Here is a 144,179-nt window from a genome sequence, read left to right as displayed (position 1 = left end):
ATAAACCGTTCCAGCGATATCAGTGAAAGTCGAAATGGAATTTTCTGATTGGTTAAAAGCTAGCCATTGTTTCAAATTTTGCTATAAACGATTCAATTTTCAAATATCTTGAAGATAACAACAGTGATATTTTCTATCTTATAACTCTATTCATTTAGAAAAGTAAATTAAAGTAAATTGCATATACTTTAATTTTTAATTCACGCGTTTCTTTATGTCAGGTGAGCACAAGCAAGTAAAATCAACGAGAATAGATTTCTTAATTGTTGGTCGTATCACGGATTCAGTACTGTGAAAACTGTTTAATAAATATAAAGACAAAAGCAAATGTCATTCAAATTGCACGTTTTCAGAAATATTTATATTTAGTACGTAATTTTAGATTAGCACAATTAAATATAGTTTTCGAAGATTTAAGTGCTGTGACAGTTGTCATTTGAAAACTATTATTTTGTTTGTTTATTTATGCAAAGTTTTCGAATTCATCCATTTTATTTCTTTCATTTATAAAATTGATTTTTGTTTTAAATCTTATAATTTTCATATTTCTTATTCATCTCATTTTTATTGCTCTTTTTATTATTTAAAATATGCATGTGATATTTCGATTTAGCGAATTCGCGACCACTGTCAACTTTTACATTTCTTTTTCTTTGTCAGAAAGAATATTTGCAAAAATATGCCGCCTAAGCAAATCGCTCTTAGTCGGTCGACATCTCAAGCGCGCAAAAAAGAACTACCCGTGTTTCAGAAACATCGGAGCAACGGGAAAAAGACTTGAAACTAATCGAGAACAGAATGCTTTTGCCCGTTCCTTAGAAACGTCTGAGCAACAGGAAAGAAGACTGTCAACAAATCAACTACGAACTACACAAGCCCGTTCGTCGGAAACATCAGAGCAACGGGAAGCAAGAATGAAAACCGACCGAGAACGCATTTCGCTATTCAGACGCTGCCAATACTCTGATTTGAATTTCAGTGCATTTCACTATGATCCGACAACAAACTATAGTCTTCTCCCAAGTGTCATCATCGGAGAAATACATCAATTATGTATGTTTTGTAATGCTCTCAATTTAAAAATGAAACAACTGAAATTTGCTGTTCTAGAGGCATACTGAAACTACAAGATTTTACGTCACCTGCCGAGACATTATCAACCTTCGTATCAGGTCAAACAAACCAATCGAAACATTTTTTTGGCGCATATACGCCGGTACAATTCGTGTTTCTAAATGACTTTATTCGGTGCTACACGTATCGTGAACGAGAATTACATCCCAACATTCAAAGTGCAAGGCCAAATTTATCATCGTGCAGGATCACTTCTTTCAATGCCTAACGCAGATCATAAATTTCTACAAATTTATTTCATGGATAACACAAATGATCAAGTCAATCAACGTTGTCAGGTAAACAATGGCACTAAACGAAAAATTGTTACCGTATTACAAAAATTTTTCGATCAACATAATCAGTTAATTAGGCTGTTCACAATTGCCCTTGACTAAATGTCATCCGATATTTACAAAGTTGTTATTAGAGCTGAAAAAACACCTGTAGGCCACCACAAAGGAAAATACAATTCGCCAACATTGGATGAAGTGGCTATTGTTATAGTTGGCGAAGAATTTACCTCCCGCGATACAGTTCTTCATCGCAGAAATCGTGACGTTCAAAGAGTTCTCAGAAACTTATCGATCATATGATGCATTGCAATATCCTATTTTATTTTGGTGAGGAGAGGAGGGATATTATTTTAACATAAAATTAAGAAGTCCGCAAACAGGCGAGAAAACCAATAAGAAAGCAAGTGCAATAAGTTTTTATGCATATAGATTAATGATTGCCAAAACGCTGATAATCATACTTTAAAATGTCGACAATTAGTTCATTAATACATTATCGATATGTATGCGAAAATTGAAACTGAACGCCTACTGTATATTAAATTAAATCAAACCAAATTACGTTCAGAAGAATGCATTCATTTACAGGATGCAATAATTAATGATGGTAACGTTAATCCTAATGATGTGGGGAAAATGATTATATTGCCGACTACATTTGCAGGGAGAAAAACTTGGACTCCCTGCAAATGTAGTGTTCATACATGTCTGAGTATTCATACATGTGCCTTGGACATGTATGAATACTCACGGGATGCAATGACATATGTTCTCGCATATAGGCTCCTAGATTTATTTATTACATTTACGTGCAATTCTGCTTGGGTTGAAATTAGAGATATTTTGTTACCAGGACAATCATCATCGGATCGTCATGATATTACAGCACGTGTGTTCAAACAAAAATGATAATCTTTACTTGATTTCATTGTGAAGCATCATGTTTTTAGAGAGACACGGTGTTGGGTGTACTCTATTGAATGGCAAAAACGAGGATTGCCTCAGGCACACATTCTAATTTGGCTTATTGAAAAAAAAACCACCTTGCCAAACTGATCAGATATCAGCAGAAATTCTTGATGTCACCATAGATCCAGTCTTATTTCAGATCATTGTCCAAAATATGTTTCATGCTCCGTGTGCATCACCATACATGTCTGTTTGAAAATGCACTAATGATATCCTAGAGCAGGGGTCCCCAACCCTATGCCCGCGGGCACCATGGCGCCCTTCATTCGGTTTAGATGCGCCCGCTACTTGTGCCCAACAATAAATATTTCCGTTTTCAATTTTCCCATAAAATGTTATGTAATTCGTTTTGCTTTCTCAATATGGATGATAAACCTAACCAAAATAGAAATCGCCAGGAAAAGGATCTCCATTCCCACAGATATAAGCACAAAGCAAAATATAGCTGACCACTCGCGAATTGAATATATGAACTCTTATACTTTGTATGTTTTTCAAGCAATTTCGTAATAATTTATTTTACTCAAGGATATTAATACTAATTATATTCATATGTTAAATTAAATTTTTTGTGCATTACATGCAGTGTATATTATTTCCTATGTCTACCAACTATAAATTTATCTTGAAAAAATAAATGGTGCCCGCCACTCGACCGATATTCTGGTATTTGCTCTTAGGTACAAAAAGGTTGGGGACCCCTGTCCTAGAGAATTAACTGCTGAGACTATCACTGGTTTTTTTCACCATTAAATAAAATTTGCATTTCAAATCATAATCGCAAATGTCATTTACACACTTAAATACAAAATTCAAATTCAAATTGAAAGCGTTGCAATGCACGCAGGGTACAGCTAGTTATAAAATAAAATAAAAAACTAGTTATTCATAGCAAAAATAATAAACTTCAGAAAAAATACCATGAATTCGATTTGGTATTCGTATGGTACCATCATGTTATCCTTTAAGAGTTTTTTTAAAAAAATCTGTAGCATATGTTTTCTGCATTTTTTCAGATTGATGATGAGCAATTCAATAAAATCCTTGAATTGATAGAGTCTGGTAAGAAAGAAGGCGCCAAGCTTGAGTGTGGCGGAGGACGTCATGGAAACAGAGGATACTTTGTGCAGCCAACTGTTTTCTCAAACGTTCAAGATAACATGCGAATCGCAAAAGAAGAAATTTTTGGGCCTGTAATGCAAATCATGAAGTTCAAAACATTGGAAGAAGCTATCGAGCGATCCAACAATACTGAGTACGGATTAGCAGCTGGCATCTTGACAAAAGATTTGAACAAAGCTACTCTGTACTCGCAACAAGTGCGGGCTGGGACAATATGGTATGATGATGCGTAAAATTTATTAGAATTTTCTTTCAGCTTATCTGATTCATCTCTCATTCAAAACTGAACGAGAAGTAGCATTTTGAAATTTAGGAATAAAAAAAATCTAACTTTATTAAAAAAATAGTTAAATATTTTTTTTTAATGTTAGCAGTGTTTTCACTCCTTAAAAATATATTAAATATATTTAAGTGAATAGAATTTTACCTCAATAAGAATCCACAATAAAAACTTATTCCTCAAACTTAAGTTTCTACAATTGCGTAATCAAAGCAGTGCGTCCTGGCTGCACCATCCTGATGAACTGTTTTCGATGTCAAAATAGTTCTTTTCAAAAGTGGAGAAAATAATTCCTTAATGTTCATCAATGAGGATTGAAAAAAATATTTACTTTTTCATTTGATCTCTGTTTTGTACGACAATTAAATGTAACTATTTTAACTTTTATGGAAGTTATGCAATAATAAATCACTTCCAACAACGCTTTACTCGAAAAAGGAGGCTAAAGTTAATATAATACATGCGTTGTTTAAAGTTTTATAAATGTTTTTAAAAAAAAATTTCTGTTCAAACAACAAAATTTTCTCTTTTCCATTTCTATCCAGAAATGTGCATTTTTCAAAGTAACTACAATTTTCAAAGTGGTCAGAAGTAAATTCATGAAACGTCCTCAATATGCAAAATGTTCTTTTTTTAAACTGCGGCCTTGACCACGATAGGGGTCGCCAAACCTACGCATTGGGTCGCTATAAATTTTAGCAATTTGGATCGTTTTTTTTTTAAAGTTTTTATAATAGTTTTACATAGTTTTATATTATATCGTATTAACCAAATAAACGTATTAACCAAATAAAGACGAAGTCTATAGAAGATTTTTGGCTAGGAGCCTCAAAAGAATTTCAAACGATTTCTGAAACAACCATAAACTTTCATTTACTTTTTTTCTACAACCAATTTGTAAGAGGCGGCATATTCGGTTTTAATTATTATAAAAGCAAAATGTTGATCAAATCAAAAGAACATTGAAAAAGTGTTTCACCCTGCCGTGACGACAGATTTGTCAAGATTTGATAGTATAGTTAAAAAACAAACTGTCGGGTCTGTGCTATTTGAAATAAACGGATTTTCTCAATAGAGACCCTCCAAGTGACTACATTTAATGGACAGCCTATAATTAATGTTTGAATTTACCCGAGTAATTGAATTTATTATAGAACCATATTTTTAAGTTTGCTACTTATGAAATTTTTACATTGTTCGACGGCTTAAAATTAAAAAATAATGACCTAAAACTGCAATCGAATATTAGAGTACAAGTGAAGAAAACGATAGTTTTAGTCCGTGTCGGATTTGCGCAATGTTTATAATCCCAAAATGCTCGTAAGAATTGCGGGGTCCTCAAACCAAAAGGTCTATACGTTACTTTAAGACTAATTTTCCAACCAAAGTAATTGTATTTTTATATCAATGACATATTTTTGTGTCAATTTTTATACTTCCTCTTCAACCCTACCTGTGTAAACTAAAATAAAGTCTTAATTCTTCGATTTCTTTACTCACGACGTAATAGCATTTCGGATTTAGATTAAATTAATAATAATCCTTAATTTTTGTTTTTGTTCTAATACTCGAATCTCGAAGCAAAATGCTTTTGTCCACCATTAAAAGTTCTTTTTTTTTTCAGGGTTTTTAAACTTACATGCCGCCATATTTTAGGAACGATATACTTGTACAAAACATTTTAATTTTAAGGACTTGTACATTAAATATGCCTAAAATATATTTTTTAGTCAACTTTTATTTGTATAAAAATATTGATAAGACTTAGACCTTGCTCCATACTGACAACGCATATAATACATATTTTGTCTAATTCAATAGTTACAGTTACAAATGTTTTAATCAATAATCAAAAATTTCTAATTCATATCCAGGGTCAACTGCTTCTTGACTATAAGCGTCCAGGTTCCATTTGGAGGTTATAAAATGTCTGGTCAAGGCAGAGAATTGTAAGTAATTTTCGAAATTAAATCTGTTAAATGACACTTTATTTTATGAGCAAACACTAAACCTGTATGAAAGCTAATTATTCCTTGTATTTGTTTATTATTATATTAGTTTTACTTCAAATAATTTATTTCTTTTTTTAGTGGAACTGATGCACTTCATTCATACTGCGAAATTAAATCCGTGAGTATTATTTTTGGTTTGCAAAACTATTCAGATTTACCTTTCCAATTTTGACTCGGCAACAATACCCGAAACAAACAAAATAACTATGTTCTGTTGCTTGTTGCTTGTTAGCGTCTTAAATTTTGTAAATGCCATTGCTTTTTTTAACAGAGGTTTTAAGTTACGTTGAGCTGCGACAAATAGTCCTGGGTTTGTGCTACGAAATCACTGAAGACTTTCCTTTAGGAAATCAAGAATGTATTTTTTTATTTATAAAAAATTTTACTTATTTTTAGGACGCATGAAAGGACGGTGACTTATTTATTTAATCTGAGGCCCACATTTTTAATAATTACAGAAAATAAGATTTTTACTCAGAAATATGTAGTCTAGGAGAGAGTAAGCACATAAATTTAATAAAGAAAAATTTAAAAATAAATAAATAAATAAAATATTTAAATTTTATTATGTTTATTAATTATTTTCAATTGTTAAAGGCAAAATAATGTATTTTAATTTTTAGTAATTTTATATATTTTAAATTATTTTTATGGTATATTTCTTCTTATTTTGGCTACGAAGAAATATCTACAAGCTATAAACAATAATATTATAATATAGTAAGGTATTGTTTCTGATGTAAGTTTTCATGTTTAATTGAATGAGGCAGCCAAACTTTAAGACGATTAAACTAATAGTTTAGAAGTTATAAACGTTTTAGGTACAAAAAGTACCATTTTGTACTAGCACTTATTCATTGCTATTCAGGAAAATGGGGTACTTTTTTTCTCGTTAAATTGAAGAAGACCAAACACGAATAAAAAATACTAATTTTTTGAAGGAAATTTTTTTTTTTTTTGTAAAATTTCTCTATTTCTGAAATGAAGTTTCTATTATGAAGTTAAAAACTACTTGTCCCATCACACTGTGGGCCAGAAGATTTTGGCCAAAAGCCAAAACTACATTTTCAACTAAAATATGTGTAGGCAGTTTTAATATCGCCCAAATTAAGTATTCATAATCATTCCAAACATTATAATTTACTTTTTGGCCGACAAGAGTGCAATGTAGTGAAAAATATGTTAAAAAAAATTCTTTTCATTGTAACTTTTAAATTTATATTTCAGAAATAAATATAGGAATTTCGCCTTACTGTTACATTTTTATCAGAGTAATTAGTCTGAAATTATAGTACAATTTTTCAATTTGTTGCATTAGTTAATATTCTTGACAAACTGATAGTTTATATCTTATCATTTGACAAAGGTGGACTAAATATACCGAAAAACAAAAATTAATGTTTTTTTTCATGTTTTCGCGTTATTTTGTAATATTACTTCGGAAATATAATTTGTTTTTCATTTTTAATATAAAATTACGAAAATTATTATATTTTCATTCCTATATTTAATTATTTAAACGTATTATAATATTTTTTTTTATTTTTGCTCACCATATTTCAGCCTCTATTATGTTTTTTGCTGTTGGTATTTTTAGTGTATTTCAAAATTTCAACTATGAATTTCATTTACCTGCACAAAAAAAACCCTAAATAAAACCCCCCAAATTTTGAAACAAATTTTATCGAAATACTAATCTCGGCCACGAAAACTTGGATACTGGCCCACTGTGCATCAACTCGAATTTTGAATCATTCAATTTAGTGAAAAATTTTGTAAAATGTACCTCACATGTTCAGATAGGTAGCAAAGAAAAAAGTGTACATAAGTCATGTCAAAAATAGTACTTTTTATACATGAAAACGCTGTCAGCGGTCAGACGCGGCCAAACGCGGAGAGCGGTCAGAAGTTTATGACACTTAATGTTAATTTCACTTTTCGTGTATTTTGCCATTTCTTGCGATGTTTTCAAGCGAGTGTTCAAATCGAATCCATAAATTATGAAATCCATTAATTATTTTAATAATAGTTATTTTAATTGAGTTTTTATAATTTTGCATTTTTAAAATGATATACATCTGGACGTAATATTCCATAATGACCGCCCTAAATATATAATTATTAAAGATAAAGTTAGAAAAGTTTGCACACTAGTGGGTGGAAGCTAATATTTAAGTGGAGAAAGAAACCGCTATCGAAATCTTTCGATTCTTAAGTGTGGTCTGCGTGGACTGGAAATATTACTATCGGTTTTATTGACGTAGGAAAGACAAAGGAAATGCTGACCGGCTTGTGTAGGGGGCAAGGAGCTGTCCTTGCATCAGAAAGGTCCTGGGTTCGAATCCCGGGCAAGGCACGGATGTTTGTTTCTTTCTCCTTTGAGTGTGAATGTGACCCGCCCTATAAGCCGGTTGTGTGAATGGCGTGGCAGATGTCGAATTCCTGGCCATAGATGGCCCCACAGAAAAACAGGAACAATCGCACCCCCGCTGCCTAAACAGGCATACGACAAACAAAAAAAAATGTTAGAAACCCCTCCAAGTTTCACCAAGCTATCAAACTAGTTATAATGTTTTTCATCTCAACTCCATTACTATATTAGATTCGTCAAAGTTTTTGTTTCTTTTTTGCTTAAATGTCAGTTTCAACCCCTAAGTTGAAGCTTTTATTTTACTTTATTTTTGCCAAGCATTTTAAAAGCGATTATAATCTAATCATTTTGAAAAAAAAGATTGAAAATTATTAAAATAATGTAAGTGATTTTATAAAATGATTTTATTTATTTTATTATTATAATTTTATTTCTTATTTTTCAGGTAACCACGATGATTCCACAAAAAAATTCTTAAATTTGTTCTTACTTGACTGTCATACATGACTTGTAAATGTACTTTTGTATTTTTAAAAACGGTAAAATAATCTACCTTTAAATTAAAGATCTCTATATCAATAGATAATCTAATAATATGCAGTTTGTAAATTTAATGAAAGAAGTAAAAATTGATTTTTTACAAATGTTGTTACTGTTTTAATTTTAATTTATGTGTCACTTCAATAATGTTTTTCCTTATAATAATGTTAAAAATAAAGAGAAAACATGGAAAATAATGTAATAAGGATTAATGAAAAGAGAAGAATAAAAATTATTAAAATAAAGTATTTTTAAAAATATTAAATTTTTTTTTTAAATATCTTTTTTTAATTTTAAATTTAATTTTTTTAAATAATTTTTTATTAAAAAATATTATATTTTAATAATTTTTTTTCTTAAACCTTAACCAATTATTTTCCATGTTTTCTCGATATTTTTAACTTATTTTTTGAGTTCTATGTACTTGCAGCTTATGCGCAGCAAATGAAACTTATTATTTTTCTTAATTTTCTTCGTTTTTCTCTTTATTGTGAGACAGAGTAATTCATTTTTAATAAACAACCATTAATCAAATAAGTAGTACATTTTCTTTCATTAAGTTACCACATTTAAATAAATAAAAAGTAATGAATGCTTTCCATTTTCTTCCTGTGCGCGTTCACATATGCTGTCTTCACAAATTCTATAATACTGCATGAATATTTGTAGACTTACTCAAAATGTTGAGGCATTATAATCCAATAAATAATCGGATTGCTTTTTTAAAACACTTTATTTTCGTATAAACATTATTAGTGATTATGAATTGATTAGCTAGTGCTCTTAACAAGATGGAGGATAGATGAGTAGTAAGAAGGGAAACTTATGATTATTTAAGAATAAATTCATTTTTTAAAAGGCAATCTGAACATTATCAATGCCTCAACTTTTTGAGTAAGTCCATAGATATTCAAGCAGTATTGAAGAAACAGTAAGTGAAAGAACAAAGGAGTTAAACACGCACAAGTTAAAGGTAAGCATTCATTATTTTTGTTACCTTTTGTCCACTCAAGTGTGTGTTTACTAACTATAAAGAATTATACAGGGAGCAACGTTGGCCCACCTAATAGGGTGCCCCTGAAAGAGTGGCCAACAAATCTGCCCTTCAGATAACTGTATGACCTAGGTCATTCTAGAGGTATGCATTGGGAAAAAAAAGAGAATTATACAACTCACTGATATCAAGCATAAAGGTATTATAAGGGCAAAATCATCTGTGATATTCAGCTGATAATCACCGGGGATTCAAAATAGCTGCAATCTATACAGGAGTGCTCCGTTTTTCAATTTCATCTGCGTATCGTGCGGTAGGGAGGAGGAACTTTTTTGTTTTTAGAAAACAGTCAATCTATTTTAAGTTTTATACATAGTTTATAAATATACACACATGTAAAAAATAAATATGCATCTATACATAGCACTTAAAATAAACGACCAATTTTCTAAAACAAAAGTGTGCCTTCCCCCTTACGCAACGCCTATAATATATATATAAATGAATTTAAAAGAGTATTCCCTATTAGTGACCACAAATAATTCAAGGAAAGAAAAGTAAGACTTTTTAATCAGTATTGAGGATGATGATATTAAAAACATTAAAATTTGTTATTTGCTGAAGGAATTAACGGGTGGAGTTAGGAGTGATAATTATAAGCACCTTAAGTTTCTCCCAGTAGTCCAACTGGTTGGTAATCCAACTATGTATAACCACACCTTTCACAATAGTGATTTGTCAGATTTGAACATAGATTTATTTTTATTTTTCCTCGCTTAAAAATTGATTTGTGAATCCTATATCGTTTATGACTAGTACTCTAAAACTATGCAGGTTGTTCCGTAATGGTAGCCATTAGTAAGTATTTTCAGAATCGTTGCCAATGATCTGAAATTAATATTTTAACGAGGGGAAAAAATCAAAACTCAATCGAAATCTAGCATTTCACTATCGCGTAAAGTGGGTTTCACAGCATCAAAATCTGTTTGATCGTCAGTTGAAACTAGCAGGTTTCTAAATGATTGTCCTTTACCTCATCTCTGTTTTTCCAAAAAGCAAACAGGGTTTGGTTTGGTGTTTTGTACACATACCTTCCGCGATAGTGTTTCAGATTTTGTTAAGAATTTTATTTTTTTTAAGCTTAAGTACGATATCTTATGGTTCCCTATGCGCATGCTTTTTGTTTCAATGCTTGTCAAAGATTCCAAATATACGTATTGAAGGCTAACATTACGTGTATATTATAGATGATAAACGGAATAACGACCTATTCCAACTACAATATGACTCGAAACAGTTGTAACCTCGTGACAAACTTAACTCTTGACATGCGTAAGAAGAGAAAATAGTCAACTTTTAAAATACTTTTTAATTATTTTCACATTTTTTTCTTTATAAACTGAGAGGCTCTTTTATTTGTCCAGTGTACTACTTCTTCTGAGAAATCATCATATTCACCTAAAAAGTAAACATTCAAATTTTAGAGTTATGATAAAACTATTTGTTATAATTTTATTTTTATTATTTCGAACTATGTACATTACAAATAGCATTATATAGCAGCAATAACATACACATATTTACAAATAGCATGATATCAATTTTAAAACTTGAATACTTAATGGTCGAAAACTACTTTCTTATTTTTATCAGAATATTCTTATTGGCCAGAAAATCATTTGGTATGGTTCGTTAATAAAAAAGAAATCGAGATTTCTTTGATGGTTATCAGTATTAAAATTAATATTAATTATAAAAGTATTTTTTTATTGGTAAAATGCTTCTTTATATGTAAAATATTTATTTCCCTACTCAGCGGTATTTATCTGTAATATATATTTATCATCTTTCTCAGCATTATTCCCCACTATTAATACTACTTTAGATTTGTATTATTTTCTAAATAAAAGGCTTTGAGCCGCAATGGTTCATGGGATAGCGCATTCACCTTCCCATGAGGTAAACCGGATTCGAATCCCAGCGATGGCTAGTCGATACGAATTCCCCATCCGGCTCGCGCCGACCACAGTGCTGATGTGAAATATCCTCAGTGGTAAATGGATCATGGGTGAGAGTTCTCTTGCCGTCGTGCTAACCACGGGAGGTTCTCTTTGCCATCCTCTCCATGTAAGGCAAATGCGGATTAGTTCCATCAAAAAGTTCTCCACGAAGGCAAATTTCTCCCAATACTTACTTGATTCAGGAGTTCCCTTGTCTTCTGGATTGGGTTCAAAATTACAAGGCTACGGAGTTAAACATCAGTAGTCGTAAACTCAAAATTGGATTGGCTGTTCAACGACGGTTATAGTATAAAATAAAAGGCTTAAAACTGCAAATTGAGTTCCTTTATTATTAAGTCATAGTATGATATAATTGGTAAAACCCACTTAGAGGGTGCTGTAAACATAAGGAATAAGCTGAGATTTTGAATCGTAGGTTCGGGTTTATTTTATGAGGTACGAGTCCGAAGAATTTTAATCCCAGCACACTCGTGGCCTGAGACAACAAGAGAGCATGGAGTGCCCACCCCCCTGGCATTAGCATAATTTAGCTTTTCCATAAAATTGGACAAAAAATGAAATTAATAAGAATATATGGACATAGATATGCTAGTTTTACCAGTGTTTAATTTGTTCATGGAAATATTATTTAAATTTAAATATTTAAATTCTGGAAATGTTCATAGTTCTGAAAAAAAAGGGATTAACCTGTATTACCTGGTATTGCAGTTATCAATAATTAGTATCACAGCAACATTTCATTTTTATTCCTTTTGAAAGAGGCTTACAAAAACAACAAGAACGCATGAAAAGCATAAAACAACAAACGGGAACCATGAAACAATAAGATGTGAAAAACATAAACACAAGAAAAATTATGAAACAACACGCACAAAACACTGCATAAAGTAAGTTATGTGTTGCTTTCTACATGCACAAGCAAAATAACTTTTTCTTTTATTGTCATTGAGAATTGCATGTGATAGTTAGTGAAGTTGTTCTTTTTCAATCAGCATATCATCAAATCAATGAATTAAAATCAATCTAAGTAATTTATTGAAAGAGAAGTACTCACTGTTTTCGTCTCTATGAATGAATTCATAGCATCTACTCCACTGAAAAAGAATTCCGAATTTTATTCAACTAAAATATTAGTTTAAGTAAACTGTTTAGAACATATTTAGTTCATACAAATTGCACTTACAAGTCTTTTCCACCAGCAGTATGAAATCCACCGAGAGGTGCCTGAACTGATAAATTTAAAAAGCAATTTATCCTGAAACAAATAATGTAAATTTATATACATTTCCTGAAACTATTGTCATTGTATAACTCAATATACATACTTATCTGATCAAAAGAGAAAAAAAAATAGTGCGACTTGAATTTCTAAAACAAAAATGAACCCTAATGTATAATGGTTGTTTTTTCAACTCTGTGCCGTCTTAAAAAATAAGACTTTTCAACGAACAATATGCTAAGTTTATAACTATCGTGAGTTTTTACAGTTATTCATGTGTGTTGGTTAAGTATGAAGAAAAGTCACAGTTTTGTAAAAATTAAAAATGTTTGTGAATCTAGTTTAACTGTTTGTGGTCTAGTTTAACTGTTTGTGATCTAGTTTAACTGATCTAGTTCCAACAGCGTGGCGCATGATCAACGCCACCGATTCCCAAAAGGTATTCGTCAGAGCCCCAGGGTTCTGTTCCGTGAAAGGGTCCAAGTTGCTCCGAAAATTAAAGTTTTCTTTAACCAGTTGCAATTTATGAAACCCGTTATCTTCTATCTACCTAATCAATAGTCCATTATTTATTTTATTTTATTAGGTTATTTTTAAAAAAATTATTTTTATAAAATGCTAGTGATTAAAAAAAAGCATAATTTAAAAACAAATTTTTTTTCCTATTAATATAATGGGTAAATATTCGAAAGGATATTATTGGAAAACATTTATTAAAAACTTGCGTTAGTATTTGATTTCCCAGTGAACCTTTTCAACTCTAAATTAAATAACTAAACTCAAGAATAAAGAAATGTTTTTTCCTCACAAACATTCTCAACGTTTAGAATAGTTTCTTCACGTTTTCATTCCAAAACAAACTCACAACTAGACGAGATGCCATGTGAATGCAACTGTCTGTCAAAGACATAATATAAAGACTAGTTTTGACAAAGCGAAAAAAATTCTCGCAGAATAATATTTGAAAAGAATTCATAGGCATAGCAGGTTTCCAATTTTTAAGGAAGACGAAATTAAAAAACACACTAGTCACACTAGTTTTCTAAATTCCATACATAACAAAAAATATTTCTTAACTTTCCTAATCATCTGCAAAAAGATTAATCTTTCTCTTGATTTTACCTATCTCGAGTTTAAATCGATGATTATTCATTAAAATTTTCTTTATTTGTTTGAAATAATGAAATAATATAATTTGTAGTATATTTTTTTTCTTTCTTTAGTAAGTTTACAATTGTTAATGAACTTTAGTAGTAAAGTCGGAGGTTCCGTTGAAAGAAAGTAGATCCTTTAGAGTTCCGTAGACTTAAAAAAAATGGGAACTGTTAGCTTTGTTAATTTTTTTTTCAAGTTTGAATGCTGATAATTTTAATAATGCGTTATCAAGATTGCTTTTTTTTTCACATTGAAACAGATTAATAACATTTTCTTCATCTGATAAACTGAACTAATATTTATAATGCATAAACAAAAAGAATGAAAGTTATAAAGGAATTGTTCTCGCATTGAAAACTATGGTATGTAACTAAGATTTTTTTGTAAAACTCTTGTCGAAAAATATTCAATTATGAATCGCAATTTAATATTTAAATGTGTAAAACAAAAGCGTTTATCAAACTTCAACCATTTACTATCAAAGCAAAATCAGAGCAAGGAAAGGATTACAACTATTAATACTCAGTGTGCTTGACAGGTGGAACTGTATCTCTCAATCGGAACACTCTTTTGGCTTCAATCTTAAATGAGCTAGTTTTGACAATTTTATTCCCTCTTATGCTGTAATCGACTTTGATATTGATCTAGGGTGCTACAACTTGGACATAATCAAAATGAGATAGGCTAATATATTCTGAAAACAATTGAAAAATGCATTCACTCAGCTCTCATGTGTGCTCTACAAGATCTCAGAATTTTTCCACTATTTTAACAAAATTTTTTTGAATATCGTAGCAACCCAACCCTGTTGAACAATCTTAACTTGAAACCTTCTTTATTTGTTTGTTTGTCCCCTGATTTAAAAAATCAACTTACTGTTGATCGCACTTCTGAAAATGAGGATGAATGTGTATATTTTTATAACTTAAATTTTAACAAAGATAAAAGATCTCAAACAAAATTTTCAAGAGTTCCCATTCCTTTAAAATCCAGCATTTTGTGTACAAACTCTTTTTTTCTCCACTCCTTTTGTCCAAAACTTAAACTGTATTAAATATCTGGGCACCTGAGGCCACTTGCGGCCCTTTTCCCATTTATCTTGAACTTGATCTGTGTGGTGCTTAGTTGAGGCTGTGCAATGCAAATGAACTGAAGGTGTATTCATGTGGATCATTGAGGTTCTGACTGTGTAATTATATGCAGTAGAGTGATAAGATTATATTGTAAAAGTATGAACTTAAGATGTAAGAAGATATGATGAAAATGAGGTTATGTATATGCTATTGATGTCTGGAATATGATGCATCACTGCAACAGTATTTAGCTATTGGTTTAATTTTCTTGTCTTCAGTTAAATTTTCAAATGGAAATATTTCATTGAGATTTACTGTAGAGCAAGAGGTGGCTTTTTCGTAGAATTTATTAATTCATGTTTGTCCAAGAGCTAATGCTTTCTTTTCTGGGCTTGTGAACCGATGTCAAAACTTGTTAGCGAAAAAACTGCTAAACGAAGAATCAAAGCGTAGCCTAAATCTTTTTTACAACTCGAAATTAAGTCTCGAACACTGTGTAGAGTTCCCTCCGTAACCCTGGATATATCTTCGTACTGTCTTTCTCTGAATTATACTATCTGTCTCTCTCTACTTGACAAAGGCTTATAACAGGGCTAAAGAGAATACAAGGGCTAGTTCACTCCGCTCTTAGAGCTGAAGCTACGATTTCCCTCCTCATGACGTCACTGTGTCTACAGATCTCGGAGATCGCAAGCAAAGATATGATAACTTTGCATCTTTCTTTTGTAAAAATAAGTTAGACTTTTTCTGGTTATTAGCCTTCAAACTTTACGTAATTAACACATTATTTCCGTTCATAAACATAGTTCAAAAAAAACTTTCTTGTTTATTATATTAAAAAAATACCATTTTAAACTTATAAAAATGTTTTGCTAGTTGGTGAAAATGACACGATAAATACTTTATTTTAAAAAGTTCAGTTTTAACTTTAACTATTGAGAAAAATGAAGGCATATATCGACACTTTTTTTATCTACATATTCTTTTATAAAGATAAGTTAAGTTAAATTTAGAATCCCTGATTTTAAAATATGTCGTTAATAGCAATTTGTTCATACTTAATCATTAGGAAACATCAACCTTAAGCACTATTTACTGAAACAAAATAATAATTTAGGTTCATAATGACATCAGAAATTTTACAATTGTTTATAGACATTTAAATTTACGATGATATAATACATAGATATTTAAATTGAAGAGAATATAATTTTTAAAAAAAATCATAAATATTTAGAATAACTACATTAAAAAATATGTTATGAAATTAGGAGAATTTCAACTATATACTATATATTTTATTTATACTTTTTACTTACATTTTAATTTTCTTTGACTTTATCTATTTTTTAATTCTTTTCACCTGCCTTTCTTTATGAAGTAGCGAGGCGGTTTCTATTTAGATAATGAATTTTTATAAAAGTTCTTTACGACAGAATAAACGTATTGCGGTTTTATATTAACTGTGTCATTTTGGAATCCATTCTTTACATAGTTGTTCATTTACTTTAGGGAACACGCGAAAAATTATTCTTTTTCCTTTTGTTTTTAGATCAGAATTTTTGCAAGTTGCAATCGCGCAAACTGGCATTTAGATAATAGTTTTAAATTCTTGTAAATTCACTGCAAAAACTGAGGAAAGTCATTATAGAAAATAACAAATGTCTTAGAATATCTCGCAAAAAGAAATGATTCAATATTAGTTAGAGCTAGTAAGGCCAAACGCTCCGTTCTTGAAGTAAAAGTGCGAGCTTTGCGCCAAAGTGACGTCACTAGAGTGACGTCGGAGGATCGGCGCGGCAAGAGATACTTCAAAGGAGTGAACCAGCCCTTCTATTCTCTTTAGCCCTGGGCTTATAAGCCGTACTTCTCAAGCCTGCATGTATGTGTATCAATAAATAATAATTAAATTCTAGAGTTGACGTGCAATTGATCAAAATTTCTTGAATAATTTAATATGTTGTTTATCTCATTACTCGAAATGTAACTCAAAGTTAAAGGCTTCAAAAAAGCCATCACTTGATATAAAGCAACATTTGAGTGTTTTGACACTGGTACAAAAATGACTGCAAAAATTTATACAAATGCATTTTAAATCATATTTACCAAATCAATCCTGCTCGCACTTGTTGTGAATAAATAGTCGCTTTATTTAAATCCGTTGTTAAGATGCCGGCTGCCAACCCATGACCATAACTGTTAGATCTTTCAATCACTTCATCAAAAGTACTGAACTTGGAAATCTGCATTACAGGTCCCAATATTTCAACTTCCGTTAAGCGCATATGATCTTGAACATTTGAAAAGATAGTAGGCTGCATGAAGTATCCCTTTGTGTTATATCGACTACCTCCGCATTCAAGAACTGCTCCTTCTCTCTTTCCGCTCTCAATGAACTCTAAAAGTTTGTTCAGTTGTAGTTCATCAATCTAGAATAAATAAATTAAGGAATTATAAAAAAAAATGATTTTATTTACGTATTATTATTTAATTAAACTTTAAGTTGAAATAGTTGTAGTTGTAGTTCATTTACGTCGCACTAGAGCTGCACAATGGGCTATTGGCGACGGTCTGGGAAACATCCTTGAGGATGATCCTAAGACATGCCATCACAATTTTGACCCTCTGCAGAGGGGATGGGACCCCCGCTTTGGTAGCCGACGACCTGCAAGCGAAGTCGAGCACTTTATGATAGAACAGTTTAACGAGGACCAATACCGCATACCCTCGATCGCTACGCAAACTAATCCAAGTTGTCACCCACCCGCCCACTGACCGCGGCCAGTGATGCTTGACTTCGGTGATCTGCTGGGAACCGTGTCTTAACGATCAGTCCACTGCGTCCTATGCGTTTATTGAAACTAAAATACAGATGAAAAAGTATTTCATAAAAAATTTTATGCTGATTACAAATACACATTTAAACAATAGTATCATCTCAATTTCAATCGCCAGTTAAGTTATGAACAACGACTAAAATGAGTTTTGTGGCAGTAAAAGCATCCAAATTATAATTATGCCTACTCGTCTAGATCAATTTAATTTGGAGTTTTTTATTTTATTTATTTACTTTTTCCATCAACATTTTTTTTGAAATTTAATATTCGCGTACATAAAGAAATTTATTTTTAATTGCAACATTTTAGTTATTTATTTATTAAACGTTAAAGATTCTTTCAGCTTCATACTGCATTGTTCAAATATTTTGCTCCTTCTTAAAATTCTTAATTAATTTTGCTAAATTTATTAAATTGCTATTTCGGAATTAATGAATCTGCGAATTTGTTGATTTTCATGTAGCAAACAAATTTTCTGAGGGTAGGGATTTAACTTCATACAAAAAAATGAATATCAACCAGAGCCTTGTGAGATTCTTTGGACTTATATTTATTCTTCTTCTATTTTGACCCTAAAAAATTAAGCTTTAAATTAATAAAATGAGCCTTACTTGTGGTCCTTGCTCTGTTTTTTCATCAAAGGGATCACCCACTACTCGTTTTAAAGCCAATTCTTTACTTTTTGCAACAAAACTGTCATAAATTCCATCTTGGACAAAAATACGATTGCCTGCACAATGACCTTCTCCCTGATTGTAGAAGCTTGCACGATGAGCAATTTGAACTGCTTCATCCACTAAATAAATAAAGGTACATCAGTGGAATTTATTTTCTAATCTACGCACAAGGCGTGTAGATTGGATAACAGGACTTGAATTAATACAACATGGGTCCAACAGATCCGAGTAAATTTTTGATAATTTAAAAAAGGGAATGCTCAATATAACTTTCCTTTTGTTATTTTTAAAACTAGTGGGCTGCGCTCCCTGCTCGCCAACCCCCGAAAATTGCTACCCAATCTTATATGGTTTGCTTCGCAAACCAAGCTCGCTTCGCTCGCTACTAACTTAGGTACATTGCAAATGCACAAAATTCTAAGAATTCAAAACAATCATTCAAATCCATATAAAAACTTTAAAAAAAAAAAAATTGCATCTTTTTAGTAAATACTAAGTCATTAAAATAAATTTGAATTCGAATAAATGACATATAATTCGTTGAACCTATTAGAAATATGCTATAGTATAATTCGTGATATAAATCAAAAATCGTCAAATAAATTCGTACATAAATTCGTGAAAAAAAGCGCTTTCGACAAAATACTAAAATAGAGATCTATCGACAAAGACTACTCACTTCTGTCTAGCTTAATACAAGTAGTATGAGATTGACGCAGCTGATGATCGCTGGTTATTTCAGTTTCCGTTTTCAAAAGCGCTATATGTTGAGCCACCTCATCTAGATTTGGCATGTGACATTTTAGCGGCAATCATTGGTCGATTCGCCGTGTTAAGAGAAATAGTAACGTAAACAAAACAAAGCAAACGTTGCCACTGGCGGAAAAGAAATGCAGCCAAAATTTGGGAGCCACGTAAAAGAATTATATATATTAGATATTTCGAAGATTTCCTTTCAATATCATGAAACTTGCTAGTTTGTTCTAGTGGTATTGCGTGGCAACAGTCAATCTCAGCTTTTGTATACCTAGTGTGTGAAGATTAAGTAGTATTTTTGAATTCCTTGATATTGAAAATTTTGTCGATGCTCAAAGGGGAGCAAGTGTTCGAACTGCATTGTGAATTAGAGCACAGCAGATGTACTGTAAATTAGAAAATTTTGTTTATTACATTTTTGATAGACTGATGTGATTCTCTAGAAAAATAAATGTTGTATAATAAGCAAATAGCATATTGTGAGCATAATCTTAGCGATTTTCCCCTCGCATACATGTACTATTTCTCTGTAAGTGAACATCAGAGTAAAATCGTCACTAAGTTTCGCTTTTGCAAGAAAAATTGAAAAGCACAACGAAAGTTTATGAAAGCACTATCTTAGAATCTATAGTAAGAACTCGACTGAATGCAAAATTTTTCAATTTATACAATTCGAGTTTTAATCAGTTCTCTGCTATAACTCATAAGTTGAAAACGACCGAGCAATAGTCTAGGGAGAATATGCCCGATTTTATAAAAAAATTTAAAAGTAGTTTCCCTGTAGTCCAAATCAAAATCCCCTCGGATATATTTTGATCAGTATTGGTGTGATAAAAAATGTCGTCTTAAATATTCTTTAAAGAGAACAGCGATGGAAATTCCCTTTGAAATAGTGTATATAAATGAGTGACTTAAAATTTGTTTAAAGTCAAAATGAAAATCTAAAGATTAAATGTAGCTTTCAAAAGATTTAGTTTTAAATTTTTGTAAAACTTTCTTATAATTGAATCAAAATGTTTATCGTTAAATTATGATGCTATTTTGGTTTATTTAACATATATATATAAAAATCTTTATAGACATTGGTAATATTTTCCGCTTCTTTCTTATAATTTGAATCGATGAGTTTCGTAAGAAGCTCATGATGTCATACTCGTTGGAGGGAGAGAATGTCCGTGCAATTGTGAGAGTTTGTGACTAGGTCAGCGGTTCTCAACCTTTCAGTATTCGCGGCCCAGTTTTCAATCATAATTTTCATCGCGCCCCCCACTTACAGTAAAATGTATACAACAATAATATATATTGAGTATTTTGAATTCTGTCTTTAAAATATTTTTAACTAACTGGCAAAACAAAAGTAAAGTAAAAGCCAGCAGCAATTGAGATTGCAGAAACTATGTTTGGAGTTAATTTTTCAAAAGAATTACCGTCCTCTTTCAAACGATACTGTTGCTCCTCGAATTGGTGATACAGCTGAAAATGTAGTGTCAGCTTCTCTCGATGTTGCGTGACAAAATGTTTTCAATACAGTTTGATGAAGCATAATAAAGATGCTCATTTAATTGTCTATGTTTGATTTTGTGATAATATGTCAGTAGTAAAACTACTTTTCTGCAAATCAATAGAACTCAAAACAACAGCGCTAGCATTATTTGCTATTTCAAATGAAGTTATGAATGAGGCAAGCATAGAATGCAAAAATTGCATCGGAATATGCACCGATGGTGCTCGTTCAATATCCGGAAGGTTCGAAAGTATACAAGCACTAGTAAACTTGTAAAAAATCGCCTCCATGCGTCTGGACACATTGCATGATCCACAGAGAAGTTTTGGCTTCAAAAGAAATGCGTCCCTGGTTTTAATATTGTGTTAACTATGGTTGTAACAATTGAAAATTATATAAAAATGAGAACCCTGAGATAAAGAATCTTTTCCGCTCTTTGGGCCCAAGGAAGTCACTAAAATTTTTTAATTTCTTTTTTAAATTTAGTATGCTTTGATTAAGTAAGGTGGGTAAGCCAAAGGTGGTCAGTGCTCCTAACGTAGCCCACCCCCCAAAATAAAATTAAATTTATTTTGAATCATAAGACGTCCCTGCTGCATTGTAAATCTTGTATCTGAGGTGCACGAGGCTGAATTATTTCCTTGAATGGCCTCCACTCTATGAAGTGATTTAATTTTTTGCAGTTGTTCTAATTTTCGGGTGAGAAGATATTGTAATTTATATGAGTTCAAATTCTTAGAACTTTGAAAGTTTATTTCTTTTTCTTTAACCACATTACTTTAATTCTAATTAATCTATCAGATTAATAGTTTTAAGTCGTGCAAATGGTGACCATATGCATATTCCCAAGGTGGCCCGACACCGGTGCCATCTTGGGGACACAGGGGCCACCTTCGGAAACAAACGTGAAATCTATAAAATAGTTCATTATAAATCATTACGTAGCATATTATTTCTCAAAGAGGAATGATTGATTTGAATGCCAATTGATTTATTTCATTTTAAGCAAATATGGAACTTTGGTATTTTTTAAACTTTTATAATATTTTGACGTTCTCTGCATTTTAGCAGAAATTGCGATATTTTATTACAAGCTTTTTGTATTGTTTGCATTTCAAAGTAATTTTTCAGGTATTTTTATTTTTATTTTTCTGGTAATTATGAGTGTTTTTGTGGTCGATTCTGGTATTTTCTTGTAAATATGGGTATTTTTATACTAGTTATGGGTTAGGTTAGTTAACTCTAGTATGGTTATTTAATTCTTGTTAGTTAATCCTTTTGAAAAAATTAACTCAGTAATAAAGATTGAAAGAATCGCGAGTGACTTCTCACAAGAGCTATCAATGTAAAATCAACACTCTGAAAAAACAAATATCTTTTTCAAAATCAGGAGACTTATTCCTACCAACAAAACACTTTGAAGTGCCTTTTTAAAAGACGTTTGCCAGTCTAAATGTTTTTTCTAAGGATAATTTGAGTAAGTGAAAAAGTGATTTCAATATATGGCTCACCTTTGGAACCTGTGGGAAACTTTAGGCGCAGAAGCTACAATTTTGAAATTGTACTATAAAATAAATGAAATTTTATTTTACAATTAAAAGTATACGTGATATATATTAGAGATAGGTGTAAGATGTTACAAAAAAAATTTCAGCCACACAGACTTAACCAGAAAATTAGGAAAAATCCTCAAAGCAAAGCCATTTTTGGCTCCCTACCTTAAGTTTTGATTCAATAAGCTATTTCAATTTAATAAGTTATTAAATATGTCGAAATGTATTTTGTTTTCTATGTGTTTGTGCACTTTCCTTTCATACAGTTAATCAATTTTTTTAAAATAATATTTTCTCTTGAATATTCTCGCGCCACCCCTCCAGTGTGCTCGCGCCCCCCTAGGGGGGCGCTCCCCACAGGTTGAGAATCACTGGACTAGGTGATAGAAGGCGACAAGAAATGTGGCGTCAAACATATAATTTAAGTTAAGACATTTTAAAACACGAGATTAAATACTTTTGCCTAGATTTATTTATGCATTTTATTCATCTAACGCCTATTTTAAAGAAATAAAAATACTGTTTTCGCCTAATGGATTTGTTGCGTATTGTAATTAATTTCATTTTTTTATTGAAAAAAAACACATCGATGTTGATTAACTTTTAAAGTTTAAGTTTTTTTTTTTTTTTTTTTATTAAGTAACCACTTTTAAGAAAAAATAACTCAGGACATTTCCAAAGAATTCGAAAACCTTACTGTCCTATGAGAGTGTTGTCGAGATGCCTTGACAATTTCAATGTTTTGATTGCAAGAAGAATTGTAGAAGTACATAATACCAAGTAAATTATATTTTATAATGGTGAAAATAATTTTATGAATGTTCCTATAAAGTACAAGTATTATCGAATGGTATTTTTAATAATATACCAATGAAAGCAGTATTCTCAATCAATATTTTAAATGAATTTGAATTCGATGTAAAGCCAATAAACAATATTTTCTTTTCCACTAGTAACATGAAAACAGATTTAAAAAAGAAAACATGTAAAGCGAATTCATAAATAGTCAGCGCTTTCTAATTACCAGCCTTATTAGATAGATTCCATAGAATTCTTGTCAAAATAAAGTATGTAATATTTAGACGGCAATGTATATGACAAATTATTATAGAGGTCTGTCACAAATGGGATTGAAGCATTAAAACTGACTTGATTTTCTGATAAAACTGAAATATTTTTTAATTATCCCCTTTCATTACATTTCATTTTCATCATCCGAAAATGAAACTAGTTTTCATGTTTATAATTCCACCTTCATTGTTATTCATCCCGGCAATGATTCCTTAAATTTTTAACACCTTAAAAAGAATTCTTTTCTCTCTGCGAGAAATGATAATAACTTACAGTCTTCTATATCTGAGCATACAACCAATGGATTATTTCCTCCCATAATGAAACTCATTCTCTTGTTCTTGCTCTTCCCAACCGCTTCTTGAATTTGGCGACCTATCTGGAACAATACAGAGTATCGTATTAATTTATGTTTTCAAAAACATACTGGAATATATGAAACTTATATCGCAATACTACTAATTTCTTTTTTATAAGATTTTTCTTTTAATTTTTTTCATTAATTATTTAATTTTTTTAAAGATTAAAAACTATCTAACTGAATAAGCATTTAGTGATTATTCTATTTCTAACTTATGTTCTTTTTTTTCGAAATTTGCTGAACTTTTTATAACTCGCCAGTAGGGGAATTTCGGGGGTTCTGCCGCACTTGCGAATCGGCTACTGCCGCACTTAAGGTCTATGACCTCTCTACCTTGAGATACACTCGGGGGTTCTGCCTCACTTGGAGATTTTTCTGAAATTGGGGGAGATTGCGACATCCCTTCTTTAGATAAAGGATTCCCAATAAAGCATAATAATTTCATTAATTTTAAAAATGAACTCTTCTTCGGGCATTACATTTTTATTTATTTTAAACTACGTGTCTAAAAATTCAATTATTGATTAAATAGTTTCATAATTAGAATGTTTATATTTAATTAGGTTTCTCAGTGAGATCTCTAACGTGATAAGAAACGTTTTATTATTTATTCTTACTAGTCTTAAAATTTATCTATAGAAAAAGTATGTTCTTTAATGAATATTTTTAAAACTTGTTGTTAGAGCTGAGAGGACTTTAAATTAAATATATGAAAATGGGGACAATAATAAAACTTTATTTAAATTCTGAAAATTTATAACATTTTTATTATTTATAATTCATAAATGAAAGTTTGGAAAAAAATTACTTTCAAACCTTGGAATACTGCCTCACTAGGGGATACTACCTCACTTAGAGATTTTTATCGGAAAGTTGGTTTTTATCTACCCTTTTGGAGTACTATCTCTATAAAGCATTGAATTATTATTATTTTGGGACTTAGAATTTTTTTTAGTGTAATGTTAGTCATTAAATGAATTAATCTTATAACTCGTCATTGCCATTAATTTCATTAGAAACTTTGTTTGTATCAGAGGACGTTATAATATATGTATTAATTTTATTTATTTATTTTATTATAATTTTCACTTTCTTCAGAAAATCATAGCTATGACTTAAGATAATTTTCTATATGAAACTTACTTTATTATTTTCTATAATTTTAATGCAATTTGACAGTTTTTATTTAGCTTTATCATCTCATCAGCTGAAAAAATTATTATTAAAATGAAATGAAAAATTACGGAAAAATTATCATTCTAAGGGAGGTTGATTTATTGTACGTATTAGTTGCGTTCAAATGATGTGTTCGTAAACAATGAGAGTAATTAATTCATATTCGACTACTGCCACGGTAGAGGAAATATAACTAAACATACTTTGACAATAGATATTTTTCTAAGATTGAGAGAAATTGTGAGATCCCCTCTTCAGATAAGATTTTATCAGAAAAAAAGATTTTTTTTTTTTCATTGGAAAGTCGAAGAATTATTTTTATTTTCGGGGCTTAAAATTTTTTCGCAAGCTAGTATATTTTTGTCATGTGATTATCGTATTTTTATTAATGTGTGAATTTTTATTTTCCCAATAAAACATTATGAATACATTGATTTAATTTCTAAATAAACCCTTCTTTAGAGATGGCATTTTTATTATTTTTAAATGATATGTCTAATAATTCCTAACTGGTGAAATAGTTTCACAGTCAGGATGTTTATATTTAATTATTTGTTACAGTAAATGTGTAATAATCATTCTAAGTGATAACTATACATATTCAGTGGAATAAAATGGTTTATGAGTTAATTTCCTAAATTTGCCTACTCATTGTCAGTGATATAGTGTAATTATGATCCATTAACATTTTCCGTTTAAATTAATTCGATTAAAAAAGTTTTTGGAAATATCGATAAAAATACTGGCGTCGTTGATATTAAGCTAAGAAAGTTAAATAAGCTCATAACATCACTTTATGAATAGATTTTTCGAAACGTATGTCTCGTTTTTAATCACGTGTATACAAAAACTCTTCTGATTGGTAGTTAAAGTTAGAATAAAACTGTTTTTACTGAGAAAATTTCTGAAGTTGGAAAAACGATATTTAAAGAGTTGCAGAAAATTGGTGTTAGAAAAGCTTTCTACTTGTTTCGACTTTGAAAAATTTTTAAATTATGTGTACTTAAAAAAATTCTGAAGTTGTTTTAACATAGAAAATTATTTTAGTTGGAAAAAACGGGTATACCAGAATTTACACAAGTTTTTATTTATTTTTTCTAATTGTTCTGACTATGAAAATTTTTTTAAAAATTATTTATACTTTGAACATTTCTGAATCTGTTGGTTTTAGAAATTTTCTGAAGTTGTTCGTACATAGAAATTTTTCTTTAGTTAGAAAAAAAATTTTTTTTTATTATTTATTTACTTCATTATAGTTTCCATTTTATTCAGAACAATATTTCTATGACTTAAAATACTTTTCATTTATATTAAATCTACCTTATTATTATATAATTTTAATGCAATTTAACAGTTTTTGTTAAGCGTTTACAATTAATTGGAAAAGACAGGAGTATAAGGAATCGGAGAGGTTTCAAGTTAGGAAACAGTTGGAAAAAAATTTCCAACTGTTTGTGCTTAGAAAATTTCTGATGTTGTTATTACTTAGAAAATTTAAGTTGTTTGTACTTTGAATAACTTTCAAATTGTTTTGAGTTTGAAATATTATCAATTCTTTTTTGTACTTTTGTACTTAGAAATACTCTGAGGTAGTGTGAACATAGAATTTTTTTTTAGTTTGAAAACACGGATTATGTTAAATAAATATATTTTCAACTTGTTTGGAATTTCAGGAATTTTCAAACTTAGAAAAATGCTGATGTGTTGTTGGCAAAAAGTTTCTGAAGTTGTTTGCGTATTGAATTATTTTCAAATCGTTTTGACTTTGAAAATTCTTCAAAATTTTTGAAGTTGCATAAGTAGCAGAAGTTTGTACCTTGAATAATTTTCAACTTGTTTCGAATTTAAAAAAGTTTCAAATTATTTGTACTTTGAAAAATTCTGAATCTGTAGGCGTTAGGTTAGAAAAATTATGAAATTGTTAGGACTTAGAAAATCTTTCAAATTGTTTGTGTTTAGAAATATTCTGAAGTTGTTTAAACATAGAAAATTTCTTAAGTTGGAAAAGCTTGTACATAAGGAATCGCAGAAGTTCTAAGTACAAAGTCAAAACTTTTCAAACTGTTTGTACTTAGAAAATTTCTGATGTTATTGATACTTAAAAATGTTTGTGCATTAAATAACTTTCAAATAGTTTTGACATTAAAAAAATTATAAAATTTTTCTAGAACTAATTTTTAAAAAAATCAAATTATCCAAAATTCCGAATTTTTCAAAATTAGGAGTCTTTCGAAGTTTTGTAAATTTGGAAATTTTCGAAGTTGGTAACAAAGGTGCTTAAGAAATGCAAAAGTTTGATGTTAGAAAAATTTTCAACTTGTTTCGACTTTGAAAAATTTTCACATTATTTGTACTTTGAAAAATTCTGAAATTGTTTGAAAATAGAAAGTTATTTTAGTCGGAAAAAAATTGATATACAAAAATTAACAGAATTTTTTTTTCTTTTTCAAATTGTTTTTACTTTTAAAAATTTTTAAATTATTTGTACTTTGAAAAATGATGAAAATGCTTAGAACTAGAAAAATTCTGAAGTTTTTTTAAAGTATTTTTAAAAATTCTGAAGTTCTTAAAAAACAAAGGTGTAAAAATAAAGAATCGCAAACGCTGTAAGTTAGAAAAACTTTCAAACAGTTTGGACTTTAAAAAATTCTGATGTTGTTGGTTCTTAGAAAATTTCTCAAGTTGTTTATTATTTCGACTTAGTAAATTTTTTAAATTTTTCGTACTTTGAAAAATTCTGAATATGTTGGTTTTAGAAATATTCTGAAGTTATTTGAAATAGAAAATTTTGCGGCAATGCAACAAATAGCAGAAATTTAGTCTTTGAAACATTTTCGAACTGTTAGTACTTAAAAAGAATTCTGACGTTGTTTGAACTTAAAAAAATTTAAAACTAGTTGCACTTGGAAATAATCTGCAAATGTTTAAACATTGAAATTTTTTGAAATTAGAAAAAAAAAACGGTTAATTAATGAGTAGCAGAAGTTTGGTTTTGGAAATCTGCTTTCAACCTTAAAAAATTTCCAAATTGATTTTAAAAAAATTCTGAGGTTGCTGGTACTTAAAAAATTTTTTAAATTAGTTTGACTAAAAATTTAAAAATTTTCTGTACTGAAATGGTTATGAAGTTGGTTGAAGATAGAAAAAAAGGTATATAAGTTGTCACAGAAGTTTGGAGTTTAAGAATTTTCAACTTATTTGGACTTGTTTTGTATTTCGAAATATTCTGAAATACTTTGAACATTATAAATTATTTTAATTAGGGAAAAATGGGTATATAAGAAGTCGCAGAATGTTGCTTTCAAATTGTTTTGACTCCCAAAATTTTTCAAATTATTTGTACTCACAAAACTTCTTTAATCTGTTTTCGTAATATTCCGAAATTGTTTGAACAGAGAAATCTCTTTTTTAGCTGAAATAATGGAAATATGAGGAGTCGTAATAGTTTGAAGTCAGAAAAATTTTCAACTTGTTTGGACTGCGAAAAATTTTCGAATTGCCTATCCCCCCTAAAGTTGACTAAACTTAGAAAAAAAACTGGTATATAAGGAGTAGCAGGTGTTTAATCATAGAAAATGTTTCGAACTGTTTCGACTTCGAAAATTTTCAAATTTTTCATACTTTGAAGAATTCTGAATATGTTGGTTCTTGAAAAATTCTGAAAATGTTTAGAATTAAAAAATTGTTGGCACTTAGAAAAATTCTGATATTCTTAAAAAACTGATCGATAAGGTGTCACAGAAGTTGGAAGTTAGAAAATTTTTTAAGTTGTTTGCACTCAGAAAAATTCTGATGTTAGTAATTGGAAAATATCGGAAGTTGTTGGTACTTTGAATAATGTTTATTTTCTTTTTTGTACTTAAAAATATTTTGAAGATGTGTGAACTTGAGAGTTTCTAAAGTTTGAAAAAAGGTATTTATGGAGTAGCAGAAGTTTAAAGTTAGAAACATTTTCAACTTGTTTCGACTTTGAATAATTTTCAAATTCTTTGTACTAAGAACAATTGTTAATCTGTCGGTTTTAGAAAAGTTTTGAAGTTTTGTGAATATAGAAATTTTTTAAGGTTGGAAAAAAAACGGCTATCCAACGAACAGCTGATGTTTGCTTTCGGAATAATTTTCAAATGTTTTATAATTACAAAAACTCGGATAAGTTTATTACTTCCGAAAATTCTGAAGTTGTTTTAACTTTGAATAATTTTTAAATACTTTTGACTTTGAAAAATTTTCAATCCATTTTTACTTAGAAATATTCTGCAACTGTTTAAACATAGAAATTCATTGAAGATGGAAAAAATAGCTAGATAACGAGTAGCAGAAGTTTGTTCTTGGAAAGTTTTTTTATTTATTTTAACTTTGAAATTTTTAAAATTTTTTAGAGTAGCATTCTGAATTCTGAAGACTAGATTGGAATTTTAGAATTCTGAAGATGTTGGTACTTAAATTTTTTTTTTCAAATTGCTATGAATTAAAAAATTTAATAATTTTCTTTACCTTAAGTGATTATGAAGTTGTTAGAACGTGAAAATTTTTGCAGTTAGAAAAAAAAAAGGTATATAACGTGTCGCGGAAGTTTGGATTTCAAAAAGTTTAAACTTATTTGGACTCATTTTGTACTTTGAATTATTCTGAAATTCTTTGCACATTAAAAATTATTTTAGTTGGGAAAAAATGGATTTATTAAAAGTGACAGAAATATTTTTCATATTGTTTTGACTTTGAGAAAATTTTCAGTGGTAGTATTTTTTTTTAAAAAAAATTCTGTTGATGTACTTAGAAAATGTCAAACTGTTTTGACGTGGAAAATTTTTTTTTATTTTCAAAAATATTTAGAAACTGTTTGAACGTAACAAAATTTTTGAAGCTGAAAATAAATGATAATATAACGAGTCATACATGTTTGGTCAAGGAAAAATTGTTTCGATTTTTGAAAAATTTTCAAGTTGATTGTTTTTAAAAAAATAAGAAGCGACAGGTACTTTGAAAAATTCTGAATTTGTTTAGGCTTAAGTGTTTGCACCTAGAAATTTTTGTAATTTGCTTTGATAAAAATGTTTTAAAATTTTTAAAACTTATAATGATTCTTAAGTTGCTTGTATTTAGAGCATTTTATAAGTTCTTTCTAAATCACGGGTATATAAAGATTCGAAAAAGTATGGAATTTTCAATTTTTTAAGAAAAGTTTAAAATTATTTTTATTTTTGAAAACTTTTCAAGATAGAGAAAAAAATTTTTGTTAGAAAATCGAGTATATATTAAGAGCTACTAAGACCTTATCAGTGGGGTTGAAGTCTCATCCGTACTGAGATAGTCGGGTGTAGCGATTGATAACCTCTCGTATATAGGATTATTGCTACACCCGTCTATCGCAGTACGGATGAGACTTCAACCCCACTGATAAGGTCTTAGTAGCTCTTAATATATACTCGATTTTCTAACAAAAAATTTTTTCTCTATCTTGAAAAGTTTTCAAAAATAAAAATAATTTTCAACTTTTTCAAAGTACAAACCACTTTAGAATTTTTAAAAGTACCTGCAACATAATTTTTAGAAGTACAAACAATTTTAATATTTTTCAAAGTCTTAAAAAATTGAAAATTCCATACTTTTTCGAATCTTTATATACCCGTGATTTAGAAAGAACTTATAAAATGCTCTAAATACAAGCAACTTAAGAATCATTATAAGTTTCAAAAATTTTAAAACATTTTTATCAAAGCAAATTACAAAAATTTCTAGGTGCAAACACTTAAGCCTAAACAAATTCAGAATTTTTCAAAGTACCTGTCGCTTCTTATTTTTTTAAAAACAATCAACTTGAAAATTTTTCAAAAATCGAAACAATTTTTCCTTGACCAAACGTCTATGACTCGTTATATTATCATTTATTTTCAGCTTCAAAAATTTTGTTACGTTCAAACAGTTTCTAAATATTTTTGAAAATAAAAAACAATTTTCCACGTCAAAACAGTTTGACATTTTCTAAGTACATCAACAGAATTTTTTTAAAAAAAAAAATACTACCACTGAAAATTTTCTCAAAGTCAAAACAATATGAAAAATATTTCTGTCACTTTTAATAAATCCATTTTTTCCCAACTAAAATAATTTTTAATGTGCAAAGAATTTCAGAATAATTCAAAGTACAAAACGAGTCCAAATAAGTTTAAACTTTTTGAAATCCAAACTTCCGCGACACGTTATATACCTTTTTTTTTTCTAACTGCAAAAATTTTCACGTTCTAACAACTTCATAATCACTTAAGGTAAAGAAAATTATTAAATTTTTTAATTCGTAGCAATTTGAAAAAAAAAATTTAAGTACCAACATCTTCAGAATTCTAAAATTCCAATCTAGTCTTCAGAATTCAGAATGCTACTCTAAAAAATTTTAAAAATTTCAAAGTTAAAATAAATAAAAAAACTTTCCAAGAACAAACTTCTGCTACTCGTTATCTAGCTATTTTTTCCATCTTCAATGAATTTCTATGTTTAAACAGTTGCAGAATATTTCTAAGTAAAAATGGATTGAAAATTTTTCAAAGTCAAAAGTATTTAAAAATTATTCAAAGTTAAAACAACTTCAGAATTTTCGGAAGTAATAAACTTATCCGAGTTTTTGTAATTATAAAACATTTGAAAATTATTCCGAAAGCAAACATCAGCTGTTCGTTGGATAGCCGTTTTTTTTCCAACCTTAAAAAATTTCTATATTCACAAAACTTCAAAACTTTTCTAAAACCGACAGATTAACAATTGTTCTTAGTACAAAGAATTTGAAAATTATTCAAAGTCGAAACAAGTTGAAAATGTTTCTAACTTTAAACTTCTGCTACTCCATAAATACCTTTTTTCAAACTTTAGAAACTCTCAAGTTCACACATCTTCAAAATATTTTTAAGTACAAAAAAGAAAATAAACATTATTCAAAGTACCAACAACTTCCGATATTTTCCAATTACTAACATCAGAATTTTTCTGAGTGCAAACAACTTAAAAAATTTTCTAACTTCCAACTTCTGTGACACCTTATCGATCAGTTTTTTAAGAATATCAGAATTTTTCTAAGTGCCAACAATTTTTTAATTCTAAACATTTTCAGAATTTTTCAAGAACCAACATATTCAGAATTCTTCAAAGTATGAAAAATTTGAAAATTTTCGAAGTCGAAACAGTTCGAAAAATTTTCTATGATTAAACACTTGCTACTCCTTATATACCAGTTTTTTTTCTAAGTTTAGTCAACTTTAGGGGGGATAGGCAATTCGAAAATTTTTCGCAGTCCAAACAAGTTGAAAATTTTTCTGACTTCAAACTATTACGACTCCTCATATTTCCATTATTTCAGCTAAAAAAGAGATTTCTCTGTTCAAACAATTTCGGAATATTACGAAAACAGATTAAAGAAGTTTTGTGAGTACAAATAATTTGAAAAATTTTGGGAGTCAAAACAATTTGAAAGCAACATTCTGCGACTTCTTATATACCCATTTTTTCCTAATTAAAATAATTTATAATGTTCAAAGTATTTCAGAATATTTCGAAATACAAAACAAGTCCAAATAAGTTGAAAATTCTTAAACTCCAAACTTCTGTGACAACTTATATACCTTTTTTTCTATCTTCAACCAACTTCATAACCATTTCAGTACAGAAAATTTTTAAATTTTTAGTCAAACTAATTTAAAAAAATTTTTAAGTACCAGCAACCTCAGAATTTTTTTAAAATCAATTTGGAAATTTTTTAAGGTTGAAAGCAGATTTCCAAAACCAAACTTCTGCTACTCATTAATTAACCGTTTTTTTTTTCTAATTTCAAAAAATTTCAATGTTTAAACATTTGCAGATTATTTCCAAGTGCAACCAGTTTTAAATTTTTTTAAGTTCAAACAACGTCAGAATTCTTTTTAAGTACTAATAGTTCGAAAATGTTTCAAAGACTAAATTTCTGCTATTTGTTGCATTGCCGCAAAATTTTCTATTTCAAATAACTTCAGAATATTTCTAAAACCAACATATTCAGAATTTTTCAAAGTACGAAAAATTTAAAAAATTTACTAAGTCGAAATAATAAACAACTTGAGAAATTTTCTAAGAACCAACAACATCAGAATTTTTTAAAGTCCAAACTGTTTGAAAGTTTTTCTAACTTACAGCGTTTGCGATTCTTTATTTTTACACCTTTGTTTTTTAAGAACTTCAGAATTTTTAAAAATACTTTAAAAAAACTTCAGAATTTTTCTAGTTCTAAGCATTTTCATCATTTTTCAAAGTACAAATAATTTAAAAATTTTTAAAAGTAAAAACAATTTGAAAAAGAAAAAAAAATTCTGTTAATTTTTGTATATCAATTTTTTTCCGACTAAAATAACTTTCTATTTTCAAACAATTTCAGAATTTTTCAAAGTACAAATAATGTGAAAATTTTTCAAAGTCGAAACAAGTTGAAAATTTTTCTAACATCAAACTTTTGCATTTCTTAAGCACCTTTGTTACCAACTTCGAAAATTTCCAAATTTACAAAACTTCGAAAGACTCCTAATTTTGAAAAATTCGGAATTTTGGATAATTTGATTTTTTTAAAAATTAGTTCTAGAAAAATTTTATAATTTTTTTAATGTCAAAACTATTTGAAAGTTATTTAATGCACAAACATTTTTAAGTATCAATAACATCAGAAATTTTCTAAGTACAAACAGTTTGAAAAGTTTTGACTTTGTACTTAGAACTTCTGCGATTCCTTATGTACAAGCTTTTCCAACTTAAGAAATTTTCTATGTTTAAACAACTTCAGAATATTTCTAAACACAAACAATTTGAAAGATTTTCTAAGTCCTAACAATTTCATAATTTTTCTAACCTAACGCCTACAGATTCAGAATTTTTCAAAGTACAAATAATTTGAAACTTTTTTAAATTCGAAACAAGTTGAAAATTATTCAAGGTACAAACTTCTGCTACTCCTTAAATACCTTTTTATGCAACTTCAAAAATTTTCAAGTTTACTAAACTTCAAAATGTTTCTACGTACAAAAATTTTGAAGAATTTTCAAAGTCAAAACGATTTGAAAATAATTCAATACGCAAACAACTTCAGAAACTTTTTGTCAACAACACATCAGCATTTTTCTAAGTTTGAAAATTCCTGAAATTCCAAACAAGTTGAAAATATATTTATTTAACATAATCCGTGTTTTCAAACTAAAAAAAAATTCTATGTTCACACTACCTCAGAGTATTTCTAAGTACAAAAGTACAAAAAAGAATTGATAATATTTCAAACTCAAAACAATTTGAAAGTTATTCAAAGTACAAACAACTTAAATTTTCTAAGTAATAACAACATCAGAAATTTTCTAAGCACAAACAGTTGGAAATTTTTTTCCAACTGTTTCCTAACTTGAAACCTCTCCGATTCCTTATACTCCTGTCTTTTCCAATTAATTGTAAACGCTTAACAAAAACTGTTAAATTGCATTAAAATTATATAATAATAAGGTAGATTTAATATAAATGAAAAGTATTTTAAGTCATAGAAATATTGTTCTGAATAAAATGGAAACTATAATGAAGTAAATAAATAATAAAAAAAAATTTTTTTTCTAACTAAAGAAAAATTTCTATGTACGAACAACTTCAGAAAATTTCTAAAACCAACAGATTCAGAAATGTTCAAAGTATAAATAATTTTTAAAAAAATTTTCATAGTCAGAACAATTAGAAAAAATAAATAAAAACTTGTGTAAATTCTGGTATACCCGTTTTTTCCAACTAAAATAATTTTCTATGTTAAAACAACTTCAGAATTTTTTTAAGTACACATAATTTAAAAATTTTTCAAAGTCGAAACAAGTAGAAAGCTTTTCTAACACCAATTTTCTGCAACTCTTTAAATATCGTTTTTCCAACTTCAGAAATTTTCTCAGTAAAAACAGTTTTATTCTAACTTTAACTACCAATCAGAAGAGTTTTTGTATACACGTGATTAAAAACGAGACATACGTTTCGAAAAATCTATTCATAAAGTGATGTTATGAGCTTATTTAACTTTCTTAGCTTAATATCAACGACGCCAGTATTTTTATCGATATTTCCAAAAACTTTTTTAATCGAATTAATTTAAACGGAAAATGTTAATGGATCATAATTACACTATATCACTGACAATGAGTAGGCAAATTTAGGAAATTAACTCATAAACCATTTTATTCCACTGAATATGTATAGTTATCACTTAGAATGATTATTACACATTTACTGTAACAAATAATTAAATATAAACATCCTGACTGTGAAACTATTTCACCAGTTAGGAATTATTAGACATATCATTTAAAAATAATAAAAATGCCATCTCTAAAGAAGGGTTTATTTAGAAATTAAATCAATGTATTCATAATGTTTTATTGGGAAAATAAAAATTCACACATTAATAAAAATACGATAATCACATGACAAAAATATACTAGCTTGCGAAAAAATTTTAAGCCCCGAAAATAAAAATAATTCTTCGACTTTCCAATGAAAAAAAAAAAATCTTTTTTTCTGATAAAATCTTATCTGAAGAGGGGATCTCACAATTTCTCTCAATCTTAGAAAAATATCTATTGTCAAAGTATGTTTAGTTATATTTCCTCTACCGTGGCAGTAGTCGAATATGAATTAATTACTCTCATTGTTTACGAACACATCATTTGAACGCAACTAATACGTACAATAAATCAACCTCCCTTAGAATGATAATTTTTCCGTAATTTTTCATTTCATTTTAATAATAATTTTTTCAGCTGATGAGATGATAAAGCTAAACAAAAACTGTCAAATTGCATTAAAATTATAGAAAATAATAAAGTAAGTTTCATATAGAAAATTATCTTAAGTCATAGCTATGATTTTCTGAAGAAAGTGAAAATTATAATAAAATAAATAAATAAAATTAATACATATATTATAACGTCCTCTGATACAAACAAAGTTTCTAATGAAATTAATGGCAATGACGAGTTATAAGATTAATTCATTTAATGACTAACATTACACTAAAAAAAATTCTAAGTCCCAAAATAATAATAATTCAATGCTTTATAGAGATAGTACTCCAAAAGGGTAGATAAAAACCAACTTTCCGATAAAAATCTCTAAGTGAGGTAGTATCCCCTAGTGAGGCAGTATTCCAAGGTTTGAAAGTAATTTTTTTCCAAACTTTCATTTATGAATTATAAATAATAAAAATGTTATAAATTTTCAGAATTTAAATAAAGTTTTATTATTGTCCCCATTTTCATATATTTAATTTAAAGTCCTCTCAGCTCTAACAACAAGTTTTAAAAATATTCATTAAAGAACATACTTTTTCTATAGATAAATTTTAAGACTAGTAAGAATAAATAATAAAACGTTTCTTATCACGTTAGAGATCTCACTGAGAAACCTAATTAAATATAAACATTCTAATTATGAAACTATTTAATCAATAATTGAATTTTTAGACACGTAGTTTAAAATAAATAAAAATGTAATGCCCGAAGAAGAGTTCATTTTTAAAATTAATGAAATTATTACGCTTTATTGGGAATCCTTTATCTAAAGAAGGGATGTCGCAATCTCCCCCAATTTCAGAAAAATCTCCAAGTGAGGCAGAACCCCCGAGCGTATCTCAAGGTAGAGAGGTCATAGACCTTAAGTGCGGCAGTAGCCGATTCGCAAGTGCGGCAGAACCCCCGAAATTCCCCTACTCTCGCCAAAGAATAAAAGTTTACCATGCATATACATCAGATTATTCATGACTCATTATTCGTACATCAGATTATTCATGAACTCATGACGGTCGAAACTTACTACAATCTCAATTTTGCTTATGAACTGATACTTAATGCAAAAGAATTTTATTTTATTACTTTTTTCTAACTTAATGATATTTATGTTTCTAAAACTCTAATTCAATTCAATTTTGCTCATGAACTCGAACTTAATGCAAAACAATTTTATTTTACTACTTTTTTCTAACTTAATGATATTTATGTTCCTAAAACTCGTTTAAAAACCACGAGTATCCAAATAAGACACACTTGATTTTATTTATATTCCTTTAAAACGCTGAATAGGTGACGTAGTCTATGTGTTACGAAATTATCCATGTTGGTTTCATTTGTGCTGGCCTAATATATGAAACCAAAGATAAATAATTATTTAAGGCCTTCCATAGCCTCCCAATGAAACTAATTTTTTATTAAATATGGCTGTAAGCTGTACTATGGTAGTTTATCGCGGTGACGATATTTTAAAATATATTTACTTATCTTTTGGAAGACTTTCTTTTAGTTTTATGGCTTAAAACAGTTTATTTTTTCTTCTTTATTTTTTTTTTTCTTTTCAAGTTTGAAAAACCGATGTTCCTTTGACTTTTGAACGTATGAATTCCAAATTTGGTGTGAATCAGTTAAGAACTTCGGATTTATATTAGGTACATATAAAAAGAAATATTTTGTTTAAAATACATGGATAGCGTTATTTATTGCATCGATTATATTTTTATTGTTTTATCGATTTATTTTTAGATGTGTTAGGAATGAAAAATAAATGCATGGGGGGTTCTTAAGCTGTGTTTCGTGAAAAAATTTCCAATGCGCCATAAAAATATAGAACTTTTTTTTAAATTAAAAATTAAAATCTAAGAAAGAATTGGTCAAAAATCTCAGATAAAGAAAGCGGAGTATCATTGAGAAATTGTCAACGAAAAGGAATTGATGGAATCCCAGCAAATGGAATACGTAGGCAACTTTGGGGTCAGTAGCCTGTCTTATTATTAGCTGCTGCCGGTTATCGGTTCCGGCGTATATCCGCATGGACTCAGTAAATAATAAAATGATTTTTATGTTGGGCTGATAATACATTAAGAATTTCTAATTTTAATCAGCATTAATGAAATTATGCCGATATCAAGATTACGATTAATTTTTAGTCAGTTTTAGAATACTACAAGCGAGTGGAAACATAATACATGTCGTTATTAAAAACCTTATCAACCCACGTGTAAACGACATTACTGAATTCCTGTTTGAAAAATCGGCTGCAAAAGTGATCGATATAATTCTTTCTTCAAATGACACAATTTGGAAACTTTAGAAAAGAATGTGTACGCTATTTTAATTTCTCTTATAAAATTCCCTAGCGTTCCGCTTTAAAATAATTAATCAACCAATTATACTGGTTTGGCCAGAAAGTCTTATTTATACGCTGTACATAGTAGGGGGCTTTTTTCCAGATCAAACTTATTCAAGAAATTTTATTACTTTTTGTCAATTGTACGCACACAATTATTAGGTTAATGATACAAAAGATTTTCTTACTACAGCAACTTAAGAATTTCTTATACACCAAAACAGTCCAATGCATTGCCGATATCTTAGAAAAGGTGTCATTTGTACCAATCAATAAGTAAGAATTTTGTAAATTTAGTAACTTAAATGTTTTTAAAATAAAGTGCATTCGGTTAGAATAACATAACGACAAAATTATTCCTTTTTTAACAAAAAAAAAAATTTAAGTAGCCAACAAAATAAATATTGTTTTAGTAAAAAGGCAAAGTTTCTTAGAATTAAAAATATATGATGTAGAAAATAAACTCAGTGTATTAAATGAATACTTTGAAAACAACTGGTATTAAAAACTTTCCAGCTTTTCCATTGATTGAGATATTATACTCGCAGTATAAATTTTGTATGCATTCAGCGGACACAATTAACGAGAGCTTTAATTATGATCTGGTCAAACTGTGCAAAAAGCTTGATTTGTATTGTATTGTAAGAGAAACTTCTTTTTCAATTAAAGTGGTTACAGGCTTTATTTGTGACCAGGTGACAAGAAATTTCAGATAGAAGCCTCATTTAGAATACCAAAAAGATAATTTCTTTGCATTACGTTTTTCGAACACAACTCATTACTGATTTTTTTCGTCAGCTATTTGGATTATAAGTCTGAAATTTCACGTTTTTGGCAATCACCAATACGAGCCTATAATTCTTCAATCAGAACAGTAAACTTTAAGAAGATAAAGTATATATATTTTAGTTCCTTCGACTAAAAACATCAGATTAAAATTAGAAGTTGTTTCCATCAATGGAAGTATTATAACTAACCTCTGATATTCCCGTATAAGAAACGTTGTCTACATCTGAATGGGTGACAAGCACTTTACCGGCTGTATGACCATGACCTGGCACTATATTGACAACTCCAGGAGGAAAACCTGCTTCTTTCATCAAACTAACAAGGTAAAGAGGAGTCAATGGTGTCTGCATTGCAGGTTTCAAGACTACAGTATTTCCTGCAGCAAGGGCTGGACCAACATTGTTGCTTACAATAAGAGCTGGAAAATTCCACTGAAATACAACGGAGTTTTCTTTGACTGTTACAGAATAAGGAAAAAGTAACATCAAAAATTTCTTTTTATACCATAATAAATGACTTCTGTAATCTGTGACAGATAAGTGTTATCATTTGTTTCTATATTATGCAATATCTTTACAGGCTATAAAAGCCCAGTGGTTAGAGAATCGAACCGAGGTTCGATCCTCGATACCGCTAAAACCCACCGAGTACATGCGATATACGTGCTCGTAAAATTTGTGGAATCGAAAGCCGTGTGGTCGCTCACTGTTCAGTGTCATCGGTACAGGGATCTGGAGAAAATTTCCTTCCCTTCAGATCAAAATCAAAATTATAGAAGTAGCCTCAAAAATTAGTGGTTTTGCCATCTATCTGGGGGGGGGGTTCTGAGCTAAGACGCACTTTCACCCTTGCGGTGCTCTCTTGTCAAACGAAAGGGGAGCCAGACTAAATTCGAAAAGGCCAGTGGCAGGCGTATATTATTTTTGAATAAAAAAATATAGAAATAATCGGTCCTGATTAACCAGCTTTAGAACATCATGAAAAACTCAGATAGTTTTTTGCTTTTGGTCTGAAAATAGACCTAATTATTATTAGAATTTGATACACAAGTTTGCTCAGAAGACAGAACACTACTTTTACCTGTATCAGGTTCACAAAAATATTTTCTCTTCCTTTAATAAAGGAAAACTACTTTTTAAGAAATCAAGAGAAAAAAATTTTCCCAACAGATGCCACATATATTTAATTTTTTATGTCACAAGGATATTCCTTAAAAAGAAAACGGTAACTCATATGCTGTGCCTAATTTGAAAGTGTTAAAAACGGGTTCGTACGCATGCTCGTCTGTTATGCTTTGCCCTTAGAAGACAATAGAAATTATACAGAGTTTCATTTTTGTGTTGCCACCACTCTTTCAATTTAAGCTATAAAGCTGTATACCTATAGCAATAAATTTTGAAGTGTGCATCTTTAGTCATTCGATATACATAAAAATTACCAGAAAAATAAGCTATCTTCAATGTCTCGTGTACCTGGAATTACAGTTTTAGCTGTGCTATGATTTGATTTTTTAGGTGGTTAATATCAATAATTGTTTCATTGTCATTCTAATAAACGGATGAGAAAAAACCTACATTTTTCACTAACGTTTAAAAATAAATTTTTCATGAGGCTGCAAAATCTTGAAATTTTTCTCCGATGATTTTGTAAATGCGTTTTAAATATCCTTATAATTTGGAAGCAACTAGGAATATTTTCTAATGAGTTATCTTTGGTGACTGATGCACGTTAAATCTGTCGGGGTCACAAAGTCTTCCAAGTTTCCATAACAAATCAATACCTCTGGTGGTACTGATCCCGGAGATCTCTTGTCTTCCGGATTTGGATCAAAATTATAAGGATACGGAGTTGAACATTGGTAGTCGTAAACCCAGAATTGGGTCGGCTGTTCAACGACGGTTATAAAATAAAATAATGGCTCAGGGGATTGAGCGTTCGTTTGCCAATGAGGTAAACCGGGTTCGAATCCCAGCGATGGCTGGTCGATACGAATTCTGCATCCGGCATGCACAGACCACGGTACTGACGTAAAAGATCCTCAGTTGTAGACGGATCATGTATTAGAGTCCCCTTGCAGTCGGGCTAACCGTGGAAGGTTTTCGTGGTTTTCCTCTCCCTGTAATGCAAATGCGGGTTAGTTCCATCAAAAACTCCTCCACGAAGGCAAATTTCACACCATATTTGATCCAGGAGTTCCTTTGTTTTCTGGATTGGGTTCAAAATTACAAGTCTGCGAAGTTGGACATTAATAGTCGTAAACCCAAAAAATTGGATTGGCTGTTCAATGACTGTTATAAAATAAAATATAACGAGTTATCTTATTATAGATTTTGTAAAAGCTATCAGCATACCTAATTCATGCTTTCTTATTTCAAAATTAAAAAGTTTATTAAATAAATTTATTGCAACGCTTACACTTTTCCAAAACGACTAATATTGTCTCACATAATCAAAATTAAATATCATGTTTCGGAATTAAATGACAATATTTGTAAGAAAGAGAGAGAGAAAAAAAAATAGTGCGTGGAGTCCTTCCGAGCGGAAGAGGCTAAACTTCGCAACCTGCGACGTTAATTGTAGAAGAATCAGCAGTCGTAGAAGGATCACTAGTTCTATTCAACGACTCTTTTTCCCGCTCCGCTCGCTTCCGTGCTCTGTAATCACGGTAATATTGTGCATTTTTCCCTCGTGGACCTCTTGAACCAGTGGAAGTGCTTGTGGTTGCCTCATCGTCTCTTTCCCTGGAAAATGTATTTGTATTAATAATGCATGTGAGTGAGTCATAATGTAATTTCAGAAGAGAAAACCCAACAATCAATTGATATTCACAAGAGACGTACCTTGACATAACCTTAAATCCGTCGCATTGTCCGTGGGATTGTTTTCACTCATTTTTTACAATTGTTATCCACTAAATTTGAAAATGAAAAATACTACCCTATTAAATTATATGTGTATCAAAACAAACTAAAAAAATATTTCTAGAAAAACAATACTTTTATTATTTTTATGCTAGTGAGAGCCAAAACAATATGAAAATGAATGAGGGAAAACTGGATCCTACCACGTGATTTCCCGGCCAATAAGAATGTAGCGTTAAACGTTTAACTCAACCTTGTTGGAAGTCGCATAAGAAGTATAACTTCAGAATACACTTACTGATAAAATAAGAGCACATATCCCAACTGGTTCCACACGAGTGTAAGCAAATGAATTTCCATCTAAAAATGTTCATTTAATGAGATTAAAATTTATTTAGCTCATAATTATGGATCCATTAAGAATCCAGGTAAAAATAATGAGCAGTAAATGAATAAATGAAATGCAAATAAGAGAATAATGGTCTAAAATATTTACCGACAGGTATAGTTTTCCCGTGTATTTTATCTGCACATCCTGCATAATATCGAAGAGTTTCAAGAGAAAAATTTATTTCTCTAACTGCATGCTTGAATGGCTTGCCATTTTCCAAAGTCAGGAGATTCTAAAAATTTATTTAAACAAAATTTTTATACTGTGAAGCACCTGGAAACTTCGCAGAGGTTCTTTAAAACATTTTCAAGAACAATTAGAGGATCTTAAAAAAAAATTTAAAATTTGCATCAAAACTTCTAAATTCAAAATAATTTTTCTGATTTAAATACGTAATTTTATTTATTTATTTATTATTTTTTTTCCAATACCCACCTTGAGAATGACCTTTTGTCATACAGACATCTGAAGGGCAAATTTGTTGGTCACTCTTTCAGTGGTACCATATTATGTGGGTAGTATTTAAAACAAAAAATTGTTGTAGCAGTTTGTAACTGCTTGATTTTAGTTCAAAGGTAATTTTAAAATTGTGCTACGTATTACAAATTAGATAATCTATGCTACATATATTGAGAGTTTCTAATGCCACCCCCTCCAATAAAAGGCCAAGAGGAAGGCCCAAAAAGAGATGGAAGGACTGTGTGGATGAGGATTTTGCCATCCTAAAAGTAAAGAACTGGAAAACAATTGCTGGGAGAAGGGCAGAATGGGAAAAGCTTCTGAGGAAGACCCAGGCTCACAAAGGGCTGCCGTGCCAATGCTGATGATGATGATGCTACATATAACACAATTTTCACAACTAAATAAACTGAAATTATATTCAATTAACGGTTGGTTTAATTGGAGCTAAATACGCTGTACAGAAGGTTGGAACATAGCAATTTAGCTGTATCAGAGAAATTGAAAATGGTGCAACTTATAAAATACAAAGGTACTTAAAAAATACTAATGTGTATAAATCTACACTTACAAGAAAATAATAATAATAATAGTTACTGAATTCATTTGTATTCTTAAAAGTGTAATTTGGAATTTTATTGCAGTAATTTAAATTACTTAAAGTAAAACGACATCAAAAGTGCAAGTTTTTTTAAAAGTGACCTATATACTTACTGCTAAATATTCCATATCTCGTTCGACCAAATCTGCAAATTTAGATAGCAGTCTACCTCTTTCGTATGCATTCATCGTGCGCCAAACAGATCCATTTTTAAAAGCTGTTTTAGCTGACGCCACTGCTTTATCAACATCAGCCTATAATCATAAAAGTTTATAAATTCATTTAAATGAATCCATTACTCTGGACGAATCGTTCAAATTTCTTCCATAAAATGTAGGAGCTATCTATATGTATTCAGTGATCACTACAAACAGACCAGCTATCTATTACAGCCATGGTTGCTATTTTATTTAAAGACTATCTATAATACATAACAAAAAGCTATTGCAGTTAGGAGCTATCTATAACTCATTAAAGAGTAACGCGATACATAAAAATATTAGTTTCGTTACCGATTATTTTCGAGATTTACAATTAATTAATTTTGGTCATTGTACAAATTAAAATTCAAAAAAAAAGTTTTTTTTTTTTTTTATTTAAAGCTTAAATTAATGGAGAAATGATACTTATTCGTATATATAAACCATAGAAATTGCACTGGGGTTGGACAAAAATACGGAAACACTTCTGTATTAACTTTATGTAAACAATATTTCTTTTAACGGCAAATGTTTTGGACGATTTTACATGGCAAAACTGTTGACGCAATTTGAAAGATCAGGCTTGAAGCTTTTAGAAATGATGTATTTTTTACCCTTGCTAAATTCGGATTAATCAAAATGAGGAGATGAAGTTATATTAGGATATTTTCTTTCTAACTTTAATGCCGCCAATTTTGAAGTCATTCTATAGGATTGCGATATTTTTATAGGAATGATTTTAAAATTATAGTAGTTTTGAAAAAGAAAAAAAGCTTTTAACTTCATACGCTTATTTTGATCGAGGCAAATTTTTTACGGGTAAAAAGACACCATTTCTAAAAGTTTCAAGCCTAATCTTTTAAATTTTGCAACGGATAATCTTCTAAAATATTTGCTGCTAAAGAAAGATTGTCTTCATTTAATTAGAGTTGGTATCTTATTTTTGTCCAACCCTCTATAATCCAACCTCTGTAGGTAATAGTTATATATAGTTAAAAAGTAAAATTATATTTATTTCTTCTTATTCCGGGACATGTTCTGAACTTTTTTTTCAAGTACAGTTAAATTTTTTTCAAATCCAAGTAATCGTTTATTTTGTTGCAATTAACATTTAACAAAACGTTCTTACAAAAAGCTGCAATTATTATAGATTATACAAACAAATAATTCTTTAAAAAAAAATATCGACTTTTAAGAATGAAGGATTGAGATGATTGAAAGGCAACCACAGGGATTAGTAAGCGAAACTCAATATAAATTAAAATGATATTAAAAATACTTATAGCAGTAGTGTAAAGTGTTGATAAATAATAATTACAACTAAAAAAATTATATTATGCATAAACTAAACTAAAATAGTAAGTTTATTTCAATTAAGTAATAATACTTAAAGTAAATAAGTTCAATTAAGTAATAATACTTAAAATTTGTTTCATTGGAAAATTGATTGATTGTTCTTAAATTTTCTTTCATTAACTTTTCTTAAAAGAAACAACTTTCCACAACTTTTCTTAAAAGAAAGTAATAAATCTTTAACTGATTAACATAGCCTTCACATAAAAGTGATAATCATAAAATATTTTCGTTCAACCAATATACTATCGAAAGTTTTTGTATTTTCCATGCTTTTAACTTAAAAAATAGCTGTTGTGGTTTTTGGAGTTTAAAAAAGTAATAAAATTAAAAAAAATTCTTTATGAAGTTTAGGAAAATTATCGGGTGGGGGAAAAAGTGCCCCCATGGAGTTTTTGGAGCCCGCTCCAAATTTTTTCACCTTTTGAGAAGTTTATCGTTTGACATTTAACGGTTGTTAATTGAGTATTTGCACTTCGAGAAGAAGAAGATCAAACATACCCACGCATGTAGCCTATAACGGCAGCACCAGCTGATCGTCGATAAACAAAATGGCGTGTCAAAGTTGAGCTAAGTTTTTCCAGATTCCACATATGTTAGAATGTTATTTAACGTGAAATTAACTAAATACACCGCTATCGCTCATTAAATTTGTTGAAATATATTTCTTTCTCAGATTTATTATTTGTTTATGTATTAAATTGTAACACGTGATATATTTTTGTTTTGTGCAACTCTCAGCTTCGATGCAAAATTTGTTCGCTTATGTTCATCATGGCTTAGTGCCTGTCTTTGTGTTAAGTAAGAAATATATGGTGAAAGAATTGAAATCATTGTGAACGAATCTTTGCGAAGGATTATAGAATGTATCACTTAAAAGAATTGATACTTGACGGATTAAGTTAACTCGAAATAGAATGGAAAGAACAGTTGCTAACATAAACAAAGCCACGTTTTAACAGCCAATCAGGCTCGAGATACCCACACTACGTCACTTGCAGGTATCCCATTGTTTTACGTTTGATTTTTTCTATTGATTCAATTTATTATTTTCATGTAAATCAATATTTAGAATATTTCTTTCAGAAAATTAAACTTTAGGAAAAAAATTAAAATAAATTAGAATAAAATACAATTCACGATTTTTCCAAACTTAGGGAACACTAAATTCGGTTTGATCACCTCACTTTAAATGTAACAATCTAATTCTCAATTTCTAAATATATATTATACATACATTTTTATTTGATGAAAAGGGCCGGTGCAGAATAGGAGGATACTTAGCATTAAAATTAAAAAAATTGGTTTGAAAGCATTTGAATTCTACACAAAATCATCGTTTATTAAAACAAAATGAGGAGAAAAAGATAGCTCTACTTTTCTCTTAAAGTAAAAATGAATTAAACGTATTTGTTTATTTTCGAACGACATCGTCAGAACAGTTTGAAAAGCTCCGTGACGAGAAACTGAGCATTGAGAAAAAAACATACCTCTTATTATGTTATGTTTTGTTTTGTACAGACAATATTTATGTCAAATATTTATGTTTTGTTTGGATTTTAACATTAAAAGGAAGTTAATATAACTCATAGTGCTTCTCCGCCATTATTTTTTGATAATATTGCTTTGTCGGACACTCGTAACAAAATTTCTTACGAAATTCTGGTGGGACAAAAACTTTCGATATTAATAACAGAAATATCGAGTATAATACTATAACGGTTCAATAATAAATAAATAAAATTGAAAAACAATGCTACGGTTTTTAAAAATTGGTAGAAATGAAAAATTCATTCGTTTTAACATACAAAATTTTCACCTTATCCCCTTCTTCAACATCACAAATTTTCTCATTGGTTGATGGATTAAAAACAGGAATCTTTTTCCCACTCACCGAGTTCTGCCATTCATCGTTGATGAAAATCTGAAGAACGAAATCAATTAATAAATAAAATACATTTAATGGACGACACGAAGCAGGCACTTTAATTAGGAGCACCTAACAATTTTATACAAAAGAGCACCTCAGTGTTAGCGCTAAAAACAACTGATCAGAATCGGTTGAATCAGTTCTTGAGAAATGAAAATTTAAAATTACTACAATTAGTAATTTTATACTTCAGAAATTATTCTGCAAATTTGGTTAAAATTTTGAATTATGCCATTCAAAACTATATTTTAAAATGAGATCGAAGTTTGCATACTTAACAATTCTAAAGTTTTCCAGTCGTTGTTAAAATTAGAACCATTTCATTACAAGCACCAAACCGTTTTATTCGAATGAGCGTATCAGTGTTAGCGCCAAAAACATTTGAATAGAATCGGTTAAATAGCTTTTGAAAAATGAAAATTTAAAGCTACTACTATTAGAAATTTTATATTTCTGAAATTTGTCAGAAGATTTAGCTCACATTTTGAATTTTTTCATTGAAAACCACTGTATTAAAATGAGGTAGAAGTTTGCTTATTCAACAATTCAAAGCTTTTCCATCCTTTATTGAAACTAAATGCAAAATTTTTAAAATAACAGTTACAAATTATTTTTCTAGGATTTATAAAATGAATTTAATTATAAGTGCAAGAGGTTTTTGAATAACTTTAAAAGTTTTAGAGACCACGTAAAAAAAGTGAAAAAAGAAAACTAAAATCCAAACAGGTGAAAACAGGTACTAAAATCCAAGGCATGGCCCTGGCATTGGAAGAAAAAAGTATAACATGCTTTAAAATTTTAAACTTACCTTAGTGTATTTTACTTGAACTTGAGGATTAGGTTTAAACGTCATTGTAGAGGTAAAAAAAAGCTGAAAACTTCAGAAAAAAAAAACTTTATATTATTCTTAATGACATTACAAAATCTGTATCCGATTTTTCCTTTCTTTTATATATATTGAGAAGAAAAGCATATATCACGCACGAGTTAAAAATGTCAGGATTTTGCCCTTGACGTTCTCAGTTGCAGATAGCTTCAAATCCCTCAGTATGTCATAATTTTATATATAATGATACTACTCTTCTCATCGTATTTATGTTTCTCAGAAACAAACATTGCCGGTCGAGAAATTACATGATAAATTGGTAATTAAGACGAGAGGAAAATGACTGGGAACAGATTGCCATTTCAGTATGCAGAACTTGTAGAAGAAAGATCTTAATTCTTTTTAATTTGTTTAGCTAATAGGAAGAAATCGTCCTCAATTAAAAATATTATCTTAATCTTAAAAGCAGTTATAAAGGTCTCCTTCAAACAGAAAAGAGATTTTACTTCTACCATGTTATATCCTGCTGAGAATTACATCAAGGTGATTTCCAAATTTATTTTTAGTAACTTATAAACATTTTAAAATATATATATATATATATATATATATATATATATATATATATATATATATATATATATATATATATATATATATATATATATATATATATATATATATATATATATATTTTTTTTTTTTTTTTTTTTTTTTTTTTTTTTTTTTTTTTTTTTGTTACTTCATTTTGTTCATGGGAATGAGTTCGATTGAGCCTTAGTCACTAAGTTTTAAAATTTAGGGTTGTAAGTAATTTTAAAACTTGAAAGTTGAAGATGTTTCAAAAATGCGAACAACCACAAAATTAAAAAATTAGTGACTTTTCCAAAATATTGATTAGCTGCTTAATGAATATAGAAATTGCGTTTCATATTATTCTCCTTAGGTTAACATGGAGAAAGTACAATTTCCATTTTCTGTCTGAATTATCATCTATTAGATAGATGTCAGAGTATACGTTAGATAGTGCAAACATCTAAATCATCTAATTGGCAAAACCAGGTCATAAAAAAGTTCGAATTTGCGGTAAATTGTTAAATAACCTTCCTCATAGTAAGTGGTAAAGGTAAAATCAGTTCACATAAGCTTGCTCGTTCTTTAATTCTTTTAGAACGTAGTTCAGAAATCAATGGCGGTTAAAATAAAAACAATTAATTATGTATTGAAAGGCAAAATTCTTGGAAAAGTGGTACTAATTCGTTAAGACGAAACATCAAAGTCACCTTACTGTTATTGACTCCAATGACATTTAATTAATTTAGGTTGGTAGACATATTTTTTATAACCGCCGTTGATCAATAGACCCAATTTTGAGTTAACGACTACGAACGTTCAACTCCGGACCCTTCTAATTTTGAACCTAATCCAGAAAGCAAGGGAACTTCTAGATCAACTATTGGGAAAAATTCGCCTTTGTTGAGGTCTTTTTGATGGAACTAACCCTCATTTGCGTTACATGGAGAAGAAAACCGCGAAAACCTCCCACGGTTAGCCTCGCCGCAAGGGGACTCTAATCCACGATCCGTGTACCACTGAGGATATTTTACGTCAGCACTGTGGTCGGTACTAGAACTGGGTGCGGAATTCGTCTGGGATCCATCACTGGGATTCGAACCCGGATCACCTGATTGGAGGGTGAACTCTCTATCCCCTGAGCCACCACGGCCCGTAGATACACATTGAAATAAAAGAAAAAGCTATGCACTAAAAAGAAAAAAAATGCGAAATTAATGGAGTAAATGTTTCCTTTGGAGGAACCGCAAAAAATAGCACACTGTTACTGAAACAATAATTAATTAATTAATGCTGGTAGTATGTATTAATTGCAAAAAATAGCATACTGTTATTGAAGCAATAATCAATTATTTAATGCTGGTAGTATGTATTAATTGAAATTTAAAAAAATAGCATATGTTCTAAAAAGTACAGTCAATTAAGAAAAGATTCTTTTTGGGAAACTGTAAAAAATCGCCAAAAGACGCTTAATTAATCTTGGTAAGGAGTACTACTGGTATAATGGTAATCGGTGTAGTTTTAAAAGGAATTCTACGACCGAATTTCTATAGATTCAGAAAATATTTTTTCTCTTGGTAGCAAGGATAGTGTATTATTAACTTTGTCATGATTTTTAATTAAAAGAAATTTTTTCTCACTGCCACTTATAAATATTTTAAAGAGTATATCTATATGGTCACGCTCTAAAGTCTTTATCAGGGTCTTATAAGAATTCAATTTGTTTTTAAAATTTTGGCTTTAGTTAGATATTAATGATAAATGTATTTTGCTCAAAACTCAAATGTTGAAGATAGTTATATAGCTACCAAGTAAGTTATTATCTAAATATATTTGGTAATTATTAAAACTGCATCAACATTGAGCAGTTTTAATCCCGATACTGAGGATACCTACGGCCTCTAGAAAGGGATATATACCGGAGAAAATTACTTGACACTGGTAAATCATGACTATCATAAGTTGGACGCGAGTAATGGCACCATACTAAGTGACGTTGAATACAGTTGATCTTTTTTCTTTGAGACGAGATTTTAAAAAAAAATTTAAAAAAATGGAAAAAAAACGTGTTTTGCTTGATTTAGTTTAAGACTATCGGGTAGGACAACATGTAACAGTAAATAAAATAAAAAATTTAAATTATTTTAGCTTTATTAGCTGTGCTGGAATATGCCCTTCAGTTTAGTGGATAATTTCGTAATGTTGTTCTATAATGATTTATTAATTATTTCCCTTTTTTATTCATTCCGTACGAAGAACGGGTATTCAGTTATAATTATGTAATATAATAGTTAAATGAGTAAATTAAATAAAATACTAATGTCTCATCTTGAACAAAATTAAATTATGTAATATAAAATTCTAACAGATTGTTCTATTGAACTTGGTATTATAAGTTGTTGACAGACTGTATTCCTATAAAAGCTCACTAACAATTTAGTTTATTGTGAGCCATGCAAAATGTGAGATGTAGATTGTGAACAATGATAATCGTATGTCTAAGTTTATGTAATTTTTTTTTAAGTCAGACTTTAATTTTTATGAATAGATAAAAAGAATAATAATTAATGAATAGTTTGTTACATATTATTTGATGGAATATTATGCTACCGAAGACCATATGTTAACAAATATTCCATGACTAGCTTAAAGCATCTCCCCACCAAAATTACAGCTGTAGTTTAATATACTATTGATTCAAGAAATAATATTCAGTACTGATTAAAGATTTGAGGTGCACTTCACACCAGAATATTTTAACAAACGATAGCTATTTAGGAAAATTTACTTCTTTCTTATGCATTTATTTTATAATTTAAAGTTTTTTTTTCTGAATGTACCTATAATTACGGAATAAATTTTTTATTAAAAAAAAAATTGCGTCATTTTATATTTATATCATTTACCATTCCGTAACCCAAGAAGAGAAACAAAAGAATTTAAACTTTATTTACATTTGAGCCCAACCAATTTGTATTATTTTACTTAAAAAGCCTTTTGTTGCAATAGCTTAGTAGTTTTTCTTTTTTCTAAATTTAATAAGTATTTGAATATTTATTAGCAATCGAATTCGTAGAGTAAAAGTAAATATAACAGAATAACATTAAATCACCCTAATGAATTATTATGCTTCTGAATGCTTACTATTTTTAGAGACATGACAACAACATATTCGAAGCATTTGCTTACTTTTTTTTCTTGCTTTAACCACCCCTTAAGTTTAGGCTCTTGTATATTATTTAACAAATTATAATAATAACATATTTTTCTTACGTGGCACTATAAACTCGGATAATTTCGAAATATTGAAAACACTTACTATTCATTTTGTTAGGTTGTCTTAAGTAGTATCTCAAGTAGTGATATTAAAGAGTTAGCTATACCTTAAATATTTCATTAGAATAATTTGTATTTTTATAAAAATAAAAACTCAGTTACGTGTAATTTTAATCAGTAACTTTGTAATTTTTAGCATAAACGGTGCTGTGCTTCCGTGTACTGTCATATACAAATGAATGTCATATACCATGAAATACAATGAACGGGAATTTTAGTAGCCCTTTGGGCCACCTCCAGCGCAAATGCAGGATGCGTTACGGTCGGGCATTGAGTCATACAAGTACCTTATGATGCCATGCGGCATTTTGTTCCATAATATTGAGTATTGAGTATATAGTAAAGTGCGGCGAGCTCTCTGCTCATCGCTTATAGCTCTGCGTTTCAATAGGTAAGGCTTAATTTAGCCTATCAAGATTTATATGAGCTCTCAGGCTCTTCTTCAAATTGAACATGCTTCCACCGAGTCCAACAGGGAACTCCTTTGTTCCATAGTTGCTGTATAAACACCGCTAAATCGACTAAACTTGGAGGCTGTCCAATTCATCGTTCTAAACAGGCTCGATCGGTGACAAAACTGGGGATCGAGCAGACTAGGGAGGGGAGGTAATGAGGCGGAGGCGAGGGGCCTGTGAGACTCCTGCTGCGTGTGACTGAGGATTATCGTGTTGGAAATGTCATCAGGATTATCTTGTTGTCATGAGTGGCAACAGATATATTTGAAGGATGTCACGGATGTACTGCCGGTCTGTCATAGCACAGCGGATCAATATTAGTGATTAGATGGAGGCAATTGTGTTGTATGCGATGGCACCGCGTACCATAATACCAGCATATCACCAAAGTCAAACATCACTGGCTGTGGTCAGTGTGCGGATGGGTGACCACTTGGATCAGTCTATGTAGGGACCGAGGGTGTGCGGTATTGGTCCTTGTCGTGTATTTAGCCGTTCGAGGCTATGTTTACGAACTATCACGCCTACGCAATCGAATTGGGACTTTCCCTCTAAACGTTTCAGTTTGTATTCCTCATCTGTTAGCGTTGCGTTAAGACGCATCTTTTGTATTCTAAATTCTAAATGTTGTAATTAATTAATAAATAGTGCTTGTTAGATATAAGAGTGTTATTTCCTAAAACCCCACGCTATGGGACAGCACACTGGCGACGAGTTGGTGAATTTTATTTTCCAATAATACAAAAATCATCGCTTGAAAAAGTTACGTTTCAAAGTGAAACTAATTTGGATTAAGGTTTCAAGTACCTGAAGATAGGTAATATTTTTGCTCTTGAAGACTGCTCCAGGTAGGACAATTTATTTCTTTTTCCAAATGGAGGACCTCATCTCTCAATTAGTTGAACAAAATAAATTGTTAATGTCGGCGCTGCAGCCGAAAGACGAAACCAGAAACAAAAGTAACGTTACTGGTGTGAATTTCGAGAAATTCGATGATTCCCAAGAGACATTTGAATCTTTTTTGGAGCGGTTTGAGGCTTTTTTGGACATACAAAATGTTCCAAATGAAAAACGAGCAAAAACATTAATTTCCAGCTTATCAGCAAAATTGTATAATTTGTTAAAAAATTTGTTGGCTCCCAACAATCCAGCTGAAGCTGATTTTGAAACCTTAAAAAACACTCTTAAAGATCATCTTCACCCAAAACCATTAATTATTCCTAGCAGACATATTTTCCTTAATCGTAAACAACACGAGGGAGAAAGTATTAATGCTTATTTAGCAGAACTTCGTTCATTGGCAATGCCATGCAATTATAAACAAGAACTGCTGAACACTATGCTGCGGGACGTTTTTGTGAGCGGTCTCCGTGATCGTGCCACATTAGACAGACTTTTTGAAGAAGATGATATAGATCTCGAGCGTACTGTAAAAATTGCTTTGGCCATGGAAAAGGCTAGTAAGAGCACCCAAGAAATAATTGGGAAGGCAACAGAAATTAAAGAATTTAAGGCTAACAGGAAAAAAGAACCGAAACAATTCTGGTCTAACAAAACGAAAGGAAAAAATAACTTTGCATGTTATCGGTGTAAGGAATCGAACCATTCCTCAAGGGAATGTAAATACAAATCTGCAACATGCGGCTACTGCCATAAGGTTGGACATCTAACAAAAGCGTGTTTTTCTGCCGCTAGAGCAAAACAATATAAACATGTTAACCAGAAACAAATTGACACTGAACCCGGATGTTCACGTGAAAATACTATATCCGTACCGTTACACGCATTAAATGACAAAACATTTAGCGAGGAATTACCTAAAAGACCACCAATAATGATTAAAGTAAATATAGAAAATTCTCCCGTTCAAATGGAGGTCGACACTGGAGGAACAGTATCGGTTATGAGCATTAATAGGTTTCGAAAAATCTCTAATAAAAAGATAAAACCTACTAAACTGATTTTCAAAACCTACAAGGGAGATGAGGTTGTACCGCTTGGATATGTTTCTGTTAAAGTTGATTATAATAATATATCATATAACTTAAATTTATATCTAGTTAAAGAGAATTTAGATACTATTTTTGGTAGAGAATGGCTTTATGAAATTCCATTAAATTGGAACACCATTAAAACAATTAATACTGTAAATACTAAAGTTAATTTCGATTTGTCTAAACTTTTAAAAGACTTTAAACATCTCTTTACTGAAGAATTAGGGGAAATTAAAAATTATGAATGTAAACTTGAGTTAAGGGAAGATACCAAACCCATTTTTTGCCGACCCCGGCAAGTTCCCTTCGCGCTAAAACAGAGAGTCAATCAGGAAATCGAAAGACTCGAAAGGGAAGGATTAATCGAAAAAATAAACATATCCGATTGGGCCACGCCCATAGTTCCGATTGTCAAACACAACGGATCGATTAGGTTATGTGCTGATTACTCAGTAACGATAAACAAACACTTAAAGGTACAAAAACACCCTCTTCCTCGAACTGAAGATATTTTTGCCTCACTCAGTGATGGCAGGGTATTTTCTAAAGTTGATTTTAGCCAAGCTTATTTGCAAATGAAGGTTGAAAAGGAAAGTCAGAAACTCCTAACCATTAATACAGAAAAAGGTCTTTATGCTCCAAAAAGATTAATGTACGGAATTAATGCGGCTCCGGCCATTTGGCAAAAATACATCGAAAGTGTATTCCATGGTCTTGAAGGAGTTGAAGTATTTTTTGATGACGCACGCATAGCAGCTCCCGATAACGAAACTCATTATTTCAGATTACGAAAATTTTTTGAAAGATGTCAAGAACATGGTCTGAAAATCAATAAGGATAAAAGTAAATTCTTTCAAAGTGAAATTGAGTTTTTAGGATATAGGATAAGTTCTAAAGGACTTTCAAAAACATCGGAGAAAATAGCTGCAATTAAAAATGCTAAGGCACCACGGAATGTTCAAGACGTTCAATCATTTATGGGTCTCGTGAATTTTTATTCAAGGTTTTCTAAGGACTTAGCAACTTTGGCCTATCCTTTATACAACTTAATCAAGAAAACCGTTACTTGGAAATGGGATCGCACTTGTCAGGAAGCTTTCGAAAATGTAAAAAACGAAATTTGCTCTGACAAAATACTAACTCATTATGACCCAAACCTCCCTATCTTGCTATCTTCTGATGCATCACCTGTAGGATTGGGAGCAGTACTTTCCCATAAATTCCCAGATGGTTCAGAACGACCCATAGCATTTGCCTCCAGAACTCTATCTCCAACGGAGCAACGTTACTCTCAAATTGACAAAGAAGCTTTGGCAATCGTTTGGAGTGTTAAAAAGTTTTACCTCTACTTAAAGGGAAATAGATTCACTTTGATTACTGACCACAAGCCCCTGGTTTCCATCTTTTCATGTAAAAAGGGTCTCCCAGTCCTTTCTGCGACAAGACTTTTGCATTATGCTCTTGTTCTGCAAGCTTATAATTTTGATATCGTTTATCGCAATACAAAGGATCACGGCAATGCTGACTGCTTATCACGTTTACCACTGAAATCTGAAGAACTGGAATTAAAAGATGATATTGCAGTATACCAAATTTCCCAAATTGAAACCTTACCCGTTACTGCCAAAGATTTAGCAAAAGCCACGCAGTTCGATGAACACTTAGGAAAACTTTTAAAAATATTACAATATGGAGGTCAATTAGAGGGGAAGGAAAAATATACCTTACAGGATGGGTGTATTATGTATGGGCAACGAGTGTGTATTCCAGACTGCTACAAAGCAAAAATACTAGACGAGTTGCATCATGGGCACCTTGGTGTAGTAAAAATGAAAGCAATTGCCAGATCTTACGTGTATTGGCAAGACATTGACCAAGACATAGAGAATTCTGCGAAAAACTGTTTGGACTGTGCTAGGTTCAAAACGGATCCAGCAAAAGCAAAAGTTCATCATTGGGAATATCCCAGTGCACCATGGGAAAGAGTGCACATTGATTTCGCAGGACCTATATTTGAACGGATGTTTCTACTTATTGTTGACGCACATTCAAAATGGCTTGAAGTTTACCCCATGAAGACAGCCAACTCATTCAAGACAATTGAATGCCTCCGAAATTGCTTTTCACGTTTTGGACTACCTGTAGTGTTAGTTTCCGACAACGGCACACAGTTTACTTCACAAGAGTTCCAAACATTTATACGAAGCAATGGAATTAAGCATAAGACATGCGCCCCTTTCAAGCCATCCAGCAATGGACAAGCAGAGCGCTACGTGCATACATTAAAACAATCTCTCCGTGCCATGCAGAACTTTGCAGGAAATATCCAGCAAAAGGTTAGCACCTTCCTCATGCAATATCGCAAGGCTCCTAATATGACAACTATGATTAGTCCGGCTATGCTTTTCCTTAAGAGAGACATCAGGACTAGAATAGATCTTGTTCTCCCTGACTTGGTCGGAAGAGTCAATGAGAAGATCAGAAAAAGCACGTATGATTTTCAAGATCGTATTTTTCACGAAGGTGATAAGGTGGCTATTCGAGACTATCGTTCACCCAACGCAAGGTGGAAATTTGGAACTGTCATGAGCAAAGATGGAGCTCTTCACTACACAGTTAATGTACAAGGTACATTGTATAGACGCCACGTAGACCAAATGCGACCAACAGGAGACCAGATCTTGGATAAGACTATTCACGTTCCACGAATTAGTTTCAGCAGTGAAACTCCACACATGGGCACCGCGGATAATTCTCCTGCACCCACTGATCCTGGCGGAGATATCCAAAAACATTCTAGATCTTTCAAATCAACACCAGAAGCTCGCCAACCATCTCCAACTAAGAACCCGAGTTCAGCTGTTTTGCCGAGAAGTACTCCATCTTCAACTTCTCAACAAACTCCATTTCAGCCGAGGCGATCACAAAGGATTAGACGGCCCCCTAAGAGACTTGACCTTTAAATCTCCATTTTAAAGGGGGAGGAGATGTCGTGTATTTAGCCGTTCGAGGCTATGTTTACGAACTATCACGCCTACGCAATCGAATTGGGACTTTCCCTCTAAAAGTTTCAGTTTGTATTCCTCATCTGTTAGCGTTGCGTTAAGACGCATCTTTTGTATTCTAAATTCTAAATGTTGTAATTAATTAATAAATAGTGCTTGTTAGATATAAGAGTGTTATTTCCTAAAACCCCACGCTATGGGACAGCACAGTTCTTGTTAAAGTGTTCTGTCGTAAAGTGTTCGATTTCACTTGCAGGTCGTCGGGTTACCGAAGTGGGGGTGCCATCCCCTCTGCAGAGGATCAAAATTGTGATGGCATGTCTTCGGATCATCCTCGGGGATGTTTCCCAGACCGTCACCAATGGCCCATTGTGCAGCTCTAGTGCGACGTAATTGAACTACAACGACAACAGCAACAAGCGACTTTTTGTCCCGCAAGTATCCCTTTTTTTTCTTTTCGTTTTTTAGACCATTTACACTGAATGAGATTTTTTTTGCATGCGGAAAAAATTCTACGCGATCGATCACTTGATTGGCTAGTTTTTCGCGCATAAATATTTTTCACTGATCAGGGACGGTTGTCCTTAGAAATTTGTCGATTCCCTCCTAAGGAATTTTTCCGCTCTTACTACGGTTTATAAATTAAAACTTTAAGCACAAAAAAACTCTTTTTTCTTATTTTCTGATCTTGACTTATTTTTTGAAAATTTAAAATTTATAACTGATTAATCGATATAATACTACTTGCTGTATCGATCCGTTTTGTTGTCTTGCTGCACCCTTTCTGCGCTTCCTCCTACAATTGTCAAATTGTATATTCAATAAATAATTAGAGATTGTAATAACAATAAAAAAGCAGTTTCAATTATATTTAACAATTCTGTAGAATATTTTAGTTTTCTTCCAATCATAAAAATGAAATCTATGTTATGATTTGCGCCGAAAGACTGCAGCTAAGTAGTTTGTAAATAAAATTTGTTTTAGCAAAAATCGTAGATATTTAATAATTGTTAATGAATGTCTCTCATACATGCCAATTTTGCGAATGCAAATCGGCAGAGAACCAATTCGGTTCAGCCGAAGCACCATTACTTCACACCACATATTCTCTTTCAAAGTATGATTTTTTGTTTTATCACTACTTTTACTGTATTCATTTTTAATTTGGTTTAATTTTTATATCATTCTATTTTCATCTAATGGGGAATATTTTGAGCTTTATATTTTTTGATTTCATTAATATTTGATATTATTATTAACATATATCTGCCAGTTCCATGAAATAGTATTCAAATTCAATGTAAAAATAATTATGATGAGACTATTGTTTTATTTCCATGTGTACTTGATTTGCATAGTTATTGCAATAAACATCATCAAATTAATTGGGTTAATTTAATTCTGAGACACTAAAACCAGATATAGTGGTGTCTCATTCCTGCATTATTGCATGATATAATGAAACATTTGTCACTGACTTTTATTAGTATTAAATAAACACACAAAAGAAGAAACAACCCTGCACTGCAGATTATTAAAGCATCTACAGAATAGTTTTCATCGTAATTTTCTTCTTATTGTTGAAAAATGAACAGAGGAAAATTCTTCTTTTTAAAAGATCTCAAATTTGTTTTTGTTAAAAATCAAACAGCTAAATTTGGAGAACATAAAGTAATGAGAATTATATGAAGTGATATGCATGGAAATTACGTATATGAACTTATAACAAAGATTTAAATTAATTTTGTTTGATTTGCTATTGAGCTAACTTTTTTCTCCTAATATCTTTTCCAATTAATGTAATTCATTTGAGAAAAAAAAGAAAGAAAAAAGTGAATTATGTTGTTTACTTGTATGCATTTCACAATGAAGAAGTGAATTAACCAATAATTTTAAAAACAATGATCTGTAATAATTTTCCTCTAATATAGAAATGACTCAGTTATTCAAAAATCTATTATGAAACTTTTTATTATATTTTTGGGTGTGTTTTATTTTCCAAGAATCAAAGATATGTATTATTTTTTATTGTGAAGTTGCTTCAATGAAATTGTCCCTATACTATTATTTTATAAAAAATTAGACAGAAGTATTAATCTCCTGAGTTATTTATGACCTTTACATCTAGGTAATTTTAAAGTATAAGAATTTAAATAAAAATTTAAAATTTATAAAATGTTTTTAAAAAGATCATGATACAGTTTATAAGTATGTTTAAGGAATAGATATGTTTATTTTAGGTTGATTTTATTCATTAATAGATGTTTAATAATAGATATTTATTTTTAGATGTTTATGTTAGGTTTGCTTTTTTTATATGTAATTAAAACAAGAAATAAATATATTCCTGTCTCTAATCTTAATTATAAAGCTAAGTTGATAGAACACCATATAAAGCAAAAATTAAAGAAAACTTTTAGTTTCTTTCTGTTTGTATATTGCAGATTTAGGCTGTATTAGAATTTATTCCGCATTTTTAGTGTTATTGTTGCTTAAAATTTAGTTTGGGCGACATGAAGGTTTTATGCATAATTTTTTAAATACCTTTGCGCAGACCCATATGATATGTGTAAACGTGGTTTGCGAAATTTTTTTTTACTGTTACTGAAAAAGAAAAAATCCACCTCTGTAAAGGAAGTTGGTCTTTTTCTTATTCACAGGGGGGGGGGGATTATTCATTTTTAGGCTTTTTCCTACCAATGCAAACACGTTTTAAAATTACATTCACGTGATTTGAAATTACAAATCGCAATTTCTATTTGCACAATTTAAGATTGGGCATCATGTTTTGTATTCATGCAATTTAAAAGCACTATTTTGTTTTGTCTTCAAGTGACTTAATTATACATCGGAATTCGTATTCACGTGATTTTAAAATCAAACATAGAGAATTGTATTCAGACAAAATTAAAATCAGAAACTTCAAGATTCATATACATGCAAATTTAAAATCAAACATCGATATTCGTATTTTAAATTTTTACGCTGTTTTAAATTTCGAGATTCATATCGCCTGATTTAAAACTCGCCCATTGAGATTCATACGCACACAATTTAAATGAATAAATAAAATCTTGAATCAATATTTTTATTAAAACGTTGATATTATTCTATGGATAAATGCTACCTACGTGCACTTTTTTCTTTTGCTTAAATTTCAGATATTTTTTAAATTATTTAAAAAAGTGTTTTTAGGCATAAAATTTTTGGATTTCTATATCCAGCTTTACTGTTTTTTGCCAAATATATCCCTATGGTATAAATCAATATAGAGTCTTATGAAAATTAAACATTTTTTAAATAATTCGTGATTGTCAAACAAATTGTGCCAAAATGAAACTAGTTACATGATTTAATCAATGCGTGTAAATTTTTTTGAATTGAAATTCTGTGTTTGTTGAAAGTTTTGCATTTTATCTAAGTCTACCTTTGCATATTTTGCTACCTTTTTGCTAATTTAAGATGAATTATTACAATAATAATCTTTGTTGGACTGCATCAGGGTCGCAGACAAATTAGAAGTAATGAAGATTGTGTTGGAGATTTACTCCATAAATTCTGCTCTTGGGATAGTGTGTTCTATGAATTTTCTATTTTAAGAATATTTTCAGAAAATTTTGAAATTTATTTTTTATTTATCTTTTTAGGATGCATACATTTGACGAAATGGAAGAAAAGCCTCCAGCACCTCCAGTGAGATTAACTAGCACCAAGTAAATTCAAATTATTTTTCTTGTATTTATATTTTTTACTTTATTTCAATAAAACGTTATGATATTTTATCATTATTATTGATTTTATGATCTAAAATAGTTGTGTTTTAATTTGAAGTTTTGTTAAAGTATAGAAATATAGAAAAGTTATTGAAACTAATTTACTATTTTTGATTCAGAGAACCTGTTCATAGTGTGGATTTAAAGCCTTTACCAAAAGAACCTGAGAGTGACAAGTGGAAACTTAAGATAAAATCTTCTAAAAGTTCGTATTCGAGTTTTCTGTTTTCAAATTCTTTTTTTTTTTTTTTAATGTTTTCAGTAGAATTATGCATTCTAATATTTATCTTTATCTATTTTCCTGTTTAAGTTAAAGTCTTATTCATCATGCTATACTTTTAACTTCTTTTGACTTGAATCTGGGTTAAAGTTTATTTTTATTTCTCACGCCCAGGCTGTGTTTAGTGTTTCAGCTGCATTTGACGAAGTAGAACACGTTTATAATTTCCGTGTATTTGATATTTGTTATCAAAATTTTATTTTTAATCAATAATGTATTTACCCTTCTTAGCAACAACCTTTCAATGCCGGATCAAAAATGAATAAAAATGTAATGAATATTTAAACCACCAAAACGACATTACGTTCTGGTCCCTTTAATAATGTCAGTGCTGACCTTTTTTGAAAAAGTCAAAATTTTACCATACAAGAAAAAAGTGACAATAGAAGAATAAAGTCTATAAGAAATGATCTGTTATAATGCTGTGCAGTAATTAAAACAACAAAAACGATACAAACCGAAAAAAGTTTTCAAAAAGAAATCATCAGTACAAAACTTATTGTTCAGTATGAAGTAATTTAGTTTCACTTCTTCAAGTTTTGCTTTTCCATATGTTTTTCAGAACATAAATTAGCAAGTTTTAGAATTTAATAAATAGCTGTAAAAATTATTTCTATAATGTAAAGTAAAAAACACAATTTTAGATTTTTCATTATTAAATCCATCCAAAAAAAAAAAAAAAACTGTTGAAAAATACTTTTCCAAAAAATACTTATATGTAATAATATTATGTATATATATATTAATATTATATTCCTTGATGATTGCCTTGATAAGAAATCTGAACTGAAATAACTAAACTAGATATTCAACTAGATTTCTTGTATAATGAGGAAGCTAAAGTGAATAGTTGGTTTATACATTATTATAACTAGCTCCATGAGTTTGCCATAATATTGAACAAATATTTTTCTTAACATAAAAACACATTTAAAAAAACTAAAAAAAACAACAAAAAAAAACATGTAAAGTGAAATCAAAAATAAAACTCAGATAATTCCCCTTCACTGCAAATAAAAAGCAATGGACATTAAACCATGCATTATTCCTTTCAGTGCATTGTAGCTTTTGTTTTTATCATTTCTGCCAAATGAAATTTAACTAACAGAAATTCAGATTTTAAACAATCTGATTGTATTCCTAGTTCCAAAACATTAATCGAACAAATTCCACTAAAGAGATTAGTTCAATTTGGTCACCTTTACCGATTTCCAATCTTTTACCAAATCCAATTCAATAATAAAGAATCAAAATAAATTTACATTTATAAAAATAGATTCTAATAGAAAGTTTTAAAATCGACTGGCACTCAAAGTATTTAAATACTAAGTGTTGATTTATTAATACAATTTATTGTTTTTTATAATTTTTATGACGTACAATTGTACTATTAATGCAATTAATTGAATAATGAATAAATAAAAGAAATAATATTTATATATATTCTGAAATGTTTGCAAAATGAGTTTTCTATATCTATTGTGCTAAGAACATTTTGAAAATAAAGCTAATAAAATACAGATAATAAAATTATCCATAATTAAATACTAGCTATAAATTATTTGTTTGAAAAACTGGATTTGTAGATATTTATTTTTTATACAACTGAAAGAAATATTAATTAATTTCTATAAATATTTTCTATTTTTAGATGTTAAAGAAAAGAAGAAAGACCCTGACAAACTAGTAATATCTCCACCTTTGAACTTTGAACATACTTTGCATGTAGGATTTGATCCTGATACTGGAGAATTTACTGTAAGAATTTTTAAGCAATATGTGAAACTTACAATTTTAAATTTTTTATTTTAAAGTTTCTAAAAAGTAAAAAAATATTTTATGTCAGTTAAAACTATTATTTATAATTAATAATATTACTAATAAAACTAATTGTATTGTAATTTATTGTTATTTTCTAAACCTAATATGTGATTCCGTTTAAAATAACCATAAAAATATATTGCCTTATCGAAAAAAATTTTCATACATTTTAGAAATAATATTCACTTAGTTGATTATAATTTTTAAAATGAAATTGCATAAATTAGTTTTGGGTTTCTGATCTCAAGTAAGATATGTCAGAGCTGTATCACTCCAAAGCTCTAAATGTTAGACTGCATTACATTATTACTTAAAATCAGTTTTAACTAATTTAATGAGAAGTTGTGTAAAAAAGATATTTTTCTCATTCTTATGGAAAGATTGCTTTTATTTCCAATTTATAAGATTCATAAATTAAGCCTTAATCCAATTCTTTAAATTCTAATAAAACCATTTCTTTTTGAAATTCAACATTTCATATTTGAAAAGCACATTTCATTATTTTTTAATGAAAAAAGTGTTTTTGTGGTGAAAGATGCTTTTAAGTAGCAAAAAATATGGTCTAGAATTTCTTTGAAATTTAATGGAATCCTAAAATTCTTTACAATACTAAAAAAAAACAACAACAGTCTAAATTTTTCACATCTACATTTTAGAATGTGTTGTGTGTATATATATATCTATATGTAATGTCTCATATCAGTCTCTATATTAATTCATACCTTAAAATAGATTCTCTTATTAATTTTAAGATGTAGAAATCGATCTTTTACAGAGAGCCATAAAAAGTCTGATTCAAAGATAATTTTCTGAAGTTAATAGGTTGAAGTTAATAATTTTGGGAAATATGCTCATTAAGGAAATCTCGAAAATTCCCTATAGTCTACATAGCATCATTTGTTAAAATGAATCAAAATGGTTAAATATTTTCTTTTGGATGCGTTTGATTACATTAAAGTTTTTCTTGCAACCCATTCCCTTTCGGATTCCCTGAATAAGAGAGGGAACAAATCAATTTCGCATGACTTTTTCATATGTAACTGCTACTAAAACTAAGGCCCGAATGGCCAAACCCTGAGACCTTGATTGGGGAAACCTCTTCCTTACAGAATTTATCATAAGATTCTAAATAAAACTTAGAAGAAACCAACTTTTGTGTTGTCTATGGAAATTATTTGTTTTTTCTTCAAATAAGATTGTGGAAATCTTACACGCACACACACACATATCTATATATATACTGATATTTCATGCAAGTTGCCTAATACACCAGCAAGAATCTGAAAACACAGATTTTACCATATTTCAAGAAGATTTTACCATATTTCAAGAAACTTTTACAATATTTGTTTTATAAAAATAAACATGGTTAATGTTTGTTTTAAGATAATTAATTAAAGCAGATGATTTTGATTCCATTTTTAATTGGTATGATTTGTTGTAACTTGTTGATTTGTTGTATAATTTGTTGATTTGTTGTATAATTTGTTGTTTTTGCCTTTAAAAAAAGTCTTCTCTTTTAAATTAGACATGTCTTTTTATTTCAATATTGGTATTGTATGCAACAAAAATAACTTTGCTATTTAAGAAAACTTTGACTTTGGATTAATTTACCCAATTGCATTTATCCTAACTATATATTACAAATATCGGAATTTTTTCATTTTTAAATTGTAAATCAGCATAGTATTTTATAAACATGTATTTTTTTTTTTTTTGGTTTTTAGGGCTTACCAGAAACATGGTCTATGTTGCTGAAGAACTCCAACATAACAAAATTAGAGCAGAAAGAAAATCCTCAAGCTGTTCTTGATGTTTTGAATTGGTACGATACCTCCACTAAAGAAACGGAAGATTCTAAATACATGACTATCAATAAAACTTTAGGTAGGTTGTCATTTATAGGACATGTCTTTTAATTACACATTATTTCATCTATTTTAAAATTTTGAAATATTTAGTTTTTAAGCATTATATGCTGTTTATTTATTTATTAATTTATATATACATATATATATAGAAAATAAGTACTTAACTTTATTATTCCAAAATTCATGTATATGTGGAATTATTTAGTAAAAAGTTTTAAAAAAAATGAAACTCTTAATATATATTTTGTTAAATAATTTAATCAGATTTAATCATCAAAGTTTTTGACTGCATAATTTTTTTTTTTTTTTTTTTGAAGTATGTGATGCAAAAATGAAAATTACTGTATTGAATTAATCTAAATTTTTTCTTTTCTTTTAAACTTTATAATAATGTAAAAAAAATAAAAGCTATGAAAAAGAAATAATTTTAATAAAAATAATACATTTAAAACAAAGTTAGTTCTTATTTAATTGAAAAAGTTAGAAGTTTATCAGATTACAGATTATTTTTGAATATAAATTATTAATTTGGGTAATTACAAAAATATTTTACAAATTATTCCTCTATAGCTGAGCTTGTGAGTCTTTGGTGTCCAAGTAGGTGGATTTTAAATCTGTGTTTGTTAATTAAAAAACTTTTTTTTTAAATTATTTGTGTTTATCCTTTACCCAATGCATGACTTAGATTTGTTTGAAATCTATCCAGTCATTTCTAAATGTGCATCTTGAGTCAAAGAAATAGCTGTTTTATAGATATTTCATCAATGTTTTTTTCTATTTTATGAGTTATTCTTTTGATGAAGTTACTTTTTTTTATCAGTAATTAGTAAATATAAGTAGTTCTAGATAATGTTTTGCATTATATAAAAAAATTTATTATTTTTTTATTCTACAAAGCTTTTTGTTTTGTGACCATTATTTTTCATGTAGTAATAGGATATCGTCACTAACAATAAAAATTTATTTTTTATACTTTTATATTGTAATGATAAATTGTTTCTGAATTTAATTTTAAATAGCTATATTCCATTGAGTTTATTAATAGTGATCTTTGTATTTCATTTTGACATGTTTTTTTTAAATTTTTTTAATGCCTGCTTTTGTTATGAATGACAGACAGCCACTGGAATCTTTTTTCTCTGATAATTACAATTTGCATGATGATATGTACTGCAGCAGTTTAAATATTCTGCCTTGTCATTTTTTTCAGGGTTTTCAAATATTTACATTTATTACAAATAAAAAATAATATATTTTATGAAAAGGTAAAAAATTTTATCAAAGTTTGTACAGATTTTCATCAATGACCGTCTTTAATTCTTAAATCTTTGAAAATAAAGTCGTTTTGTAAATAAATATATCAGCAAAGAAAGAGCAGAAATGCTATCATATCTAGCCAAACTAACTGAAGGAAGTGGAATTGAAAACAACCTGTTAATTTCCAGCTTAATCACCTGCAAGTTTCATTATTCAATTGCACTGAATGATTGATTTTAAAGTTTTTCTTTCTACTTTCAGGCACTTTGGCTGACTTCAATAGTGTATTTGTTTTTCTCTTGCTTAAATATTAATTTACATTTCCAAATGAGCATGCGTATTCAAGATTTTATCAAATTGAATTTCTAAGAATATAAATTAAGTATGTACACAAGGGCGCTGGCAGAATAATATAAAGGGGGGTGCAACCCTCTAACAAACTACCCTCCCCTCCCCCGAAAAAAAAATTAAAATATTCTGCTATTACATTTTGTTTTGTTATTACATATACTACTTTCATCTATTCATTTTTTCAAGATTCATTTCTTCACTGTTAGCAAGATATTAAAAAAAAAATGTACGAATTTCTTGTACTTGCAAATTTTGCCCAGAGGCGATCGCGCTGGCATAGCTACTGACTTTGAAACACAAATAACTATAAACAGTAGTTTCGTATACTAATGTGTTTGTGCACGCTTAACATTGGTATTTATTGTGTTGATGAAGTTTTACAGCTGCTAGAAGTCAGTTTGTGTTATACACCTTTGTTAAACTGAATAACTAATAGAAAATATAAAATTATTTACATTTTATTAAATGAAATTTAAAAATATAGCTTAGATATCTGCCAAGTTTGTGAATGCTCAGTGTACATAAGAAAAGAATCAAAGATGACTCAGAATTCATTGAAAAAGTTATAAACAGATTTGGGCAGCAAACGAGACGATTACAATTCTTGTTTGATTAAATAATTTTTTAATTGTTATGCATCAATAATTACTTAATTATTTGCTTTTCCATAAAAATAAGTTTAATAAAAAAATTTTATAACAAAATTTTTCTGTATCTCTTTAATTGTTTTTAAAAAAAGCCAGGGGGGTGCAAGTGCACCCCCTTGCACCCCGCTGTCGGCGCCCTTGTATGTACAGCACATATAAATCTTTTTTTCTGATGAAAAAAAAAACATTTTTAGCTTTTTAAAAATCAGGTAAAAAGGTCACTTAGGTATGTTTTATTGCCATACTGCAAATTCATGGTGTTGGGAATTGTGTGCAGATTTTAATTTTGCTAGAAATTGCATTTTTTCTTTCAAGTGTATTTTTTGTTGATTTGAAGGTGATTTTCACTGCTTTTATTTAAAATTCTCTGGTTTTATAATATTTTAAACTTATAACTAAGTTTTTTCTGTTTTTAAAAAAATAAAAAATAGTATCCTGTTAATTCATGAACGGCTGCTAGGTGACAAATTTTTACTGCATTTCACTTGAAAAATTTATAAATCTCCAATTTTTAATCGAAACATGACATTTTTCTGAAATGAGTTTTTAAATTAAAAATGATTAAGATAAATCTCAACTTATTTATAAAATTTTTCTTTGCAATTATTTTTTTTAATGATTTATCTTTCATATTTGATTCGACCTAATATGGCTTTTTCAAAAGAACCCTCAAGATTGTTATTTGGATATTTTGTGAATTAATCCATTGTTCAGGGGTAGAAATTTTATCAGATTCCAGTCAATAGAGTTTCTACTTTTCCTAACAATGCCAGATTTTGTCTTCATTGTATGTGGGAAATAAGCTTCTATGAAAAAAATAGAATGAATACAAATATGACACTGCAATATATATATATATATATGCAAGTGGTAACAGCAGAATTATTTTCTCAGAGTTTTACTCTGAATAATAGTAATATAAATTGTATACATATCCCTCTATCCCATGAGTTATGCAGTTATACACATTTGTGTTAGAACAATTCTGTATTAAAACTTGTAACCAATATTAAACAAATATGAATGAGTCAAAAGTAATTAGATAAAAAATAAATAATGTACCCGAAAAATAATAAAATATCTAAATGTTAAAATAATATTTATAGCCTATCTAGCTTTTTAGGCTCAAATTAAGAGTATAGTTTTCATTAATTTGTCTATGAAACTAAAACTTTATCTGAATCAAATCACAAAGGAAAGCTAGTTTAAGGAATTCATGTGAAATAACTATATCTAATTAATTTGCCTAAATTTTCACTTGAAATTGGAGATGTTATGCTTAATCTAATCTTCTTGTAAATTTCTTTTTTCTATTTACGTAATTTTACAGGAAAAAGATTAAGGCTTTTTTCTCATGCTTATATCCCATCAAAATTAGATTAATACTCCATTCTTAAAATGTTTTCTTTAATGTGTCTTAGCTTTTTTATTGCTTGCATAATGGCATGCTTTTATTTTAACTGTATATCTGTTTAAATTTTACTTTTCTGATATTAATGAACAGTAATATCTTAACTTCTTGTACTATGACTAGGACTGGGCTATAAATCGATGTATCGAGACATATCGATTTAACGCATATATCGGCAAGACGATACAGCGACTTTCATTCAAGGCGATGCATCAGAAATCTGATTTAAGCAGTCGAGTAAAGACAACGAGCACAAAACGATATAGCGATATAAGACACGCAAGGATATAAGAAAACGATATAGCGATATAAGACTCTTCTCTTACGTTCCGATGTCGACTCGCGCTGTGGAAGACGATGTTCGTTTCGTTATGTTGAAATGGCCTTGATTGGTGAGCTGTAGAATCAGAATCAGAGTTTTGAGAACACATATCGTTATATCGCATGTTCCTTTTCGCACCTCTTAGCTTTTTTTTTTCTTTGTCGCGACTTTTCTTGTAGATTATTTTGAGTGGGACTAACTTCGTGATCGCCGATGTTACCTTGTTCTGAAGGCAATCTATTATTGAAAAGAATATATAAAGAAGAGTTTCTTCATTAATTAGATAAGTTTTTTTTTTTAAAAAAAAACTTCTTTTTATTTTTAAATGTGAAAATTATCGGCAATCTAATTTAGGCGCCCATAAAGAATTGAATTTGTTAGGTTATTTTTTTACTTTCTTTTAATTTATTAAAAACTTTTTGGATGAAACTTCTAATAATTTAATGAGTTTTTATTACTGATTTTAAATTTATAAATCTTGTTGTTTTTATTTTTAGAAATAAAGTTAAAACAAAATTTATTTTTGTCATTTGGATTTGGACATAAGTCAATCAACTTTGTTTATACAAAAAAATTTGAAAGGTTTGCGTATTTTATTCATTTTTTAAAATCATTTAGCACTTCGTTTTATTAGAGAGTATAATAATTTTTTTTTAAAAATATTCTTTTCATATAATTTGTTAATTAGCTAAATATATTATCGAATATCACAATTTTTTTATTTTTAAGAAATTAAATCTTATTTTGTTTTTCGTTCATTATTTAATTTAATTTAATTATTAATCTGAAATGATAAGGTCCCGCAGTGGACTGATCGTTAAGACACGGTTCCCTGCAGATCAACGAAGTCAAGCATCACTGGCTGCGGTCAGTGTGCGGGTGAGTGACCACTTGGATCAGTCTGCGTAGGAACCGAGGGTGTGCAGTATTGGTCCTTGTTAAACTGTTCTACCGTAAAGTGCTCGATTTCGCATGCAGGTCGTCGGGCTACCGAAGCGGGGGTGCCATCCCCTCTGCAGAGGATCAAAATTGTGATGGCATGCCTTCGGATCATCCTCGGGGATGTTTCTCAGACCGTCGCCAATAGCCCATTGTGCAGTTCTCGTGTGACGTAAATGAACTATAATAGAACTATAATAACTGAAATGATAATAATAAAAAATAGTGTTTTAAAAGCGCTTTTTTTTTTCTAAAATTTATTTAGCACTTTGTTTTAAACATACAAATAATTTTTAACGTTTCATTTAGAAATTGAACATTACGATCGAACTTAATAATTATGTAATTATTTATGCATAATAGTACAAGAAAATATTAATTTGTAAAAAACGCTTTAAAAAAAGTTTTTAACACTTTGTTTTACGCGTATTATGAATTTCTAAACAAACATTTCAATAAATATTTTAAGTAAGATTTGTACATTGTAGTCAATTTATTTAATATCTTTTTTAAGCAAAACATATGTATCTTCAAATTTATAAATTGATTTAAATCAATCTGAGTATGAAGTTTTGATAGAAATCTGACTTTCTGTGCCTTACAAGTAAATGAAATTCAAAAATACTATATCGCGATACATCGCTATATCGCGATGCAAAACTGACGATGCATCACGATATATAATTTCTAATATCGCCCAGTCCTAACTATGACTTAAACTGATCTGTAATATTATATTTTTATAAATAATTTTTAATTAACCAAAATTTTAATTCTTATTTTTTCACTATGTCCTGATTGAGTATAGTTCAATATGTATTTTCATATTCTAGATCCCACTGTTGGCATTAGTTACTTTAGTGATCCAGGCTCTTGTAATGCCTTGATGAATTTGCCTAGTGTAAGTGCAAATTTATTATTTTTGAGTTTAATGTAAAATAAAATCTATCTTTTATTTTCTTAATTTTAATTGAAAAAATAGCTAGTCCTATTCTAAACTAGTCTAGTTCTTTAGGGTCAGGTGGGGTAAAGTGGGTATTTATTAAAAAATATCTTTTCTCTTAAATTGAAATAATTCGTTTATTATTTTAGAGACATTTATTGGGATTGTGGCAAACAATTTTATTTCAGTTTTAAGAATTAATCAGAAGTTTAATCTTTACTTATACAGTATGTTAGTTTCTGTTTCTGATGTATTTTCTTCTAATATCATTAAAAGCTATTAATTTTAATTTAAAATGATAGGGTGCATAAAAATTTCTTCATGGAAATATATTTGACATAGAAATTCAAGAATACATTTTAAAACTCTATTTATTATGGATTGTTGTCTGAGGTGGGGTAAAGGGAGGTATATGGTTAGGATTAGTTAAGTGTTGTATAATAAGGATGTTTTTTTAACTTCTGTGTTACTAGCTTTAGAAAGTATCTAATGCTCTACATTTTATAAAAGGCTAAAAATAATTTACTTATTTAATTACAACCTTTCATACTAAATTTAACTCTGATAACAAAATTTATTTTAAATTAATTTTTTTAAGCAAAAGAATAATTTAGGGAAAATAACAATATGACCGACATATTACACAATAAAAAGAATTCCCAAAAAAGCATAATGGTACAACTTAGTCAGCATATTTAAAGGTATGAGTTTTATCATAAGTTTCTGGTTTCATATAGCAGTTAATTCATGCAAACAAATTCCTTCAAATATTTTAATGGATCATCATGGGATACTAAATACCCTAAATAAAATTTAGCACTACAGCTATTAGTTTTTACACTCTCATTTATGTTACAAATATACAAAAACTACTGAACTTTTCTTGCTTTCTGTTGAAATTATGTTAAGTTCAGCAAAATATACTGCATCCTAAGTGAAACCTAGTTTTGATAGTCATGAACATTCATTCTTTAATTTAATTATATGAACAAAATATTTTTTTAGCATTTTTTTCCGTCCGGAAAGGACAAAAAAAAACATGACTTAATGATAATTCATATATCCAAATTCAAAAGTTGAGTGATATCCAAATCAACTTCAGATAGCAATCAGACGGCTTGCAGCAAAACAGAGAACTATATCCATCTCATTTGCTGATCATAAGGTTCTCTCAACTACTTCCAGACCAACCATTTCGTAACATTCAAATAAAATTACAAAAGTCTCAAAAAGTTACAAATGGCTCAAAACAACATTGAATTCAAAGTTTACCACCCACAGTCTACCAATAGATATAGGTTGTCTCCAGAACAAATAATTGAATCAAGCCGACTTTTCTTTGCTCCAACTAACAAATGTGGTCTTCCATTGTGGTAATGTTTTCTTTTGACGCATGGGCAGCTTTGGCTCATCAAACTGCATCTTATTTTTCTATTATAAAATAAACTGTTTTGAACTAGAATCTATTAGATTTTTTTTCTATCATCTTTCCTGTTAATTATTACATGTGAACAAGAGTATTGTGATATAAGGCTTCAGCAGTACAGGTATCCCTTCAAGCAGTTTAGTTTCTTCAGATAAATGTTGGTTTCGCAACTCCAGAGTGCACTAATGATATTTTTTGTTTTTTGATGCGTTAAATTGTTTTTCTCTATTTTAATTTAATACCCATTACTTATCTTCCACTTCATTTTATTGCCGTAAGTAGGTAGTATCATTTAGTAGTAGTATTATGAAGTTTGTCATTGCGCTTTAACTTTTTATTCCCGTATGTTCCAGTAAAGTAACATTGTTGAACTTATATTTTTATTACATATTAACAAGGTTTGTGATTTTTTTTTAAAAAAAATACAAAGAAACCCAATTAATTTGATTTAAATCAAATTTTTCTTTTCTTTTCGTAAAAATATGTAGCATTTTACTTTATAACTTATTAAATTTTATTAATGTAATTATAAATGTATTATTAAAAGTTAATCTCAGTAATGCATTTCAAATTATATGAACACATTAAAAATATGTTATAGTAAAATATATTGCACATAAATGCATGATTCAAATTTATTGAAAATTGTAGAGAATATATGAATATTAACTACCGAATAACAGGCTTGTAATATTTTCTTAATAATATTTGAGAAGACAAAATAAGTTTTGTTGCCTTACCTTAACTGCAAGTTGTTAAGAAACCTTTCTTCCATTTGTTTAAAAAAAAAAAAAATTACTAATGCTTAAAGATACAAAAATATATGGATATTTCGAAAACTTGCAATATTAAACTAAATGTGATTTTGAAGATTCTATTTTAAAACTCGGAGTGAGTAAGATTTTCATTAGCATCCTGGTTTTTAAATAATCCATATTTAATAATAATATATCACGGATGCATAAATATCTGTATAAAAAAACTGCATTATTTGTTTGCTTGAATCTTAAAGAATAATAAGATTTTCAAAGTGTTTAATTTATTGCTCATTGAAATTTTTTAACATAGCAATATATTTACAAAAAGTTCTAAAACTATGAGAATCAAATCTTATATTAAAATGCTTTGTAAATTCATATTGAATAGAAGATGATTTCTTTAGAAAAAATCATTAGAATTAAATCAATGGTTTTTTAAAAAAATGATTGATTTAAATTAATGAACTCTGCATGTTAGTGCTCTTACATCAATTGCTTTTTCATATTGTTAATTTTTGTAGCATCTATCAATAAATTAGTTGTGTTAATGTTTATTGAATATTGTTAATTTAAATATTTTTATTATTACAGCAACCAAAATCAGATGTAGTACAGTTTAAACATGTAGAAAAGAAAGAAAGTGTTGAAGTAATTTCACAACCACCATCTAGTCCTGAAAGCACTATTGTAAGTCTATTTTTGCTTCCGTCTGTTGTCCTCTTTTTTCTAAGTTTATTAAAAACTATTGATTAAAAGAATTAGGCTAAGTTTAGGTCATTGCAGTTTCAAAAGAGTGAAAATCGATAAGATTTACTTGGCTCCAGTTCAAGTTAAAATATATATATATATATTTGTAATCTTCTGTCTATAATCTGATCTAAATCTATAATCTGAAAAATTCGAATTATAATTGATGTAAACAAAAATTTAAAAATTACTAGTGTTAAAGATTTAAAAAGTGTTGTTCTTCTGAATAGGATGGATTTATCGAAATTATGTTAATAAAAGCTTTTATTTTATATTCTTTTAACTTACCATGAACACATAATATTGTGCTAGATGTTTCAGAAGTAAAAAAGCCTTTCTTCATGTATTAAAATACAATGTAAGAAAAATTGATTTGAGGGAAATGTTAGATAAAAGGGAAAACAAAGGAAAAAACATAGACCTTGAAACAGTATCCAGAGACAACATAAAAAAGTAGTCTAAAGTAGAAAATTTTAAAATTTTAACATAAGTCACAGAACAATCTAAGTCCTTGCAGCACACCTTATATCAAGTCACGGTGAAAGTTTTAGATGCTAATAATTATTTTTCTTTTATTATGTAAGCTTATATATATATGATTTGATATTTATCTAATTAAGGTTCTGCAGTGGTTAGGCATCAATCATGAGACTTTCCAGCTAAGGCTGTAGTCAGACACATCATCTGCGGACAAATAATTAATAATAACCAGTTTAGTTTGATGCGAGAAGTAGAAGGGTGAAGACATTAGAGGATCTCGTTCCTTAACTCATACCTATTTCATATTATCATTGTAAATAGTCATATGTTGATAATATCTTCATTTTTGGTTATTAATGAATAATTGTTTGATAAAATGCTTCAGTGGATAATGCCTAAAATTGTGTATTCATAACAAGTATATTGCAAGTTCCTTTTTTTCTTTCGCAATTTTGGTTTGTAGATTAATATAGAAATGAAGCTGTGCTCCTTTTTTTGAACTCACATTTCAGACTGTTTCTATTTTAATAGACGTGTATTTTTAGCTATGTCCATTATCGTAAAACACATTTTGAGCTGTGTCTATTTTCTTAAACCCACATTTCGAACTCCATCCATTTTCTTAAACATGCATTTTGAGTTGCCTTCATCTTTTTAAAACATTTCATGCTAAATCCTGACTTAAATACTCACCAACAAAAAAAAAAAAAAAAAGCTATTTTTTCTATAAAAAAAAAGAGAGAGAGAGAATGAGTTTTTTTATGAATAAATCTTGTTAATACAATAAGATCTTGTTCTTTTCTCCCTAAATAATCATAAATTAATCAAAATTAGATACTTTAATTTAGTATTTATTACTTTCCCACTCTGTGCTTAATTTTCTTAATTTGAGGGTTTTTTTTCTCTAGCGATTGTCTTTGTATAAAAATATTTGATTTTGACAAACAATGTATATGAAAGAAAACCTTTTTTTTAAATAAAAGTTTTTAATGATAAGCTACATTTTAAAAATTAATAAAATAGTGAATTTATTTAAAAAATATCATAATTTCATCTTTTTTTTGTTGCAATATTTCCTTAAAATAATTTGAAAATTTAATATGGGAAGTAATTGTAATTGTAAAATGAAATTTTTTTTATTTTACTTATATATTTTTTTATTTTATTTTAACCACTTAATTACAATAAATCAGCCAGAACATCAATAAAAGATTAAATATGTTCATTTTTTTAGATTTTTGTTTTTGCTTAGCAATACACTTTATGAGCATTGACAGCTCATTTTAAATCATTTTAAGTTCAATAAAATAAAATATATTTTAGGATAAAAGTACTTGTTAAAAATTTATAACCAAATAAAATTTTGAAGTCACTTTATCCTAATTCTGCATTACATTTAAAAATAAAAAATACAAAAAAATAAAACATAGCTTAGATTTTTATTTAGAATCCAAGTTTACATAAATGAAAGGTTAATGTGTATACACAAGCACAATTAATAACAATACTTAAATTAAAACTTTCTTTTCAGTATATGAATCCTTTAGTAGAGGAAGAGCTTGTTCGGACACCTTCAGATGTGAACACTGAAGTTCAATATACAGAACGCACAGTATCTAATAACAATAACGTGTTTACCAAAGTAAAGAAGAAGAAAATAACTGATGAGGAAGTAATTGAAAGATTAAGAGATATCGTTTCAGACGATGATCCAAATAAAAAATATCAGAAATTGGAAAAAATTGGACAAGGGTAATATACATTCATATATTTTACCTCAGGGGAAACACAATATTTTATAATGTATTAGCTTCATTGCATAAAATTTTTCCTGTGCTCTGCTTTTACAAACAAAAACATTGTTTTATTACTATAAAGTCTTCTACTCCTCATAGTAAAAATTACAATTTGAGTGGCGGAACAAAAATAGAGACTTTTATTATTTATGTTTAAATTTTGTTTTCTTAACCTTAATACAGTAGAGCTCCGATTATCCGAACTGCTCGGGACCGAATGTGGTTCGGATAACGAAAAGTTCGGATAATTGGAAAGTTGTTTAAAATCTAGTTTAAATGATTATTATTTATGACCTAACTTCCCTTCACACTTTTTCTAGGCCTAAGGACTGGCAGTACTATCTAAGCTCTGGCGTGTTTTAAAGTTTTTTTTCCTTCAATTTTTAAATAATTTTTTTCTTACTTTTTTTTCATTTTGAATTATTTTTATCATGTTTCAGCTTTTTATAATTTTTTTGCCAATTACTGACTTTATTAAATTTTTCTTTATTTTCCATTGCAAAAGAAATACGGCAAAGACTTTTGTTTCAAAGAAGATGCTCTTTTTTGAGCAGCCTTAGTCTTTTTAAATGAATCAACTGAACTGGATCAACATCATTTTGAAGTTCTAACCAATTCATTGCAATATCTAATGAATTGCATGCTTCTATATGAGAAGGTCCAATATCTTGAACTTGATCACCGACTTCAACCTCTTCGTCTGTGGAGTTCCGATTTTCATTCAAAATTTCAGCAACAATTTCATCATCATTGAAAATTTGAAATCCTGGATCGTTTTCAGTGTCTCGACAAAAATCTTCTATTTCTTCTGCTTTATAACCTGGCATCTTTTCATCCGAGAGATCTACTGGTTCAGAAACTTCATTTTCTTTGGTTTTTCTGTTAAGAATTTTATTCCAAGATTTAAGATTCCAAGCACTATAATCACTAATCATTAACCATAAGTGACAACCAACCCATCCCCCAATTGTAGAAAGAAAGAAAAAGAAGAAAAGCGGATTCGGACATAGTTTGGATAATTGGACGTTCGGATAATCGGCGCTCTACTGTATATGGACTTTTTCTGATACTATACATTAAAAGAATCTATAATTTTAAAAGCTTTGGATATTAGAACATTGTTTTCAGTTTAGTAACGTACTGTTATTTCTTTCTTATTAATGAACTGTAATTTTTTTCCTTACTTTATTATTCTATACATAATCAGTATATTTATTTTTAGTATGATCCATGGTATGCTAATCCTCCGATTTTTTACAAATTTCAAGTCCGTTAAAGATTTCAGGTTTCTTTGTCATTTCTTGTCCCAAAGGAAATTTAGATAGATTTCTAGTGCAATCATAGTGGGTGCAGTGCTGAGTTGCTATGTAGAAAAAATGCTATTTATGTCCATTTTTTAAAATATTTCTGAATTTTATAGCCTTATCCCATTTGTTGATCTTACTCAAATAGAATTTCTTTTTTAAATCAATTAATTTTGTAGATTTTTTTAAATTGTAAGAGGATCCTGTATATTTTAAACACACAACACTCCGCCATGGCTATGAACCTCGACCCATTTAGAGCTCTAATTTTTAACGGCTATGGTAGGAGTGCCATGTAGTTTTGACTCTGGTCAGCACCAAAGCTGGTACCTCTCCTTCATTACTTCCACACCACAATCAGTAAGAGGACAGATTTAATGTGCACCTTCCTGCATATATTGGTTGTTGCCAAGATGCATCTAATTTTCATATGCTGTGAAACTTGAAAGTGAATCCCTATATATAATATAAAGATTAATTGTGAAGGTTTGGAATATACATAAAATAAATTATCACTCTCACTTTAAAATGTGAAAACTACTAAAAAATTTTATAAGCGTCTTATAATGTATAAAATTTAGGATGAAATTTTAAAAAGTAATTCCTAACTTTTAAATTAATATAAACTTAATTTATTTTCTATTTAATTAAATTAAGCAGGCCTTATTGTTAAAAATAAAAAAAAAGTTTTTTTTTTTTTTTTTTTTTTTTTTTTTTTGTTAAATTTTTTTTTTATGAAGCAAATTATGTTAATATTTGATTTCTCTCTCTTTATGTAGAGCTTCTGGTACAGTTTATACTGCAAAAGAAAAGTCAACAAGCTTGGAAGTTGCTATTAAGCAAATGAATTTAGCTAATCAACCAAAGAAAGAGTTGATTATAAATGAAATTTTGGTGATGCGTGAAAAGAAGCACCCCAATATTGTAAACTACCTAGATAGTTTTTTGATTTGTGATGAATTATGGGTGAGTTTTGTTTGTTTTTGTGCTTTTTATTCAATATTTAATTGATCTTTAGTGTTAAAATGTGTTTTTTTAATATGTAGTTTTGAAAGTTTGAAATTTATTGCATTTTTGATAAGTCAAAAAAGTGTAAGTTGCTTGCATTATATTGAGAATAAATAAGTTTTATTAGATTCAAAAGTTTGGGTGTTATTATAATAAGTCACATCGGACCATAACTTAAACATCTTCATCTAAAAGTGTAATAATTATGTTTTAATTTTCAGTTTAATTTATATTGTTAAAATGTGAACAACACAATTTTTTTTTTAAATTTCACAAATGTAAACTTTTGTGCCATTAAAACATCATTTAAGAAAAACTTTGTTTCAATGTAAAGAAAGAAGTAACTAAAGATCTTAGTTTTGCCCTGTGAGGTTTAAGGGAGTCATTTTCTATTAATTTAAACTTTTGAGTCCTGATGTAGTTGGTTCAATAATAGTGATTTTGATATAAAAGATTTGAGTAGAAAAATTAAAAAATGCATAAATTTAGTTATTAATGAATGAAGATATGTAAAACATAAAAGAAACTTTTAAATTGTTTGCACGAGAGCTCTATACTGCGAGAGAAACTATTTCTGGCAAATTTTATTTCATCTTCCTTGGTATTTTTGAATTAAGGGAAAAATTCTGACAAATCTGGAGTAAACAATGAATTTTCCAATACTGAAGAAATGTTTTCAAAGTATTAGAATGCAAGCAATCTTAGGATCACTTCCTTACTGAGTTATCCTGTCACAATTTGTTAACATTTTGAAGAAGAAAAAAATATTCCGTTTGTGAAACTTTAGTTTACTCTTGGTTTACTGGAACTCACTTCTCCTGTAACTTTACATTATTTATGCTGTGGAAAAAGAATTTACCATAAAGAGCTTCTGCCGTTGTAATTTTAATGAACAATATTATTATGCCTCAAAGTCACTGAAATAGTTCAAAAGCAAGGAAATTTAGTTTTATGCATAGTAAAACTGGAAGTCATAGAAAGTGGGCAGAAGTGCCCGTCAAAAACTGCTTAGAAACATTTTAATGGGGTGGGCGTCAAGTGACATCTGGAACATCATTATTCCTTATTGTGTTTTGACAACACCTAGTAAATAAATTCCCAGCTTAAGAGTCGAAGTTCAGTTCGTCTATCGCTGTCAATAAAGATGTTTGTGTTTTAACATTAGCTTAGTTTTTAATTTGTATTACAAGTATTATTATAATCAGGGTTCATTCTAGACTAAAAAAAGGGCAGGGTGCTAAAAATTGAAAAGGGCACTATACTTTTAAAAAAAAGGGCAGCAAGTTTAAAAAAGGACATTGTATTTTATAAAAAGGGCAAATATCTTACCCTTCTTTGCATAGTTAAAATGAATAATTATATATAAGTTTACTTTTATCACTAATCACAATTATAATTATCAAATGTATAACTACAATTTTCCAAGGAAAAAAGGCTACAGTTGGAATTGAAAAATTTAAAAAAAAATTCAAACGAGGTTTTTTTCCTTTATCTCAATATTTCTTAGTTCACTAAAAATATATTTAAAATTTTACACATACCTTTGAAAGACCTGGGGAAACAACTGAAATTTTTCAGATATGTTTTTCTTTCTCGAGTTGATGATTAGAATAACTACAGTAGGGAACCGATTATCCGGAACGGTCGGGACCATCGCTATTCCGGATAACTGGTTTTTCCGGTTTTCTGAATTGCTACAAAAAGCCGTTTTTTTTACTGTTAAACCCAACTAAAAAAAAAAAAAAATTTGGAAATAATCTTAAAAATAAAAAAAAAACGATGAAGTAATACACTAATGATTATTTCCAAAATGATGGTAAGGTAAACATCTTTTAAAAAAGAAAGAAAAATCGTAAAATCTTATGAGGAAAAAAAAAATTTTTTTTTAAATGGCGAGAAAATTTATCGAATTTCGATCCGGTTTTTTGGTTTTCCGGTTTTTTGGTTTTCCGGTTTTCTGATTTCCGGATAACGGGTTCTGTACTGTATTTTCAGATAAAATATGAATATTAATCTTGAAAATAAACTTATTATGTATCTGGCTCTCCCTTATAAAAAAATAAAATAGACTGCGTTTTTAAGCTTAACTGTTGAAAACGAAGTTCTGAAGTATATACATAAAAAACAATATTTACAAAAAAAATTGCAAAATAAAATTCATACTTCCAGTCATTTTAAATAAAAAATACTGGAAGTTTTATACTTGAATTCAGTTGCAGCAATAATATCAAACTTACACGTTAATGGCAAATGTAGTAATATTTCTTTTAACATTAGTGTTCTAGTTTTTTTTTATCAATAAACCTAATAATATATTTGTTGAAAATTAAAGTCGTTCAATTATTAGAATTCATTTGAAAAAAAAAAAAAAAAACTAATACTTTTAAAAAAAGAAAAAATGCCATTTTTATCAAATCATGCAATACAAAAATTCATTTTAAAGATAAATTCTAATAAAAAAAAAAACTTCAATGCTCGCAGAATGAAAGTAAGAAAAAAATTTGTGTTGAATTAAGTAACATAAATTCAAATTAAATATTTTAATTGAAGAAAACTTATAAGTTTTCAACAAAAACCTAAAATAAAAACAAAACTTATAGTTCAAAATAAAATTCAATACTTATTTGGTAATGTACTTTATTATTTCATTTTATTAATTCTTAGATTTTTTTATATAGTAAACATTATCTTTTTTTTTTTATCGAAAATGATTACTTAAGCAACAAACAGTGAGCAGTTTAAAAATTCACGTTTTCCACCACTTATGAATTTCTCAGGTTGCTATCATATTGCATTTAAATTAAGGATTTAATGAGCATTTGGCACTTTAGTCAAAAATTCCGTTGGTTAAATGAGCAGTCAAATATTCCTCAGAATATTTCTTTAAAAATATATTTTTCTGAGTTTTTTTTTTCTTCTTTTGAATTCGTATAGATATGATAAAAAATATAAAATTGTATTTTGACTATATTATAGTATTGTTTATTATAAGAAATAGTTTTAACATAAATTTCAAAAATTTTAAAATCCATGTTTCTGCACATGGCTTGCAAATTTATCTTCTAGAAGACTAAGAGAAAAAAGAAAGTTGGAAAACTAGATTACTTCATTCTGAACCACAAGTTTTTGAATTACTGCTTTTTTTTAAAAAAAAAAATTTTTTTTTTTAATCAGACAAATCTATTTCGTTATTTTTTCGATACTTCTAATTCTGAGAATTGAGAATGATTTTTTTTTTTTTTTTTTCATTTTTGCTTTTTTCTATTCTGTTTCAGAGCATTTCTGTTGACTTAGTTCTTTTTTCTTGACTTTTTCTGCTGCTTTTATTATAACGCAGCATTTTAACAGAACGTCTCATACTATTAATTTATTATCACTCTTTCCCTGTACTAAATAACCCTGTATATAAATAACTGGAAATATAGAAAACTGATTTTCAGTGTTAAAAGTTTGTTTTAGGAACCAAGAACAATTTGTTTTTTCGGTTTTTCTTTTTCATTAACTTTTCTTTTTATAGGCATTTTTATTATGACACAGCATTTTTTTCAATGAACGTTATTAATAAACTTTTCTTTAAAAAAAAAAATGAAGAAAAAAATTCCTTTTTGCGTGTTGTAATAACATCGTAGTTACAAAATCACGTGGAAAAGTATGGCAATTCAAAAAAAAAAAAAGTAATAATAATTACTTAAATTTATGCTGAACTCAGCAAGAATAAAGTTTGTCGAATCTGAGATTTAAAATTCGCATGTCGTAATGAAATTATAGGAATTTTTTATAGTACATGGGAATGCATAGCAATAACAGGGTGCGTAGCGTTTGTAAAAAGTACTTAAAGGTGCTTTTTTGGGAATTTCGTTTTTAAAAGCTTTTAAAGGTGCTTTTTTCAGCTGGCGTTTTTAAAAAGTGCTTTTTTTTCCGAAATTTTTTTTCTTCTCCCTTGAGTGATATCTGGTGGATCCCATGCATTTCTCGAAAAATGGGGAGTTTGCTACGTAATCATTCATGCGGACTTCATGTCGTACCCACGTTATGACTTGTGCATGCGCGTACACTTTAAACCGAAACCAGAGTGCTCCAATTCGGATAAAGAATATCAGATCCTTATGAAATGTTTTTCTTTTTAATTTATTTTAATTTTGTTCTTGTTTATTTTATTTTACTTCTAACACTTTTTTTTTGACATAGGGGGTAAGGGTACTTTAGTTCTGAGTTCAGGGTCAAGTTGAATTCACTCGGTGATGTGGGAAAGTACTGATTGTTTGATTTACGCCCGTTTTTTTTTTTAACGCTAAAACTGTTTATAAAAAGTTTTTGTTTTTCAATAATATCATTGATTGAATATGAATTTTTTGAGTGCTTAAAAATTTTTGTAAAGTGCTTAAAAAGTTTTTAAAAAGTGCTTATTTTTGATTAAAGATTTGGCTACTCACCCTGAATAACTACCGAAAAAAAAATAGCTTAAAAGAGGAAAGAAAAGCAAAAAAAAGAAGGAAAAAAATTACTTAGATTTAAGATTAAATTGTCACAAATAAATTGCACAAAAAAGTGTTTATTGAAATTAATAAAAAATTCAGGATTTTCGAAATCACGTTACAAAGTGGAAATAAGTGTTTAACAAAATAATTTATATTTACGATGAATTCGAATTAAAGAAAGCGCGTTAAACATACGTTTACTATTGAATCTATTAAAATTTAACGTGTCAAAACGCGATGACTCAAAAGTGCGATTAAAATTTTTTATTGTGATCAGTAGCTCTCGCGGGCCGCACTACAGTAGTAGGCGGGCCGCAAGTTATGCACCCCTATGATAATTAATTGCAAGGAAAGGGTAAATAAGACTAAAGGAATTTACAGAGCAACAATAAAAAAATAATAGAAAATAAACTTTTTTATAGTTACGAAGCTGTTTAAAAAATTTATACAAATAAATCTGTGTGAAATCAAAATTAAATCCAAATTAATGTAAGAACATTTTTGAACACAAAAGCGCTCCGAAAGCTAGAAACGCTACCCTTTAAAAAATTAAAAAAGTTGTTTAAAAAATTTATACAAATAAATCTGTGTGAAATCAAAATTAAATCCAAATTAATGTAAGAACATTTTTGAACACAAAAGCGCTCCGAAAGCTAGAAACGCTACCGTTGTTTTTTAACACAAAAACGCAATAAACAGTTAAAATATCCAATACATGAGCATCAATTAAAATATTAATTATAGGAAAATAAGATTGCAATAAAGTGTTACAATAAAAATAAATTATGCAAAAAAAAAAACATTAAAAAAGGCATATTTTTAATATCAAATCACTCTAAAAAGAAACTAACAAATCAAAGTATAAGCAAAAAAAAATAAAGGATAAAATCGCATATTTTTGTCTGCTAAAAAATAAAATAAATTATCCTAAAATATGAAACAAAGCTGCAAGACAACGAAAAATAAACGGAGAAATTATTAATAAAAAATAAACAAACTAATAAATAAAAAAACTTCTCAAAAACTAAGTCATTCTAAAAAAATTTAATAAAAATACTACCCAATAATCTGCATTGAAGCGAAGTAAAATCGTACTTCATCAATTCATGAACTTTTGCAAGAAGAGAAGGAAAAAAAACCCGAAAAAAAAATAATAAAAATGCACTCAGTCAAGATTTTCTGTTACAAAAAAAAAAAATTATTATGAATAAGATGGATAAATAGATAAAAAAAGAAGTATAAATTAAGATGTTAAAGAAACGAAATTAATAATAAATAACTAAAAAAAAGAAAATTGCTTTCATGATAAATACTAAATCAGCACAAAAAGTAATACTATATATTAAAAAAAAAAAAAAGAAATGTATATAACTTATCTGAAGTGTAAGAAACTAACGCTCGCACTGTTCAATTTTCTTAACCATTGAATGACCATGGAACAGCCTAAGTGATTCTCTATTATAAATCACTGTCACTGTACTAATTATGCCCTGCCTAAAGGCGACGCCCCCTGAGTGGAGACTTACCACTGATTTTGCCAATTCAGATTTTTTTTATCTGGGTATGGATGCACCTAATAAAGATCGGTGTGGAAATAAACTTTTTTTTCCTTCTTAAATTTCAACTTCGAAAGGGGAAATGTCGCAAATTACGTTATCAAAAATGTACAAGTACGTTACAAGTAAAATTATGTTACGTCATGATAAATACTAAATCAGCACAAAAAGTAATACTATATATTAAAAAAAAAAAAAGAAATGTATATAACTTATCTGAAGTGTAAGAAACTAACGCTCGCACTGTTCAATTTTCTTAACCATTGAATGACCATGGAACAGCCTAAGTGATTCTCTATTATAAATCACTGTCACTGTACTAATTATGCCCTGCCTAAAGGCGACGCCCCCTGAGTGGAGACTTACCACTGATTTTGCCAATTCAGATTTTTTTTATCTGGGTATGGATGCACCTAATAAAGATCGGTGTGGAAAAAAACTTTTTTTCCTTCTTAAATTTCAACTTCGAAAGGGGAAATGTCACAAATTACGTTATCAAAAACGTACAAGTACGTTACAAGTAAAATTACGTTTTTCTATGACAATTCCATGACTTATCAAGTCTGGCGCGTACGGACCCTGTGATTAAGAGAAATAAAATAAAACAATTAAAGCGATTACAAATTATTATAAAGTAAATAAATAAGTTATTAAAAAAGATTCATTTGCGACCGCAGCACTTTTTATTGTATTTAAGTTTTAAGAAGAATCAAAATAAAAATTTGCTCATTATATTAAAATAAATTCAATTTACAATATTTACGACGCACGATCTTACAAACGCAGAGTTAGCAAAGCGATAACATTGATATTAAGAATAAATTAATAAATAAATAAAAGGCTGAAAAATATTAAATGAAAAAAGTTTGGTATTTAAATTAATCTATCTAATATTATAATGCGTTGTCAAATCATGGTATGTGATATAGATCATAGCCGAAATTGCAATAAGCGCAAAAATTAAGACCAAATTTCTATAATAACGAGAGAAAAATAATTTAAGTAACAGTATAGAAGTGTCATATTTAAATATATGGAAAATACAACATAGAGTTATCGATCGGCTTGGTAATTGTGATAGTGTCGAATCAAACACCTCATTTGAAAAATATCGTCAAACAAACGAGTTACTATTGAAGAAAGAAAACCATTTCTTAATTTATCAATTTATTTAGTTCTATTTAAAATGGGCGGCCAAATTAAAGCTGCATTGTGATTATTCAGAAAAAGAAGAAAAAAAAATTTGCGAATAACACATGTTGTATCTTCAAATAAATTTCCTTTTTTAATATTTTTGAGGTACAAGCATACAGCTATAAATAAATTTATTACTTTTAAATAAAGGAAAGTTACGTATTTAAATTTACCGATATAATTACATCACTCGTAATGTCTGTTCAGTTATGAGTAAAAAATTTAGAAAAAATTCTAAATGTATGAAAGGGGGAAAAAACGATTAATTGAATTAAATATGCTTCATCTACAAATAAATTGTGTGCTTAATTCAACTTTTATGAGACAGGACAAAAAAAATCCTTTCTTACAGGAAAGTGGTATCTTTTTGGAGGGGACACAACAGGGCGCATTTAATTATATCAGGGCAGGATAAAAGGAGTAAAGGGCAATAGGGCGGATATTTTATACCAAAAGGGCATAGGGGGCGGGCCGCCCCGTAAACCCCGCTTAGAATGAACCCTGTTATAATTAACGAATATAGTTACCTGTATCATTGTAGTTACATGTGGGTGTATCTTACTCTACCACCTGTTTCAATCATTGAAACATGGCTTCTTTTAGTAACTCTACCACTGTTTTGCGGAAAGCAAAAAATTAGGTCAACTCTTATATTATCTTTAAAGTCCAATTTCTTTTGATGAAGAATTTAGCAGCTGCCAGAGAGGAGAAAATAAAAATTAGTGTTTAGTGATGGACAATAATTTGAGTAAGCAGTTGCAATCACAGTAAGGCCCCAAATTTCACAAAAATGATTTAAAACTTAATTGTACTTGCGATATATCATATTTTAAATTAATCAATGATTTTGTTTAGTACTTCTATGCTTATTTTTTCAAAAAAGTTTTCACTAAGTGTGATTAAAGTCATTAACTTTTAACAGGTTATCATGGAGTATCTTCCTGGCGGTTCTTTAACTGATGTTGTCACAGAAACTTGCATGGACGAAGGACAAATTGCTGCTGTTTGCCAAGAAGTAATCATGTTTAAATATTTTTAACAACTTAAGTTTTTTAATTATCACTTTTGCCCCTAATAACTAAATTTAGCAAAACAGGAACAAATCCTTCATTTCACTAAAAATGGCTAAATATTAGCTTCTTTCTTTTGCCTTTTAGTTTAGTCAAATCTATTGTTAATTGTGAAAAAGAATCCGCAGAACAATTTACTTTAATTATATCTTACACAGGGTCTCCACGGTCCTTGAGAGTCCTTGAAAGTCCTTGAATTTTTATTGTTGCTAAATTTAGGTCCTTGAAAGTGCTTGAAAAACGTCTTAGGTCCTTGAAAAACTTGATAGATCCTTGAATTTGTCCAATACTGCCGGCGGTCCTTTTTATAAAACACCAGCGGATCTTTCTCGTTCTTTCTGTTTTGTTCCCGAGCTCTCTCACGTGGTTTTTAACGCCACCGTTTCTAACCGGACCTAGCGTCTGCCAAGCGCGCGGAGCACAGCAGACAATCAATGCGTTCGGGGCGAGGCTCCACTTCATCATCTTTCTTAGATCTTCTTTTTTCTTATCGAAACTGGAATACTCTCGAATTTTGTAACAATGTGTACCTTGTAGTTTTCAATAAATTTTCCGTTTTACCATCCGCACTTGTCCTTACGTTTGCGTCATTTCAAAACTTTATTGTAAAGCGTATTCGCAAAGGCACGGCTTCATATTTGTGTTATGTAGTTTAGACTAGTTATGCCTGGGAAGTGCTATTTTAATCCCCAATGGTTGGATAATCAAGCTTATAAAGAATGGATTTTATCGATGCCCGAAAAGAAGTTCAGAGCCAAGTGCCGATTATGCATGAAGGAGATCGATATCGCAAAAATGGAAGAATCTGCTCTGAAATCACACATGAAAAAAAAGGTAAAACAAAAAAGCAGTCTCATGCCCTGAGTTCTCTTTTTCCAAAGACATCAACATCTAATTCATCTGGTGTAAATACTCCTTCAACATAGTGTGCCCCATGTGAAACAGAAACTTTAGTGGCCGAGGTAACATTGTCTTCTTATCTGGTCAAAGGGAATGTGCTTGATGCTGAAATTCTCTGGAGTCTGAAGTGCATCACTAGTAATTATTCATGTAACTCCTGTGAAGGGATTAGTAAATTGTTCTCCAAAATGTTTGCTGATAGCTGTATAGCGAGACAATTTTTTTGTAGTGCCACAAAGTGAACCTATTTGGGCTCCTTTGGATTGGCACTATACTTCAAAGGGATTCTTATAAATGAGCTGAAGAATGTTGATTGCTAAACTGTACTCTTTGATGAGATGTTAAATCAGTCTCTACAATCTAAGCAGATGGACGTTATGGTAAGGAATTGATAATAAAGTTTTCACTAAGTATCTTACCTCCCAATTTATGGGTCATGGAACTGCAGAAAATATTTTGTCCTCTTTTTACAAATGCATGGATGATGGTTAAAAGCTCTCTAAAATACTTCAATTATCCATGGATGGACCCTATGTCAATTGGAAATTCTATTAGAAGCTTCAGTGTGAATTAAAAGAGAAATATTCCCACCAGGTCATATTCATTGGCAGTTGTGGATTACACATAACGAATAATGCTTTTAAACATGGTGAAAATAGGATATGTTCCTTCTAATTTTTATTTTCAGAAAGAATTGTTGCTGCATAGCATTTAGAGAAGGTTGTGTAAATTATGGATGAATAATTTCAGAAACGATGTTTAATAGAGGAGAGGAGGGGGTTATGGAATAGTCATGGAATATGGAATACCTAAGATTTAGCTCTGTCTTTCATGCAGCCTTCACATGGAAATACACAGGATTAAAGGATTTCACCATTAACACCTCATTACCATTAGTTATAGATTGTGTTGAAAATGATTTTGTGAATTAATATGTAAAACCAGTAGGGTTGTTTTTAAAAAAATATAAATTTTAGTCCATAATACATATACTCTCTTCTCTCTATATAGGCAAAGCATTTAGGTATTATATTTGAAATTAATTATTGCCACAACAAGCATTGTTGCTTCTAGTAAAATAGAAGAGAATAATTTTTAAAATTGGTCTTAGATTAAGGTCCTTGAAAATTTTGTTGAGGTCCTTGAAAAGTCCTGGAAAGTCCTTGAATTTCAATCTCATCATAGAGTGGGAACCCTGTTACAATAATTGACTTAATATCCTTTAATGACTACACTTCATCAGAATAGTAAATTTTTCTTAAGTAATTCCTGCCTTTTTTGTTTCTCAAAAGAGAATCCTAATTCTTTTAAGATTCCTACACCATAGTGTGACTGATGTTGCTTTGTTTTTCTTTTTTAGTTCTTTTAAAATTTTCTGCAGATGTCCGGCTTTCTGCAAATCCAGAGGATAGATTTTTCCGGATAATAGATTTTAAAGGTTCAAATAAAAAAAAAATAGAAAATAGTTGATAATTAACTAGTGTCAGTTTCCTGCAGTTAAATTTTTTTCAAAGGTTAAATGACCTTTAATTAAAGAATGTTTAGTATATGATAAAATGTATATATAAAAGATAAATAAAAGTGAGCAGATAATTTTAATTTTCTTTTTCATGAATAAAGATACTTTTTTTTCCACCTTCATCCATTTCATGTGAAGAATTAGCCACAGATGATCAGGTAAAAATAACTTCAAAAAACAAGTTTCAAATTTTGAAAGTAAATTAATCTAATTTAATAATAATAATAAAACAAGGAGCAGAATTGAGTACATTTTTTTTATGAAAACATTTATAATGTGAAGTGTCACGACGTTGCCTCGTGACAATTCTCGTGGTCAAACTTGTTAATTAAACAGTTGATTAAGATCCCGTGCTCTCATCTCGCAATCGAATGGTCAGTTGAACTTTTAACTTTCTAGAAATTTGTCACAAGATGATTGATTTGTCGACCTTCGGATGCATGATAAGAACACGAGACCACGTTTAACCCCTTAAAATAATATATATAAATAAACTCCAAAAAAGAGGAGTTAGTCAGAAAGAGAATTTGCCTCTCAATAGTCTCCTCAGTCCGATTGCCTCTCAATACGAGCAGCTATGGGTAAGTGTGGTCCTCCTTCTCCTTATTGATATGTATAATGATTAGTAATAAATAAAATGTAACTTTAACTTTCAATTTGGATATTCTTTAAATATATACCCGTCACATTATGGTGCCTTTAACAAAAATGTTTTCAATGCTAATGGATAGGGATTTTACTATTTCAATATTTTTGAGTGATTTCTTTTGTTTTGTTTTCAAATCCTTGTGTTATGATAGTGTTATGTAATTCTTTTATGTTCTCTGTTTTTTATGTAAAATGGTATTTACTGTTAAGATTCTTTCTTTATTTAAATAAATAATATACATATACAAGAATTTTTTTAAAATGTCCGATCCCCCAAGCCCAAATAAGATCGCTGGATATCAGAATTTAGTAAACATATTCGATGGAGAATTATTTTCAAATGTTAAATATTTCCTTAAAAATCTTGAAGAGGTTGGTGAAATCGCGGAATGGAACGATGCGGAACATATTGCCGTAATGAAGAGTAAGTTAAAAGGTCCCGCGTTACAGTTTTTCATAGAAGACCCTGAACTAATTCATGAAAAAAAATTTGACAGCATAAAAATAAAATTCACTAAATTTTTTGAAAGCAAAACAACACTTTCCCATCGTCAGCAGCAATTTTCAAACTGTAAACAAAATCCGGGTGAATCCATTCGCAGTTTCTCGACAAGAGTCTCAAACTTGACTATAAATTATTTCGGGATAGAAAATTCATCGAAGGAAGATGCGGGTCCTATAGTCGACCAAACAAAATTGGCAAAATTTTTGGAGGGTTTGCAAACACCTCTTAAGCGTTTAGCCCTAAGCAGAAACCCAAATACGTTCGATGAAGCTGTAGAAAGTGCGCTATTGGATGAAATGAATTTGAAATTCACTTGTGATCCAGAAAGCTGTAATAATGTTGCGACGGAATCAGAAACGGGACTCGAAAGAAAAATGACAGAGTTTCTTAATAAGCAGACTGAAATTTCAAGTGCGATGATAAGCAATCTCGCAAAACAAATCGAGAAAATAAATATAAGAGGACAAAATCTAGGTTTTCACCAACAAATGCCACAAAGAAATCAAAAGTGTATCCACTGTGGTCGTCAAAATCATGCATCTGATCAATGTTGGTTTCAACGTAATCAAAACATTCGAGGCGTTAGGCGCAGATTTTCAGATAATCAACGCACCTCTTTTCATAGGGATAATAATAATTACAGGCGACAGGAATACAATAATGCTCCTAACACCACTCGTGCCTTTCAATCGAGGTCAATGGCCCATCCCACACCTTCTGCAGATAACAGACAGACTTTTCCAAAGCAACGTTATTTAAACTTTCAGAGGGAACGATAAAACCCCCACAGTTCTCTCAAAATGTAAGGGGTTACAATGATACAAACTTATCTTATCAAGTAGGAAAACATTGCGCATTACCAGTAATCCAATTAAATGTAGGAAATATAAAATTTTATGCTCTTTTGGACTCCGGAGCAAGTGTATCTCTTATAAGCAATAAAGCATTTCGAAAAATACCTTCCGAATTAATCACATTTAATAGTTTTAATCCTAATATCAAAATTACTACTTTAACTGGAAATGAAATAAAATCTAATGGTAATGTTACCTTATCATTCTTAATTACAGACAAAGTTTTGCAGCATAATTTTACAGTCACTAAGTCAGATCTTGCCCAGGACTACGATGTAATTTTAGGTTTCGATTTTCTTTCCTCATTTCAGTGTAAAATAAACTTTGAAGATAAAATGGTAACTTTTAGTGATTCATCCTCCCAAATACATAAATTTGGAGTGCATAAAATTAACGTATTATTAATGAAAACTACTGGTAAACTTGTGAAAAAGGTTAAACTTAAGCCAAACGAATCAGCCGTAATTAAAATTAAATCTAATCATAATATTCAACCAGGAAGTTCTGTGTTATTGACACCTATTAATCTAAATTACAACGTTGAAGTGCATAAATCGCTGTGCATGGTTGATGAAAATGGACAAATCCCGTTAGTAATAAATAACCTCTCAAAAACAAATTTACATTTAAATAAGAATATGAAAATCGCTTACATAAATTCTGAAATTAAAGCTAACAAGAATGAATCTATTGCTGATATTAGGAGAAAAGAATTAAAGTTAGAAGATTTTGATATGACTGGAATTCCAAACGAAGCAAAACAGGAATTATCAAATTTGATTTTCGAATATGCTGACATATTTAGCACTTCCTTAAAAACAATAGGAAAATGCACATTAGAAGCTCCTCCAATAGAAATAACTGACTTTTCCCCAATTCAATGTAGACCTTTCCCGGTGCCAGTATCCTTGCGTGACACACTTAAAAGTAAAATTTCAGACTTAGAAAATTCGGGCATAATTGAGAAAACAAATAGCAGATATAGTTTTCCTTTAATTTTAGTTCGAAAGAAAGAAGAGAACCAGTGGCGTTTAGTAATAGATTATCGTAAACTGAATCAAATTACAATTTCTTCAACTTATAAGTTACCTTTAATCTCCGACATTTTAAACTCCTTGCGAGGCGCAAATTATTTTAGTACCTTAGATGCCAATTCTAGTTTCCATCAAATTAAACTACGCGAAGAAGACAAACATTTAACTGCTTTTTCAAGCCCATATGGCAACTTTCAATATAAATATTTAAGTTTTGGAATGAAAAATTCAGCTCAAATTTTTCAGGAAACAGCGGACAAAATCCTTAATGGTCTACAGTCCGAAAACATATCAGCATACATAGATGACGTAATTGTACCCTCATATTCAATCTCAGACTCCATCCGTAAACTACGGCTTGTTTTTGAGCGTTTTCGTCAGTATGGCTTGACTTTAAATCCAAAAAAGTGTAAATTCCTTCAAACAAGTATCCGATATCTAGGACATATAGTAGATAAGGAAGGTTTAAAGCCCCTTCCTGATAACCTTCATAACATAAAAATTTTTCCAATCCCCAATACGTTACGCAAACTGAGGCGTTTTCTTGGATTAGCCAATTATTATCGAGATTTTATTCCAAATTTTTCTGAAATTGTAGCACCTTTAACGGAGTTAACTAAAAATAGACATAAGTTTCAATGGAACTCTTTCGCACAAAAAGCATTTGATCTAATTAAAACAAAATTGTTGTCAGACGTCATGCTTAAACATCCTAACTTCGATGATATGTTTTACCTAAATACGGATGCATCATCCATTGCAGTAGGTGCAGCCATTCTACAAAAAGATAAAAATGGAATTCTACGTCCAATAAGTTATTTTTCCTATAAATTAAAACCGCATGAGAGAAAATGGCCATCTATGCATCTTGAAGCTTATGCTATTTTGCTGGCTATTAGACATTTTAAGATGTTTCTCTATGGTAGAAAATTTAGAATATTATCTGATTGCAAATCTTTAAACTATTTATTAAAATTAGATTCACCAGCTAGTAAACTTTCGCGTTGGTTATTAGAACTTTCCAATTATGACTTTGATTTCGAGCACATAAAAGGTTCGCAAAATTTTTTATCAGATCTCTTATCAAGAGATATAGAAGAAACAATAAATGCTGTAAAAGTTGATGTACCTGATATAGACAAAATCAAATATGAACAAAGAGCAGACCCAATTTTAAGTCCTATCATTGACTATTTGGAAGGTAAAAGTGCTAATTGTAAATCGCAATGCGATAATTATTTTTTGAACAATGGATTACTTAAAAGAATTGCCAATAGGAACAAACGTGCACCACGAAATGAATATTTTGAACAAATTGTGATACCAAAAAGCTTAATACCTCATGTATTAGAAGGTTCCGAAACAGTGCATTTCGCATTTTCAAAAAATTACCGTACTATAAAAGAAAAATATTACTGGGCAGGTATGTACAATGATATTAAAAATTTTTCCAACTCATGTAAATTATGCATTGAACGAAAAGGTTTTCCAATAACTAAATCACCTCTTCAAAATTTTGTGACACCCTCTCAGCCTATGGAACTCGTGAGCCTAGATATTTTAGGACCGTTGCCAATGTCCATGTCAGGAAATAAATTTGTATTGACAATTATCGACCACTTTACTAAATATAGCATTCTTTACGCTTTAAAAGATATTACAGCTCAAACAATTGCTAATAAACTTATGAAATTTATCATAATTTTTGGCATTCCTAATGCAATACTAACAGATCTAGGGACAAATTTTCAAAGTAATCTTTTTAATGAACTTTCACGCCAACTACAAATTAATAAATTAAAAACTACACCTTATAGACCTCAAACTAACTCTCAATCGGAAAGATTGAATTTAAGTATTAAATCAAGTTTAACTTGCCTGTCGGAAAAGACAACTGATTGGGACACATATTTAGATTATTATAACTTCATTTACAATAATTCTTATCATGATACTACTCATGAAAAACCTTCATTTCTTATGTTTAACCGTGATCTTAACTTACCTTTTCATATATTAGAAGAAAACTCCCACATTCACTATTTTCCATGCGAAAATTACATAGAGGATAAATTATCTAAAATGCAGTTTGTTTATCGTAATGTTTATAAGAATCTCGAAATGTCTGCTGAAAAACAGACTCGACTTCGTGAAAATATTGCGCAAGAAAAATCATTTCATTTAGGACAAAAGGTGTACCTTTTTACACCACGTACTAATCAATCTACTGGAAAGGCATTTGCAAAGAAGTTTTCAGGCCCTTATCGGATAGTAGAAAAACATTCAGATTTAAATTACTCAATAGTCGATACAAAAAAAACCCGTGCAAAACCTTTAAGATGTCATGTTGATAGATTATTTCCCTTTGTTGAAAGACGAGCTGATTTGATTTTACCTTCTCTTAATCATCAAGATCAGCCTACATCAAATATAGAGAATTTAAATAGTCAAACAGCTACTAATTCGTATTTGTTTTACGAGGAGAGTGAAACTGATGATTACATTCCCCCTTATCACCATCCACAAAAACGTCCTGCAAACAATTCCTCCTCCACTGAGGTACAAAGGACTTTACCAACGGAGATAACAAACAATAAAACGCCTAACTGCGCAGCCGCAGACATCAGAAACAACACCGCTCCTGCAAATAATCCAACTCATAGCCGATATGATTTACGGCCTCGAGCAATTAAGACTGATGAAACCAAGTCAGCTAGTCAAAAAACTTCGATTACGGATAGATTTCTGAATTGGGCAATCACCGGAGATAAGGATCAAGCGGACAAGAATATTGTTGACAAAATGTCGGATGCACTCGCCGTAAAACTAATGGACCTACAAACGAAACATGATACTACTATTAATACGCTATTTCACAAACCTCAGAAAACGCGAATATATTATCGTTCATATTGATTTTATGAAAAAAAAAAAAAAAAAAAAAAAAAACTTTTTTTTCCCCTCTCGAAATATTTCTCAAAGAAGAACAAAAAAAAAGGATAATATTTAAATAAAATTCACAAATAAAATTTAAAGTTCTAGTGGATAACAAAAAAAAAAAAAAAAAAAAAAAAAAAAAAGAAAGAAAAAAAATCTTTTCTACGTAATTTGAAAGAATTTTTATCTGTGTAAATACCTTTATCGAAATTGGGTACGTAACGGCCGAACTTACCCTTGATCAAAAAAGAAAATTATGATATTTCACTGTTCAAGGAGATGTGTTACGCTGGCGTAAAACAACTTCTTGAGCATTTCAAAACATTATCATAAGTATTTATACAAATTATTAATATTTTATTTAATTTTTTTTTTCAAAAAAAAGAAAGAAAGAAAAGAAAAGATAATCAATTGAGCAGATATTTTTTTAATAATTTTATGTCTTATTTTTTTTTAATTTTAAATTTTTATTTCCTCCCTGGTTTTTCTTGATTAATCTCTATTATTAGTACTAAATTTTTATTTTCTTAAATTTTATAGTTACCTTGTTATGTTACATATATAAAATCACTCAAACTATTGAGATAGTAGTCTCTCCTTATCCAGCTTTCCGGCGGTAACAACTTAAAAGAATTCCTAACTTTTTTACCACATATCAATACTCTTTATTCTAAAATAAAATATAATTTCAAAAAAAAAGAAAAAAAAATGTTTTTTTTAACACAACGCAATTTCTTCCATTATAGAATCATGACTTTATTAAATAAGTAAATACAAAGAAAAAAATACATAAGATAACATAATTTAATTAAATAAGGAGACCACACTTTCTATCCCTTATTATAGCAATAATCATTCTATTCCTACTTTGGAGTTCCTACTTTGGAGCACAGATCTCAGCTGTTCAAATATGCCAGAGAGATACCCCAGCTGGATATTCATGCACAGAGGCATCTCAAAATCTTACAGACCGAATGGATTTCCCAGAAAACGCATGCCACCTTGTAAATTGCAATGGATGTGTTCTAGGTCTAAAAACGTTTATCTGGTCAGAGGATCAACTTTTCGTCCCGACAATATTCCACGAAAAGCCATCTTCACGTGCTGGGAATGTTTCATACTTCCAATGCCATGACAGTTCCAACAAGCGCTCCGACACATCAATACCATGTGATTGTGCCCAAAACTGCACGGGAACCCAGGAATTTTGCCAGTTGAAAACATGTGATTTAAATTCAACTTGTGAATGCAACGTTCAGCACTTACAATATGATTTGCAACATTCCTCGGATTCACTTTTCCTTACAAACCCAACCCTGATATCCGTTCCTATATGTCTACATAGAATACCAGCGCGCCATCACCGACGTCAGTTATTAGAGTATGAAGCCGCGTCATTCACGCAAAATAACATTACTTTACTTTTCAATGACCCCATAGTGACAGTTCCAGAAGATGGTAAATTAATTGCAAGAGCTACAGGCAATGAAATTGTTTTAAATATCTACAATGATCACAATGTTATACTACCAGTGGAGTTGGTAGCCTTTAAGACAAAACTCACGCTAATTTTCATTACTACATCTGGTAAAGCAATCCATGGTGAGGTATTGCTAGAGGGTAAAGAAATATGCCGAGCATCACAGTGTTTTTTTTGTTGGACCTTTTTCCAACAAATCCAATGTTGGCCATCATATATAGCGTATGGCATATATTCTATTCTTGTTTTATTTACCCTAGTGCTTTTAATTTTTCTAAAATTAGCATGTAAAGGACTCATTTCAGTGATAAAGGTGATTATTTTTCTACTGCGTAATTTGACCAGAACTGCAAAGGCATTCCTACGCTTTTTCATGCTGGGTGGAGCAGTCATTGGAACAGGGATAAGAAGACAATTTAATGACTTCCATAATTACCTCGAACTTCAAAATATACCATTGCCTCCAACACAGGCATCGTTACTTGTGTTACTATGCATTTTTCCAATGATATTAGCTGACTGTTCGACACATTCACTCATCACATCTGATATACAAAACTGTCACACACGTGAAGGCGTGAGAAAATGCGATATGTTCACTACCGCCGAAATCACCCTCAAAGGATTGGATTACGAGGCCTGCCTTTGGTTCCAGGACTCTAGTAAGAGTAATTTACTACAGCTTAAATTACGCTTAGTTTCATCACAGTGCAGCTTTTCTACCAAGCGTAAATACTTCACGTTTCCTGTCCAAGAACGTACCATCTCACAGTTAGCATGTCCTCAAAATTATCAATGTGCATGGGGAGAGCATTGCGTTGCCGGAAAAGAATTTGAAGGACTCACCGACGAAAGCCTCACCTACCCAGGTTTTAATGCTTGTCATCCGTCAAGTGTAGGGAGTGGATGCATAATTGTATCCAGAATGGGTTGCCTGTTTTATAGATTGTTCTTTGTTCCGGATCTGTTGAATTCTTATGAGGTCCGCAAAATCATTGGACACCGTTGCACCTATACTATAGCGGTGGAACGAGCCAGGAATATGTCCACGGAACTCCTCACACTACAGTCAACCGCCGTCACTTCTGATGGCATATTCCTAGAAATCTTAGGTTCTTACAATCAGCCTCCACTCCATCTATCAGATTCCTTAGTGCTTCGAGTAGGTGATCCTTCCGAAGCATATCTTATACAGTCCAGTCCTCAAAACCATCCAACCGCAGGTATGGTTGGGCAAGTACAAGCTAACACGAGCTACACAAAAGATTTTATTTTTGACAAGGACATGGTTACCTGTAATTTTTTTGAAACCACGCTACGTTGTGAAAAACGTCCAGATGGGTTGCAAACCATGATTTCAACAAAAGAGAATTCTCTTCCTCTTACACGAGATATGCACCTGCTAGCGGTTGAAAAAGATGTACTGAAGTCGAACTTACTTTCTTCGGCACCAGTAAGAGTGCAACTTCATTTTAAAAACTATAAAATATCACTAGAACACAATGAAATATGCCCGAAAATAACCTCTAAAGATATTAAATCAAAAGGTTGTTACAGCTGCCAAATTCTAAGTGAAATGTACATAACAGCTCTTTCCAATTGCCAAGCAGGTACAGTATCTGTAGAATTTCAAGTTCTACAGTTACATACACAAAGCCTGTTTTTAGAAACTGAACCTAGGGAATTTAATATTCAATTCTTAGCGGAGAAAAAGTGCGATGATGAAAAGATATGTTTGGTTTCAAGTAATATGAAACATTGTCAACTAATATCTTTCTGTTTAAATGAGCCAAGCCTTAATTTAATTCAATTAAATACTTCTTATACAAAATCTTACGTACAAAGCGATTCCTCTGGTACAGACTTTTTTCAGTTTCTTACAATGCCTACATTTACTGGTATTTTTTATTCCTTAAAATTTATAGGGGCTGTCCTTTTAATTATATGCCTATTTATATCAGTATGTTCATCATGTATGTTTTCGAAAATGATTTATATGTATCGCATAACTAACTATGTTTTAAATATAAATTAAATCTTTGTAAATACCATGTTAAGTTAATATGGTGTTATGCAAGAACTATATTATGTTTTTTTTTTAGAATATGTATACCTAAGAGATTTTTATTATTTTTTTTTATTTTTATTTTTATTTCTTTCATGTTTCACCATTATTGTAAACCTAATTCGTAGAATTTTGTTCTTATGTTCTTGAATTTTCCCATTCTATTAAAGAAGCAAAAATGTAGAGTTAAAATGCTTCATGTAAAATATGTATTTCTTTGAAAGGAATTGTACGAGGAGCTCACTAACCCCAGCTGCACCCTATGAGTGAGAATTCTTTTTTTTTTCTCTTTTTTTTTAATAGGTTGAGGTGGATATTGTCACGACGTTGCCTCGTGACAATTCTCGTGGTCAAACTTGTTAATTAAACAGTTGATTAAGATCCCGTGCTCTCATCTCGCAATCGAATGGTCAGTTGAACTTTTAACTTTCTAGAAATTTGTCACAAGATGATTGATTTGTCGACCTTCGGATGCATGATAAGAACACGAGACCACGTTTAACCCCTTAAAATAATATATATAAATAAACTCCAAAAAAGAGGAGTTAGTCAGAAAGAGAATTTGCCTCTCAATAGTCTCCTCAGTCCGATTGCCTCTCAATACGAGCAGCTATGGGTAAGTGTGGTCCTCCTTCTCCTTATTGATATGTATAATGATTAGTAATAAATAAAATGTAACTTTAACTTTCAATTTGGATATTCTTTAAATATATACCCGTCACAGAAGACAAATAAAGCTTGTCTGGTGTTCTTTCAAGCAAAATTGGTACTTTTCCAAGCACTATTTCAGCTTCATTAATATTCATAGTTTATTCCTCTCTTTGCTTTCTTTCTTTAACTGCTATTTTCTTTTCCACAGCTCTTTTACTGTGCTTATTGAAGCAGAATAAATGTTTATCTTTAAGAAGAGCAAGAAAAACAAAATTGTTCAGTAATACTTTTTTTAAAACTGATGTCCAGAGTAAATATTTTAATTATTTATTTATTTTTTGGAAAAGAGTTTTATTTTGAATGTTAATAAGTGTCTAGAAAATAGGGGAAGTAGATGATTCCAAGAAATTTTTGTCCAGTAAATTTAAGACGTGGATGTGGGAATTTGTGCTGTATATGTGTGTATTTGTGTGCATATATATATATAATACATATCTATTTCATAAAACTAATTATTATTATTTTTTCATTTGAAGGTTTTAAAGGCATTGGAATTTCTCCATAAAAATCAAGTTATACATAGGGACATTAAAAGTGATAATGTTCTTTTAGGAATGGATGGGAGTGTCAAATTAAGTGAGATATATTTCTTTTACATTTTCTTTGCAAGTGTTTGAATTGATAAAAATATCAATACCCTTAACATTTTCAGTTGAAATCTCAATTAAGATTGTTTTTTTTTTTCATTACTAATTTAATGTACTTTTTTTATTTAATTTTTAAATAAATTACTTTTCAATTAATATTTGTTTGCAAAAAAATTTCTTAAAAAATTTACCTAGTGAAACTTGTGGGCTGCAAAAAAAAATTTGTTGGTACATATACTTTTTTTTTAATATTCAATTAATATTAAAGAAGTATCCAAAATTTAAGAATCCTGCCTATGTATCCTCTCACTGATGAGTACATCTATATTACCTAACAATTGCATGCAAAGTTTTTGATTTACTGTACCCAGATTGAATAAAATGTTTCATGATAATATATATAACTTATTTACTTTTTAATGGTTGTAAAAGAATAATTTAATATATTCAGAGTTCTCACGGTACTTGAAAGACCTTGAAACTACTTGAATTTTGTTCGAAAAAATCTCTATAAATTTGAATTCTGTGATAGGATTTTTGAAAAGTTTTTGATTTTCTCGGAATAATTTTCAAAATAATTTTTCCTACAAAAAAAAAGAACAAAAAATGTAAGCAAATTTATAGAGATTTCGATCACCCCCTTTCCTTTCTCAGTTTTGTTTACTGAAGAATAGTTCTAAGTCAGCTAAGTGCGAATCTAGGAGCCTGAACTAAATTTAGAATAATGCCTTTTCCCTTACCGCTCCTGCAATTGGATCACAAAATGCAGGTAGGATGTGGGAAAACCAATGGTGAAAAGAAAATATTGACAAAACCAAGTCTAGTTATAGCCACTTTTAACTACGTGTAGCATGCACTAATATTGAAATGTGCGGTTTTCGAAACTTTTTATTTTACTTGTTAACTCGTGGAAATAAAGATTTTATTCAAATTCGCTGAGAATGGAATGGCTCCGTGGGTGCCATTCCAATGCTAAATATCTGGTAATTTCTGATACAGTAGGGAACCGATTATCCGGAACGATCAGGATCATCGCTATTCCGGATAACTGATTTTTCCGGTTTTCTGAATCTTTACAAAAGGCCGTTTTTTTTATTGTCAATCCCAACTAAAAAAAAAAATGTTTGGAAATAATCTTAAAAAGAAGAAAAAACGAAGTAATACACTAATGATTATTTCCAAATTGATGGTAAGGTAAACATCTTTCAAAAAAAGAAAGAAAAATTCTAAAATCTTATGAGGAAAAAAAATTTTTTTTTTTTTTTAAAAAAATGGCGGGAAAATTTATTAAATTTCATTCCGGTTTTTTGGTTTTCCGGTTTTCTGATTTCCGGATAACGGGTTCTGTACTGTACATGCAAATATTAAATGGTATAAAGCTAACAAATATGAAACAGTATGAATAGTGTAATGCTATCAAATATAAAATGGTATGAATGTTATAATACTATCGAATATGAAACAGCAAAGAAATTTGCTCTTATGCAATTTTCGAAAAGCTCCTATGAGTAAAGTGAAGGTGAAAGGGGAATACATAATTTTTTCCTCCTGCGTTTTTCTCACCAGATTATCTATCACCTTAATACTTGGAAAGTTGGAATCTCAAGCAAATGATTTTCTTTTTTGTACATAGTTTTAGTTACCACTCATTTTGCAGTGTTTCTTGAAATGTGTAATACAAAAGTTGTGTTAACTTCATTTTTTTTATGGTTTCTGTTCAGATTATTACCTGTAATTTTTACCACCAATAAGTAAAATTTAGCTCTTCAGATTCTCGGAATTATGAGTCAAACATCGGGATTCGCTTGAAAGTGATTTCTGAAGCACTTGTCTCATTAAAGTGATTTGTAAATCACTCATTGGGGTTAGCATTAAAATGCTTCCTGTATCATACAAAGTGATATGCATTTAGGTTTTTTCTAAAACGCGTATTTGGATTCGTGTTAGAAGGATTTAAGAATTATGCATCTTACCTAGCATAACAAGGATTTGAGAATAACTGCTTGTGATTCTCATCAAAGTGATTTAGGAATCTCACATAGTGATTCTTTTTTAGTGCATAAAAATGATTCGTAAATCAAATTTTGTGTTTTGCATTAAAGTAATCAAAGAATCACACGTGATGATTTGAATTAAAGTGGGTTATGTATCACTCATCGCGATTCAGGAATTGTTACTTTGGGCATTTTTCAAACTGTATCATTTGCTATTCATGTTGTTCCGATTTCTGACACATGTGTTGTGATATGTAATTTACGCGATCTTCAAGGCTGTCTTGCTTCATGTTTCATGTCATTTGATTTACGTTTATCGATTCGAATTTAGGTGGATTATGTATCACTCATCCCAATTCAGGAATTAGATAAATATTTTGGAGGTCAGAGAAAGTATGTTTCTTTTTCTGAATTTATAATTTTAAGTATTGTCTGCACTAATTAATTAGTCCATTTGAAGTTACCCTTTCGAACCATTACGATTGAGTTTTAGAACATTAAGATTCGATCATAAAATCAAAAGTTATTCAGGGAGGTAATTTTTTTGATGCACTGTAAATTATACAATCAAAATGGAACAGAATAAAAATCCCATTTTAACTCTTATTAAGTTTAAGTTGATAGCCAAATCTTTTTTGTTTGTTAAGGATCTTATCCTTTTATGGCCCATAAAAATGCACTGCACTGACAACAAGGAGGTATAGCTTTAGAGCATTAGCTTTTCATGTTATTAAGATATAAATGCTTTTAAGCACTGTTTATTAAAATATATCAATTTATAAAATGTAAATTTCTATTGGTTCATATTTCTATCTACAATTAATGTATATTTTTAATATTATTGATGTAAATAATCTAAATTTGTGCCAGTTTATATTTTTCTATTTATTTATGCAATTATTTACAGCTGATTTTGGATTCTGTGCACAAATCTCACCTGAGCAAAGTAAGAGGAATACAATGGTTGGAACACCTTATTGGATGGCACCTGAAGTAGTTACTAAAAAACAGTATGGTCCAAAAGTAGATATTTGGTCTTTAGGAATAATGGCTATTGAAATGATAGAAGGAGAACCTCCATATCTCAATGAAAATCCTCTGAGGGTAAATATTTTTATGTTTTCCTTTATACTCGTACTGTGTGAGATTTTATTTATTACTTAATGTTTTCTTTAATGTTTATGCTAGAAAAATTCTTTCAATGGCAAGATTTAAGGATAAACTCTTGACATGTATTATAATTTGCCTTTGATTCTTGATAAAAGTTGCAAAAACTTTTACAAACTCTCGAACAATGCTGAATTTCTAATTTAAAGCTTTGCTAATCAAACGACAATATGTAAATTAAAAAATGTAGCTCTGTCATTAAAAAGTTGTAGTTTAAAAATATCAATCAAACGTTTAATTAAAATGTGAAGCATAGATTGAAACAGTTAAAATAGAATTTAAATCTAGCAATTAATACAGCTTTTATTATATTTCTAAGGGTTAAATTTCAAAACTCTCTCCCTGAGGCGTAAATATATCGGCTTATAAAGCCACTTTATATATTCAAATTTCCTCGGAACTAATGTGATTTTAATAAGCAACAGGCACTTTATACATACATACAAAATTAATGCATTTACCTAATAATGATAGCAAAGCAAAGATTAAATGAATTGACAATAATTGAATTAACATTCTATAAGTAAGAAAAAATTGCATATAAAGGAACTTACTACAGAAAAGAATTAGCACAATTGAAAGAGAAATCAAGCATTTTAGCCCAAATGTTCAATTTACCCTTTTGAAGGAATTTGGAGTATGCCCTGACCCCTCTTGCTTCATTTTTGTCAAATCAAGTTGTACTTTCTTGCAATGTATTTATTAATTTATTTTTTAGGCATTGTACTTGATTGCTACAAATGGAAGACCTGATATCAAAGACAAGGAGAAATTGTCTTCCACATTTCAGGATTTTCTGGACAAGTGCCTAGAAGTGGATGTTGATAAAAGATTTTCTGCATCTTCTCTTCTTAAAGTGAGTATCTTACATACATTTCAAAATACTTCTGTTCCATATAGCTTACCTATTTTACTGTCAGGTATGATTAATACATTTTTTTCTTTTAATTTCTTCAGTCTAAAGGGTTGTGATTCATTAGACTAGTTCTTCTTCCTTTAAATGGAAATAAGTAGGAGGTACATACTAGTTTTTCTAGAAAGTATTACTATTCTTTGACTATTTAAAAAGAAAAAACTTTTTTAGATTTTATGTAGAGCCATTTTAAGTATTGCCATATTTCTGAAATGATTATGCAGACATACATCTCACTATAGAAAAAAATCTGATCTGACATTGAAATTTTCCAATGATTACAGACAGAGCTTGTGATTAACATCATAGGTTCTTCTTCCTTATATGGAGAAATTTATATCTTGTTTTTTAATAAACTAATATTAACAAAGCAGCTTTTTTTCTTAAAAGAAAATCAGATTTGGAATAGTCAAGCCTGCTGTTTAAAAATGCATTCTTATATATATCAGCAACAGCTAAGCTTCTTTGGTTAATGTACTTGTTAAATTTTGATTTATTGTTTTTGGGGCGTCTAGTGTTCACTTGTCATTATTCTTTTTAAAAAATAACCATTAATCTATTGCACTTAAAATTTTACAATATAGACTTTTGAGTGTTTATTCTATTTGATACTATATTTCAAACTTTTAAATGTTTATTCAATTTCAAACTATGGAATTAACATTTTGTAACTATATTTGCTGCTAATTATCAACTTGTTTCAAAATGGAAATTGAGTGAACAGTATTTTAAAATTTTCAGTTTAATATTAAACAAAGGTCTATAACTGTATCCTTAAAGTAAAATATAAAGCGATAAAGAAAAATGGAGGTAATTAATGTTAGAAAAAGTGAAGATAGATTAGCCATGTATACAGAAGACCAGAAAATTTTAATTGAGACAGGCTTTGAATTACACTTTCTAAAGTAAACTAAAAAAGGAAGGACCAAAGATGACTTGGCTTAGAGGGATTGAGAGAGAAATCCAAAACTTTGCTGAAAATAATTAAATAGAGCGGTATAACTAGTTAGGGTCTTATTTTCTTTTAAAAACTGAAGAGGTTGGAAAAAAAATTTCATGTTGGATATTTTTATTTTTTATGGTTTGAAAAATAAGACATTAGTACAATACAAAATATAATATTTATTTCCTTTATTTTTTTCACTTAAAAAAAGGATGCCCCCTATAAAACGCTTTATAAATAAGATTTTTACTTTTCAAAATAAATTCATTTAATATTTTTTACATATTTTTAATTTTTTATTCATATATTCAAAGACTTCATACATTTAATACTTGTCGCTAAACCTTAGTTATCACAGGATTCCTGTGAACTGGACATTTTTTAAAGTGGTAGCAAAAGTGGGATAAATCTGGATGTTTTAAGATAAAAATGAGTAGTTAATTTTAGGGAAATATGTAGGGATCCAAAAAAAGAGCTCTGGAATAATTTCATCATTAACCAAATTAAAGATAGATTTAAGCATTTTTCCGTAGTCTTGTAAAATCTTAGCTACTATTAACTAATTTTTTTTCCAGGTCTTGGGAACCCTGTATTAGACATGTAATTTATATTCGGGTCGTAAATTTTCATAACACTCACAAGATTAATTTAAATCTGAAACAACAAATTTTATTTTATTTTTATTTTTTACAATTAAGAATAATGTATATAGAGAGATCATTGTTAAAACACCTACTCACAACATTGTGCAAATTAACTATTACTATATCAAATATTTTTATAATTTCCAATTGAGTTTGGGTTAACTCTTCGCATCTCATTTAATTCTCTGTACTTTCCAAGAAAAGTCTGTCTCTCTAACACCATAGTCTACGGTAGCCAGCAGAGTCTCAGAAAATGTGAAAATAGTTATAATTGTAATTATTTTTTAATCTTTTTATGAGAGCTGCTAATATTGGAGATCTTTCTTTTCTTTTTTCTCTCTTTTTTAAAAAAAATTTTTCATTGAGTCTTAGCAAATAAAAGCACTTTACAAAGTACTTCTTGCACTCTACTGAAATACTTGTTAATTAGGATTTTACTGATTCCCCTTTTTGAAAAAATGAAATAATTTGGAAAACAGAAATGAAAATAAACTTGTGTGTGTATATATATATATATATATATATATATATATATATATATATATATATATATATATATATATACAGTGAAACCTCCGTTAAGCGGACATTCATGGGACCAAAAAATTTGTCCGTTTATGAGAGTTGTCCGTTTACGGGAAGGGTACCCTAATAACGAAATTTAACACCGTAAATTGTTTTTTGAATATTCTCAAAGATGTAGAAATTATTAAATAATATCTACAAGGATACTGTAAATATCTACAAGAATATTTATTTAAACAATAAGAAAGATAAAAAAGAATATATAAAGAAGTTTGATATAAATACATAATTCTGGATGTAGCTACAGATAAATAAATATAATTTTTCTATTAGCATAGATACTCAAGTTAGACATATGATACCAAATAGGAGCGTACTGTCCTCAGTCCGTTTCAATTATTAGGTTCACATCCCCTTACACCTACTTATCATTTGATAGGGAACATGGTTAATACCTTCTTGGAAAATAAACCTCCTATGATTCACAGAAAAAAAAGTAATGCATACCTGTAAGTCATGAGGACCTATGGAGATGATTATTCACAATTGATCAGCTATCAAGTGTCTGAATAAATGTTTCATTTATATAAACATCTCAAAGATTATACTTCTGTTTTCTTTTTTTTACCCCAGTTGTGTTAAATACAGTCTTCAAATTGATAAGAAAATTAAAGAAATTTTCAATGGGGAAGAAGCATTGAGAAAAGTAATTTCAACTTGAGAGGTCTCATAACCTGTGTGGTCCAGATGAAAAGATCAAAAGATGCCGATGTCAGAATTATTTCAGGAGTGCAGTACCATTTTCTCTCCTTTCTTTACAAAGATAAGGCAAGGTGACAGGAGAAAGATTGATTTTTCGCTGGTGAAATAGCTTAACAATATTTTTAGTTATGGATAAGGCAAAAAGTTTTATTTACATGCTTTAAAAATGGTGAAAAGTTGAATTTTTTTAGCTTGCAATTTATTTAGAAAAAGTAGTGTCCGGTTTGTAGAGATAAAAAGCAACGTTTCAGGACCAAAATGACTGTCCGCGTCCGGTATCGGGAGTGTCCGCTTTGCGGAGAATGTACGTAATGGTTTATTCATATAAGATTCCCGGGGAATTAAAAATATGTCCGTATTGAGAGGCGTCCGTTTTGCAGGAGTGTCCATAACAGGAGGTTTCACTGTATATATATATATATATATGTGTGTGTGTGTGTAACATAAAAAGCTTCAACTATATCTAGGTCTTCTTCTTTTTTTAAAATTTATTATTCTAAACTAAACGCTCTTTCTCACACTTCAATATTCCATCTTGTCTTTTAATCTATTTTTGGCTTGCAGTTATACATTAGCATTTTTGATATTTCCTTTTATTTGAAGCATGAAGAAGCCTTTTTCCCTCAACCTATTTAATAGACCAATTATAATCATCAAGATTTCTCTTATTCCCTAAAACGAAATATTTTGCTGTTTATTTTGCAAGATTTTCTCTAATTTTTATCTGGGGGTACTTCAATTCGTGTGTCACTTGGATATTCATTCTCTGATTATGATGGTAAAATAAAATTAATTTGCTCTCTTTAAAACCCTGTGCGATTACCACCCTTATATATATGTATAATATTTCAGCATGTATATGTATCTATGTACAGTGCTCCAAAAAACCGGACCACCGTTTCTAACTTATGATCTAATGATGGGATCTTCATGTTCTAGGACTCAATCCTCATTGTTTGAGGGGCCGGCTTTAAATATGCTAATCAATAATAGCAAGCGATATTTTAAGGTACGAAATCAGACGCAAAAACGTACTTCCTCTGAATAAACATAGCTTTTTCGATGGATTTGAATTTTTGACCCCCAAAATATAGGGGGTAACAGCAATTTGGTAAATCTGGTCACTGGGTCAGGAGAGCGATCCAAAGTTTGAACCTTTTAATGTTAATTTTACTTTTTGCATATCTTACCATACCTTGGGAACTTTTTAAGCGAATTGAAAAAATTTTGTACCGCATTATAAAATTTGTTTGTTCAAAGATATGCAAAAAAATAAATTTTAGTAATTATAAATTTATTATGCAAAAAAAATTAATTTTAATAAATATTTATTATTTTATTTAATAACAGCCGAAAAAAAATTTACATTATTTTAAAGTAGCTAATTTTACATAGCAAAATGTAAAGTTTGCGCGAAATCGCTTGAATACTTCTTGTGAAATCGAATTTTAAATATGTGACTTTTTTGAAATTTGATTTCTCAGGAAGTATTTGACTGATTTCGCTCAACTTTTGTAAAATTACCGACTTTAAAATGATGTAAAAAATTATATGCCTTGCAACTCAAATTTTTTTAACCATAATTAATTTAAATAATAAAAAATAATAAATTTTGACTAAAACTTATTTATTGCGTGGAATTACCTTTCGATTCACTTAAAAAGTTCTCGAGATATGACGAAATATGCAAAAGGAAAAATTAACATTAAAGGGTCCAAACTTTGGATCGCTCTCTTGACCAAATTATGAGCACAATATTTTTCACTTAGCGGCTATTTTAGGGGTCAGAAATCTTAATCTGCCAAAAGAAAGGTGTGTTTATTCAGAAAAAGTTTGTTTTTGTGTCTAATTTCGTAACTTAAAATATCATCTTCACCGTTTAATTAGCATATTAGTAGTCACCCCCTTGAACCATTAAGATTAAGTCCAAGAACATAAAGATCCAATAATTAGAACAAAAGTTATTCAGGGTGATCCTTTTTTGCACACTGTATTTATATATAATTATTATTATTTCAGCATCCTTTTTTGAAACTTGCTCAACCACTTGGTAGCCTTCATCCTCTTATTGTGGCAGCTAAAGAAGCCTTAAAAGGACATGTGGACATCTCATATTCTTAGTGAAGCATCGGGACTCCATTTTTAACTTATTGAATCATGAATTGTTTTGCACCACATTCTGTATAAAACAAAATACTGAGCTTTGCCTCCTCAGCAAAAATTGTTTCTGTGAGGATATGTACTTTTATTACAACTGTATTCTTTTTGTTTGAATGTGCATTTTCTGTGCTTTTTTTTTATTACTTTAAGAACTATTTTATATATACATATATATTTTAAAAAATGTCTCGATCCCTGTGAATGTAAAAATATTTTTTCTTTTCTTGTTTAAATAAGTAATTCTTTCACCTTAGTGTTATATAAGAGAACTGTGCTATCGTTGAGGAGAATTTTGATCTCATTTTTTTTATTTGCTGCTTGTTTATATTGCAAATAAATTTATTGTGCTCATCAATACTTGCTCCAACATTTCTTTTTTTTTCTGGGTTAACTAAATGTGTATATCATATTTTCTTATGTTAATTTTGTATTTCACTTAAATGATTTTTGATAACTTCATAGCTTTCTTTTCTATAAATCTACCAAGCTTAAAATAATAACAAGATTAAATAGTTTATTTTTCAGAATGTTTGTATGCTATGTTTTAAAAATATGTTATAAATTTTGTTAAGATTTAATTAGGAATTAAACTGTAACAAAATAAGCTTTTCTAAAAAAAATTTTTAGAAATGAAAAATTGCTATTGCCGCCTTAATCTTCATGTTTATATTTCAATCCTTTTTTAAAATAATCTAATTTTTACATTATATTAATTGGTTGTTGAAAAGACAAGGATAATTAAATATTTTCAGCTATTTAAAAAAAATTAAATTATAATTCTTTTTGTATTTAAAAAAAATTTAATTTTCTTGTAGGAAAGGTTTAATTGATTCATGTCATGCTGCTTTGGCATTTTAATGTGATCGATTTCGATGGAATGCTCACATTATTATTTTAATTAAATATGTATTATTCTTTTATTAAAATAAATTTCAATTAATGTTTTAAGATACTTATTTTATGTTTATTATTGTACTTCGAAGCAGTTAATGACTTCTGCAATACTTAGTTTTCTTTATTTTTTATTAAAATTTAGTATAACTAACCTGACATGGCATATGTACTAATGTTATGGGTGGTGTTTTAAATACGAAAGCACTAAGCCATTCATAGCTTTTTATTGCTTATGTGCCTAAAATACAATATTTTTTAACAGCTAAGTTTGTTGCTATTTACAAATAAGTAATTAAAGGTATGGACTCAAGCTAGCTGTAAAGGTTGATAAGTAACAACTATGATTATCTTTATTTTAACAAATGTTCGTTTTTAAATTTCATTTTTGTTATTTTTTAAGTAAATTCTTTTATAAATAAATATGCTTTCTTATTTTTGTTACCTTAAAAATTTAATTATTTAGTGAATTTTACAAAAACTAATAAAATGAGTTACAAAAATCTAAGTTCTCACATCTGTAATTCTAGTCATTAATGTTTCTATTGAAGTTTTATACTGATTGAACATGGTTGTGATTTACTCAAGTGGCATATATATATATAAAAATAAGTGACATGTATAAGCAAATTATGTATGATATTTTGTTAACATATCTTATTTTGAGGCCTTTAAATGTTTTAAGCATGTCTTGAAAAGGGGATGAATATTTGGCTCGTTATATAAATATTAAAATGTATTAGCTAAATTTTAAAAAAAAAACATTAAAACTATATCAGGTAAATTTTTATTGTTGAAAAAATTAATATTTTCTATGAATCAGGATTAATAGCAAATAAATTTTTGTGTTTCATTCATTTATGTACTTAAATGTAATCTAAAATAAGCCATAAACATTCTTGGTCTTTATAAAATATTTATACTTATTATTTTAGGTAAAATACATTTGTATCAGTATCCGTTAAAAGATTAAATCATTGCTTAAATTTGTATTTTTAGATTTTAATAAGATGGCACTATGATAGTTCTATTTAGATATTTTCAAAACTGCTTATTTCAGTTTTGGAAGAAAGAAAAAATCATATTCGTTCATAAAACTAACAAGTTAAGTCTTGATCACCTGTCCTTCATGCTTAGTTTTTATGCCAGAGGAATTCTGTTGCCATTCTTACATATCAATAATTTTATTATAAATAAATATTTGATATAATAGCTTTCACCAATTCATGTAACTTCATATTTAACTGAATTTTTTGCTTATAGTGTAACTAAAGAAATGAAATGATAGCCTGTTAAACAGGGTTTGCCAATGTCTGTTCCAGTCTTGTAAAATCCAATGAGTATATTCCAAAACGGGCCTAAGCCCACTTAAATAAAATAAAAAATTTTACTAATTTTTACCCTTATTTAAAAATAAGATCAAATTATATTTAAGATTGAATTTCTTAGTAATTATTGAATCAATTTGAAACTTGTTTTATAAATTTATCTTTTTAATTGTGTTACTGTATTAACTTAAAAATATTTTTACTTTATAAATATATAATAAGAGTGCATAATGAAGAAATTACTGAAATGATTCATTGTAAAAGTTTGAGCAGTAAAATATTACGTAGTATAGAAAGTTGCAAAACATACATAATTTCTTTAAAGTTAATTCTAGAATCTGATTGAAATTTAATTATTAAAGAATGTAGATGCAAATAGAAGATATTAGTAGTACATAGTATGTTCATGAGTGGTTTTTGAATATGTTAATTATGATAAATTAAATTTAAAGAGAATTTTATATATAGGAATCATTTGGAAAAAAACAGAAGTTTAAAAGCTTTTTATCTTTTCATTTACTTCAAAAGCAAAAAGAATAAAAATAAAAGTAGATTTTTTTATACCTTTATAACACATGAAGAATTTGTTCTCAAAAATGAAATCATGTACTTTAAATACCTTACATACGGAATATATTAGCTTATATATTTGACGCTGCATCTAAAAATACTCCTTATAAAATCGAAAGCAAATAATGAGCATTTTTAATACTATTACTTAATATATTATACTTAAAAATTATAAATATTTATTTATCAAAGAAATTTTATTAATCCCTGGGTTTTTCCCCCATTTAAAAAATCGTTGACTTTGGCAAATCCTGTTGCCCTATTTTTAACAGCAATAATTTTGCATATTAATATTTAAAACTTAACCTTTTGATAATGAATGTTTTCTGTAAGTTAAAGTAAATAAATAACTTCTAGAAAAAATCTATTATAAGAAATTATAGTTCAAAAATGATACTTATAATACTTAAATAAAAATAAATTAAAAATGCCTAATTCATTTTCATTATTTAAAAAGTAAAGTATATTTAACTTTCAATGCAAAGATTATAATAAGTAATGCATATTTTATGTATTTTTTTTTTTAGGTGAAACTGTTGATTAACATTTATTTTTATAATATTTAAATTTAAAGTGGTGAAATAAAATTTAGAACATGGTTAACATTTTTTATGTAAAAGTAATCACGACAAAAATTATAAGTTATGATCAAATCAATTATTTTCATTACTTAAAATCTATTTAAGAGTGAAAGTGATTTTTTTGTATAAATATTAAAAAAAATTTATGGCTTAGCAATCCAGGTTTTTTTTAAAGATATAATAATTTTTACTCACTCTTATTATTTGTTGAATTTTATTGAAAATGGTTTTATTAAAAAAAAAAATAATAAATGTTTTAAAAAAGTGCTCCAACTATAGTTTTAAAGGCTTAGGTACGAGTACATTATCATTATCAAAAAGTTTTATGAATAGTGAAATTTTATATTTTTAAAATATTTGTAAATTTTTTGATAATTTTAAACTTTGTATAAAATTTCGGTATGTATAGTATATAATGTATTTAAAATATTTTTTTTGCTTATTTTAATTACAGCAAGAATTGCATTTTTATGTCCTGTAATAAAATATTTTATTTCGATATATTGTAATTCATTAAAACAATGAATTTTCTGCAGTTTTGTATTTTTTATGTGTAAATTTCTTGCTTGTTGATTTTCGTTTTAATTTGGCATTTGTTTGGATAATAATTTTCTATTACTATTATTATGCATAATAAATTTAAAAAATTTTTAACATAATTTTATACTTTTGTACTATTAAGGGTGCTCAACTGTTTTTTTTTATAATGTATTTCTTAATTTAAAAATCTGATTTGTGTGTATAGTTTATGAATAAAATTTGATTAAAATAGATTTGATCTTTTTTTCAATATTTATATATGGATAAATGAATGAAATCGTAAGTTATTAATAAACAAAAAATTATAAAATTAAGTAAAAAAAATTTAATTACATTTGCTAACTTTTGAGATAATATCAGTAGAATTAGTCATTTGATCTAATAGTTTTTCCATCTTTACTGCATTGCTTGATGTAGAGTGACAATGCTACTGAAAAATTACAAAAATTAATAAATTTTTTTTTATCTTGCTTCATGAATGAATATTTAAGTCTTGTCATGAAACTTTATACATTAATATCTGCAATTTCACATACTTTTTCTGATTTTTTTAATAACTAATAGATATTTGTATTTATTCCAAACAATTATTTTATTAAAAAACAAGTATAATTTTCAGGTAAACTTTATTTAGGAACTGAAAAGTAATAACAGAATAAAATTCAACAATAAAACAGTGTATTTAAGTCGCACATCACAGAAAAAGCTCAACAAAGTTCAACTTTCTATTTTTTTTACAATATTAAGGCACAGTTTTATTTTAATAGCTTTTTAATTTAATTTGTTCAAACAAGTTCTTGCACTAACAATACTAATACATCACATATATAATCACAATATTTCAAGTATTTAATCCTATATCTATCGGAAGAAGTGATACCCTTTTGTAGTATAAATTCATAATCAAATTATTGAACTAAACATTAACTCTAGGTACAGTATAGTCTTGATTGTTAGAGTTTTCCTTAAGTCTAAGCTAGTGAAAAAAAATCTATCTTGTTCCTAAATAATGTACCCACAACAATTACAAATGGTTTTAATTGTTCATTGAGTCTTATTTCAATTGCTCATCCTCGAATCCAGTTGCAGAAATCTCCTTTTTTAAAGAAACCTTGTACATATACTTGCTAGGTAAAGGGCTGTACAAGCTTAATACAGAAGATCAAGGACTGCTCAACATCTAAAAAAAGTATTGTTGTCAAAGGTTGCTACAATTTCTTCAAAAAGCCACGAAATAAGAGGAAACCATTATAGGAGCTTTAAAAAAAATTGTGAAGAGCGTTTTGTAGTGTCGTGGAAAGAAATAACTATTAGCAAATCTTGGGATAAAATGTAAAAAAATACAGTGGTGATGAAGACTATTTGCCTCTGCTCATCCAAATAAAAAAAAATTTAGGTTACAAAAACACTGTCATGACAGTGATAGACGATAGGCTAAATAGTGAAAAATAATTCAAATTTACAGATGCTCTAAAAATGAGATTCCATGCAACGAAAGAGTCATAACCAGGGTCTCGCTGCTGTAGAGTCTGCAATGCAATACGAGTAACTCCACCCGACAATATTCAACTTCAACAATGGTACAATACTGCTGCATGAAAAAGCAGCTGTGTGTTTAAAAAACATTAAACATTAGAAAATTATTTTAGAGTATAATTTACCTAATGTTTGTTCTAATATAAAGTAAAATTTCTTTAAATATAATATATTTTGAATTAAATTCTGAATTTTTAAAATTTTTTTTTGAAAGTTCAAAGTAGGCTCGGTTTTGTCAACCTCCAATTATCGAGACTCTACTGTATAGAGCTAGTCCAGTAGCTCGCAGCATTGATACTCATGAGTGCCACTCTTCAGTCCTGGGGTCTGAAATCAGTTTTGAGAAAAATCACTGGAATAAATTCTATGAATATCTGCCACTCCTATGTTTTTAAATTAAATTTTTCTGTTAAAAATAAAAAAGTATTTCATTTTAATGAAAGCATTATTTTTCACAATTATTACGAAATAACCAAATAATGATGTCACACTACGTCAATCTTATTTTTAAAGTATGATGACAAATGGGATTGATTGAACTTTCACATCTGTTTGGGTAAACAAAATTTGTATTATAGTTGAATCTTAATCTTGCCTTGATTTTGCATCCCCCTTAACATATTATGTTAACCTAAGTTAAATTAAGATTCTTTTTTAAAAATAAAAAAAAATATGGTGCTTGGACCAAAAATAAATAATGCTGGAGGTAAAAATAAAAAAAGATATGAATGATTTCAGGAAAAAGTTGTGATTTATTATCCAGTGAAAGGCGTAAAAAGATGTAAGGTTAGCTGTTATTTTTGTTTTGTTTACTGCAAAAAATAAATTAATAAAATAAAGAAAAATATTTATTTTGAAGAAAAAATAACCAATTGATTGATTTAACCAATTGATTGGCGTCGGTGAGCTATAAATTTCTGAAAATTCCAGTAAACAATGCAAAACTGCATCAATTGGACAAAAAATAACTTCAGCCTTGAAACTTTTTTGTAGTGGCACCCATGGGTACTATTTAATTAATTTTAGCTTTTCTAAAACTGATCAGAACTGCCATACTATTTGCTAGTTTAATTAAAACTATTGTTCCATAAGAAACATCATTTGAAAAGTTAAAAAACATTCTAATACCTAATTCAAAGTCAAATCAGAACTAATTTCTACATTAGTAATAAATATATATTCTTAAACTTAAAAAATAATCGTGATTGCAATTATTAGATATAGGATTAAATATATCAATGATATAACTACAATATAACAATTTGGCCCATTTTTCTTCTGATTTTTAACCCTTTCTGATGACGTGTAAAAGGATATCACACAATGCATTGAAATTCATATTATAATTTTGTGCAATACATATGTTTTTTTAATCATTACTAAATATAAACCTTGAAATAGACTTTAGTACAACATTTTGAGAATAGATATGAACATATTCTGTATTCACAACAGAAACATAGCTGCCAACTTTTCTGTTTTTCTCCCAAAGATTTTTTTACTTAAAAGGGAGAGCAGAGTTAGTGCTTTGATATTTTATTTTTGATTTAGTAAATTTCATTTAAAATGGATCTTTATAAAATTATATCTTATCAACTTAAACATATATACGCAAAAGGTTTGACATTTATTAAACACAGATTTAGGTTCTGACAGATTTTCTTGGCTTAAAGTTATCAAAGCAATTTTTATTTTACTACCATTCGGAAAAAATATTTCTAAAAGAGGGTAAATGTTGGAAGCTATGTAGTAATGAATTGAAATTGATAAAAACTGACATTGTTTAAAATTATACTTGATACATAATAAATATGTGGGCAGATAAAATATCAGGCTAATGTAAAAAAAAAAATTTATAAAATTAAAACTTGAGGTTAAAAAAATTAAAAACAATACTTATAAAAGTGAAAAAAACCTATCTTGTTGCTTCAAAAAATATTGCAAAAAACTTAAAAAGATTGCGGCTTTAAATAAACAATAATCAGAAAGGGTTGAATAACTTAAAAGTAAAATCATACAATTTCAAACTTGTATAATTTTCTTTTTACAATTTCTTCGTATACTCAAAAATACTGTTCATTTTCTTTTGATCTACATCACAGCTTAAGAATGTAATTAAATTCCATTTTTAAAACAAGTATATTAAGGAAACAATTTAATTGTGAAATTAAAATAAGTTGGTATATGCAAAAGATGACATATTTTTACATAATCATAAATAATAATAACAAATATTGTTTCTCCTTTGATCATTAAAAAAAAAAAAGAATTTTCCAGTTAATGTGTGTAAACTCTGGGTTACGTCATGCAAGTTTTCTGAGAATTTAATTAATTACATGAAAATAATACATTCTATTATGAGTAATTAAAAAACAACATAGTATTCTTAATAAGAAAGGAAATATTTTATGGAGGGAAAAGGTAAAAACATTTAAGTTTTGAGATAATAAGCAAAGCTGATTTGATATAATTCATTAATTTTTAAATAATGCATAGATAATGAATTACGTCATAAATAATTAAATATATGAAACATTTTAAAAAGACATTTATAGGTTAATTTAAAAACTTGACGTAGTTGGATGTGACACTAGCAGTTAGCAAATTGAGAAAGTTCAAACAATTACAAGAGAATAGAATAAAATCAAAGATCGAAAAATATTGGTGTGCACTCCCATTAAGATGAAAAAAGAAAGAAAAAAATCCATAGAGAAATATTTTTGACAGAATATTGAAAGAAAGTGTAGCCATTAAAGCTTATACAATAGAGAAGAAAATTTTAAAATTAATTTAAAACATATTATAATCAGATTTCAATTATCACAACCCATAAGCAACCACAAGTTATAAAATTACCATATGACTCAGGAATCATTTTTAATGTTTAGGAATTTAATTCTTTGATCACATCTAAAAATTAAAAATGCAGAATTTCTTTATAGCAAATACCCCAAAATAATACTGCCAATTATATCTAGAAGATTATTAAACAACAAAAGTTAAAATGTCATGTGAATCCTCTTTTAGCACAATGCATATTTTATAATACTAGCTAATATTCTCCATTACTGGGGTAGCATTTAAAATACTTTGATCATCGCTAAAAGAGTTATAGGATTTTTTTCTATTATAACTAAAAAATAGAATACTTGATATCAAAATCAATCAAATATTTTAAACTATATAAATCATATACAGGGGTCTGTCTAAGCTAAATTTACTACCGTTTAGCAGTACCTATACAAATTCAACTTTAGGAAAAATGGTAGTTTCACAAAATACTTTTTTCTTAAAATTTTATTTTTGTGTCTCGTAAGAAACGTTAAATCCATATTTTTGTGTTGATTTTTTAATATAATTTTTAATTTTCACAAAATAGGTACCTTTCAGAAAAACCTAGACAGACCCCTGATATAATTTATCTTTTATGCAGTGTACATTGAGGAATAAATCACATAAATTTAAGAGAACAAATAGATCAATATAATAAAATTTATAAACATTTAACACACAATAGCCATTTATTTCTCGTTAATAGTTGCCAATAAAAAAAATTAAATTCTGCGAGAAGTTTTTGAAGCACGAACAGTAATTAAAATTAATTCATAAGTCAATACAACTTTTAAATTAATTTCAATGGAACTATATATATATATATATAATCTGTACAGTATGAGTAATGGTAAACTTCTTTAACAATGACAATCTAATCACATAACATTATAAATTAATGCACTTAAAATCATTGATCTAAGAAAATTATAAGCAGTTTTTGTTCAAATTTTAAAAATATTGTTCATATACAAAGTTATGCAAACATAAAACAGAACATTTTTAAAAAAAAATTAATACAATAAAACAACCCAGAGTGATTTAAGGAAACAAGCTTTATTCTATCGATTTGATTTAGAAAAGATTATAAAAGCTTTCTTCTTTAAAAAGAGACATTTATTTATTTACAGAAAAACTGCTATGTTGTATAAAAACAGAATTTTACAGAAGGGATAAATTTAATATTTCACACATTTAATAGTTTATCTCATTTATTATCTATCAATAATTAAATAGGAGCACACTGTCATGTTTTCTTGGTAAAATCAACCACTAAAACAGTTATATTGTCTGATGAGCCACTTTTAAATGCCTGCCTCGTCAGAGCTCTAGCTGCTCGGCAAATATCTCTTTTACATTCTTTTTTCACATAATCAACTGATTCTTCATTACTGAAAGCATCCCACAAGCCATCAGTAGCAAGTATCATGAACTGTGGTTTTAAATCTTGCAGATCAAAATTTAAAATATCTGGTCTAGCAATGACTAAATTTCTATCTTTAAGAGGGAAGTCACCCAAAGCCCGAGATGTAGCAAGAATTCCTGCAACACGCCATACTCCATGGAATGAGATAAACCCACCAGCAGAATGTATTCGACGTCTTTCTTTCAACTAAATATAAAAGAAAGAAAAATAATAATATATATAAATAAAATTTATCATTAAATCAGATAAAGTAACTGTTTATCTAACATTTTTAGACATGTTCTTATTTAACTTAAAATATTACAATAGTTAATGATAGAAAAAATAGAAAATTATCAAAAATTATTCAAGATTTTACATGTGACAATTGCTTATGCATTCAGTTTTATTCGTTTGTATATTATAGTAACAAAAATCATAATAGAATACTGTGACATAGGCATACCCCATTGCAGTTTAAAGTGAAAAAAAAGGATGGTAAATGTAGAACTTCATATGTGACAGCAACAAAACATTTGGAGCCAGGGTGATGAGAGATTGTGAACTATAAACTTTGTAGTCAATTAGGTTGTAGCTGTTCTATTCAAATTTTTTAGATTATTTTGTCAGATATGGCTTCAATTGGCATTGAAATAAGAAAAATGCAATAGTTGACTTTCACATTCTTCTCTGATTATTTGACATGTAATATTAAAATTAAATGAGTTTATGGATTTTAACTTTAAAACTTTTTAAGAATAAATAATTTTTCTACTATATTAAATAAAAGAACCGTGTAAACAGTGGAAAATTTAAACACATTTCCAAAAGTACCCGTTTGAATTGACAAACAGAAACAATTATTTAACAAACTTTTGATCACCTATTTCTTATTTTGTCACTATTACTTTTGAAAGGTATTTTTTTTCTTCCAAGATGATGACCGGAAAACTATAATTTATAAAGTATTTATAAATTATAATTTACTAAACTTAACTTCATCAGTAGAAATTACAGCTGTCACTTCATTGTTATGCTCAGATTTAATTGCACCCATGCTCAGATTTTATTGCAAGGATTTTCTTTTAATAAAACAAAAAAAAAATAATAATTCAGATTTTTTTGAGGAGAGAAGGTATTGAAAAAAGTAAAAACACCCTTTAGTTTTTTAAAATAAAAAAATAACTCACTTGATCTGGTTTATGATCAAAAGATAAAGGAATAGCATTCCCTTTGCTATCACAAATAACTCCTCTTGAATCTCCAACATTTGCAACAATCAACTGGTTCTTATATAAAATTGCTACCAAAGCTGTTGTACCTAAGAGGAAAAAAATCAACCTTTTTAATTTATTACTCAGATTTGAAATAACATATTAAACAGAAAACATTTACAGGTAACTGTACCACATATTGATATATTGAATGTAGATTACAAAAAAATGAAAACAAATCAATAGATCAAAACCAACAAATGAAATCTGTTTCTTAAAACAATTTCATTTAAATATGTATGAGAATTAAATTATCATCTCATAATTAATAAATTTACATTAAATTGTAGAAATTGCACAATAAATATTTTATTTTTGATTGATTTTCTTTCATTTTTCATTATATCCAAGAAGCTTAATGGAATAATGAAACAAAATGATATTTAATAATTTACTCTATAAACTTTTAATCATAAAGAAGCTTTTCAAAAAAAATTTACTGGAATTTTTTGGCTGAATTTGGAAAAATCTCTCTAAAAAATTTAAACTTATTGATTTTAAAATATATTTTAAATTTCTTCCAGAACTATACTGTATGAAATTTTAATTAAGCAAACTTCGTTCATTGGGAACACAGAAGTTTCTTTGGTTTCTTCATAGTTCAGAATGGATCAAAATTAAAAATATTTGTTCACATTGTGAACACAAAATTTCTTTGGTTTTAAAATACATTTCACCAAATCAACATTAATCAAGGCTAGAAAAAAGAAAGAAAATTAGTTTATATTTGATATGCCTACTTTGAATTTCTATGTAGTTTTACTAACAAACAATCATCAATTTTAACTATAAGGGATTCAAGTTTAAAATGGGAAGAAAAAAAAAAGAATAAATAAAAGAGAAAGTTAATATTCATATTATTACAGAAGTTTTTCAATTATTACTATTTCTTCAATATTTACTGATTTAATAATTACTGATTACTTAATTTTTACAATAAATTGCTTCTTTTGTGTCCAGAAAAACTATTTAAACATATATAGAGCCATAAGAAATGAGTAGTTATATATAATTAGGATTCACGCCAGTATGGCAACAATTGTCGCCAAACATTCTCATTTCCACAAAATGTGCTAAAATCATGCATATAAACAACAAATTTGTCGGTTTTAAATATGTTTGGAATTTACATAACAGTAACAAAAAATATTTTTTTGGAACAAATGCCATGTATTTATAAAATTTATTGTATTAATTATGTTGTTTTATGCATGGTGTGGAATTCAAATATGTAGTATTCAAATGGAATAACAGAAAAACAAATAACTATACAAAAAAAATTTAAATTTAAACGGAGAAATTTCAAATTTACATGTTGTGCTTAATGATTCATGTACTGATATTATAATTGGTTTATAATTATATTTAGAAATAATTTTATAATTTTTAGATAATTTATTTCAAATGTGATATTTTGTCAGTTCTTACTTTCTGTTTTCCTCATTTATTTATTTATTTGGTCTCAGCATTCTAATCTCTATGCTGAATCTATTTACTAATATTATTTTAGCTTTTTTACACATAATTTTAATAAATTCTAATCTTCAATATTTATGAGCTAATGAACCTTGAGAGAGTTCTATGTTACTCTGAGCTTAAGAGTGTTGTAAAAGGCAATAAATAACTTTTGATGGGTACCATAACATGAATTATGTAATTGTACAGTTCGATTTTTATCCCTCAAGTTTACCATAATAAGTTTTTGGATCACAAAATGAATGCCTAAGTGGTCCTAGTGGACGACTAAATTTCCATTGCTGGGGTGAACCCTACATATAAATAATTACTTTCAAAATAGAATTCAATAATAAGCTATTGCAAATAATTTCTTTAATCAAACTCAAAAAATGTCCTTTTTTTCCTTTCAAATATTTTTAAATATTATATTATATTTTATTTCAAATATTCATAAAAAGGTACAAAACAAAATGTTCAGGGAATTTGATATTGTGACGGGGTGACATTCTATCGACCTTGTTGTTTAATGTATGCCTTGAAAAAGTTATGCGTAGCACAGCATCAAATAGAGGAGGTACTACTTTTAATGGAACGAAACAAGTTCTTGCTTTTGCCGATGATGTAATATTGATAGCAAGAAATAAAAATGCACTTGTTGACCCTTTTAAAGACTTAACCAAAGAAGCTAGTCTTTTTGGTTTAGAAATAAATATCGATAAGACCAAATACATGTTAATGGATTCCAAGGGAATGGATATAGACACAGAACTACAAATTAATGAAATGACAAAATTTGAAAGAGTTAGGGAATTTAAGTACAGTGGTACCTCGAAATACGAGTGCCCTAACATACGAGTTATTTGAGATACGAGCTGTCGAACGAGCGAAGTTTTGTTTTGAGATACGAGGGACATTTGAGATACGAGGAACGGTCATGCAAGCCCTTCTCGTCCTCTACAATGCTCCTGCTCACCCACCGAACCTCGAACATGACATACTCGAGGAGTTCAAGTTTATAAAGGTTTTCTATCTACCACCTAACACCATTCCTATCCTGCAGCCCATGGATCAGCAGGTGACTTCTAATTTTAAAAAGCTGTAAACTAAGCACCTGTTCCGGCTCTGCTTTGAGGTGACAGAGAACACAAACCTCACCCTTCGAGAGTACTGGAAGAACCACCTTAACACCGTGATATGCCTCAGAATTATTGATCAGGCCTGTCTGAGTTATAACGAGGACCTTGACCTGTGCATGAAAGAATCTGTAGCCGAAAATTGTGCTGTCGCCTGGGTCGGTAGCTTCGAATTATTCGAACCCGAAGTGCCAGTGGAGGAGGAAATTGTGTCTCTGGGGAAATCTATGGACCTGGTGATGGGTGAGAGGGACGTAAACGAGCTCGCCGAGGAGCACTCTCAGGAACTGACGACCGAGCAATTGCAAGTTACAGTCGCAGCAGCATTCGGGAGTTCTACAAGAAATTGGTTTCAAGGAAGAGCTAGAGGTGGAGGAGGTTATTTCTAAAAGTGATATAAAAGAGTCCTTGGGAATGTGGAAGAGAATTTCACAGTTCGTGGAAAAGAAACACCCCGAAAAAGTTGCAATTGGTCGTACATCGGAGATATTTAAGACACTTGCCTAACTCATTTCTGCACCATTCTGAAAAGGAGGAAGAAACAAACCTCCTTGGACAGTTTTTTTTTTCTTAATCCGGTTAAAAAAGCAAAGACCAGTGAAGTGAAAAGCAGTGACTAAAATTAAGCAGGCAGTAGCATTTAAGTTGTGTGTAAGTTGCATTTAAGTGACCAAATATGTATGTACACTTTATAAAACTAGTTTTTTTGCTTTACATTCTCATTTTATAATGCTTTTACACAATATTTGTCATTTATAAATGTTTTTTTTATTTTTATTCAGAAACACGTAACAAAAACAATTGGGGGTAGCATTTTTGGGGCTGGAACGGATTAATGGCATTTCAATTAATTTCAATGGGGAAAATTGCTTTGAGATACGAGCAAATTGAGATACGAGCAAATTGACATACGAGCAAGGTTACGGAAGGAATTAAACTCGTATCTCGAGGTATCACTGAACTTGGGTTCTGTTGTCCCTGAAAACAATGATATTATGCCAGAGATTAAGCAAAGACTAAATGCTGGAAATTGCAGTTATTTTGCACTTAAGAGATTGCTAAAAGTAATAACAAGGAAAACAAAGCTTTAGGTTTATAAAACTATAATCAGACCAACCGTTATTTATGGATCAAAGACATGGATTCCAACCCAGAAACAAGAAAAAATGCTGATTAACTGGGAAAGAAAAATTCTTAGAACTATTTTTGAACCTGTCAGAGAGGGTGATCTGTGGAGAAGTTGATACAATTTTGAAATTGCAAGACTATTTAAAGAAAAAGATATAATCAATTATATAAAAGCAAAACGAATTCAATGGCTAGGACACCTTGAGAGAATGGAGGAAAACAGAGGCACTAAGATATTTCAAGGGGCAGTGCCAGGGCCAAAGGAAAAGAGGAAGTCCGACCAAGAGATGGTTAGACGAGGTGGAAAAAGACCTACAGACTCCATAAGTCCGAAACTGGAAACAAAGAGTTAGAGACAGGTGACTTTGGAAGAAAATTGTTAGTGAGACCATGGTCAAACATGGACTGTAATGCCTGTGAGTTAGTTAATATTCATAAAAAATCAATGAAGTCACTGTAAAATAAAAGAAAAAAATAATTACAAATGTATACAAAATTTATTACACATGCTGTGTTACCTGCAACATCTTTAGCGGCTTTAACTTTAGCAAGTAGCTCTACATCTATTTCTAAAATACGATCTGTTAAAATTCGAGCAAATTCACTGGTTAATTTGTCTTCTGGTTTATTCTGTACAACTTCTTGAAGTTTTTTTAATAATTCTTTAAACAGATGCTTTTCAACAAATTCCGAAGCAAACTAAAACACAATAAAATATTTAAGTATTCATACAAACAAATTTTTGCAAAACATTGGTTTAAAAAATTTATTACTTGTAATTTACACTATAAACATTTTTGTTTATGAACAAATAAAAAAATTATAGTTTAACAACTAACATTTCAAAAATTATAATACAGTATACTTTCAATATTGCCCCTTAGCCGTGTCTTAAGATATCATGGAATCTGCAACATTAGATAAAATTCGTGTGTATGTAGCCTCGATTTCTCATAACATTACTAATTGAATATTAAAATAAAAGCTTTTACCAGACATCACATATTATTACTAATTTAGTGACTATAATTAATAATCACATGAATTAAAATACAGAGTAAGAGTAACATATTAAATAAATGAAATCAAAATTAATAATTATTAAGTAAAATATGAAAAGCCATCTCATTTAAAACAAATAACTTAAAAAAATTGTTTGATTGTTTCATATGTTTATCAAAGCATACACTTAATAATAATGACTTAAACGAATCTCCACGATACCCTCGCATCAATTAAAGCAAATAATGCTTAGCACAAAATTAAAGCTGGTTTAGAACTGCTGTCATAAAAGAACCAGCAAAAAAATTATAGTAACACCGACCACTGTATTTATTCATGTAAAAAGGTTTGGCATGCTAATATGTGTTACGAAATAGCGTAACTCTTCATAATTGTAAATATTTTACTGTTTTTCTTTATTTTTTTGTTAAATTTCACATTAATAACTCTAATTTTCCTTTAAATATAAAATTCAAAGGAAGATCTCTTCATTCTTACGAGGACCAAAATAATAGCCAAATTTGTATACTTCCTCCAGAGAAACTAAAAACAATATCTCAAAAGTGGACCACCTCAATCGTTTAACTTGTAGTCATCTTTCAAGCAAACCATTACACACTTATTTTTAAAAAATTTTGACTGTTCAAAAATCTAATGATGTCTTTGCGATTGTAGTTAGTTGAGTACCAATACCAAAATATGCTCTGAGAATGGATCTGTGAGAGTATGTACAGACTTAATACCTTTAAGTTTCTCAAAAGATCCAGTGATTAAATTTTTACTCCTGTATACAATTTGCTCAAATTAAAAATAATCTATAAGTTTTTAATCATGGCAACTATTATATGATAAAATTTTCGTAAATGATTGCAATATTCAGCGATTGGCAGATAGTTGAAGATGTTTACCTCTCCTCCATGGCCATCAAAGATACCATAAAGAGATATTCCACTTTCATTATCAATTATAACACTAAATCTATCTTCCATTTTGGCTCTTCGTCCTTTAATCGCATAAACAAAGCAATTGTCTTTTGAATATTCCCATGAATGTTTACTTTTTCTTGAACCAAAAAGAAAGCCTCTAAGTCTCACAGGGTATAGTTTATACAGAATCCTACGCAAAAATTCGAATGAATGATAGAAGACTACAACGGTTGTAATTACAGCAAATATGGTAAGAAATATTTCAAATTTCGATGTCCTATTATAACCAGGTCCTGAGAATATTTTCGACACATATGTGAACGGGAAACTCCAAAATACACTTGATAATATTCTAAGATTTTTTAATATCGCTTCATAAAAAACAACATTTTCCGAATCATCCTCCATGACTTAAACAGATTGATGTTAAATTATTAAAAAATATATCATTGTTTTCACAAATCGCACATTACATGAAATTACAGAGTAAGATGATAATTAGAATTAAGAAATAAGACCGAAAATAAAACACAAAAATAACAAGAAGTAAACCAGCGGTTACCGTGATAATAGAAACTAAATTTAATTTAGAAGCTCAACCCTTTGAGAATAAACGAATCTAACGGAGTGGGAAAAAATGGAATTTTTCTGTACGAAGGTGTAAAGATACATGTTTTAAAACTGATTAAACTGTTTCACCCTATGTACAGTGCATGCGTTTTTAATGTATGATTTTTCAAGTAGCCAAAATGTTCGTGCAAATTTTATATAACTTTTAGTTTTTAAATTACACAAATTTAGCTATGCATTTCTAAAATTTAGAAACGATCTCTTATTATCAAGTCTTTAAAATCTATAACAAAACTATCAGCGATAACATATTTAATGAATCAGATGACACATATTTAATTTTCATCGGAATCGATTACGTAGTAAATAAAAAAAAATATAAATAGACAAGGATAAATAAACAAAGAATTTCCTAAACTATTTGCAGTTTTCTGTGAAATATTTAACTTCTGTTTAGTCATCTATAAAACTTAATTATTTTTTATTTAAATTTTTTGGTTCTATTAATTAAGAGAATTATAGAATTTATTATTTTGAACATATGTCTATTTTGAAATACAAAAAATATGGGTCATTCCTGTTTATTATATTTCTTTAAAAATTAAAAAGTAAGTGATTAGTTAATTCTGTTGATCATAAACTGTACAAAGAAATGTGTGAAATTATAATATCATTGTAATTTAGCACATCTACGAGTTATTACGTTTTACGATATTTTTCATAATTTTTAATTCTAACTACATATTTATCCACTATAATTTTGAAGTAACTCAACGATACATGTCTAAATTAATGTAGGTCTAGAGGATATTGCTTGTCGGTATTTGAAAAAGAAATTTCATAAGTTTGCACTAACTAGTTCCTAAAAGTCATCACTAACTTTCAATTGACTTCAGATTGTTAAATGAATTTTTTCAAGAAGATATTAACTAAGCCGGAGAAGTGGAAGTATAGGAATTCTTATAAATTAAAAAAAAAAATATTTCTCGCTAAAATCGGGATTTGCTTGTTAAAAGCAAGCAATGCACCGAGATAATACCAACCAAGTATTTTAGATTTTTTGTTAAATCTGGTTTTTCGTTAAATCAGGGTTTGTTATTAGCGAGTTTGGCTGTCAACATTTATCCACACTTTTTATCCGTAAATATATTTATGTGAAATGATGTGTATTTTACATGTAACATTACTATTTAAATATCTGTTCCACTCTGTAGTTGTTCAAACATTGAAAATTAAAAGTGTTTTAAGTGTACAATTTTCTCTCTTTTTATGGCTCTCATTTTCATTTGACTCACTAAAAATATTTTCAAGGCCTAAGAATAAGATAAAGGGGGCAACTGCTAGGGATTCAGACGTAAGCCTCTATTATTAATAAAAGAAAAACATGTCTCCATTTCTAGTTATAAAAATATTGAAAATAATAATGTTTCATTGTGATTAAAATACCAAGCTTTCATTTTACTCAAATTTGCTTTTTAGGAAATAGACAATAATTATTGAATTAGGAAAGTAACTGTTATTTTTTTTAATATTATTTTAAATGTTTCATTTTTAAAATAATGTTTTAGTAATATTCATAATTAAATTTAGTGAAGGCCCATAAGCAAATGTATTGCTATTGTACTTATATTAGTATATATTAAGTATCATTCACCATCATACCTATATTATAATATTTTAAGAATCTGTTATCGTAATACTCGGAGCACTTATTACCAATAATCAATTATGATAAATTATAAGTGATTAAGCATCATTGGTGTCAATAAATGTTAGGTTTATATTTGATGCTCTATCCCCCTAAAACAAATTAGTGCCTTGTTTTAATAATATGTACTTACTATAATATTTACCTTGTTTTAATACTATATTAATAATCTGGAGAATATTGCTTATTGTTTTCTGTCTGTCTCATAGCAACATGGATTTATATGAGGAAAGCTGAAATAATTTATATACTACACATGGATTTATACAACTTTTTTTCTAGTGCAAATGGTAATATATATTTAATTTTTTTATGTTGGTTCATCTAAATGTTTCAAATATTAGCGTAAAATAGAAATAACAAAATAAAATAGAATTTGTGTATATTCTTATAGAATTGTAATTATTTGTGTTTATTCTTTTAATTAATATACAAGAATTAATAAAGTGAATTTAATCTTTAAATTACAAAAAGCTAATTTACTTAGAAAAGTATTTTTTTTTATCTCCAAAGTTATTTTCGTTGTAATTATAAATTGCTTATGAATTATGTGATGTAAAAATTATTTTTACTTGATTGTTTGAAGTTAATGAGACCAAATCTACTTTAAATTATCAAAGTATTCTAATTATGGTGATGGCATCATTTTATAATTTATTTTCAACAGCAAACTTTGGAAATCTAGGGTTTTTCAATAATAGTAATATATAATATTTAAATGTTAATTTTATTAATTTATTTGAATAATATCTTTTTTTTTCAAATAGACATAAAGATATTTCATACAGATATTTTATATAGATATTTTATTTAAAAATTCATAGGCATTTTTTCCCCAGATAGTAGTACTTCTTTGCTTCTTTTAATGAACCGAACAGTAACAAATTCTGAATCTCGAGCTGATTTCATTAATTTCAAAAGTTCATATTCTTTTATAAACTTTGTATAATAAGACTTCCTTATTTCATTCTCACTATGATATTATATTTTTGTGCCATAGTAGAAGCCATATTGATGGAACTAAACTGGAATAGTAATAGTGAAAAATAAATGGATAAAACGATAAAAATTGCAACTGATAAAATAGATCCTGCGAAATTGAATTTTAAAAAAGTTGTTTATTTTAAAATTCGATTTCTCAGGAACTATTCAACCGATCTCTCTCAAATTATCCAATATATATATATAAATGTCATCAAAATAAGGTATTTAAAAAATATATCAATTAAGTTTGGTATAATTTTTAGATTAACTTTTAAATACGAAAAAAAAAGCTAAAATATTGTTTTGCTTTTTCTTCTTCTAAATTATAAAGTTGATCCTTAGATTTATGTATTTCATTAACTTTTACCTAGGTCAAACATCTATTCATAGTAAGAAAGATAGTGCAGATTTCCCATTCTCATTAGATGATGTATGGATTCTTGGCAAGAAATATAATTCATTGCACGGTAAATTGTTACAATATAATTAAATATCTAATAAAATAAAAAATTTCCTAGATGTTTATTTATTATGCCATTTTACTCTTGGTGTGCTTTTTTCTAGAACATTCATACAATATCATTAAACCAAAGTTTTAAGTACTAGTTTGTTTGTTTTTTTCCCTGAATTCACCAATAAGAGTTGTTTTCATGTTACCATGACACTGTGTTGTTTTGTGAATATTATTTTTATAATGCTTAGTGAATATTTGTAACCATAGTGAATATTATTTTAATAATACTTTGTTTTTCTGATTCTTTAACTTGAATTTATTTTATAATTCACTTTTTTCATAAATTAGTTTTTTTCCATAATGTTATGCATTTTATTATTAGATTTGGAAGATTTAAGAAGTACAATAAGAAGCAAATTATGGTTTTCTTATCGAAGTGGATTTCCTGCGATAGGTATAACTTTTATTTTATAATTTTTCATGAAATTTAAATTATTAATCATTATTAATAGATTTCAAATCAACGAAGAATTGAAAAAGCAAGTTAATCAGCTAAGTTAACAAATAATAACAATGTAATTGTTCTCAAAATGTTATAATTTCTTAATAAACATTGCAATAAACAGTTTTCTTATGTTTATCATATTGATTAGTTCAATGAAATTAAGTTTAATTGTTTTTTTTTTAAATTTATATTTTAATTACGATAAAGAATGAAAATGTGAAAGTCGTCTTGACTTTTATCTATGTTATAACATTTCAACTGAATGTTTTTTTTTTTTTTTTGTATGAAAATGCAATTGTACCAAATATTGCTTATGATCTACAATTGTAATTTATCTAAACTTATTTTTTTTCCTCATTAATTTTGACTTTTATTTTTCATAAAATGTCATCTTAGGAATCAAAGATTTTATACATAAAAAACTTTTTTATAAACTGAAAGTATGTGAATAAAAAATTTTTTTATAATAAATAATTGCATGTGCATAATGCTCAAAACTGTCAGGTGTACAATTTTTTTTTAATAATAATTAGCAAAGTTTTAAGTGAAACCAGAAGTTTTTGATATAAAAACATTGATGAAGATATTGTAAAATTAAATAGATAAGAAATATGCAAACAAGTCATAAATACCTAAGTTTTCCATGTAATTAAAAGGTTTTTTTTACCTAGCACTGAATGTTTTCAATTCAATGTTAAAAATCAATCTCATCTCAGATCTAGAAACTACGTATCTGAAAAGCTAAAACTAAAGTTTCAATAGATATTGTTTTACTGATTAAGAAATACAAGACAGTTTAATACCATTAACCATAGAAACTTTCTTTTTTTTAAATTTTGTTCTTTACTAGATAAAACTAGGAAGAAAAGTTTTTTTTTTATGTAAAAAGATTTTTTTTAAACAAATAAAGAAAAATATAAACATTTATAAAATTACAAATAAATTCCAATTTTTAATAGAATTATCATTTTTGTTTTTTTAGCAACTAGGGACAGATGTTCTAGCATCAACAACTGCTTGTTTTAATCATAAATACTTTTCAAAAGTTTTATATTTATTAAACCATGAACTGTTTAGTTTTGCAAATATCTACATGTAAAAGTCCATTTTGATTATCTAATTGCTTTTATCTTATAGGTGGAACTGGACCAAAAACCGATAAGTACTGGGGTTGCATGCTACGTTGTGGCCAAATGGTTATGGCTGAGGCATTGATTTGTCGTCATCTTGGAAGAGGTGCATTTTTATTGAATTCAAATAAAATCTGTTACAATTTAAAAAATGATAGTTTGTTAAAATTTTCTTCAAAGTTATTACTCTGCAAAAAATTTATTATCTTGTAAAAAAGATATTGAATTGATAAATAAATATTTTTGAAGTTCAAAAAATATCTTGGAAAGTAAAATAACTTTTTTTTTTTGCTGCATCAACTATGTATTTTTTGTTGCATATAAAATATGTTTAAAATTTAATGAGTGGTTGAATTTCTGTAATAAAATTGAAATATTGTTAAATTACAGATGGCTGTTATATTAATATAGTGGCATTAATATATTATTATTACAGGATGGCAGTGGACACCAGGGGTGATTGATCCAGTGTATAAAGAGATTTTAAAAATGTTTCAAGATAAAAAAGATTGTCCTTATTCCATTCACCAAATTGGTAAATATATATGTATATGTGTGTATCTATATCTGTCTTACCTTCATTAATCTAATTGTTATTGTATTTGATAATGTATTTTTGCGGAAATTGAATAATTCACAATGAATAAAGTAAAAAATATGCTGAAATATTTTTTTAATTTTTTTTTCCAACAATCATATATTTTCCAATTAAAAAGTATGTATTCATTGACCTGTTTTATAGATTGTTCTAAAAATGTATCATATGATTATTTTGTCTATTCTTTTACATTTCTTTAATGGCAACAGTTATCGAGCATTTTTTTTTTTTACCCCTTAACAAGTCGGATTTAAGATTAGATTAGACAGTCTGGTAGTTTTTCACAATATTCGAACGAAAAATTTTGGTTTAATTTTTTGTTAATTAATTAATTTGTATTTTCTACTAACATTTCAGTGAATATATTTCTAAAATATTTATTCTTTCTTAGAATCTAAAAAAAATTTTAATTTGATATTTCTCTCTACTTTTATTTTAAGTTTTTGAAATTTTTAAGTAATGTTAATAGTTAAGTTGATATTTTAGTTAGTTTAAAATTTTATTGTCATTACTTATTTATTATCATTACATATTTATTATCATTTAATCATTAAATGTTTATTTCATTGAATACTCTTCTGAATAAACATAATCATTAATATCTTTTTCTCCGTAATCATGCTATTCAAACAGAAATCAAGTTTTATCAATAAATATTATTTCTTTAACTGCTAACTCATTTACATATTTTTTCCGAACTGTTAAATAATTGCTCCAATCTTTTAATTTTATAAAATAGCTGTTTCTAACTTCTCATGGCCTGCTCAGTTTAAATTTCTAAAGTTAAGAGAGAATTATATCCTGGGCAATAATTAACAGTTATTGCAGCTAGCTAAATCATGTATCCCTTGCTCATTGTAATTTAAAGGAATAAAATGCTCTTTTGATCTTTGTTCTTTCAGCTACACCCTCCCTGGGTTTATTTCAAAATGAATAATTTTCAATCATTAAATCAAAAAATAATCGACAATTATTATTACATAATAATACAAATCTATTACAAATATTTGTCAAAATTATAAAAGCATAATACCCAATAAGAAAAGTCCCTTATTTAAGCTCTTGTTTACATTTTCTTGATTATTATTCTGTTTGTCGTTTGAAGTAAAATGAGCACCGTGGTGGTCAGAAAATGTTTTTAGATTACAAAAAAGTGAACTATTTAATATTTGTTCTTGATTCTAAATTTTGTAATAAATTTCCTTACAAGACTTCAATAAAATAAAAGTGAAAAAACCAGTTGTAATGTCTATGCAACTTTATGTATTTCATTAATAATAATTTGATATCAAACACTGATTAATGCAAAAATAATAAAGGATTTTACATTTGTGTAGTTATTTCACTTTACTTTTTGAATACTAATTTTCAACATCAAATCAGGTGTTCATTGTTGCCCCATTAAATAAGGATAGTGCTTTATTAAAATAAAATAAAAAGTGTGACAAAATGGCATCATAATTTGTATACTGATTAGAGATACACTCATCCATAAGTTATGGAACAAGAACATTTTTGGAGAACTCAGGAAGTACTGAACCAAATTGAGTGAAATTTCATATGGAAATATATCAAGGTATAAAAAAAACTAAAACAATAACAAAAAGCCATAAACTTAAAACCATAAATTACTGTGCATCACTGCATGACAGTCAAAAAATTATGTAATCATATGGCACTTGGGAAGGGTTTAATATGGTGTTTGACCCTCTGATGGCATTGCCAGTCTCATTAAAAACTCTGAAGATGGTTGAATAGTTGACTAATGTTTTGGAGCAATAAACCCCTCTTTTTTATTAAGTTAATTCTTAATTTTGTGAAGTTTCTAGAAGAAAATTTCCTTAAGCATGATCTATAAAATTCAGGTCTGGTTAACTACACCATCCTTTGGTATTTTTAGCTTCAACGTATTCCTCAGTTAACCCACCTGTTTTCATCCATAAAATTTAACTAGAAACTGACAGCACTTCTCAATAATCTTATATATGTCCCTAAAAATCTGTTGATGCTTGTTTTATTATCCTCTTTATAGAAACCGCTCAGGGGCAAGAACTACCTTAATGAAAGAATGAGTATTTCTATCAAAAATATTTGTCATTCTTATAAACAGCATGAGATCTGTATTGCCATCAGGAAGGGAGGTTATGTCCCATAATAAGTCTTTCACAAATTCTGATTTGTAGCATTATTTTTGTGATATTTTGCCCATAAACTGAGGACTTTGCAATTGTGCCATTACCTTTTTTATACCACTTTTTGTCATACTTTGATGCACTTTAATGTTCAGTCCACGAAAAAAGGACCACTCTGAATAAACTTTGATCTAATGATCAGATCTTCATGTTCTAGGACTCAATCTTAATGGTTTACGGGAATGACCTCAACTGTACTAATTAATTAATGCAGACAATATTTTCAGTTACAAAATGAAACACAAAATCATACTTTCTCTGAATAAACATGCCTTTTTTTCTATGCATTTGGATTTCTGACCCCCAAAATATAAGGGTTAATTGCAACCTGGGAAATATGGTCCTCATAGTTTGGTCAGGAGAACAATCAAAAATCTGGAACTCTAAATGTTAATTTTATTTTTTTCATATTTCACCATTTTAGCGAATTGAAAAATATTTGCACAAATTTATAAAATTTGTTCGTCCAAACATAATTTTGTGCAAAAAATAAATGTTAGTAAATATGTATTATTTTTTATAATTTTATTTAATAATAGTCGAAAAAATTTTTAATTGAAAGGCTCTTGAGAAATCAAATTTTAAAAAAGTTGTATATTTAAAATTCGGTTTTTCAGGAACTATTCAATCGATTTTGCTCAAATTTCGTATTTTGCCATGTAAAATATGTAGTTTAAAATTATGTAAAAAATTTTATACATTACAATTCAAATTTTTTTTTACTATTATTAAATGAAATAATAAAAAATAATTAATATTTACTGAAAATTATTATTAGATTAATAAATTTTATAACTATATGCAAAGTTTTTTCAATTTGTTTAAAAAGTCCTCGAGATATGGTGAATATGCAAAATCTAAAATTGAGATTTTAGGGGCTTAAACTTTGGAGTAATGTCCTGACCAAACTATTGGGACCATATTTCTCAGATTTCGACTACCCCCTATATCTTAGTGATCAGAAATTCTAATCTGTCGAAAAAATGGTATGTTTATTCAGAGAAAGTACCTTTTGTGTACGATTTCATAACTTAAGACATCTTCTGCTCTAATTAATTAGCATATTTGAGGTCCTACCTCCCAAAGCATGAACATTGAGTCCTAGAATATGAAAATTTTATCATTAGACCAAAAGCAATTCAGGGTGGCCCATATTTCTTTTTTTTTTTTTTTTTTTGGCAGACTGTAACTTTTGCTAGATTTTTTTTTCCTAATTTCTTAAGCTGTCCTCAAAAAAGTGACTGTACCTTAATTTTTGGACTTAAGTGATAACTACTACTAACAAAAATTTAAAAGACATATACATTCGTACAAAAAGGAAAAAATGCATCTTATTTAAAGAGACAGTTAATAACTTATATTAAAAAAAATTAAAGCAATATCTTCAAATGCTAGTTAAAAATTATTTATTTTGAAAAGGATTACTTTATCCAGGACTACAACATCTGTGATACATAATTCTTTGGTTTTCTTAAAATGAAAGATTTTGAAAATCTCCAGTAAAGCTTTTTTAGTGTATTCTGTGCAATCAATAAACTTCATAGTTCTTAAATTATATCGTTGAAATTCCTTAAACTTAATGTCTCATTTTAGCCCAAATGGGAGTTTCTGAAAAAAAGACCATCGGGGAATGGTTTGGACCAAACACTATCGCTCAAGTATTAAGGTAATAATCAAATTTTATTTCCATATCCATTCCTTTTAAAGCAGTTAATCCTATTTTTCGTATGTATGTAGTTGCTTTTATCAATATATTTTTTCATTGGCTTTTTTTTAAAGAATATTTATTAAAATTATTTTGTTCAAATACCCCTGCTGTTATAGCTATCATATTGATTTTCTATCGTATCTATAATTTGTTTCTGAGCATAATATATTTCATCATACCTTATACTACAAATTATAGAAAATGTAGCAAATTTTAATTAAAAAAATTTTTCTGTTTCATTCTGTCATTTGTTTATAGCTAAAAAAAGCTATTTCTACCAATTCTTTTTGAAACAAAATCTTTTAATCAACTTAATTCAAACTGTTCATCACACTTTAAGATATTTTTAACATTATTTTTTTTTCCAGGAAGTTGTCCATGTATGATGAATGGAGTAGTATTGCTGTCCATGTAGCTTTTGATAATTCTGTGATTCAGTCAGATATAAGTATGTATAATTTTTAAAATGATAATGGTCTTATTCTCTAAATTTTTTATGCCAAAACACTGTATGATCCCTTCATTGTGTTTAACTTAGATCACTTGTTTCCATAGTTTTGAAAAAGAATATTTTGATTTGCTCTTAGTATTCATGTAGCCTTTAGCCTTAGTTAACTAAACAAAACTTATATCAGTGTTACTCTGAAGCTAATTATTTGACTCAGGCAAGAGCGCCGGCAGAATAATATAAAAGGGGGTGCAACCCTCGAAACAAACTACCCCCCTCCAAAAAATAATAAATAATTAAAATATTCTGTTATTACATATACTTTCATCTGTTAATTTTTTTCATCATACATTTCTTCATTGTTAACAAGATATTTAAAAAAAGTACAAATTTCTCGTACTTGTAAATTTTGCCACTAGAAACTGTATTGATGGCGCTGGCATAGCAACTGACTTTGAAACACAAATAACTACAAACAGTAGTTTTGTATACTAACGTGTTTGTGCATGCTTAACATTGGTATTTATTGTGTTGATGAAGTTTTACAGTTGGAGAAGTCAGTTTCTGTTATACACCTTTGTTAAACTAAATAATTAATGGAAAATATAATATTATTTATATTTTATTAAAAGAAATTTAAAAATATAGCTTAGATATCTGCCAAGTTTGTGCATGCTCAGTGTGCATAAGAAAATAATCAAAGATGACTCAGAATTCATTGAAAAAGTTATAAAAAGATTTGGACAGCAAACAAGACGATTACAATTCTTGTTTAATTAGACAATTTTTTAATTGTTATGTATCAATAATTACTTAATTATTTGTTTTTGAATAAAAATATTTTTAATAAAAAATTTTATAACAAAATTGTTTTTCTGTATCTCTTTAATTGTTTTTAAAAAAAAGCCAGGAAGTGCAAGTGCACCATCTTGCACCCCGCTGCTGGCGCCCTTGGACTCAGGCTATATAAATGAAAACATGCCTATTTTTATATTTCTTTTACAATAAAATTAGTGTAACTTAAGGAAAACATTCTAAAATTTCTGTTAAAATATAAAGAGCACAATTTAATATTTGCTAACTTAGATGTTTAAGTGTTGTGGTGACTGCTCAATTTTGCAAAGCTGGCATAAATCAGGAATGCATTTTAAGAATACTATTTAGGGTTAATTTATAGTATAAACAAGAGTTTATTATTCAATATTACGTAAGCAACTCGTTAAGTTCAGTCTTATGCTTCTGCAAGTCAAAAGGGCAGAAAAATGTAAATTGTATGATCTTTGTTGAGCATCTCTTAGTAAAATATACTAAAATAATAGTACAAATGTGAAAATTTGATTATCTACTATAAAATTATACTTACTAACTGCCAGGCCATGCTTAATAAGGAATAACCTTATTATTTCTATTACTTTACTTCATTGTTTGGGAGAAATGGGGGTGAATTTCATTTCATTTATAAGGTATGATATTAATTAGCAATTTAAATAATATCGAATTTTTACTGTAGTTTTATGTAATAATGTCACATTTCAAGGCGACCAGGGAACAGGGAAAACAAGGAAAGGCCAGTGAATTTTATCAATCTGGCAAAATCAGATAAATGTCTGGGAATTTAGCTGAAATTTTTCAAATATCAAGGAAAATAAATAAATTTTTGCGTGAAAGTCTAATTTTTTTCCCTCCAAAATAGTTAATCTCCTAAAAAAAAAGTAATACATTTTTTTAATTTTCAACCTTAATGGCATAAGTGTTTTGTAATATAAGAATAAGGTATCTCTTAATTAATGATAAAAATTATGCCATGGGTTACAAAAATCAGGCAAATTTAATAAAATTAGTCTGGAAAAATCCAGGAATTTTTTTTTTCTGAGTGTCCATCTTCGTCCTTTACTTACAATATCTCATATCCAACTTGATTAAACATGACTGACCATTATCTATCAGTATAAAATGCATTTAGGTATCTTTCCATATTCTAAAATTTTCTCTTTGTATTGATTCAGAGGCTGGCACACTTATTTGTAAATCAGAAGGTTTGTATGTAATGAATTCTGCTCTGGGGGTAAAGCTAAATTTCACGGTGTGCTGACAACGGCTTATAACCAACAGAAGCTAACTAAGAGGACACCAGTAACCAGAATTTTATATCCTGGCTCAACTGAAAATGGATAAAATCTCTGTTGTAATACTCAAAGACCTCAATATTTAAAGTCCTGAAAATTATTTGCACATGAAGGGTATTTTATTTCAATTTTAAAATTCCATGCAGTGATATGTACGGAATAAAAATTTGAGTTGCACACTCTATGATTGAAAGTGGAAAGGTGAAGGAACTGGAGCTGAAGACTTCAAACCCATTGTTCACTTAGAATTATGGATTCATAATGAACTGGCGCATCACAATTTCATTTGAGAATTTGCCAAACCTTAATTTTTCAATTTAGTTTTGATAAGTTAGTTTTTCTCTGTCCGCAGTTTTTTGTAAACAAGCGTATTAAAAATATTTCTGTCTTGAATTTTTAAAGGAAAAAATTATTTTGTTTTAGGAACACTTTGTAGATATCACCCAGAACCATTAGCATCAAGTCCATTCACAATGCCTCGCCAAACCGTTTGGTATACTGATTGTGAGTCTCATAGATGTCAGCGATGGCAAGCAATGTCATCTGTTCTTAACAGAGAACCATCATCTTCATGGCGGCCAATGCTTCTTTTCATTCCATTGCGATTAGGAGTATCAAATTTTAATCCGGTGTACACAAAAAGTATCAAAGTAAGCTATTGATATTATATATTTGTCCCACATAAAATTTATGTTTTAAAGTTGTGAAACATTTTCAATAATTGTTAAGTAAAATATTATTTTAGAATCAACAAATTAATAGACGTTTCATTTTCAGAATTCTTTCAAAATTAAGCAAAGTCTTGGAATTCTTGGGGGTAAACCCAGACATGCCACATGGTTTATTGGTTATACAAGTTAGTAATATATTATTTTCGCCTCTATAAGTGTTATGTCTAATAATTTCTAAATTTATAATTTATCTTTATATTTTTAGGTGATGAATTAATTTGTCTAGATCCTCATGTTACACAACCAACTGTAAATTTTGATGGCCATAAATTTGATGATAGTTCCTATCATGTGCCAATTGGTGGCAGCAAACGAATGTCTATAAATGACATGGACCCATCCATTTCCTTGGTATGGTGAAACTTTTATTTTATTATTCATATATGCTCTTATTTGTATCTCAGTATTTTTAGTATTAAAATAAATCAGATTTTAAAAAAAAGTGAGGAGCTTAGTTCAAGAACAATTTTGTTCCAGATTCACAAATTATTGATAAGAACAAAATAAAATTAAAAAACTCAATAAATCTATGTAGTTTTCATAAACTGTTTATCTGTGTATATTGAATGTATGTCAGCATTATTTTTTATTATTATTATGTACCATTATTTTTTATTATTATTTATTTATTTATTCTGTGAACTTTTCTTATATATTTACGCTTTTTAAATTTTTTTTTCGAAACCAAATGCTTTGCTAATTTATTTTAAACTTATAAATACTTTTCTTATGCATCTGATGTTTCTATCTTATTCTGTTGGAGATAATGTTTATTAAATTTCTGTTCTCTTAATCTTTTATGTTCTTAGAAAAAGTTTTTTATATCAAGAGCTTTTCTGGTGTTCTTGTCATAGTTATTTCTAGAAATTGAAAGTAACATGAAATTTGTTTTGGAAAGTTATTGATGTTTGTTACTTTGAATTGTTTTTGTTACATTTCATTTTTAAGAATTTTATCAATGAAATTTAGTGTAGTATTTTCTCTTTTAGTGTTTTTATTTCCATTCTGAAGATGATTTTGATGACTGGTGTGAACAAGTTCAACAAGTAATGAAACAAACATTTCCTTTTAATTAGCTTTTGTGTGCATTTAACTTCTTTTAAGGCTATTATTGCTTTTTGGTCTTGTTTTAAAAACATATAAAAAAATTTAAATATAAATTATGGCTAAATAATCTTAAAAAATTAATAAGCTGGAAATGTCACATCATGTGGGACTGTAACTTTAATATTGCACTGTAAAAAGTAATATCATTTATGCGTAACACTAATTAAAATAATTATATATTGACCATCAACTAATACATTATCATTTAAAATGTATGTTTACTTGCTAATTTCATTAAAGTAAAATAAGTTCTTCCTTTTAATTGCTGTGAAATTACAATTAAATTGGATGACGTTTTTCATTTAATTTGTCATTAGCTTTATAAGCCAGACATAAAAACACCATACAAAGATCCCTAGTTAAAAAGATAATTTATTACAGTTTCATTTATAAAGTTTCAACTGGTTATATTAACAAGTTATGTAAAGATATTTGTAACGAATTGCATGTATTATATGTCTAGAATAAACTGTTTCATATTTTTCTCTGAACTTTCATTTAGTTTTTTAGTCATTTTTGACAAATTGGAACTCATTTAATGACATTTCATAAAAAAAATTTAATTCACTTTATTTAAACTTTATGTGTTTTTTTTTCTGTTTCAGCTACTTGTTATTCCAGGCGAACAGCATTTATTTGAAATAATTCCTGAGCGTCCTAAACATTGGCCACCTCTGGATCTCCGACCAGATTTAAATTGCAGTAATTGCAGCTTAGGTATATAAAATTAGTTTTTTATATTTATTTATGTTTTGTGAGCAATTTAGGAATTACTTTGCATGTTAAGCATCTCTCATATTAAATTCATACATTAAAGTGTATTTAATCAATGAATTATGTCTAATTATAAATGGTACATTATTTAAAACTATTTTATTTCTAAACCTTATTGTGCATAGTTATTCATATTTGTCTCAATTTCTATTTCCTAATATCTATTTCTCCTTGTCTGGAAAAGTATATTATTCTCTAATTTTTATTTTAGTGAAGAATCAGTAATACATGCATTCATTTTTATGAAACAATAAGTGTCATTTGTTTTCTCAATGTAGTGTAGAATTAATAGCTAAATTTAGTTTCGATAATTTAGATTTAACTTTTCTGCAACAAGAAATGTGTTTAATTTGTAATTTGGATGTTGTATTCTGTTAAATTAATTTTTCCTCTCTCACTTTATTTTAGCGATTAAGTCCCATTTAAAATTTTTGTGTAGTTGTAGAATCAAATTTATTTCTACATTAAAAAGTATTAAGATAGAAAAATAAGTATTAAAGATTATCTAGATTTTTATTTTTAATTGTGATTGTAAGATTGTAGAGATTGTAACTTAAGATTGTAACTCAAGATTGTAACTTAACTACAATTAATTTAAAATTATATTTATATATCACATTGCTCCTGTATTCAGTCATTTAAGATTTTAATTTGATCACTATTTTTGTATAGTTTATAATTTGTGAATCTTTTTTTAAATACATGTTAAAGCTTTAATTTTTTGTGGCTGAACTTCTAATTGAAAATTGTCACTTAGTTGTTACTGTGGGCAGTCTTTGCCTATACCACTGCTTGGGCTGGGGTTTAATTCCCTGTTCTAAAGGCTATGTGTTTCACTAATTTTACTTTCGCCGATTGTGTCTTTGTGGTTTGAAGTCCACTCTAATGTAATGTCCGAGTTGATTTTAGAAATAGAAGAGTCAACTACTTGTTAGAAGACTGGATAATTACTATTCCTATCTGCCCTCCTATTTAAATTGTGGTAGTGTGAGCATGCACCAGTAATGTCATTCAAACACCATTAAAGTTAAATCCCAGGCAATCATTCTAATGCAACATAAACAACAAAAACAGAATGTAATTGTAATATAAAATGTTGAAAAATTAAGAAAGCCTAATAAAGTTAATTTTGCTTTGTTTTCATACTTTATCCTATAAACAATGAAAAAACATTTAAATTACATTGTTTCGATTGTGGATATCAATCAAACTTGTACATGTCATTCAGATCAATTTTCTTTTAAGTTAATGAATTATAAATTACTTCTACTTGAAAAAATTACTACTTAAAATATATATATATATATAGCAAAGACAAGTAAATCTTGTGTTATTTAAACAAGTTAATATTTCCATATTTTGATTGGTTTTTTGGTTTATATAGAATTTTTTAGATTTTATTCTCAAAAATTAGGAAAGCTAATGTTCAAAAATTAAGTAAGCCCAATAAAGTTAATTTTGCTTTGTTTTCATATTTTATCCTATAAACAATGAAAAAACATTTAAGTAACATTGTTTTGATTGTGGATATCAATCGAACTTGTACATGACATTCAGATCAATTTTCTTTTAAGTTAATGAATTATAAATGACTTCTACTTAGTAAAAATTACTACTTAATATATATATATATATATATATATATATATATATATATATATATATATATATATATATATATATATATATATATATATTAATATATATATATATATATATATATATATATATATATATATATATATATATATATATATATATATATATATATATATATATATTTATAGTAAAGACAAGTAAATCTTGTGTTATTTAAACAAGTTAATATTTCCATATTTTAATTGGTTTTTTGGTTTATATAGAATTTTTTAGATTTTATAATTAAATGATTTATTAACTTATTTCAGATTACTTTTTTGTTGAAGATGAAGATGCTAGCAACATATCGGATGAAGAATTTGAAAGTATTGGTTCCTTGATGTGCCTGACAAATTTAGAAAATTAATATTCAAGCAAATCTTTTGTATTATTATTCTTATAATTATTTTTGTCTTTTTTTTTTCTCTTGTACTTCAAGCATCGAATTTGGATTCTCATAGCTTTTTGTGATAAGATTTTTGTGCAGTGCAAAGCATTCGAAAAGGCTTTTCCTCTATTTTTTTAATCGAATAAAAGAATATATAATTGATATGCTTTAATTTATTCCTGGCAATCGTTTGTGCTGTTTCTGTTATGATCAGTTATGGTGTTATGTTTCAACATCTATATTGTTCTTGTAAATATATATTCATGTAACTTTTATAATTAAATTTTATTTATATGACTAAAATTAATTTGTGTGTGAATTCTTTCTGACAATTGAGTATTATTAGTTTGATTACATGCCGTTCCAGTTTGTCTCTCAAGAAATCTTTTTTAACATTGTTTACTTCATTTTACATGCTGCTCATAAAGATACATAATACATATGATCTACTTTGTCTAATTTTTAATTTAAAATCAGGATTAGTTAAAATATTGTTAAATTAACACATTGACTGACATGCATATTTTTAAGAAAATCCCCGTCAGCCATACATGTTGCATAGAACCTCTAGCATTGTGTTGCAAATGCACTACTAACGGATTGACATAAATAAAAGTTAAATAAATTTTAAATAAATGTTCTATATTACATAAAACAACATAATATTTTAGCTTTATATCATATTAACATCCCAGTTACCAGTGACTGGTGCGGCCGAAGCGAAATATTCAGTCTCAGTCACAGATGACTGACAAAGGCACTCAAAGTCTTAAGAATGAAAAATTATTTCATCTACTTATTAAAATTAATGCGACATCAACTGAAGCTGAAAAACAATTTTTCTCAACTTCCAAATTCTCATTTTTGCAATAAATAATAAATGCTCATTTAAATTCATAATAAACTAATGCATAGGAAATAGTGTAACGATCATACAAAAATAGAAATAGATCCTGCAAAATAGAAAACATTTATTTTGTATGGCATCTAACAGTAATTCCAAAATAATTACAAATTTTGAAGTTGAATTTAATTTATTAAATTCCTCATAAACGCATCTAGTCTAAAATATAATGAGGAGGTTAAAATATACTAACATTACCATTGGGAATAAGCATCATAATTTAAGTTGTTTAGTTAACTTTTCTCAAAGTTTCCAAAATAGTTGACAAATATTTTTTATGATTATGTATATTACAACTTTAGGAGAACCTCTCTATTTCTATACATCAATCTCCTGAAGTATTGCAAGTATTATTGCATCGACGATAAGTCACTGGAGGAGGATGTGGTGTGAATTATTTTGTCTTTTTCTTGGCACAGGTTGGCGTGAAAATATTTGATTTGCAACGAAATCGACTCTGATAACGTATATTTATATTAAAAATCTTTACCTAGAATCTCCACACGTTTTCAAAATTAAAACATTTTTTTTAATCAAATCTTGATTTTTGGAATATTGTTTGGACGTTTGTAAATAAATACATCAACTTCTTCAACAGTAACTTTACATCATTAAGCCTTTTACCATGAATTATTTTATATCTTTAATAGAATTCGTTGATAAAAAAAATCTTCTATAAAAAAAATAGTAATTTCTTCAATCGCCAGTAATTTTTCTGATATCTCTCTTTTTACTGTAGCTGCAGGCAGTTCTATACTTTTAATTTCGAGAAGTTCTCCTTAAGGCCAAACAGTGC

The 144,179-nt window shown here is 28.7% G+C and overlaps 5 protein-coding genes across 6 annotated transcripts in view; 3 read left to right on the top strand and 2 right to left on the bottom strand.

Moving 5' to 3' along the window:
- The window catches only part of LOC107449834 (aldehyde dehydrogenase, cytosolic 1), a 30,990-nt gene extending 22,183 nt beyond the window's left edge, over positions 1-8,807 (top strand). Inside the window, exons 9-12 of the mRNA XM_043042328.3 lie at positions 3,395-3,717; positions 5,655-5,729; positions 5,871-5,910; positions 8,609-8,807. Coding sequence (XP_042898262.2) covers positions 3,395-3,717; positions 5,655-5,729; positions 5,871-5,910; positions 8,609-8,641 — 471 coding nt within the window. The 3' untranslated portion in view covers positions 8,642-8,807. The remainder of the gene's footprint in view (positions 1-3,394; positions 3,718-5,654; positions 5,730-5,870; positions 5,911-8,608) is intronic.
- Positions 8,808-11,046: 2,239 nt separating this feature from the next.
- LOC107449837 (aldehyde dehydrogenase, cytosolic 1) lies at positions 11,047-47,881 on the bottom strand. The gene is made up of 12 exons (XM_087157271.1): positions 47,654-47,881; positions 46,735-46,839; positions 43,476-43,616; positions 42,408-42,534; positions 42,210-42,271; positions 39,239-39,481; positions 23,837-23,942; positions 18,614-18,798; positions 17,272-17,594; positions 12,902-12,973; positions 12,773-12,812; positions 11,047-11,155 (listed from the first exon to the last, which is right to left on the bottom strand). The coding sequence occupies exons 1-12, from the start codon at positions 47,696-47,698 to the stop codon at positions 11,126-11,128; spliced, it is 1,479 nt and encodes a 492-aa protein (XP_087013397.1). The 5' UTR covers positions 47,699-47,881; the 3' UTR covers positions 11,047-11,125.
- A 9,205-nt stretch (positions 47,882-57,086) lies between these two features.
- On the top strand, positions 57,087-110,453 carry LOC107449835 (serine/threonine-protein kinase PAK 2). 2 transcript variants are annotated; one of them, XM_087157270.1, is made up of 14 exons: positions 57,087-57,468; positions 60,682-60,747; positions 60,927-61,012; positions 62,739-62,845; positions 64,636-64,795; positions 70,540-70,607; positions 73,425-73,520; positions 75,592-75,812; positions 77,940-78,126; positions 86,319-86,411; positions 99,596-99,695; positions 102,608-102,804; positions 103,586-103,723; positions 108,674-109,580. In XM_087157270.1, the coding sequence occupies exons 2-14, from the start codon at positions 60,683-60,685 to the stop codon at positions 108,773-108,775; spliced, it is 1,620 nt and encodes a 539-aa protein (XP_087013396.1). In that variant the 5' UTR covers positions 57,087-57,468; position 60,682; the 3' UTR covers positions 108,776-109,580. The 2 variants fall into 2 exon arrangements, with proteins under 2 accessions (XP_087013396.1, XP_087013395.1); XM_087157269.1 differs by lacking the exon at positions 57,087-57,468 and adding an exon at positions 57,762-58,151 and having other exon boundaries at positions 108,674-110,453.
- Positions 110,454-114,918: 4,465 nt separating this feature from the next.
- LOC107442826 (protein phosphatase 1L) lies at positions 114,919-125,972 on the bottom strand. The gene is made up of 4 exons (XM_016056483.5): positions 125,401-125,972; positions 124,009-124,189; positions 119,688-119,818; positions 114,919-118,704 (listed from the first exon to the last, which is right to left on the bottom strand). Exons 1-4 carry the CDS (start codon positions 125,824-125,826, stop codon positions 118,339-118,341), a joined length of 1,104 nt encoding a protein of 367 aa, XP_015911969.1. The 5' UTR covers positions 125,827-125,972; the 3' UTR covers positions 114,919-118,338.
- A 360-nt stretch (positions 125,973-126,332) lies between these two features.
- On the top strand, positions 126,333-142,782 carry LOC107442820 (cysteine protease ATG4B). The gene is made up of 14 exons (XM_043042325.3): positions 126,333-126,596; positions 127,906-127,986; positions 129,052-129,147; positions 129,517-129,588; positions 130,777-130,875; positions 131,206-131,304; positions 135,153-135,225; positions 135,636-135,715; positions 138,265-138,491; positions 138,619-138,697; positions 138,778-138,923; positions 139,562-139,618; positions 140,285-140,396; positions 142,361-142,782. Exons 2-14 carry the CDS (start codon positions 127,920-127,922, stop codon positions 142,456-142,458), a joined length of 1,305 nt encoding a protein of 434 aa, XP_042898259.1. The 5' UTR covers positions 126,333-126,596; positions 127,906-127,919; the 3' UTR covers positions 142,459-142,782.
- The last annotated feature ends 1,397 nt before the right edge of the window (positions 142,783-144,179 follow it).

Source organism: Parasteatoda tepidariorum, chromosome 2, assembly GCF_982258835.1.
Source record: "Parasteatoda tepidariorum strain Cologne lab strain chromosome 2, Ptep-v5.0, whole genome shotgun sequence".
Classification (NCBI taxonomy): Eukaryota; Metazoa; Arthropoda; class Arachnida; order Araneae; family Theridiidae; genus Parasteatoda; species Parasteatoda tepidariorum.
This window is presented reverse-complemented; position numbering and strand designations above follow the sequence as displayed.

Coding starts and splice junctions, on each gene's coding strand:
- LOC107449835 (XM_087157269.1), top strand. CDS start 58,048: ATGAATGTCTCTCATACATGCCAATTTTGCGAATGCAAATCGGCAGAG. Junction 64,796..70,539: donor GACTATCAATAAAACTTTAG/GTAGGTTGTCAT, acceptor TTCATATTCTAG/ATCCCACTGTTGGCATTAGT. Junction 86,412..99,595: donor TTGCTGCTGTTTGCCAAGAA/GTAATCATGTTT, acceptor TTTCATTTGAAG/GTTTTAAAGGCATTGGAATT.
- LOC107442826 (XM_016056483.5), bottom strand. CDS start 125,826: ATGGAGGATGATTCGGAAAATGTTGTTTTTTATGAAGCGATATTAAAA. Junction 124,190..125,400: donor TTGATGGCCATGGAGGAGAG/GTAAACATCTTC, acceptor ATTGTGTTTTAG/TTTGCTTCGGAATTTGTTGA. Junction 118,705..119,687: donor TTGATCATAAACCAGATCAA/GTGAGTTATTTT, acceptor TTTTATATTTAG/TTGAAAGAAAGACGTCGAAT.
- LOC107442820 (XM_043042325.3), top strand. CDS start 127,920: ATGAGGAAAGCTGAAATAATTTATATACTACACATGGATTTATACAAC. Junction 138,698..138,777: donor ATGGTTTATTGGTTATACAA/GTTAGTAATATA, acceptor TTATATTTTTAG/GTGATGAATTAATTTGTCTA. Junction 139,619..140,284: donor GGTGTGAACAAGTTCAACAA/GTAATGAAACAA, acceptor TTTCTGTTTCAG/CTACTTGTTATTCCAGGCGA.
- LOC107449837 (XM_087157271.1), bottom strand. CDS start 47,698: ATGACGTTTAAACCTAATCCTCAAGTTCAAGTAAAATACACTAAG. Junction 46,840..47,653: donor TTCAAGTAAAATACACTAAG/GTAAGTTTAAAA, acceptor TTCGTTCTTCAG/ATTTTCATCAACGATGAATG. Junction 12,974..17,271: donor GTGCGAGCAGGATTGATTTG/GTAAATATGATT, acceptor TATTTGTTTCAG/GATAAATTGCTTTTTAAATT.